The sequence below is a fragment of the Balaenoptera borealis genome, assembly GCF_965194805.1.
Source record: "Balaenoptera borealis genome assembly, chromosome: 13".
In the NCBI taxonomy this organism is placed as follows: domain Eukaryota; kingdom Metazoa; phylum Chordata; class Mammalia; order Artiodactyla; family Balaenopteridae; genus Balaenoptera; species Balaenoptera borealis.
Window position 1 is genome coordinate 56726040 of NC_138870.1, and position 115454 is coordinate 56841493.

A 115454-nucleotide genomic window follows, 5' to 3' on the forward strand; every position below is an offset into this window, starting at 1 on the left:
TATTATCATGTTTTTTTCCGATGCTATGGCTGAGCTCAGAGGGGATAAGTGATTCGTCCAATTCATACAGCTGGGACATGGTAGGCTCTTGGTCTCTGAATTCGGATAGGTTTGTGTGTGTGTGCAGAGGTGGTGGTGGTGTAAGGAATGGGAGTACAGTTTTTTTTCCTCAAAGCCCAGTTGCCTGTTCAGTGTTTTATGCTGAATCCAAGTCATTCTTGCATTAGTTCCCGCTCCCTCGTTCTAATTCTTCACTTGTGTCTAGGTAAAGCAAATCTATGCTTTGGTTCACCAGCTAGCCCTTCCTGAGTGTCTTTGAGGAGGTAAGGTAAGTATGTTTTGAACTGGGGGAGAGGGGATATGAATGGAGGCGAAGAGATCCAGAGCAGGAAGAAAGGCCCTTGGGGTGTAGCCTTGTGGGGCTGCTTGGGTGTGAGGTGAAGTTGTAGGCCAAGGGAGGAGAGAAATGCGCGTGAAGGGTCTCCTGAAATACACCTGGCCCTGCAATTGTCACTGTTGGGTCGGTGCCATGGCTGTTTCTGACCCTGGGTCAGACGTGGATCACTGTGATAAGAGTACTTTCATTTCATCCTATCATATTCTCATCATTAGAGAAGCAAAAAAATGAGCACACAGAGATAGATCACTATGGAGAGAAGTCAATGTAGATGTATTTATATTTTCCCTTTTATTTTGACTGTTTTGCTTGATTTCCCTTCATTTGAAGTCGATTCTCCGATATCGCAGAGATAACATTTGCCTGATCTCAGCCAGAAAGCCATCACAGAAGCAGCATTCCTCAGGGCACTGAGCATTTGCTCTTAGGAGCAGGCTGTTTGCAGAGGGCAAAGCCAAGAGCAGCCCAAGGGCTGAGAAACGCAGAGCCCTCGGCTTGAAGGACGAGTGGAGAGAGCGCCCCCTTGTGGAACTCTGCTCATTGTCTAATCTGCCTGGCAACAGGCTGTCTTTTGCAGCTCTTTAAACCAATGGCTACTTTCTTTCCACGAACTTGTGTTTGAGGGTAGAAGATTCTGAGTACAATTCCTGGCTCCTTTTAATATCCACCAAGAATTAATCATTTCAAATCAATGTGCAATTCAAAAGACTGCACTATTTATTTTTTTAGAGAGCCAGATTAACTGTGAATTGTCTCCCAAACTAGGGTGTTGGATAATTATTTTTATATTTTGGTGCAAAGCCTTATAAAATATGGTTTTGCAATTAGATTTTTAAAAAAAAACTACCTTTCCTCCCTGGGTAGGAATTAAGCAAAGCCCAGGCAGTTTGGGGCTATTTTTAGTCCCGATTAATTACTAGGCCAAGATAATTCCAAGTTCAGCTGCTTATTTGGAGGAGACATGACAGCTGGGCTCTCAGGGCAGCCTCGGGTCAAAGACGACAGTGTAACAAAATGGTGCCCTCCCCACCTCTGGGGAGAGTGCAGGGGTGGCACTTTCTGTGACACTGGTATCAGCTTTGCCAGCCTGGAGTTAGTGAGCAGAGGAGAAACTGCTGATTCAGGGGCCTGCAGACATGGCTGATCTCACTGCAGTGAAAATAGGTCACTAATGACACATGGCAATAAGCCAAAAACAAAACAAAACAAAACTAAACGCGGCCAGGAGCTCTGAGCCGGCTGCCAGTGGCAAGCTCCATTTTACTAGAACTCCAGAAAGAAAGCAATCTGCTTGACTTTGTTTAGAACTATTACAGGGTTGCAGAACTCACATGCCTGGCTGGTGATCTCTCCCCCTTGCCTTTATTTTCTTAAGCATTCAAGTTGTTTATTATTTCAGTTTATCCCATGTCCATTCCCATGCACTGAAATAACTCTGGGGCTCCTGCTCCTTTACTGAACAGTCAAGCTGATATGATTCTTTTTTTCCCCCAAGCGGTAGAGAGCAGAATGGAGTCAAGGATGACGTTTCCCTCTCTGATTCCTTATATGCTGATGCTGGAATGACTCTGGCCCGTCTGGTCCGTACCACACTGATCTCCATGAAACCGCCCGTCTCTGTGATTTTAGGGAGAAGTGTCTGGTGTTGCCATCACGTGATAAAATAGTATTTTACTTTGTTCTGGATAGTGTCACTCCTTATTGGTGTTTTCTGTTACTCTCAGTAGTTCCTTAAGAAGAGAAAGCGAATTGTGGAGAGGAAGGCTGGGAGTTGCTAGTGGGTCCTCCTTATAGGTCTGGTGTGATTCAGTGTAGAGCTTTGACCTAACAGGCCCCAGATTGCTGGCTCCACCTCCTGAGTTTTGATTCAGTAGATCGGGAAGAGGGGCCCAAGACTGTGCCTTTCTAAACAGTTTGCTGGTGACCACATTTCGAGAGGCAGGTCAACAATGGCCTCAGCACTGCCCTCACATAAGCAATTTCCATGTCCTAGAGCTTCTTCCCCTAGACAGTCAGCAGTAAAAGGGTAGGGACCACATGTCTTCATCCTTGACTCTTCAGACTCTAGCATAGTACCTGACACTGAGAAAGTACTTGTTAAATGGTTGCTGAATTAATTAATGGATGATTGAATCCTATCAGCTGATCTTCTAAAAACACAAGTGGGTTTTCCGAAGGCCTGGGATTATCTTAAATAGGGTATTGGTTGCATTGGATGTAAATAATTAAATCACTGGAATTAGTATTAAAAACCCAATGGAGGAAGGAGAAATTAGGCAATGTACTCTTCCCAGGCCTGCCCAGGATGCGTAAGAAGAGCTGGGTTTTAGGAAGAGGCTGGGCAGAGGAAAATGGGCCCATCACATTTGACAAGGTGTTTTACCCAGAATTTGTAGTCAGGGACAGAAATTTTCTATGAGTATTAAGCAGGTGGCCTGGCAGCTCCCCTCTGGAGCTCCCCTCCTCCTCCCATGCACTGAATCTCACAGGGCAGGGCAGGAAATGGTTCTTATATCAGAGAAGGGTTTTCAGTGTGGTTTGTGCATTAGTGACTATTACACATGCTGGGAACAAGTGTGTAACTCCTGGAGATCAGCCCCTGGGACTCCTCAAATCTGTGTGTTTGTTCATTTAGATGGGAACAAAGGGGGAAATGGAGTTTGTCTGCTTTGTCAGAACTCATCCCCCATTCCCTCATTCTAGCTGCCCCAGATTTTCCTCTCCGCATATCCTACCTCACATTTTGTACTCTATCAACACCATCATGCTGGGAGTTTTCTAGCGCAGAAAACTCTGCTTCCACCTTCCAACCAGCCAAAGTCTGGATAACTTGAACTTATCATCTATGACTTCATTTAGCAGCCACTTACAGGACATCTCTTTTGGTGTATCTCCTCTGTGTTCTCAGAATACCCTGTGAAGACCTCTATCACTCACTCACTTATTTATACCACAGTCATCTATTGAGTTTCTGTTACGTGCTAGTCATTGAAGATACAAAGATGGATGTGACATGACGCTTGTCCTTAAGCAGCTCATTGTCTAGTGAGGGGATATCGATACATAAACAAGTAACTAAAAGACAAACAAAGTCTGTGTGGTATGGAAGCACATAGGAAGGACACCTAAGCCTGACTTGAAGTGTCAAGGAGGGTTTTCCAGATTAAGTGACATCCTAGTCAAGATCTAAAGGGTTGAATAGAATTTATCCAGATAAAGGGATGGGAGAAGAGCATACCATGGAGAGGAAAAGCATTTGCAAAGGTCATTATCTGTTTATATGATTGGCTGTGCACCATAGATTTGGGAGGCTGAGACTATGTTTTATACATTAGTCTGGCCCCAACTCAAAGCACAGTACCTGGCATGCAAGGAAAAGTTTATTGAATGAGAGAATGAATGAATAAATAATTTAACCACTGCTGAGATGTTTGGTGAGGGTCCTAATTAACCACAAAAAGTGATGATTCCTAGAAAGTGAATTTTGCTAGCTCAATGGCTCTCTATCCTAGGTCTTTAACTCTCCTTCCAGTGTGCTTATCAATGGGTTAGCAGACATTAAAATTGCATGGGCTCTATGTGCAGGTGTATTCATGTCCTGAGTACCACTGTTGGTATGGTTACCACGTAGCAGCAAAATGCTCCAACCCAATGCTTTGAAAACAAATGTGCAATTTCTGAAAAGAAGATGAATGCAAACAAGGTTAGAAATGACTGTGCATTTTAACACTGCTGAAAATCTAGAGAGATAAAAATGTGTTTTCAGAGACAAGCCTCTTTATTTTTTTATAATCGGGAAAACACAGATTTTTGTTGTTTCTGTTGTTGCTGTTGCCACTGTCGGTTAGCTCTCAAGGTGTGTCCTGCCGTGCATGGAACCGTGGGGTGTGTCCACAGGCCCACACAACCTGCTCACATGTTGTCAGTGAGCTCTGAGTTTCTGAATCACCTTGGGAAAATGGAAAATGATTAATTCAAAGCAAGAAGGTGATTTACATATTCTGAATGAATGATAGTGATTGAAGTGCTAACACCTCAGAAATTTGCAGAGGAGTTCCTGAGCCTCCCTGTGTTCTCAGAAGTCACTTTAGTGACAGGAGCCCTGCCTCAAAGAATGGGGGAGGCACAGGAGGCAAGAAGCAGTGGGTGGGAGACTCTGAATGGCTTGGTTGGAGGGTCTCTGTGCTGCTTCCTGTGCCATGACCTCGTGGGCTGACACCTGGATATAAATACATGCTCAGTGAAGGCTCACGGTTAACCAGGCCTTGCGATGGTTCTTTCCAAGCATGGATGCACATTAGAACCATCTGCGGAGTATTGAAAACTACCAAGCCCAGGGCTTCATCCTAAGAGCTTCTGATTTACTTGGTGTGGGATAGGACTCAGGCGTCAGGGTTTTTTTTTTAAGTTCCCCAGGTGATTCTGTTTGAAAGCAGGGTTGAGACTAATTGTTTGGAGATGAGGAGAGCCTGATGTTGGCTAGGGAGCTGCTCCCGGATTGCAAGTCATTCCCCGCCATCATCTCTCTCCAGGGGTGAGGGAGAGAAAGCAGAGGGGTAATTAAGGGTTTAGTATGATCCTTTTAAAACCCCAGGCTGGAGAGGCTTTAGGAAACACAGGTTACATGCACTTGGGTTGGCATTATTACCCTTGGAATCAAAAGGAGAATATGGAAAATGAAGAGTTAGCTAAATATTTTAAAGTGATGGGGCAATGGGTTTCTGGCAAGATACTTCCAGGAGGTCTTGAAAGATGTTTGGCAAGAAACCCACTGATCAGATGAAGGGACCTGTGAAGTGAAATCTGATGGACATGGGAGATAAGTGCTGCAGGGGGGTGGAGAGTGGAGCTAGATACTAGGAAATAAATGGCTGTATCATTTATCTCAAAAACAACAGAGACCTCTCAGTGACTCGGGAGAAAACAAGGGAAGAGTTCCAGGGATAATGCTCATAGGTACAGATGGTAACATAAGTTTTAAGATTTTAGTTTAGAGAACTGAACATAACTTTAAAATTTATTATTTTATCAGAATGGCCATCATCAAAAAATCTACAAACAATAAATGCTGGAGAGGGTGTGGAGAAAAAGGAACCCTCCTACATTGTTGGTGGGAATGTAAATTGGTACAGCCACTATGGAAAACAGTATGGAGCTTTCTTAAAAACTAAAAACAGAGCTACCATATGATCTAGCAATCCCACTCCTGGGCATATATCAGGAGAAAACCATAATTTAAAAAGATACATGCACCCCAAAGTTCATAGCAGCACTATTTACAATAGCCAGGACATGGAAGCAAACTAAATGTCCATCAACAGAGGAATGGATAAAGATGTGGCACATATGTACAATGGAATATTAGTCAGCCATAAAAAAGAATGAAATAATGCCATTTGCAGCAACATGTATGGACCTACAGATTGTCATACTAAGTGAAGTAAGTCAGACAGAGAAAGAGAAATATCATATGATATCACTTATATGTGGAATCTAAAAAACGGGTACAAATGAACTTACCTACAAAACAGAAATAGAGTTACAGATGTAGAAAACAAACTTATGGTTATGAGGGGGTGGCGGGGAGGGATAAATTGGGAAGTTGGGATTGACATATACACACTACTATATATAAAATAGATAACAAATAAGGACCTACTGTATAGCACAGGGAACTCTACTCAATACTCTGTAGTGGCCTATTTGGGAAAAGAATCTAAAAAAGAGTGGATATATGTATATGTATAACTGATTCACTTTGCTGTATACACCTGAAACTAACACAACATTGTAAATCAACTAACTATACTCTAATAAAAAATTAAAAACAATTATTTTAAGTATCACCCAAACTTTTAGGGTGGGACTTGTAAGTAGAACACTCCACCAGAGTTTTGCCCTCTAGGGACAGACTTCCAGAAGGTGTAAAGCTTTCCGACATTCATATATTCCATTCAAAGCTTTATAAGGCTCTCAGAACCATATGTTATTAATACTCCTGGGGAAAAATGTCTTGTAGAGAACATTCCAGTACCTATTTTAATAATACACCATCAAGCAGTTGTGGTATATTATTAAAATTTGTGCCAACCTCAATGCCAAATTCAAATTCACTTAGAGAAAACTCTGGTCTAGTCTAACAGGAGGTCCTGGGTTTCTTTCCTTGACCGTCACCTATTCTGAATTTCTCTTTGGTCCCTCCAGCTTTAGCAGTTACATTTACCAAGAGCTGGAGAGGTGAGAACCAACACTGGCTCCATCTTGGAAAGTTCCAAGCTCTCTGGTGTGACGGATACTGTATCTCTCTGGACCCTGGGAGTCTCATATGACTCTGACTCCCTCAAGAAAGGTGGCATCCTATCGGTGAAGCTGCAAGAGGGAACATCCATCCTGAAAATAGAGTCAGCCAAAACAACCACCTGTCACTGCTGCTATATCTTGCTTGGCATTGGTGGGCCCGGAGGTGAGAGGGTTTTGCTGTTCACCCCGTACCTCATAGGCACACCTCCTAGAACTTGTATCTCACTAACTCAGAGCCAAAGGTTCTGACTTACAAACAAGATATTGGACCTCACGACGTTCAAGCTTGTGCCGGCAGAATTTAGCTACGTTCCTGGCGTCTTCCTGATGCCACCCAGCTCTGAGACTCTCTGTATGGGAATGTGTCTAAAGGATTTACACCAGGTGTGATAAGCTGATATCAGTGCAGGATCCTGGCTGAAACAGGTCACTAAGGCCTTAACTGTCTGCTTACAGGTCTTCCCTTACCAGTTTTCAAAGGGTGCAAAAGGATGGAGAGCCCCGGCTTCTCTTGTCCAGCGCATGCCTCTTTCGACCTTTTTTTTTTTTTTTTTAGTTCTGGCCTGATATCCCTGGGTCTGGTCAGAGAAGGGGCTTGCCTTAATGGCATAGTTATCCTGAAATCGCCTATAATTATCCACTAAGCCTACAGGACTTTGATTCTCTAAGATTTGTGGGAAATGGCCAATGAATGCCAGGAGAGATCTATTCAGGATCTGCCCTTACCCTGTTATGATGCTAAACATGGAGTGGAACCTGTATTTGAAAATGAACAGGGTCAATCCCGATTCTTCCAGGCAGCTCTGGAACTTTGAAGATCAGAATTCATGGGCCTCTGAGGTCTTGTCAAGTACAATTTTATTATCCAAAGAAATTAGTACCACCAGATATTTCATACCAGCCACCATCCTTTCCATCAACTACCAGATAGTGTCAGGAGCCTCTAAGAAGCCTTGTGACCATTACCGAAAACAGAGTGAAACTGTCTTCTCCTTGTCCTTGTGAACACCTGGATCTGATACTATTGGCTCCTGAAAAGTCTGCACTGAAAACCGTTGTCTCTGGTCAGCAGTGTTAGGCGTTCTGAACGTAGGTTTTGGGTTCGGGTTTCCTTTGGTGTCCGTTTAGAAAGCAATAGTCCATCCAAATCTAAATTTTATCTGGGTTTTTATCCTTCACAATGCACATGTTATGAGGCTCAGAGATAGTAACTACTGTCTCTTAAAGTGTTATTCTCAGAAAGTGTGATGCACGTAGACTTTCCCTAAGTGGTCAGGGGTTTTGCACCTCTATTCGAGACGGCACTCAGCCCACGAACAGTGTACAGCAGGCTCATGAACGGCATGCACTAGGCTTCTGGCTAGGAATGTCCTCCTTGGCCTCATCTGCATCCCCTCAGGTACAAAACTGAAACTTCGCATCCTCCGAGAGACCTGTTTGAGATGCTCTCAAGAGAGGAAATGAGACGAGCCAGTGCTTGAATACTTTCTCTTTCTCTCTGTGTAGCTTTTGGCACATAGTGCATGCATGAGAAGAATAGCCATACCAACTGCCCAAATATGCTGCCTGCACATCTGGACTTGTAGAGTAGGCAGGCCAGGGCTGGCCCCATGCATACAGCTACCTCTTGCAAACCTCCTGGGTTTGCTGTGTTCTCTTCTCCAACTCCCCCGCCCGCTCCCACACGTAGGAGTGACTGGGAGGTTTCTGCACTGGGGCCGCAGAATCCAAAAACCAGGGTGATGGCACAGGTGATGGCTCTCAAGTGTCATTAAAGACTCCTTAAGTAGAACCACCTGGCTCCAAGTTTCTTCTCTCCTGGCAGCTTCTCCTGCTGGGCCTTTCCAGAGCCTAGGGGTGAAAGCTAGAGGTTTGCTCTAGCAAGAGCCTGTTCCTGAAAGGCTGGAAACCATGCAAATCCTTGGCTGATTCATTGCTTCCCAACTTTTTCCAAGTGGCCTCTACTCCTGGAGTTCTAAAGAGGGGTTCCCTTTCTTTTCACAGCAATAGAAAATAATGGGGTGGTCTTCTTTTTCTTTCTTTATGCACCCCACGCCCCAATGGTAGCAGCAAGATCTTTAAAACCTTGCTGGTGTCATCAGCACAGCGTGCTCCAAAGTGTGTAGGGCTGGTGTGGGGTGAATCCTCCTCTACACCGGCCGTCACACCCTAGTCGGGCTTTATAGTTCCTGTATGTTCTCATCCTTACTTTCCTGTTTTGTTTCACCAATTGAAAGAAATAAGAGAGCTATCTCAGACATGTCAGCCAGAGCTCCTGCTGCAGCTGGCTCCTTAGAAATTATTTAAGGCCCTCTCTCTATATATATTTCCTTTTTTTCTCTCTCTCTGCTGTCTTTTTTCTATTGCTTTCTATAACAATGTTCCCAGATTAAAAAAAAACTTCTCAGATTCAATTTATAAGCAGAGGTCATTCTTCTTCCCTCCATATCTGGTTAGAAATTTGACCTGCACAGTCTTGTGGCCACTGGCGCTCCGCGAGGCAGACTGCAGAGTCTTTCCCATTCTGCCCCTGACATGAGGCAGCGCTGCATGAGGCCGTAAGTGACCACAAACCCCAGGTGCCCGAGGCTTTCTACCTGCTTCCCCGCCTCCACATCTGGCCCCTGCCATTTTCCCTTCTTGCAACATCTCAGAGGTGTGTTCCAGCCTCCATCTATCTCCTGCCCCACCAGGTGCTGGCGCAGTGCTTCCTGGAATAGTTTCAGCTTATAGTAACAAGGAGCTTTAGGAAATGAATGGCCTGCCTCTCCATTTGGTGGTTCTAATGCATGAACTTAGTTTTCAAAAAATATTACATCCAGAAAAGTCGACATATACATGTACAGCTTGATGACTATTCCTATGTAACCAGCACCCAGATGAAAAAGATAATATTATCAGAAGCCCAAAGCATGGCTTATGTTCCTTTCTAATCACGCTAGACTTCCAGCAGCATGGATTAGTTTTACCTGTTTATAATCTTATACAGATGGAAGCAGACACTATATTCTCCTTCGTGTCTGACTTGTACTCAGCATTATGTTTGTGTAATTCCTCCCTATCACAGCACGGGCTTGGAGATCATGCATTTCCTGTACTGTGTACTATTCTACCATGTGAAAATACCGTATTTTCAAAACTCCATTTTACTATTTTGCTCCATTTTTTGCTCCAGAGTTTGGCCATTACAAACAGCACTGCTGTAACGGCAGTGTTATTGTTGTGGTACCTGACTTTTTGGTGGCCACACATAGGCATTTCTGTTGGGTCTATGTAGGTGTCATGGGTCACGGGGTCTGCGTTTGCTACGTGCTGCTCAAAAGTTTTTCAACGTGTACAAGAGTTCCTTCCTCCCCATCCTCGCCCCACTCGGCGTGTTCTGTATTTCCATTTTCACCATGCTGCTGGGTGTGTGCTGGTATCTCTGCGGTTTTAACCTGCATTTCCTTTTGCCTGGCTCTGTGGCAGCCTCAGGTATGAAGTCAGGGCGTCGAATGAAAGAAATCACTGCAGACAGATGCCTGCTGGCTCTTTCAAGAGATGCAGCCTTTTCTCCTCACTTTAGAAATGACTTGTTTGCAGAGGCTAGCTTGAAATCCAGAGTCCTTCAGGCAGCTGCATTCTGAGGAATCATGCTGTTGTTAACAGGCTCAGACACATCCCACAGTCTCACACAAGTGACGCTGTCTGACTGCCACACTTATTTGTTCATTCATCTGCAAATAATTGCGGAGTCCTTGATACATGCCAGGCAGGCACTGTTCTAGGTGTTGAGAATATATCAGAGGACAAAACAGAATATAGACTTTAGGAGGTTCATAGTCTAGGGTGGGGAGATAGACAATAAATAAAAAGTACAAGAGCTTGTCAGACAGTGGTTGGTGCTATATAGAAAAATAAAGCAGGGACAGGGTAGGGAGAGCTGGCACAGCTTTAAATAGAGCAGTCAGGGATGGCCTCCCCGACAAGTTGACATTTGAGCCAAGACCTGAAACTGACTTGGGAACAAGCCATGTGGCCAATGGGGGAAGAACATTCCAGGGGATCAGCAAATGCAAATGGCCCAAGGGGGAAGCATGTTTGAGGAACAGCAAAGAGGCTATTGGGAAAAGGGTGAACAAGAGGTAAGGGGGTGCAGCGAAGGAGAAGGTTGCTTTGGGCCTTACAGGTCATCTGAGGACTTCAGCTTTCCCTCAGCTCTGAGTGCAACGTTCTCGAAGCTGTTCTGGTCCCACCTCTCTGAAGCCTCTCAGTGTCACATCCTCCTCTGAGGTGTGACCAGCTGGCTCTCCTCCCACAGCCTGGGATGGGTCAGGTTAGTATCCCTTCCCCCCCACATCTTCCTCTAGAGCTCATCTGGTGGACGCAACAGCAGGGACAGCAGCCATTTGGAGTTTGAGGATGTTAATTTTTCTGTGATACAGTGAACAACAGTAGGGTTCAAATATTCCTGAGGGGATCCTCTGGCTATAGCCACAACTACACCTCAGCAGGGTGTGAGTACCAACAGGCACAGTAAGAGTGAAAATGGAAAGTCTATATATGGTATCTATATTTCCTGCCTGCCTCATAGAAAACCAAACCCCACTTTCGAGGTCCCTCATCCCAGCCAAGTGTTTCCTGGGGCAACTCTAAGAGGGGATCCAACATGTGCTCTTTATTCAGGCAAACAGAGCTGTGACTTTTCTGGAAAAGAATAGGGAAGAAGGGGTCTTGGTATCAGAGTAGACTGAGCAGAAGAGAAAAATCTAAGAAAAGAAAGTAATAGTATATGGTAAGGGGAGCATTAATTAATAAATGGTGTTGGAAAAACCTGGCTAACCAATGGGGAAAAAGTAGACTCTTTGCTCTATAATTAATACCAAAATTAATTTCTGTAAAAATTCTTAGAGGAAGATGAGTGACTTTTTTTTTTTTTTAACAACTAGATATGGGGAAAGACTTTCTTTTCATCCAGAAAGTAACCCATTAGCATCATCGTGTGAGATTCTGTGTCAAACACAATTCTAGTGCTTTATTGATGTTAAGTAATTTAATCCTCATAACAAGTATATATGTATTTACTATTTATTCTTCCCATTTTATAGATGATAAAATTGAGGCACAGATAGGTTAAGTAATTTTCCCAAGCTCGAACAAGTGGTGGTGCCAGAATTCAAACCAAACAAGTATGATTTCAGGGTTAGTACTTCTAAAGTACTAAACTTTAAAGGAAAATACTGAGAGATTTGGATTCATGACTTAAAAGCGATATAGAAAAAAAATCATATAGAACAAAAGGCAAATGATAATGGGGAAAAATCATGCCACATGTGTAACAGATAAAGTTTTACTATCCTTTACAGAACAATTTCTCAAATGTTCTTGCCCAGAACACCAGTGTCCTGAACGATGCTAATGGGGGTTCTGTAAAAAAAAAATTAAAAAAAAGAAAAGTTTTGATGGTCAATTAAGTTTAAGAAATACTGTGTTAAATCTGACCATAGAAGTCTTTTTCCTCCTCTCAGCATACCTATTAATATCTCAAAGGGCAATAAAATTTCCTGAAATACAGTCTAGAAAATGTTATCTTTGTATGTAATGAGTTCCTACAAGTCAGGAGGGAAAATGTGAATATCGCAATAGAAAAACGGACACAAGAGAGAACAATTAAAAATATGTAGTTATTAGCATATTAAAATATATTCAACCTTGTTAATCATCAAAGGAAAATAAAAAAATATAGAGGCAGCAATTATTATCTCTCAAATGGGCAAAAATTTTTTTAAAAGTCTTATACTCAGTATTTGTGAGAGCATGAGGAAAGAATGCACTCTTATAAACTCACTGAGGTTGTAAGTGAGTACAAGTTTTCTGGGGCAAGGAGGAATTTGGCAATATGTATCAAAGGCCTTGAAAAAAATGTATATGATGATCTAGTAGTTTACTCATAGAATTTATCATAAAGAAATAGCTAGACAAGTGGGCAAGGTCATATGTACAGGAGTTCATTGCAGCACTGTTTATATTAGCAAAAATGTCTGTTAATATAAGTTAAAGCACATTTATACACTGCAGTACTATGCACCTCTTAAAAACAGTGACATTGATCTATTTTATTCCCATGGAACAGTATCCAAAATATATGGAGAAAAAAATGAGATTACTTTTGTAAAAAAGCAAACAAAAGAAAATAAAAAAGACTAAAGTCATAGTTACTGCAAAATTAATGGTGGTTAGTTTCCTCCCATGGTGAGATTTGGGGTGATTTTTTTTACTTTTTAAAGTTTTTTGAATCCCTTTCTGTGTTGTCTAATTTTTTTTACATTGATTACTTGTTACTTTGAATGCAAAAATAGCTATTACCATTTTGAAACATGAAATATTTATCACCCTGAAATAGCGGGTCACAGATTAGAAAAATAAGAGGATTTCATTCTTCAAGTAATACTAAGTTCTTTACTATGCTAGTGAACTCAGCCTCAGTCTCAAAAGCTAAAGTCAAAGTGAGGGTGAGGAGAATTCATGAGGAAGAAGAAAAAGCAGCTTAAAAAATCTGGGGTCTGCGGAAATAATAGGTCTTCATAAAAGGGATATAGAGAAAAGAGAATTAATCTTCACTTGGTTTAATTGCTGCACTGAATCACTGGGTTGTCAGAGGAAACTCCCGGACAGCTAGTGGTGTTCTTGTATCAGGCAGAGAACAAGTGAATGTAAAATAGGCTTTGCAAATGGACCTGCAGAGCCACCCGCCAGCAATTTCAGAAGGGAATCTCAGCTCCTTGTTCCTGAATTTGTGGAACAGAATCTGGGCCAACTCCTTCCCTTTTCTGACTAACCCAAAATGAACTCCTTATGTGGAATCTGGACCAGTTCCAACACAGCCAGTGCTCAAGGTTGTCCGCCAGCTGCTGGCAGCTCACACTGACTAGTTTTCTTCTGTCTTAAATGGTGCAGAAATATGTTGCTTTACATATACGGGAAAAAATGGATTGAGGGACCTAATTTGCAAATACCCCAATCCTCCTAAAATTAGCCTTGAGACCCAGTCAGTTTATTTACCCTTCATTCCGTGGCACTAAACTGTGTTGAGATGGGGTGGTGTCACATGGAGAACGGTCCATTTTATTTATGATCTGTAAAGGGAGTTCCCTAGCAAATTCCCCTACAAGGGATGGGACTTGAATATTAATAAAGAACCTGTCTCCCTTGCTATTCTCCTCCCACTGGCAAAGCTCTCCAAAAGCTTACTGCCCCTCCGGGTTCCTGAATGGGGTGACTGGGGAGGGGTGACAGGGCCAGCCTGCTGTGGGGGACAAGTGGCAGGACCTCCATGCCCCGAAAGGGAGGTTAAGACCCAGGGTGCTAGTCCTTGAAAGAAACATTTTTGATTCTTATGCTTTCATTTGAGTGACCAAGGGAGACCCTCCCCTGTACAAATTTGGATTAAATTAGCACATTAGCCAACTTAGGGCCTGGGTCTTAAACAATCCAGGTAGGTCAGATTTTATTTTACTTAGCAAGGGAGCTTTCAAATTCCAATTGAAAATGTATTTTCCTATGTTTATTTAAAATCGAATCTATCATTAAAACTAGCTATATTTTTGGAAATAGAAGACTTGATAGGACTCTATCATCCAGCCCTGTTAAGAAGTGGTGTGACTAGAGTCCGCTTCTTCATTCATGATATAACACCTACTCTGTTAGGTAGTTGTAAAGATGAAATGAAAATGTTTTGGAGGTACACAGCACTGGCCTGGCACAGACTAGTTAATGGAGGCCAGCCATAAACACCACCAGCAAAGCATCCCCACAGAATCCTTAGGCATTTAGAAAGGCTGGCATCAGAAATTTAAAAAAATTGCTTCAAAATATCCTGTCCTTCTAGGAACCCTTGTACGCTGTTGGTAGAAAAGTAAATTGGTGCAATCACTGCGGAAAACAGTACGGAGGTTCCTCAAAAAACTGAAAATAGAGCTACCATATGATCCTGCAGTCCATCAGCAGATGAATGGATAAAGAAGATGTTATATATATATATACTCTGTCATTTGCAGCTACATGGATGGACCTGCAGGGTCCATCTTATGCTTAGTGAAATAAGTCAGACAAAGACAAATACATGATATCATTATATGTGGACTCTAAAAAATAATACAAATGAGTGTATATGCAAAATAGAAACAGACTCACAGATACAGAAAACAAACTGGTGGTTACCAAAGGGGGAGAGGGATAGGGGAGGGGCAAATTAGCAGTATGGGATTAAGAACTACAAACTACTATGTATAAAATAGATAAGCAACAAGGATATATTACAGAGTACGGGGAATCATAGCCATTGCCTTGTAATAACTTTTAATGGAATATAACCTGTAAAATACTGAATCCCTAGGCTGTACTCCTGAAACGAATACACTATTGTAAATCAACTATACTTCAATTAAAAAAAAAAATACCCTGTCCTTCTAGAAACACCACTGCTTACTGTGTTACAGGGTACATTCCCCCACTCCCAGCCCCAGCTCCACTCCCACACTATGGCTGGGTCTTTCCCCTCACTACCTCCACCCCCTGAGGGCCAAGGAGTCCACTTTTCTAGGTGTTGGACCATTGACAAAGGGCCGTCCACATGGGCAAATCGACGGGCTCAGCAATTTCTCGGGTCACGGGAGGGTCGTCTGGGGTGACGTGTGGGAACGTGACACGGGAGGCGCTTGCCCAGCCGTGGAGAGAAAAACAAGTGAGAGGAACAGGGACGTGAGCCGTTGACAGGAGCCAGCCCGGCCACCACCAGGCCTCCTGGCACTGGCCACCCGCACATCTTCATTTTAGCGTTAACTCTCTGATCTGCCTTGAGTGGAAAGAAAAATTCTGAAAAATAACCTTTCCTGTCTCTCGGCTTTCCAGTCATAACAACTCTTAATTCTTCTGCAGGCAAAGTAGACACTTCTGCCCACTAGGGGAAAGGTCAGGAAGGGCCGGAAGGAAAGAAAAACACAATGATTAATATTTCAAGATCTTATCTTCCACCCTTGCCATGAGAGCCTTTTCTTACTTCTGTGGAGTTGTTGGAAGTGCAAGGAACATAGAGATAATTGGGGGTGTAGTGCCTCCCTGGGAATTTCTCTGGTTGGAGGATATTATATTAGGAAGCCCAGGGGTTCCTGCCAGGCTCTGGGGGTGGGTGTGAGGTGGGGTGGTCACTACAGCACCCTTGCTTCCCCCATGTGTTCAGTGTCAGAACAATTTCATGCTCCACACTTTTGCCTCCTATCTCCTCCCTGAACCCCCCACCCCACCCCAAGTCCTGGAAGAATCAGAAAATCACCATGGCTGACACAGGAGCTGATATAAGAAAGAACAAGTTAGCTGACTCGACAGCAACCTCCTTCTAGAAGCAGAGTGAACACACTGAGCCATGGTGAAGACCTGCTGTACTTTAAGACTGGGCCCACCTCCAGTTTCTGTCTCTGATTCACAGATTAAAGTGGAATGTTCCAGAAAGCCTTGATCTGGGAGGAATCCTTCTCTTGGGTCTACGAGTTCTCTTTATGCAGCAGGAAAATCCCACCCGTTGACCACTTGTGAGCAGCCTCTGACCACTCCACTAACTGTCAGACCTAAATTAAGGGCAGGAATAGCCTCCTCAGAGGAAAAGACCCCTGATTACACTGTGGTTTTCACACTGTGACGAGAGTCACACAAGAGTCACAGGCTTACTGATAAAGTGTATGTAGGGAATATTACTCAGCCATAAAAAGAAACGAGATTGAGTTATTTGTAGTGAGGTGGATGGACCTAGAGTCTGTCATACAGAGTGAAGTAAGTCAGAAAGAGAAAAACAAATACCGTATGCTAACACATATATATGGAATCTAAAAAAAAAAAAAAAAGGTTATGAAGTACCTCGGGGCAGGACAGGAACAATGACGCAGACGTAGAGAATGGACTTGAGGACACGGGAGGGGGAAGGGTAAGCTGGGACGAAGTGAGAGAGTGGCATGGACATATATACACTACCATATGTAAAATAGATACCTAGTGGGAAGCAGCTGCATAGCACAGGTAGATCAGCTTGGTGCTTTGTGACCACCTAGAGGGGTGGGATAGGGAGGGTGGGAGCGAGACGCAAGAGGGAGGGGATATGGGGATATATGTATATGTATAGCTGATTTACTTTGTTATAAAGCAGAACTAACACACCATTGTAAAGCAGTTATACTCCAATAAAGATGTTAAAAAAATAAATAAAATAAAGTGTATGTAGGGATTTGGGTTTTCTATTTTTAATAAATAATATTACTATACAAGGAATTTTGGAGCATAATTTCCCTAAGCAAGTCCCTTAACCTCTTTATGCCTCAGTTTCCTCATCTAAGAAATGACAGAGTTGTATAATTTTTTATATCCATTCCAGCATTAACACTAATTCTTTTTAGAAATATTCAAGAGTAGTTAAAAACCCTTATGTTGGGTTTATAGATAAAATGTTTACATTAAAAAAATTAAGAAGCTCCAGCTGACAAAGTTTCAGCTAAGAGTATTTATTTCTTGTTTTCCAGGTAATGGTGAGTGTATTCTGTTAAAGGTCAGACCTACTTGAATATCTTTTTGAATGCCTGGTCGCGTTGACATTTCCATATGAGTAAATTTGAGAAAGTTTAATTCCTAAGATGCTGTCATTGGGATGAAATACTAAGTGAGACTTGAAGGTTGGACCCTAGTAAGGACGACAGGAGTGAATGTGGGACAACTCTTCATTATTCAGGGACAATAGGAGGCCTTGAAAGGGAACACTGGGGCAGGAATAACACACACAAGATTTATGAGAACTTTTGAGTAACCAAGACCTTCCAAACCATGGGGAATGAGCGAGCCCCACCCATGATGGCAGCCTCCTATTCATTTCCCAACCACTCCTTCAGGGTTATTTCTGAAGACAGGCAATCCCTTTGGTTGGAGTAGGAATGGGAGGGAGTGGGGGAAGGATGCTTTGGTGTCTTTGAAGTGAATACTTTAAAAGTTCCTGAAAGGGAGGTCATTAAATAATATTTTGCTTGGCTTGTTCTTCTTATTCAGCCAAATTACCAAGAGAATCTACTGCCCAGTTTCTTCAAGTCACTTGGAGTGAAAGGACAGATCAGAGATACCAGAGAGCTCAGTTTGCAGAGGCTTATTGGCCCTCTCTGTCTGCGGTACACCAGTGAGTCTTGGGTGGGCCTGATCTGAACGTACCCGTCAGAGGGCAGCCTGTATGTAGAGACCCACAGGCATCCCAAGCTGAGACAGCAGTGCACCTTGGAAGCAAAGACATCTATGCTCATAGGTTTGGTGGTGTTGAGGGGGCCCGATTGTTCCAGTTAATATCTCTGAGGCTTTTGGATGCCTGGTTTTCTTCTGTCTTCGTCTGCATACAAACATTCCTTTCCATATCCTGGGCTACCCTACAGAAGGATGGAGGTTGATGCCCATTCTCACCTTGGGCTCACTTTCATTTCAGACACAAAAAAAGAATTATTATATTCCATCCTGGAGTTTACCTTGTAATTTAGCTTCATTGCAAAACTCCACTTATGCTTTCTACAAGCTAGTCTTTGGCCTTTTGCTCTAATGCACCTGTAGGACTCCATTTCATCTCCATGAAATATTTTCCTGCCTTTATTGCTGAATCTAGGACTTGTCCCACTCTCTGGCTTTGATGATTTTTCTACTAATATTTGTTGAAGTTAAAAGAAAATCAAGTCTTCTGGAAATTCAAAACCACATCATGGTAACTCTTTTAAAGCTCTTGATGGGAGTCACTGGTAGGATATTGAAGACATTCCAATCATCATCGTCATCAAAAACATAGACGTCTCTAGATTGTCCAATGTGAATTGTATTTTGCCTGCGAGGAGCTTATAATCTAGCATATAACTAAGATAAATAAATCAAGAAATTAGTTCCAAACAATCAGAGGGAGTAAATGTTCTCACCGAGGCCGTGTGTATAGGAATAATGGAATGGGATTCTATCTCAACATACAGTCCATTCATGTGAAGGTCAACTGCGAAGTTTCTTAGACTAAGATTACTAAATGGAAGCAATGAAAATTTAGTTCCCAAAAAAGAAAAATAATGCTTATTACCAATTTAGAGAAATGGCATAGCCTTCTTTAATTAAAATTGAAGTTTCAGGGTATAGATTCTGGACTACTAGTCATGTCTCTTGTGGATTCCATTCTTCCCTCAAAGTCAGATTGAGGCCCATTAAAACCAGATTACAATGAGCTGGTATTTTTATTTTACTCCCTCACGTAGGAAACATGCATCGAAGCAGCCATCTGCATCGTTTAAGGCAAGTTATCCCTCCTATGAGAGGGGAAGAGCTACAGAAACCCAACTCTTGGTTTATCTGGTGAGCATTACCTATTTATTTATTTGTGACTTGCATAAGATGTGTGATTGAAGCACAACTAAGCACACTGTAAAGGAATTTAAATAGACCAACTGTTAGAACAGGATTTTCTCGGATCAAATTTATGTTTGATGCCTGCTGGAGCCTGGAATTATTGCCCAGCTCTAAGGGTCACACACAAGCATTCCTCCCAGGGCTTCTGTTCACGTTAACAAACTGCATACAATTCTGCATTTTTCCCCCTCCTGCAGTCTTTTCATCACTTGGCATATGGAAACCATGTGGAAAAAAACTACCTTACAGGCCAAAAAAGCATAGTAAAGGTTTTTTTAAAAAAAAAGTCAGGAAGGAGAGGTGAAATTCCTGCATCTAAGTGCCAGGAGTGAATAAAAGTCAGAGTGACTTTTATTTTATTCTATGCAGTCACTCTGCATAAAAGTCAGAGTGAATTTTCCGAGGTCTATTTATAGTGATTTAATCCAATCATAGGAATTCAAGACTGTGTACTTGTCACAAGTGGCTGAAAAATGAAAGAAAAGCAAATATTATTTTTCCCACATGGAAGACTGGAGGGTAAATCTATTCAATGTAAGAAACATACCTTCTTCTTCCCCTGAATCAGATTAGTCACCCATCTCTCTCTTCCTTTCTGACAGTTAGGTTTATCAATCTAAATTTAAATTTTATCTCTCTGATATCTGCCAAATGGCTAGAGGAATATTAGTTGTACTCTTAATTTTTACGTGATAATCTATTTTGTGTTCATGAATTTCCATGATTTTTTTCCCCTGGTGGCAGTGATGGGACCATCTGATGGTCTTTTTTTTTTTTTTTTTTTGGCTGCGTTGAGTCTTCGTTGCTGTGCTCGGGCTTTTCTCTAGTTGCGGCCAGCGGGGGGTACTCTTGGTTGTGGTGCATGGGCTTCTCATTGTGGTGGCTTCTCTTATTGCTGGGCTTCAGTAGTTGTGGCTCTCAGGCTCAAGAGCACAGGCTTCAGTAGTTGTGGCTCGCGAGCTCTAGAGCGCAGGCTCAGTAGTTGTGGCTCACGGGCTTAGTTGCTCCGCGGCATGTGGGATCTTCCCGGACCAGGGCTCGAACCCGTGTCCCCTGCTTTGGCAGGAAGATTCTTAAGCATTGCGCCACCAGGGAAGTCCCGGTTGCTGCCATTTTTTTTATAAGTATAATAGGACATCCAGAAAGAGTCTGATGGAGTGTATACAAGTAGCCAGACCTCTACAAAGGGACAGGTAAATGCCACAAAACTTTTATTTTCACTTCTCCCTCTTCAAGCTAACAAGCTGCGTCTACTCTCTTCCTGCTGTGAGGAAGGGCTTCTGGCCCCTCTCGACCTCCTGTGTACATGGGCCATGTGGGGTTGGCACCTGAGACCAAACGGAGGCACAGCAGATAGAAAGGAAGCACAATATTGGTACAAGGGGAGGTATTTTCATCACCTGTCAAATCCCTCTTCTGTCTCCTCTTTGTCTCCTCGCACTCGTGGGTGCCCTAATGGGGACTGAAGTTGCTATCTGGTATCTGCCCAAAGGGAGGCAAGAGTCAAAAAAGGACTTGAAGGCTCAAAGGGAATTTCTCTGCAGAGGTAGCAGCAATGAGGAAGAAGGAAGCTTTTGAAACGGGTCAGTTTCTTAAGGACTTTTCTTGGCAGTTTGCCTAGAAGCTCGTCTTTCCTGCCCCACATCATGGGGTAGTTCCTCCTGGGAAGCAGAAGTGGAACAATGGACACGGAGAGATACTAATGATCGACATGGCTATGGCTATTGGAGCCTGGGGCCAGTGCTTTAGAGTCTGTGAGGGCATTGATTTGGCAGTTGAGGCAAGTTCGAGATCTTACCAGGACCCGAAGACCTTACAGGGGCAGATGCCAAAGAAAAATTGCTACCTTGAGAAACGGACGCAAAGAGGAGCACAGTGAAGGGCACAGATGAGCAAAGTTAGGGATACAGTCCCTTACTGGGTTAGGGCTGCACAGGATGTATTGAGCCAAGTGAACCAAAAGGAAGGCTACCAAGCACCAAATGTGTGAAATTAAAATCAAAGAAAGTTATTGATTTTCCTAACTAGCCAGAGATGTTTCTCCAACCTAGCTGTATAATTCAGGCAGGATTATGCAAATACAAAAACTCAGACGGAGAGGGGAAATTATAGCAGCAACAACACGCAAACCAGGTAGGACAGAAACTCACACTAATGCAGGGTTAGTGTGAGAGAAATCCTATTGGCACTATGTTTCTGGAGGCTGTGTGTGTCCCAAGCAGCAGCTGCAACCCAAAGACCAACCATGCTGCAGATGCTATCGATCCTTAGGTGACAGTAACTCTGGTGTTCTACGTGTGTGATTGTTTTGTGTGCGTCTATCGAACACGACTGTGGCAAATACATTATCGGTCTCACTGCTTCCACTTTCAGAGCCCTCTGTGAGCAAGCTTACAGATAGTCTCAGAGCAATTCTCCCCACAGCGCCCGGTGATCAGAGCTGGCGTGGGAGGTGGGATCTCTTCGCAGTCTCTGCAGTGTTTTTGGTCTCAGTGTGTTTGTTTGCAGAGTGACAAATAAGAAAGCTCTATTCAGGGGTGTTAAAACAGAAACTCCCGAACTGCGTGTCAGGTCTCTAGGTTCCTGGACAAGTCTTGGCAGTACCCCTAGATAAAGTTACAGCCGATGACCAATTTGACCAGCAAGTTTTGTTCCTGCGTTGCTATGTTACCCGGGCTTACAAAAATGGCAGTCAAATAGGACCATCGTGGCAAGAGTGAGTGGACATCACCTTTTAGTGTGTGTCTGTGTGTGTGTGAGAGAGATTCTGACTGTAGGGGATGGAGGAGACACACAGAGGTTTTTTCAGTCCATTGCAACCCTAATTCCTGCTCTCTTTGTCTCCTACACTTTCTCCTCAAAACTAGCTCCTTTTTTCTTTGGAGGATAAAATTGAATCGAGTGCCAGCCCAGCCATGGCTGACTCTGGTTCCAGGCCCCACGAGCTTCGTTTGGGTCCTCAGTGGTAACGGACGTGTACGTGAGTTCTTTCATCTAAGAATTTGGGTATTTGGGAAACTTCTGTCTCAAGTTATTGCTGTGAGACGAGTGACAAGAGAAGATACAATCACATAAGCTTGTGTTTGCAAATGTGCAACGATGGCTGTATTCTACAAGGTCTTAAAATGCTGGGTTGTTTTTTTTTTTTAACATAATGGAAGGCTATTCCCCTCTATCTTGCCCACTTCTTTCTGATCTTTCTCTCTCTCTCTCTTTTTTTTCTCTTAACAGACCATAACGTGGCTCTGAAAGCTATCTTATTTCTTGAAAGGCTTTAGGGTATTTTTTTCTTTATTAAATTTAAAAGTTGAAAGTCATGGCTTATTATTTAGCAGGGCTTAATATATATGCATTTTTCCATTCTCCTGTGAGTCAATAAAGACACCAACCTCTGCTAACTTGATAGAAAATTTTCCAAACTGTGTACTAGGAAGGTTGATTAGTTGACTTAGTTTGCTTTGTTTTCAGTTTCTTGGTGCCTTCGTCTTTTCAGTCTAGGAAATTGAAATATTAATTCTCATATAAATTCAAGCAAAGTGTTCAAAGTGCAGTCCATGAATTATTTATTTTCATGCCCCAGACTTCATTCTTATTAGCCATAGCCCTGCACACTCATGACAATCACTGAGTTAGGGAGTCAATTTCTGAGCAAGAAAGAACACTTTGCAAGTTAGAGAAGGAAGGACTATTCCATCTGCACAGATGTCTTCCAGGTTAATGCAGTAGCCATAACTACCATTTAGAAAGCGTCTGCTACGTGTCAGGCATCATGCTCAGTGTAAGAGGGTGTATTTTTAATTCTTGCAAAAGCTTCCTAAGAATAGATATCATTTCCCTAATTTTATAGGTATGAAAATGAAGGCTCTGAGAAGTTCATTAACTTGCTGAAGTTCACACAGCTAGAAAATGGCTAAGAAGGATGTTCCCAGAATCCCCTTCTTATACCTGTGCAAATTTGACTATTGATCAATGAATCTTATTAATGACGGTTACCTTTTTTTCCAGTTTACAAAGCACTATGACATACATCGTTTCCTCTCATCAAGCCTCAACAATTCTGTGAGTAGGTCACTGTGGTCCCAATCCACGGATGAAGAAAGTAAGGCCCCAGTGAGCGAAACTATGAAAGCAAGTTAATCCTAGGGACATTGCAAATGCACTCTAGCTAAAGACCAACCTTCTAGCTCTGAAGGGACAGCTAACTGAACAGGCCCCTCTTCAGAGAATTCTGACTTACCAGATATGAACAAAATCAAAAAATAAGCTTCATAATCCTCTCAACCCGCAGGTCCAGTGAGAAGGAAGGAGAGGATCTCAGGCCAGAGGAGAGCAAGGATTACTGTTTTTACCAACCTGGGGCAGTGCTCACTGAAGGCGTGTGTGTGTGTGTGTGTGTGTGTGTGTGTGTGTGTGTGTATGCACATGTGTGCACATAGAGGTTATTCCGGCAGCCTGAGGAGTTTGAGGTCTTCCTTATCCCATCAGGACCAGGAAAGGCAATTTCATCACCCTTGGGTTACAGCCAAGACCAGAGGGTGCGTCTTGCTGTCTCAGACTCTGCTGGAGAGGGGCCCAAGATCCTTTTACAGGACCAGCTTGGACCTTGCCAAGAACCACCAGGCACTTAAGATACAGCCTTTACTTACACACATTACCCACCAAACCCTTCCAATTGTATCCCCCAAAGCCTTCACACTTGCTCCATTTAAACATGGCACTGTGCCTACCTTCAAACTCTGCGCTGTGGCAAAAATCGAAGCCACAGTTCAGGACCTGCAGGCTACAGCTACCTTAGAGAACTGCCTGGTGGCCAAAGGGAGAAATATTTACTATAAAGTGGTTTTACCAGTGAGTTTTTGCCTGGGGACCATCATCAATAAACTGAAAGAAGAGGCCACATCTGAACTAGCCCATGGCACAAGTGCCCACTGTACTTTTCCTTTTGGGTATTACTAATTCTCAGCAATCTCTTCAAATCTCTGAGCCGTATTTGTTTCTCTCCATAATGTCACAAGAACTCACTGATATAACAGAAAATCTCCACAAATCTATGTGTATGTCAAGGGCCAAAAAGGGACAAAGTAAGGTTGTTTTGGAGCTGTGTGTGCTAAAATGAAATAATTATCCAAGTTTAGTATTTCTTTCCCAGCATCTGTCCCTTCCCTCTTGTACTATTCAGTTGTTAAAGGAATTGGCTCTTTGCAGTGATTCTTGGAGCCAGAGGTATTGCCTGTGCTGCCTCTTAGAAATATTTTTCCACTTGACACCACCTGGGGTTAGAAGGAGGAATGAGCTAGGGTGTGTCTGAGTGTTATTGTTAGTACAGTCTGTGTCAGCATGGGCTGCAAGTCAGCGTGATTGTCACATGTCACCGAGCCTCATGGGGCCACCGCTGGGAGAATAGCCCTAATCCAGTTACACAGAGAAAGCTGGAACCTTCGGGGAGCTGAGTGCCTCTTCTTTCTCGTGTTGCTCTAACTGGAACTTGGCATTTACACCCCAAGTCAGCCTTTACCTAACGCACTCGATTTTAATAAAGAAGAAGAAAGGCACCCTTGAAGGATTAACATCCGTGAACAGTTGGAAGCTTGTTAAAAGATGTTTTTTCCCTTAACACTTGTTAGAGTTTAGGAAACCTAGAAATGAAATTCCTAAAAAAAGCCAGTTTCTCTCCATATTTCTACATCATTTTCATATCTTTAAAAAACTGTGTGTGTAATCTTCAGGGGAGGAAGGAGAATATATATGCCATTGCTGACTTCCTATTTCTAAAGATAGTATTCTAACATCTGTAAATCAAACTCACTACTTTGATATTATGTAAAGACAGAGTTTTGAAATAATACAATTCTGAGCCCCTCTGCAGCCCCCTTTTCTCATCCATTTTCATCTTTCCTAAAGATGAAACCCTGAACAAGGACTTAAACATTCAACATTTTTTTTTTCTAGAAGCTGGATTAAAGTTTACCTTTGCCCTATCTGTATGTAGTAAGTAGAATTTGCTAACAAAGGGAGAGTATAAACTCATTTGCAGGATGATTGCAACATTTACTTAAGAAAGGCCTTTCATTACATTTTAAACTATTTTCAACATTTGTTGGAAGGCAAACAATTAGTGAACAAATTACAAAGCATTAGTTCAGACATAACAGATTATTTTTTAGGGCTTCCTTGAAAGTCCCAAAACTTCTTTTAAAATTCTATACTTTCTCACTGATTCACACTGGGTTTCCTTCCATTTATTTCAAATGGGCTGGATTTTACTGACCATTGAAAATGGGACACTCCTGGGAGGAGAATTCTCAATTAGGGTACCGCCTTGGCTAACTATGTGGGTTAGCCACATGGCAGAGCAGAGGCCAGTCTTGCATTCATGTTCTCATTCATTTAGTCCATAAATTTGTTTAGCACCTCAGGCACTGTGTTACATGCTAAAGATAATAGGAAATAAAATATACACATTGCCTGGGCTTAGCCTCACAGAATTTATAGTCAAATGGGAAATATAGAAGTTATCATCCAATAAGTGCTTTGAAGGGTATTATGGACTGAATTGTGTTCCCCGCAAATTTCGTATGTTGAAGCCCTAACCCCCAATGTGACTGTATTTGAGATAAGGCCTTTAAGGAGGTACTTAAAGTTAAATGAGATTATAAGGTTAGGCCCTAACCAACCAGGACTGTTGTTTTTATAAGAAGAAGAGACACGAGAGCATTCTCTCTGTGTGCAGGCCATGTGAGGACAGCAAGAAGGCAGCTGTCTGTAAGCCAAGGAAAGAGGCCTCATCAGAAACCAACTGTGATGGCACCTTGATGTTGGACTTCTAGCCTCCAGAACTGTGAGAAAATAAACTTTTGTTGTTTAAGCCTCTCAGTTTGGAGTATTCTGTGATGGCAGACCAAGCTGACTAGGATAGGGGAAGTGCAGGGTCCTTTGGAGGCATGTGGAAGGGGTCCCTCAGCCAGTTCTGGAGAAGCAGTGTCTAGGCTGAAATCTGGAGGGAGAGCAGGAGTTAGAGAGGGGAGATGGAAGGAGGCATGTTTTCAGGGGAGGCTGCAGTACAGGTGAAGTCACAGAGGCAAGGAGAGCATGGCTTGGAGATGTGAGACAGAGGAAAAGAAAATTCAACAACTTAGAGCATAGAGGGCAAGGGTGCTGGTTCTGGAACAGATGAAGCTCTGTAAGTCCAAAAGGGCTTTAGAGCATGGGTTCGCAGAAGTTTTCAACATAATACAACTCCTCTTCCCTCTTGAAATCCCTTCTTTCCCCTTTGGGCTTCCATAACATCACATTCTCTTGGTTTTCCTCCTACTTTCTTCATCATTCTGAGTGTCTTTTGCTATCTACTTTTCCCCTACCCAACTTAAAATATTAGAGTTCCCTAAGACTCAGTCCTGGACCCTCTTCTCTGCTCTTTTTACATTCCTTCCAACATGATTTTATCCAATCATGTGACTTTAAATAGAGCCTATATGCCTAAGACTTCAAGTCTCTATCTTCTACCCTGACCTCTTCCCACAAATGTAGATTCATATGTCCATTTGTTTCCCTGACATCTCCCTTTAGTTGTTCAACAGGCAACTCAAACCTAATACTCAATTAGGTAGGATGTTATTGGCTGTAAGCAACATATGACTCCAACTCAAATGGCTTAAACAGGGCATTCTTAGAGTGTGGCTTCTGACCTGGGTAGTTCATAGGGATGGTACTGTATGGGAGGAAAAACTTTTCCTCTAACCTTGTATGCTGGTTGAGTGAGTCCTGTAAATTAGAGTGACAAAAGACAGATTAAGAGGAGAAAAAATTTATGCATGCAACGCAGATACATGCAGGAGTGCTCAGTGATGAGTAACTTAAAGGGGTGCAGCCTATATACCTAACCTGTTAGGGGAAAGAGAGAGCGGAGAAAGGGCTTCTATGGGAAGGACAAATAGGTTTTTGTTTTTACGAAAGATAAGGGAGTTTTTGCTTTTGTTTGTTTTTAAGGAAAGACAAATGAGACAAATGAGAGTTTAAAAAGTTTGTGATATCTGTCTATGCTGAGTGATCTTTCTGTCTCTTTCATGGCCATAAAACTCCCTGGGAGAGGGGATTATGGTGGGTTTATTCTTGGTGTTTTTCCTGGGAACACACTCACCCCGAAGAGGGTATTTGTGGTAGCCTGACTTCCCAGAAATTTCTGCTTTTATTCAGATAAGAGAAGCTCCAGGAATCCTTCTTTCTACATCTGTTGAATTTCAGACGTCTTCAGCTTAAAATAATTCTTATGTTAAAGTGGCATATTTTGGGGTGGCATATCCTGATCCCCTTCAGTACTGCATTTTTTTAGTTTTGACCAAAATTGTAGAAATTGTAGAAAGGGCTTCCGATATTCTGAGTTGAGTCTCAGGCTAATTCTGGAATTGTGAGTCATCAAAGAGCCTAGGTTAGTATGGTTCTTCTTAGCTCTAACCTAGCCACTTTTATAACTCTATTCACCATATGATACAAATTGAAGTCAAGAGATATTTGTGATGCATGAGAGTACCTGCCATGGCCATTCCCCTGTAACTTTGTTGTTCCCTCCTATTCTGACCTGAAGCTCATCATGAGACTTGCTTTGGTCAATGAAATGTTAGGAAATGCACCACAAGAGGCTTGAAATGTGCTTGTACATTGGAATTTGTTTTCTTTCCTTCCTTCAACCCCTGCAGTTACCATGAGAATGAGCCCAGGCTAGCCTGCTAGAGGATGAGGGACCATGTGGAATGGAGGTGAGTCGTCCCAGCTCAAGCCATCCTAGACCAGCCAGCCTCCTGACGACTGGCCAGCTAACCAAGGATGCACGAGTATGCCCAGATAGAACCTGTGAAGTCAAGCCCAAATCAGCAGAAGTGCTCAGCCCATTTGTAGACTCATAATAAATAACAAATGCTAGTTATTTTAAGCCACTAGTATTAGGGTTAGTTTGTTTTACAACAATAGCTAACTCACACATGTGGAAAAGTCCTAACCATTTTAAATGGAGAGGATGAGGGGACATCTTAAGACAGGAGGAATAGGGTTCCTCAAAACTATACCTTCCAAGTCTGGCAATTTAAATTCCTGGATGTCTTGAGGTGGGAAATTTCTAAACTGGGCATTCTTTCTGTAAAACATGCTGTCATGGCCCTTGCTGAGTAAGACGGTCACTCTAGGTTAGTTCTGCTAGCAGACCATCCTTTGATATGGAAAATTATATAGTTATAAACTTCTCATCTCTTTGTATGGAAGGCTGTGTAGAACGGAGCTGGAAGAAGGCTGGTTACTGGACTGAGAAACGTGGATACCAATAAAAGAGGCAGCACAAGGCTGTCCTGTTAGCACAGGAGATGGGACCCTTAAATGGGAGGGCCCACAGCCGTACATGGAATGAAGGGTCCCTGTGGAGATGAGTTTCCAGCAAGTTCTTTGGAATTAGGTCTTTCCTTCTCTTCAGATCCTCTGAGGTCATGGCAAGCCTCCAGAATTTCACACAATGGCTGGGCACTCCTCCTAGGCCACAGTTGTACCCTTCATTTTGCCAAAGGATTTCCACCAAAGCCCACTAATCTTTACTCTCTGTTTCCTCCACTGTGTCCTTGAAGATGCTATCAAACTTGCATTTTAACTTCCAGCTCACTGTCCTTTTTTGTTTCTTTGTAGAAGGTCTGGTCATCACTTAGACATCTCTTGACATACATAGATGTCAGACAGAGAGACCCCAAGGAAGAAATCAACATGCATTACACTTGATTCAGCTCTCATTGGTCGAGAGTGGCTGCAGTATGGTGGGAAGTTGCTCACTGACAGAAGGATCTGCTGGGCTGGCTCTCAGGGCGGGAGAAGATATGATGGTTCTCAGAGCATGGGGAAAGTTGATTTTTACAATGTAATATAAAGTCTTATTTTATGAAGTAACCATTGCAAAGTGCAGTAGTGCTATAGCAAGTGTAGCTTACTGGTTAAGCACGTAGACTTTGAAAACAGATCTGGATGCAAATTAGGGCTTGTGATTCACTAGTGCTGTCATTGTGGGCTAATTACTTAACCTCTCTACAGCACTGTGCGATGAAGACAATAACTCCCACTCTTAGACATGTTGCAAGGATTAAGTGAGATATAGTTTAATAATATCCCATTTATAGTTGGGGATATGTAACACAGTACTCAAGTTCTAGTAAGCACTAAGTATAGATGATGATAATAATAATTACTTAAGATACTGTTTCCCTAAAATATACCCAACAATAATGTACTTGGAAATGTTAATAGGTGTACTGTGAAAAAAAAAGTTTCAGATGTCCCAGGGAACATCAGTATACTACAGGCTCTGTATGGCTGTGCAGTAAAGAAATCAGTTTTGTTTAACCCAGCTTTTTCCAAATTTGAAGACAGACTCTTTTTCCCTCTCCTTTTGGAACAGTACTGACATCTGTAGGTCACTAGTGTCCTTCAGAACAGTGTTTGGACCGTGTTGGCTTATGAAAATAATTTTCAGTTGTGTGACTAGTTAAAGATCCATCACCAGAAAGCAAAATGAGAGTTAGATATAAAGAGGCTTAAGTGTTGAACCTGGCCTCAGTGAATATTGGGCCAATGTGGCAGTCGGCTCTTGGCCTCTCTGGAGTCTGGGAGTAGAGAACGTCATCTCGGCCATCTGCTGTGAAGGGGCAGCATGCAGCGTGGTAGGGCAGGCTTTTAAAATTTTGAATCAGAATTTACTGTTCCAACTGATAGCCTCACTTTTAAACAGAAGACACCCAGAGCTCTAAGTGGCAGCTCAGTCCCCTGAAGAAGAACCCTGAGCTCCTCACTGTCCTCACTAAGACCACCCAGGCCAAATCCTGGCTTTTTTTTTCAATCGGAGTGGCCGCGTATTTTATGCTTTTGTTTGTTTGAGTTTGTTGTGTAGGAAACCACATGAAGTATTAGCCAAGTTGGTCTATGCTGGTTTCAGTGTAGGAGAAGCTCCACACAGTGATGCTTTTGAAAAGGCAAGTTATGACTCAAAGAATATAGGATTGATTCCTAAAGCAGAATGACTCTTAAAGAGACCTGGTTTGGATGGCCACCCTTCTTGTACAATAGCTGGCTATTCATGCTAGAGACATTTTTTTCAAGAGTTACAGAAAGTAGGTAGTAGATCTGAAAGAGTGAAATAGAAATGTTATGTTTTTGTAAGGGAAATATACATACTTTTTTAGCATGCTAAGGATGTTTAGAATATTAAATTGATATGATGTTAATGTCGAGTCAATGGAAGGGAATTTGCAAGGGAAGAAGACACCAAATTACTTTTCTGATGAGACAGTCTGTGTATCTTGTCACTAAGAACATGTTTAGTCTCAGGTTTCATGAATTGCTATATGTCACTGAGTAAGACGGAATGCTTATCAATTCATTTTTGAAGGGAGCAAAACTATAATTTTAATAAAGATCACAAAGACAGACCCTCCTCCCCAAGCAATTAAAAACAATACCATTTAGATGCAACTGACACTGACTTAGGAATACAAATTAAAAATAAATTTAAAATATTAGACAATAGACTTTAAAACAAAGAATTAATCCGTACCTTCTCAAACTCTTCCAAAAATTAGAAGAGGAGGGAATTCTTCCAAACTCATTTTATGAGGTCAGCATTATCCTGATACCAAAATCAGACAAGGACACAAGAAAAAAAACTATAGGCCAATATCCCCGATAAACATAGATGCAAAAATCCTCAACAAAATATTAGCAAACCAAATTCAATTTAAACTAATTAAAATTAAAAACATCATACACCAGGATTAAGTAGAATTTATCCCAGGGATGCAAGGATGGTTCAACATCCATAAATCAGTCAATGTGATACACCACATTAACAAAATGAAGCATAAAAATCATATGATCATTTCAATAGATGCAGAAAAGCAGTTGACAAAATTAAACATCCATTTATGATAAAAACTCTCAACAAAGAAGGTATAGAGGGGACATACCTTAACATAAGAAAGGCCAAATATGACAAGCCCACAGCTAACATCATACTTAGTGGTACAAAGGTGAAAGGTTTTCCTCTAAGATTAAGAATAAGACAGGATGCCCTCTCTCACCACTTTTATTCAACATAGTATTGGAAGACCCAGCCACAGCAATTAGGCAAGAAAAAGAAATAAAATGCATCCAAATTGGAAAGGAAGAAGTAAAACTGTCACTATTTGCAGATGATGTGATGTTATATATAGAAAGTCTAAATGCTCCATTAAAAAAAACTGTTAAAACTAATAATAAATGAATTCAGTAAAGTTGTGGAATACAAAATTAATACAATAATAACAAACTATCAGAAATAGAAATAAAGAAAACAATCCCATTGACAATTGGATAAAAAAGAATAAAATACCTTGTAATAAATTTAACCAAGGAGGTGAAAGACCTGTCTACTGAAAACTATAAGACTTTAATGAGAGAAATTGAAGAAGACACAAATGGAAAGCTATCCCATGTTCATGAATTGGGAGAGTCAATATTGTTAAAATGTTCATACTACCCAAAGCAATCTACAGATTCAATGAAATCCCTACCAAAATTCCAATGGCATTTTCTCAAATAAATAGAACAAATAATCCCAAAATGTATATGGAACCACAAAAACAAAAAAACACAAAAAACCAAAAAAAACACCAAATAGCCAAAGTATCTAGAGAAAGAAGAAAAAAGCTGGAGACATGATGTTCCCTGATTTCAAACTATATTACAAAGCTATAGTAGTTAAAATAGTATGGTATTTGTAAAACCAGACACATAATGGAACAGAATAGAGATCCCAGTAATAGACCCATGCATATATAATCAATTAATTTATGACAAGGAGCCAAGAATATATCCATACAATGGGGAAAGGGCAGTCTCTCCAATAAATGGTGTTAGAAAAACTGGACAGCTACATGCAAAACAATGAAACTGGATCCCCTATTTTAAACCATACACAAAAGTGAACTTGAAATGGATTAAAGACTTGAATGTGAGACCTGAAACTATAAAACTCCTAGAAGAAAATATAGGCAGCAAGCTTCCTGACATAGGTCTTAGCAATGATTTTTTGAAACTGACACCAAAAGCAAAAGCAACAAAAGCAAAAATAAATAAGTGGGACTACATCAAACTAAGCAGCTTCTACACAGCAAAGGAAACCTACCTACAAAATGAAAGGCAACTTACTGAATGGGAGAAAATATTTGCAAATCATATATTTGATAAGGGACTAATATCCAAAATATATGAAGAACTCATACAACTCAATAGCAGAAAACCAAAGAATCTGGTTAAAAATAGGCAGAAGATCTGAATAGATATTTTTCCAAAGAAGACATACAGATAGGCAACAGGCACATGAAAATATGCTCACTATCATTAATCATCAGGGAAATGCAAATCAAAACCACAATGAGCTATCACCTAATACCTGTTACAATGGTTTTTATCAAAATGACAAGAAATAACAAGTGTTGGTGAGCATGTGGAGAAAAGGTAACCCCTGTGCACTGTTGGTGAGAATGAAAATTGGTGCAGCCAGTCTGGAAAACAGTATGGAGTTTCCTCAAAAAATTAAAAATAGAACTACCATATGATCCAGCCATTTTACTTCTGGCTATTTATCTGAAGAAAACAAAAACATTAACTCGAAAATATATGTGCGCCTCCATGTTCACTGCAGCATTACTTATAACAGCCAAGATATGGAAGACAACCTAAGTCTCCATTGATGGATGAATGGATAAAGAAATTGTTGTATATGTACATGCACCAGAAGACTATTCTGCCATAAAAAAGAATGAAATCTTGCTATTTGTGACAACATGGGTGGATGTTGAGGGCATTATGCTAAGTAAAATAAGTCAGACAGAGAGAGACAAATATTGTATGATCCTTCTTATGTATGGAATCTTAAAAAAAACCAAACAAGCTCATAGATATAGAGAACAGATTGGTAGTTGCTGGGGGGAGGTGGAGGATGGGAGAAATGGGTGAAGGGTGTCAAAAGGTAAAAATTTTAAAGATGCAATGCCAGGGATAGTTTGACTAATTCACCACTGTATTGTTGGAACTAAATTGTGCTTCTTATACTAGGTGAGGAAATGATATTTGCTGAGTGAGTGAATTAGCTAGTCAACTCTTGGTTTATAAAAGCAACAACAAGCACTATTTACAATAGCTAAGACATGGAAGTGACCTAAATGTTTATCAACAGATGAATGGATAAAGAAGATGTGGTATATATAATGGAATATTACTGAGCCATAAAAAGAATGTAATAATGCCATTTGCAGCAACATGGATTATCATACAAAGTGAAGTAAGTCAGACAGAGGAAGACAAATATCAAATTATGTCACTTGTATGTGGAATCTAAAAAATAATACAAATGAACTTATTTACAAAACAGAAATAGATTCACAGATATAGAAAACAAACTTATGGCTACCAAAGCAGGGGAGGGTTAAAGTAAGACTTTGGGATTAACAGATACAAACTACTATATATAAAATAGATAAATAACAAAGTCCTACGTATAGCACAGGGAACTATATTTAATATCTTGTAATAAATTATGATGGAAAAGAATCTGACAAAGAATATATATATGTATAACTGAATCACTTTGATGTACACCAGAAACTAACACAATATTGTAAATCAACTATACTTCAATTAAAAAAACACATCTCTTATTATATACTTTATATTAAAAAGGGGGAGTGAGAACTGAATGCTGCAAAAATCAACTATAAAAAAATGAACTGAAATACTAAGAAATTAAATTTGGCAGCATCCGAAAAGAAAACTACAATCTGACCAAGTTTTACCATAGGAATGCAAGAAATGGTTTATTAATAAGAAGTCTATAAATAAAATATATCATTTCAATAAGTCAAAAGAGAAAAATTATATAATCATCTTAGCAGATGGTACCCATTTATGATTAAAAATATACTAAAGTGGGAATAGAGAATAGTTCCTTAACAGTACTTAATAGAGATGAAGACATAGTAGAGCATTCTCATGAGAACTGGAAGCAGGATAAAGGTGTCCAGTATTTATTTTTACTATTTTATGTTTTCCTGGAGGTTTTAGCCACTGAAATAAGATAGGAACAGTGTGATAGTTGACTTTATGTCAACTTGGCTTGCCTATGGTGCTGAGATGTTTGGTCAAACACCAGTTTAGATGTAGTTGTGAAGATATTTTTTAGATGCAATTAACATTTAAATCAGTAAACTGTGAGTCAAGCAGATTACCTTCATAATGTGGATGGGCCTCATCCAATCAGTGGAAAGCTAAAAGAAGAAGACTGAAGTCCCCAAGGGAGAAGGAATTCTGCCTCAAGACTGCCTTTGAACTCAAGACTACAACATCAATTCTTTCCTGGGTCTCCAGCCTATTGGTCTGCCCTGCGGATTTCAGATTTGTCCAACCCCACAACTCTATCAGCCAGTTCCTTAAAATAACTCTCTCAGTATAATACACACACACAAATCCTATTGGTTCTCTCTCTCTCGGGAGAACACTAACTAATACAAATAGTAACAGCTAACACCTACTGAAGGCTTTCTATGTACCAGGCAATGTTTTAAGGACAATATATATATATATATATATATATATATATATATATATATATATATATATATATATATATATATATATATAAAGTCATTTAATCCTCACAATTACCCTAAAATGTAGGATGACTTTTGTCCCTATTAGAAACTAATCAGAAAGAAATACTCTGAGGACTCAGAATGTTCTAGGCTAATTAAAGGAGAAGAACCAAAAGCCTCAAGTTTCTGCCCTTTTACTTTTAGGCAAGAGACTCCAGCTGGCTCTTTCTGGGTAAGATATCAGTGCTCTGAGACCATGCACTGATGGTGAAATCAACCCTACTATCCTGGCAGTATACAACTGAACTGGACACAGGCTGGGAAGCAACAGCATTCAGAAACCATTGCAGGGATTTGGTTTGTACTTTACTTGTGCTCTGACAATTCTGTATTAGTGTCCTATTGCTGCTGTAGCAAATTACCACAAATGCAGTGGCTTAACCAACACATTTATTATCTTACAGTTCTGTAGCTCAGAAGTCCTAAAATCAAGGTGTCAGTTTTTGGAAGCTCTAGGGGAGAACCCATTTCCTTGACTTTTCCGGCTCATAAAGGTCACCTGCATTCCTTGGTTTATGGCCCTTTCCTCCATCTTGAAAGTTAGCAGCATAGTATTTTCAAATTTCTCTCTGACCTCTGCTTATATTGTCCATTGCCTCCTTCCTCTGTTTCTGACCTTCCTGCTGCACTTTTACAAGGACCTTTTTGATTACTTTGAGCCCACCAGAATAATCTCCCCATCTCAAGATCTTTAAGTTAATATCAGCTACAAAGTTTCTTTTGCCATGGAAGGTAATGAACTCACAAATTTCAAGGATTAGATTGTGTATATTTTAGGGGAAGGTATTATTCTGTCTACCATACACACCAGGCATGGGTGAAAGACCCCATCATATCCTTCCTATGGAGAAGTGTGCGTGCTAAAGGAAGAAAGAAGAGCTGGCCTCTCAACTCATACTACTATCCCGAAAGATGTCAGTGTTTCCCTGTTCCTCCTTCTCTGATGAGAAGCCAGCTGTGCAGCCCAGTTTTAGAAAAACTACCACAGGAAAAGGGAATATCCTTGCAACAGTGTTTTCTAACCTTCCCCTATACACATAATGTAAGAAGTTTTTACAAAACTAGAAAGAAACACGGATCCATATATTTCTCATCTTGTGGGCAAGCCTATTGCAAACATAAAAACAAAGACCAAATTCACAGTGGACAAAAATTCAAAACACAGAGGTTTTTAAAGAACAGAAACAGAGACTTCCAGTTTCTGGTTCTACATGTAAGGAGCTTGGAAGTTGCCATTCTGTCCAAACAAGTAAAAACCTGAACAAACTGAAAAATAAACAAGTCTTCCTGGATCCATAACAGAGAGGAGGACACAGGGCAAACTGCTGCCCCCAAGATTGGAGAAACAGACAGGCTAATAATACAGAGAGCCACGGCTTACCGGAACAGAGACGAGCAACTACACCATGGAAACCAGGGCTGCGGTAGGAACATCTGAACTGTAATTGACGAATTTTTGAAGACTCAGTGCGGACCAGCCTGGGAGTTAAAAACTCCAGGAGGACCCAGGCTTAGAGGTGGCCGCCACTTTTTTGGAGCTCGACCAGGTTCTCACAGTAGGTATCAGAGAAGAATCTCCTAGTGCTTCCAGCAAGGTGAGGAGAGAAGAAGCCATTTTCCACAGCAGGGGAAACTAGTTAACCAGAGCCTAACCTGCTGGGGTATTATTATCAGAGCCTAACTGGCCTGGGGGAAGGGATATACCCAACTCCAGCTGGCTCTAGCCTTCCACGTGAGAGAAGGGAAATATCCAACTTCAGCCCAATCTATCAATCCTGTCCCACCTGAGCGGGAGAAAAAACTGAGAAACACGTGTGAAGTGCACAGTCCAGACACGTAGGCTCACTAAAAGGGCGAGACCTAATCATAGGAGTACAGAACGCTCCCCCCACGCCCCAGCCTCTCAGCTACATCACTAAAGTCCTGTTTACAGCACTTCAATTCATCTGGTCCATTATATCCAGTTATCAAAAAAAAAAAAAAAAAAAAAAAGACAAGGTATACCAAAAAGCAATAAACACAGTTTGAAGAGACGGGGCAAGCGTCAGAACCAGACATGGCAGGGATGTTGGAATTATCAGACAGGGAATTTAAAACAACTATGGTTAAGTATGCTAAGGACTCTAATGGATAAAGTAGAGAGCATGCAAGAAAGAGCACGTGGGCAATGTAAGCAGAAGATGGAAATCCTTAGAAAGAACCGAAAAGAAATGCTAGAGATAAAAAACATGTAACAGAAATGAAGAATGTCTTTGATGGGCTTATTAGTAGACTGAACACAGCTGAGGAAAGAATCTCTGAGCTTGACAATATATCAGTAGAAACCTCCAAAAGTGAAAAGCAAATAGAACAAAGACTGAAAAATAAAACTCTAACAGAATATTCAAGGACTGTGAAGCGACTACAAAAGGCGTAATGTATGCATAACAGGAATACCAGAAGGAGAAGAAAGAGAGAAAGGAACAGGAGAAATATCTGAAACAATAATGACTGAGAATTGACCCCAATTAAAGTCAGACACAAAACCACAGGTCCAAGAAGTTCAGAGAACACCAAACAATATAAATGCCAAAAACCAAAAACACAAAAAATCCCCCACACCTAGGCATATCATTTTCAAACTACAGGAAATCAAAGATGAAAAAAAAATCTTGAAAGAAGACAGAGGAAAACAACATCTTACATATAGAGGAGGACAAAGACAAGAATTATATCTAACCTCTCTTCAGAAACCATGCAAGCAAGAAGAGAGTGAAGTGAAATATTTAAAGAGAAAAACTCTGCTAATCCAGAATTCTGTACCCTGCAAAATTATTCTTAAAAAGTGAAGGAGAAGTAAAGACTTTCTCAGACAAACAAAAATTGAGGGAATTTATTACCAGTAGACCTGTCTTGCAATAAATGTTGAAAGAAGTTTTTAGAGAGAAGGAAGATAATATAGGTCAGAAACTCAGATCTACATAAAGAAAGAAAGAGCATCAAAGAAGGAGTAAGTGAAGGTAAAATTTAAAAGTTTATTTTTCATATTAATTGATCTAAAGCATAACAATTTGTTCAAAATAATAATAGCAACAATATATTCAATTATGTATGTATACATATAAGCATGCTTACGAGTATAATATATATTTATGCATACTTATGTATAAGAGAAATGAATGACAGCAAAAATAAAAGGGACAGGAGGGAGGAATCAGCATTATTTTGTTATTATTAGTACTCGTACTACCTGTGAAGTGGTACAGTGTGATTTGAAAGTGGACTTGGATTAGTTGTAAGTGTATATCGTAGATTCTAAGGCAACCACTAAAAAAAGGAAAAAAATATAACTATAACTGATATCCTAAGAAAGGGAAATAATAGAATCATATAAAGTGCTTAATTAAAACCACAAAAGGCAGGAAAAGAGTAGAAGACAAAAATAGGAACAAAGAATAAGGGAACAAGTAGGAAACAGTAATAAATATGGTAGATATTAATCCAACTATATCAATAATCACTTTGAATATCAGTGGTCTAAATGCACCAGTTAAAAAATAGAGATTGTCAGAGTGGAACAAAAACAAGTCAACTATATGTTTCTACAAGAAACCCACTTTAAATATAAAGACACAAATCTATTAAAGGTATGTGGATGGAGAAAAATATACCACGCTAAGACCAATCAAAAGAAAACAAGAGTAGCCTATATTAATTTCAGAGAGCAGATTTCAAAGCAAGGAAAGTTATTGGAGATAAAGAAGAGCATTAATAATGAAAAAGGGGGATTCCCTGGTGGCGCAGTGGTTGAGAATCTGCCTGCCAATGCAGGGGACACGGGTTCGAGCCCTGGTCTGGGAAGATCCCACATGCTGCGGAGCGACTAGGCCCGTGAGCCACAATTGCTGAGCCTGCGCGTCTGGAGCCTGTGATCCGCAACAAGAGAGGCCACGATAGTGAGAGGCCCGCGTACCGCGATGAAGAGTGGCCCCTGCTCGCCGCAACTAGAGAAAGACTTCGCACAGAAACGAAGACCCAACACAGCCATAAATAAATAAATAAATAAAATTAAAAAAAAATAATGAAAAAGGGATCAATACTCTAAGAAGACAACAATCCTTAACGTGTAAGTACTTAACAAAGTGTGTCAAACTACATGAGGCAAAACTTGATAGGACTGCAAGGAGAGAGAGAGGAATCCACTATCATAGTTGAAGACTTCAACACCCTCTATCAGAAATGGACAGATCCAGCAGGCAGAAAATCAGCATGGATGTAGCTGAGCTCAACAGTATCATCAATCAACTGGATACAATGGACATCTGTAGACTACTTCATCCAACAACAGCAGAATGTGCAATCTTCTCAAGCTCACATGGAACATTCACCATGATAGATGACATTCTGGAGCATAAAACACACCTTAACAAATTTAAAAGACTATAAATCTTTTAAATGTCTGCTCTCAGACCATGATGGAATTAAACTTAAAATCCATAACAAAAAGACAACTGGAAAATCCCAAAATATGTCAAGATTAAACAACATACTTCTAAATAACACATGGGTTAAAAAACGGAAACACAATTAAAAGACAAACAGTAAACTAGAAAGATATTTATAAAATGTATAGAAAATGGTTAATATCTTTAATGTATAAAAAGCAGTTAGGGCTTCCCTGGTGGCGCAGTGGTTGAGAGTCTGCCTGCCGGTGCAGGGGACGCGGGTTCGAGCCCTGGTCTGGGAGGATCCCACGTGCCGCGGAGCAGCTGGGCCCGTGAGTCACAATTGCTGAGCCTGCGCGTCTGGAGCCTGTGCTCCGCAACAAGAGAGGCCGCGATGGTGAGAGGCCCGCGCACCGCGATGAAGAGTGGTCCCCACTTGCCGCGACTGGAGAAAGCCCTCGCACAGAAACGAAGACTCAACACAGTCATAAATAAATAAATAAAAGAACGTGAATTACTTTAAAAAAAAAAAAAAGCAGTTACAAATTAATAAGGGAAAAAATGAATACCCCAAAGGCAAAACGGGCAATGGAAATAGACACTTCACAAAAGAAGATAGCCAATGGCTTATACATGTGTGAAAAGGCATAACCCCATAAGTATAAAGGGAATTTAAACTAAAATAATTGGACAAATATAAAAATGAATGACAACTAATGGTGGAGAAGATGTGATAAAGCTTTTTGGGCCACCATCCTGATTGCTGGTAGAAGTGTGTGTGGTACAATATTGCTGGGGTCCCACTTGGCAATATGTATCAAAAGCTTAAAAATTGTATACACTCAGTGACCCAGAAATTCCACTTAAAGAAATTTATCTGAAGGAAATCAGGAGTACATGCAAAATTGAACTGCAAAGACCTTCCACACAGTCTACATATTTTACATATATATAGAAATATATGTATATATTTATATATATAAAATAGCAAAAAAAGGAAATTATCTGAAGAAAATATTGGTTAACTATACTGTGATCAGCTATGAAGTAGAATATAATGCCATCACTTAAAATGAAAATTTTATACATTCAATCTTATTTATCACCGGACTGTATATCAGATTGCTTTTCCTCACTAAAAAGCAAGGGCAAAGACTCTTTAACTGCTGTACTCTTAGTGAATGAAAGAGTGCACGGTGGGGGGGGGGGGGGAGGGAGGTCCAAGAGGGAGGGGATATAGGTATACATATAGCTGATTCACTTCATTGTACGGCAGAAACTAACACAACATTGTAAAGCAACTGTACTCCAGTAAAAAAAATAAAATAAAATAAATAAAAATAGGTTCAGGTTCGCTACTCAAAAAAATAAAAAAGGAGCACATGGCACTCTTCTAAATGTTTGCTGATTGACTTATTAGTATAAAATATGTTTTCAAATAATATAACAGCATGTGAGACACAATTTTTTAAAAATTGAGAAAAAAATTTATAGAGAGTTGATGTAAAAACAAACAAAAGATTAGGAGGAAACACATCAAAATATTTATACAGGTTATCTCTGGATAATGAGACTGAAGGTCATTTAATTTTTTCCTTTGTATATTTTACAGTTTCCAAATTCACCATAATGACAATGTATTAGAAAAATTTCAATAAATAGTAAAAATGTAAAAAGAACAGTAAAAGTGTGTTTTGTCAAAATTGCAACTTGTTCTCCCTCGTCTTTTCAAACTGGCTCCTCAAAGTGGACTGATAGAACCTGGGAACTTATCTGAAATACAGAATCTCCGCCTCACCCCACTAGTGTGTCAGAATCTGAATTTTATTAGGATACTCAGGTAATTGGTACATACATTAACATCTGAGAAGCACTGTTTTAGGACATTCTCAACCGATCATTTCATTACTGCATTGGGTTAGCTAATTACTATCACAGTGTAGTATTTGGTGTTCTGTACGAAGAGGTTAATAAGATTTCAAATATCCTTCTGGTGTTGAAATAACTCCCACACATTTTTAGTAGTTTGGATGTCGATGATTCAGAAATACCAGGGTGAAATTTGCCTTTGGATTGGCCCGTGTCCTAGCCCTTGCTGCCAGCTGGTTTACTCTCTGATTCAGCAGCTGCTTTAAGCATGCCCTGCTTTCTTTTACTCACCTCATTGCCTCCATTCCCTCACCCCTGCATTAACTACCTGTTCAGCATTTGCTCACCTGCTCAGTCATGCTCATCTGCACGTTCCCATTCCAAATATGCTGTCACTTTGGAGATTGCCCAAACCTGGATTTTAGAAAGCTTATTGGTCACACTTGGGGTCAGGTAGATGACAGTTCCTTTCGTAGAGATTTATTTATTTGAATCATTGAACATTTACCAGGTAATTGATTAATAGGACAGTCCATGATCTTGAAGACCTCTTAATGAAATGGCAGGGATGGCAGGGGTGGGAGAGGCATACTGTAGAAATACCAGGCAGTGAGCTGAAGAGATATGTGCCTTTGAGAAGACACGGGAATGGAGCAAAAATAATGCTTGGGGAAAGCTAGGAAGAATTTGGAAAGGAAGTGATATCCTTCTATGACCCCAACGCCAACCCAAATGAAGTTACTTCCAAAGCAGATACATCCCCCGGCTCTGCCCATATCACTCTTTTAATTGTCATCTTCCCTGGTAGACTGATAGTTCAATGATGGCATAAAGTGGGTACTTAAGCTATATTTGTCGAATGAAGGCGTATGACCTGAATCTTAGAGGGAAAGTTGAACTTGGAGGTGAGGATGGCTGGGTGTTCTCCAGGTCACAGGAAGTAGAAAGCAAGAGGAAGAGAACAATACAGCATGTTATAACTATCACTGGCACACCTTCTCCAAACTGCCCATCAGTGGATCAGGGAGACATTTCCGTTTTTGAAACAGACTTTTGTAGATCTACCATAGTTGAGGGTTATGGAGAATGATACCTTTGGCCAGTCAGCTGTGACAGATTTAAAGCTCAATTGCCAACCAGAAGCCCATCTCAGAGTATGGTTCCCTCTTTCAAAGAAAGGGCCGTGACCGTGACTGTGCTAAAGCCTGCCTGGGACTCCCCACCAGGCCTTTTTTTATGGCTGTCCTCTTCAAAGTAGAGTGCAAACGTGCTCTGAGTGAACAGACAGCACAGCTTAGAGTCTAGGCCCCAAGAGCTTTCAGAAAAAGTAGCAGAGCTGCAGCACGACCAGGAAACCAGGAAATGGAAAAGCTAGGCTTCTGTCTCCAGCGGCCCCTCACCAATTTCTCGAGATCCTGTGGCATTTGAACAGGCTGCTGTTGCTTTGGGGGAGAGCGATGTGCACAGTGACATTTGTATTAATGCCTTCCTGACGACTGCCTTCTGTTTACCAAACCATAACATGAAGGTGGAATTATTCCAGAAAATTTAAAGTACCTGTGTGTCAAGGGCAAAGAATTCACCGGGTTTGGGAGCTGCACCCTATGGCTGCGGGAAAGAGGCCCATCACGTGGCTCTCGGTGTCATCACCTTTGACCTGTGGTTCGGGCAGTGGGCAGGTTTGACTGCACTGTCCAGGCAAGAAAGCTCTCCCTGTTAGTGAGTGCTGTGCCGTCAGGGACTACAATCTGGGGTGGGGTGGTGGGGAGAGGGCCAAAGGGAAGTCTGCAGGATCCTGAATTGCTGAATTTCAGAAACCTGCTCCCTGGCGAAGGCAGCCACGCCCCAGGGCCGTACCACCTTGCCCCAAGGCCCATGGGGCTTTGTCAGGCATGAATGCCAGGTCACCCGAGAGAAATCACACCTTCAGTTTCAGCAGAGGTCATTGCCTCTCCGCACCCGAGAAGGAGGCTGTGAAAAGAATATTTGAGAGGCAGGCATATGTGTTGAGCCCAGGGACATCACACAGCTTTTTGCCTCAGTCCCAGACCAACTTCATTCAAACCTCTGGTGAAAGTGATTCCCCTTATGTGTCAAGGTAAACTCTCTAGCAAAGTCTGATGAGATATATAGAAACTAAGGTAGGGAGGAAGAGCTTTCTCAACTTCTTCTTCACCCAGAACATCAACCACCCTTGCTCATTTCTCTTCAGTACACTGCAGTGGGCATATTGTTCAAATATTTTTGGAGCATGGTTCCAAAAACCCAGTCATTGACTGCCGGAAGCTGATTATGAAAGCTCCCTTTTATAGAAAACGTTTTACGTGCTCCTAAACATTTTGATGCAATTGCGGTCTCCTTGGGAAGACACAGCCCATCTTGTGAGGGGCCCGGGGTCCAACAGCCTTAGTGGCCATGGACCTAGGGCTCCGGATTCTGGTGCCTCTCAAGCACCATGGAAATTGTCTTCACCCCTTCACCTGAGGCCTAGAATGGTCCTGCCTCTAGAGAGGGTACAGACAGCATGGTTGGCAAATATACTTTCTTCTACATCTGGGACTCACATCTCAAGCTTTTTCTGGGATCTTGGGTGTAAAATCCTTCTTGGTTCAGTCTAAATATAATCTTCAGTAGGCAGGAGAGGAATGCTTAGAAAGTAACCACTTGCTGATGTTCTGAGGGGAAAGAGATCTCATTTCTAGTAGACCATATAATTCAGCTTTTATACCACTCATATTTGTTTATTCAGCTGCTGTTGTTCTAATTCTCATCTGCATACCACCTAAAAGAATTACTCTTTGGGTCTACAGTAGCTTCCCCTTTGGCAATCCTGCCAGCGTATTCCTGGACGAATCCTATTTCACCAGCTTCCATTGGAGGATGGTATGGCTCTGAACAGAGCTCGATACAAAAGGAATGTCTGCATTCTCAGGAGGGTGTTCTTCAACAGGGACTGCTTTTCCTAACTGGCCCAAAAGCCCTCAGTGGGGCTAATGGTGTCTCTGGGAGAAAGAGAACTCTGGCTCATGCTTTAAACGTTATTCCTCGCCTCTGAGTGTGGGGTTTTGGGAAGGGAAAACCACTTCTCTCCCCACAGCCAGCCACTTTTAATTGTTAAAATATTATAACAGGGCTTCCCTGGTGGTGCAGTGGTTGAGAGTCTGCCTGCCAATGCAGGGGACACGGGTTCGAGCCCTGGTCTGGGAAGATCCCACATGCCGCGGAGCAACTGGGCCCGTGAGCCACAGTTACTGAGCCTGCGCGTCTGGAGCCTGTGCTCCGCAACAAGAGAGGCCGCGACAGTGAGAGGCCCGCGCACTGCGATGAAGAGTGGCCCCCGCTTGCCACAACTAGAGAAAGCCCTCGCACAGAAACAAAGAGCCAACACAGCCATAAATAAATAAATAAACAAATACTTCAAAAAAATTAAAAAAAGCTAAAATATTAAAAAAAAAAAATTATAACAAATGCACCAAACACTTTTGAAAAAAGAAAGAAAATCAGTAATTCCACCGTTATTCTTGAATATTCTGTTGTTTCTATCCTTATGTAGTTTGCAGATTATATCAGAATGTATTCACAATTTTCTATGCTACCTTTTTTGGCTGAACATTATACCATAAGCACTTCATGTAACTATGGGCTTCTGTTTTTCATAATTATAATTTTAATAATACATAATTTCCATTGAAGAAAAGAATGTATTTAACTATTCCTTCATTGTTGACTTTTGACGTTGCTTGTGATGTTTTTTCTTCATCAATAAATTCTCCATAAGCATCAGTGAGTCTATAGCTTATTCTTCTTCTGTATTTGAATAAATTCCCAGGAGTGGGATAAACTATTAACAGTTTCCTGGCCTTTAATATGTGTTGTCCTATTGATTTCTTAAAGAATTTTAAAGGTTTGCATCCTGTGGATTACTTGTGGCTGAATAATGCACAAGCCAAGGCAGGGATGATATTCAAAATGTATCAGTTAGTTGGGGCATTGGTACTTACTGATCTAAACTGAGGCCTGCTGGTCAACCTGCCTGCGCACACTGCCTGAATATTAGCCCTACTTGGATGGCAAATTTAGTTGCCTCCAGGGCACCCTTCCCTTCTATTCTCTTTTCTTTTTGTTTTAACATCTTTATTGGAGTATAATTGCTTTACAATGGTGTGTTAGTTTCTGCTGTATAAAAAAGTGAATCAGCTATACATATACATACATCCCCATATCTCCTCCCTCTTGCGTCTCCCTCCCACCCTTCCTATCCCACTCCTCTAGGTGGTCACAAAGCACCGAGCTGATCTCCCTGTGCCGTGCGGCTGCTTCCCACTAGCTATCTATTTTACATTTAGTAGTGTATATATGTCCATGCCACTCTCTCACTTCATCCCAGCTTACCCTTCCCCCTCCCTGTGTCCTCAACTCCATTCTCTACATCTGCGTCTTTATTCCTGTCCTGCCTGTAGGTTCTTCAGAACCATTTTTTTTCTTTTAGATTCCATATATATGTGTTAGCATATGGTATTTGTTTTTCTCTTTCTGACTTACTTCACTCTGTATGACAGACTCTAGGTCCATCCACCTCACTACAAATAACTCAATTTCATTTCTTTTTATGGCTGAGTAATATTCCATTGTATATATGTGCCATATCTTCTTTATGCATTCATCTGTCGATGGACACTTAGGTTGCTTCCATGTCCTGCCTATTGTAAATAGACCTGCAATGAACATTGTGGCACATGACTCTTTTTGAATTATGGTTTTCTCAGGGTATATGCCCAGTAGTGGGATTGCTGGGTCATATGGTAGTTATATTTTTAGTTTTTTGAGGAACTTCCATATTGTTCTCCATAGTGGCTGTATCAATTTACATTCCCACCAACAGTGCAAGAGGGTTCCCTTTTCTCCACACCCTCTCCAGCATTTACTGTTTGTAGATTTTTGATGATGGCCTTTCTGACTGGTGTGAGGTGACACCTCACTGTAGTTTTGATTTGCATTTCTCTAATGATTAGTGATGTTGAGCATCCTTTCATGTGTTTGTTGGCAATCTGTATATCTTCTTTGGAGAAATGTCTATTTAGGTCTTCTGCCCATTTTTGGATTGGATTGTTTGTTTTCTTTGATATTGAGCTGCATGAGCTGCTTGTATATTTTCAAGATTAATCCTTTCTCAGTTGCTTCGTTTGCAAATATTTTCTCCCATACTGAGGGTTGTTTTTTTGTCTTGTTTATGGCTTCCTTTGCTGTGCAAAAGCTTTTAAGTTTCATTAGGTCCCATTTGTTTATTTTTGTTTTTGTTTCCATTTCTCTAGGAGGTGGGTCAAAAAAGATCTTGCTGTGATTTGTGTCATGGAGTGTTCTGCCTATGTTTTCCTCTAAGAGTTTTATAGTGTCTGGCCTTACATTTAGGTCTTTAATCCATTTTGAGTTTATTTTTGTGTATGGTGTTAGGGAATGTTCTAATTTCTTTCTTTTGTATGTAGCAGTCCAGTTTTCCCAGCACCACTTACTTAAGAGGCTGTCTTTTCTCCATTGTATGTTCTTGCCTCCTTTATCAAAGATAAGGTGACATATATGTGGGTTTATCTCTGGGCCTTCTATCCTGTTCCATTGATCTATATTTCTGTTTTTGTGCCAGTACCATACTGTCTTGATTACTGTAGCTTTGTAATGTAGCTTTCCCTGAAGTCAGGGAGCCTGATTCCTCCAGTTCCATTTCTCTTTCTCAAGATTGCTTTGGCTATTTCGGGTCTTTTGTGTTTCCATACAAATTGTAAAATTTTTTGTTCTAGTTCTGTTACAAGTGCCATTGGTAGTTTGATAGGGATTGCATTGAATCTGTAGACTTCTTTGGGTAGTATAGTCATTTTCACAATATTGATTCTTCCAATCCAAGAACATGGTATATCTATCCATCTGTTTGTATCATCTTTAATTTCTTTCATCAGTGTCTTATAGTTTTCTGCATACAGGTCTTTTATCTCCTTAGGTAGGTTTATACTTAGGTATTTTATTCTTTTTGTTGCAATGGTAAATGGGAGTGTTTCCTTAATTTCTCTTTCAGATTTTTCATCATTAGTGTATAGGAATGCAAGAGATTTCTGTGCATTAATTTTGTATCCTGCTACCTTACCAAATTCATTGATTAGCTCTAGTAGTTTTCTGATAGCTTCTTTAGGATTCTCTTGTATAATATCATGTCATCTGCAAACAGTGACAGTTTTACTTCTTCTTTTCCGATTTGGATTCCTTTTATTTCTTTTTCATCTCTGCTTGCTGTGGCTAAAACTTCCAAAACTATGTTGAATAATAGTGGTGAGAGTAGGCAACCTTGTCTTGTTCCTGATCTTAGTGGGAATGGTTTCCATTTTCCACCATTGAGAACGATGTTGGCTGTGGGTTTGTCATATATGACCTTTATTATGTTGAGGTAAGTTCCCTCTATGCCTACTTTCTGGATGGTTTTTTATCATAAATGGGTGTTGAATTTTGTTAAAAGCTTTTTCTGCATCTATTGAGATGATCACATGGTTTTTCTCCTTCAATTTGTTAATATGGTTTATCACATTGATTGATTTGCCTATATTGAAGAATCCTTGCATTCCTGGGATAAACCCCACTTGATCATGGTGTATGATCCTTTTAATGTGCTGTTGGATTCTGTTTGCTAGTATTCTGTTGAGGATTTTTGCATCTATGTTCATCAATGATATTGGCCTGTAGTTTTCTTTTTTTCGTGGCATATTTGTCTGGTTGTGGTATCAGGGTGATGGTGGCCTCGTAGAATGAGTTTGGGAGTGCTCCTCCCTCTGCTATATTTTGGAAGAGTTTGAGAAGGGTAGGTGTTAACTCTTCCCTAAATGTTTGGTAGAATTCACCTGTGAAGCCATCTGGTCCTGGGCTTTTGTTTGTTGGAAAATTTTAAATCACAGTTTCAATTTCAGTGCTTGTGATTGGTCTGTTTATATTTTCTGTTTCTTCCTGGTTTAGTCTCGGAAGGTTGTGCTTTTCTAAGAATTTGTCCATTTCTTCTTGGTTGTCCATTTTATTGGCATATAGTTGCTTGTAGTAATCTCTCATGATCCTTTGTATTTCTGCAGTGTCAGTTGTTACTTCTCCTTTTTCATTTCTAATTCTATTGATTTGAGTCTTCTCCCTTTTTTTCTTGATGAGTCTGACTAATGGTTTATCAATTTTGTTTATCTTCTCAAGGAACCAGCCTTTAGTTTTATTGATCTTTGCTATTGTTTCCTTCATTTCTTTTTCATTTATTTCTGATCTGATTTATTTATGATTTCTTTCCTTCTGCTAACTTCGGGGGGTTTTTTTTGTTCTTCTTTCTCTAATTGCTTTAGGTGTAAGGTTAGCTTGTTTATTTGAGCTGTTTCTTGTTTCTTGAGGTAGGATTGTATTGCTATAAACTTCCCTCTTAGAACTGCTTTTGCTGCATCCCATAGGTTTTGGGTCTTTGTGTTTTCATTGTCATTTGTTTCTAGGTATTTTTTGATTTCCTTTTTGATTTCTTCAGTGAGCTCTTGGTTATTAAGCAGTGTATTGTTTAGCCTCCACGTGTTTGTATTTTTTACAGAGTTTTTCCTGTAACTGATATCTAGTCTCATAGCATTGTGGTCGGAAAAGATACTTGATACAATTCCAATTTTCTTAAATTTACCAAGGCTTGATTTGTGACCCAAGATATGATCTATCCTGGAGAATGTTCCATAAGCACTTGAGAAGAAAGTGTATTCTGTTGTTTTTGGATGGAATGTCCTATAAATATCAATTAAGTCCATCTTGTTTAATGTATCATTTAAAGCTTGTGTTTCCTTATTTATTTTCATTTTGGTTGATCTGTCCATTGGTGAAAGTGGGGTGTTAAAGTCCCCTACTGTTATTGTTTTACTGTCAATTTCTGCTTTTATGGCTGTTAGAATTTGCCTTATGTATTGAGGTGCTCCTATGTTGGGTGCATAAATATTTACAGTTGTCATATCTTCTTGGATTGATCCCTTGATCATTATGTAGTGTCCTTCTTTGTCTGTTGTAATAGTCTTTATTTTAAAGTCTATTTTGTCTGATATGAGATTTGCTACTCCAGATTTCTTTTGATTCCCGTTTGCATGCAATATCTTTTTCCATCCCCTCATTTTCAGCGTGTATGTGTCCCTAGGTCTGATGTAGGTCTCTTGTAGACAGCATATGTATGGGTCTTGTTTTTGTATCCATTCAGCCAGTCTATGTCTTTTGGTTTGAGCATTTAATCCATTTCCATTTAAGGTAGTTATTGATATGTATGTTCCTATTACCATTTTCTTAATTGTTTTGGGTTTGTTATTGTAGGTCTTTTCCTTCTCTTGTGTTTCCTGCTTAGAGAAGTTCCTTTAGCATTTGTTGTACGGCTGGTTTGGTGGTGCTGAATTCTCTTAACTTTTGCTCATCTGTAAAGGTTTTAATTTCTCTGTCGAATCTGAATGAGATCCTTGCTGGGTAGAGTAATCTTGGTTGTAGGTTTTTCCCTTTCGTCACTTTAAATATGTCCTGCCACTCCCTTCTGCCTTACAGAGTTTCTGCTGAAAGATCAGCTGTTAAACTTATGGGGATTCCCTTGTATGTTAATTGTTGCTTTTTCCTTGTTGCTTTTAATATTTTTTCTTTGTATTTAATTTTTGATGGTTTATTTAATATGTGTCTTGGCGTGTTTCTCCTTGGATTTATCCTGTATGGGACTCTCTGCGTTTCCTGGACTTGATTGACTATTTCCTTACCCATATTAGGGAAGTTTTCAACTATAATCTCTTCAAATATTTTCTCAGTCCCTTTTTCTTTCTCTTCTTCTTCTGGGACCCCTATAATTCACATGTTGGTCCATTTAATGTTGTCCCAGAGGTCTCTGTGATTGTCCTCAATTTTTTTCATTCTTTTTTCTTTATTCTGCTCTGTGGTAGTTATTTCCACTATTTCATCTTCCAGGTCACTTATCCGTTCTTCTGCCTCAGTTACTCTGCTATTGATTCCTTCTAGAGAATTTTACATTTTATTTATTGTGTTGTTCATCATTGTTTGTTTGCTCTTTAGTTCTTCTAGGTCCTTGTTAAACGTTTCTTGTATTTTCTCCATTCTATTATTCTCTTTTCTGTCAACCTGTGTTTCCTTCTTTATTTCGTTTCCTCTAGTTTTCTTCTGTTCCTTTAGCAAAGTAGTAGTAGTGATAGCAATAGCTGACATTTTATTGAGTGCTTACTCTGCCTTCACATGTATTAGCCCAGTTAAATCTTGGAACAACTCTATCAAGTGGTTTAGTCCCATTTTATAGACATGAATACTGAGGCTTGGAAGTTTACTTGCCCAGCACACAGAGATGAAACATGACAGAGCTGAGATTGGAACCCAGTCTGGATGGCTCCATAGTTCTTAGCCAAGAGGCTGCCCACCTGCAGGGTGTTAGGTTGCTGGGTGGGTGGGAGGACAGAAGAAGGAGAGAAACTGAAATCCTGGGGGGACTGAAAATGGGTTGTTTCAGTTTCCTTTTTCCTCTTTTGTTTCCTGCATTATTAAACTTTTTGATTAGCTTCACCTGGTGTCACATTTATCTGCAGCTGTTAAACATTAGGACTTCAGAGGGGAGATTTATTTAAAGCATAGTTATTAAAATGTCAATTTTGATTTAAGGATTTCTTCTGCTTTGTATTAGTCACGTGTCTCATCTCTCTTTAGTCTATAGTCATTTCTAATAAAGAACACTCAGAGCCTACCAGCCAAAGCACTTTAAGTGATTCTTGCCAAGTCTCTTTTTTTTTTTTTTTTTTGGAAATTGAAAGCAAACTAAGACCACTTGACTGTTACTGAAATGAATAGCCCAGTTTGCTTTTTTTTTTTTTAAAGAAATTCACGTTCTTTCTTTCTTTATTTATTTATTTATGACTGTGTTGAGTCTCCATTTCTGTGCGAGGGCTTTCTCTAGTTGCGGCAAGTGGGGACCACCCTTCATCGCGGTGCGCGGGCCTCTCACCATCGCGGCCTCTCTTGTTGCGGAGCACAGGCTCCAGACGCGCAGGCTCAGTAATTGTGGCTCACGGGCCCAGTTGCTCCGTGGCATGTGGGATCTTCCCAGACCAGGGCTCGAACCCGTGTCCCCTGCACTGGCAGGCAGATTCTCAACCACTGCGCCACCAGGGAAGCCCGCCAAGTCTCATTTAAGCATATTATCTCTTGGCCGAATTGTCAGTCAGCTATATCCCTGTCCTTTTACCAGTTATAAACTTGACAATTGCGTCCATTCAGGTCCATTACGAAGTCATTTCTGTATTTTGAGACTATGTCTTCTTTACAGTATCCCATATTCTCTTGACTGGAAGCTGTCCCTGATTATTATTACTGTTATTTTTTGCAATTGTTTTCAGTTGAATGTCTACAAGTAAGGATGTAGATGTTGACCTTTGAAAGGGGAATGGATGACGGATGTTTTGGAGGAGTTGAGGAAAAGCTCTGTTTCTGGTTGTTAGGCTCATAGATCCTTGGAAGAAGATTGGAAACCAGTATATGAGGGTTGTATCTCTATGGCTGCTGAGGAGCAGGGCTTTGTGGCAAGTGAGGAATAGGTGGAGTGGGCAAATTCTCTATCTTAGTTTGAGTTCCCCAAAGCAGAGACTGAAGCAAGGAACTGAGTGAAGGTAGTATATTTGGGAGGTGATCCTAGGAGGTAGGAATGGCAGAGCAGGGAGAGCAAGTGAGGAGAAGAAGTTTATATGAGGGGGTGTGTTTAAGGTTACCCATGTAGGCTGGAAGAACTATATGGAATGTCTTCTAGAATTTTCCTCCTGAAAGACAGGAGGCTGGAGCATTTATATAGCTAGTTTATGCAGCTACTTGGTTCAGGGTTATGCCAGTGTAATGGTTCCCCCAGCCTGCACTCCCTGTGTGCCTGCCTACAGGCCAAGAGGGCTCCTTTGGTTCTGGAGACATGGCACAATGTGAGGGTGAGCTCCTGGGAACTGTCCATCACAGCCATGGCTGAAATCAGAGGGGAGCCACAGGCAAGTAACACAGTCACCAGAGGCTTCCACTACACAGCAACAAATGAGGTTTAAGGCTCTAATTTCAACATATATCTTGAACTTGACCATTTCTCTGCACCTCTACCATCATCACCCTGGTCCTGGTTACCTTCCTCTCTCACCTGGAATTCTACAAATCCTCCCGATTGGCCTTCCTGCTTCCACGCTTGTCCTCTTATTTTTTTTTTTTTTTTTTTTTTTTTGCTTCAAGCATCCCTTAAAGGACATCGTATCACTGTTCTGTGCCAAATCCTCCAATGGGTTCCTATCACCTGAAGAATATAATACACAATTCTCATCTGGCCGTGGTTCCTTTTCCAGCTTCACTCCCGATGACTCTTCTGCTGCATCACTGTGCTCCAGCCACCTGGGCCTCCTTATCTTTAACAATGATTCTGCCTCCTTCCTTTCCTTTAGCCTAGTATGATCCTCACTCCGATTTTCACCTGGCTCACTGGTCTCACTTTATTCAGCGCCACGTCCTCAGTGTGGATTTCCCTGCCGACTCGTCCTAAACTGAAATCCTGTACTCTCTAACTACCCTTATCCAGATTTCTTTTTCTTCACAGCACTTTCTACCACCCGACACCAGCTTGTATATTTATTGCTTTGTTTATTGGTTGTCTTTCCCACTAGAATAAAATTCCACAAAGACAGCAGTTCACTGCCCTGTTTCCAGCAACAAGAATAGTCGCTGGTATATTCTAGGCTCTCAATAAATATTTGTTTAATGAATGAATGACTCCAGAGTCATGATGCCTCCTCTTTTGAATTCTCCCTCAACATGCTCCCATTAGTGTGATCACCCAAGTGACCCAGGAGGGCATCACTTCTCCGTTTCATTAATCATTTACATCAATGTAATGAGGATATAGTGAGAACCCCTATGGAACTGGCAGCCTGAGGTGGGAGGAAGTGGGTGGTACTTCCTGCAGGGGAAGGTGGGCAGGCAGGGAGGCGTGGGCATGGGGCCAAGCTGCAACCACTTACCAACCCATGGTTTGCTTGGGACCAGCCCGGCTGGGTGGGTTGTGTGAGATGCAGGGCTGGTACTGGCAAAGTCTATGCTTCTTGCCTCTTTTCTCTTTCCTCTCTCCCACCCCCTCAGGAAATGACAGGGAAGGAGAAGCTAGACCATCTGGGGCTGTGGGAAGGTCTGGCAGAGAGAAGGTACTTGACAGTGACAGTACTTGGGAGGCCTGACTTCATCTCCTCGTATCCAGGGACTGACTGAAGCAACACAGACAAGGGCCATTTATGGAAGTAAGCATAGCACTGAAAGAATGTGCTTTTGGGAATTTTGACAGAAGTCTGCATTTTGAGGGATATATGGGATTTTTGTTAGAAGGCAAAGTCTCTCTCTGTGCCCCTTCTTTCCTCACCCATACACGTGATACCATTCTGCCAATATCAGGGAAAAGTCACATTTCCTAGAGTAGTGCCAAAACATCCTAATTTCTCCACATTTTTCCTCTTTAAAACTTACCTATCCCCTTTAAAGCTCTGTTGATGTTTTAATGGGAAAAGGCCAGCATCTTATTCTCCTACTCAAGTAACAGTGTAACAAGGGCATTCTAGAAATAATACTTCCAACTTCCTTTTCTAGGTCAAAGAAGTGATTCTAAATATGGACATCTAGGCTAGTGGGAGGAAAGAATGGGTCACTGGGAAGGGAATTTAGTGTTTGCAAGACTTCTTGGTGTTGGCAGTTGTGTTCTTTGAGGACAGGCTCTGGGACCTGACTCCCAAGATCCAGATCCTAGTTTTACCATTTGGTTAGTTGTGGGACATTGGGAATTTGTTAATTTCCTCATGCCTCAATTTCATCTTCTGCAAAATGAGGAATATAATAGCTGGACCTTCCTCACAGAGTTGCTGTGAGTGTTAATAACTGGACATTTTTCATAGGGTTGACATGCGTGAGTTAATGTGTGTGCAAGTGCTTAGAAAAGTGCTAGTGCACACTAAACTTCAGAAGTGATGACAATGATCCTTCCATGCAACTCACAAAGGGAACTTACAAAAAGCCAATGATGCTTACCACTGGCTTTGCCTTTGTAAAAATCGCTTACCTGGTTTCCCTGTCTGTAAAACTGCCTTCAAGCTGGTTTGGGTATGGGATTTCCAAATCCATCCCTTTCCTAAAACAGCTTGTGACTTTTTGTTGACTAGAGAATGAAATCCCACGACATGGCACTCAAGGCTCTTTCCAATGGGTCCTAGGCTATGCAGTACGATTCTTATGGCTACAAGCAACAGAAAACAATGAAAACTGGCTGAACAAATGCGGAATGTGTTGTCTCCTGTATCTGAAAAGTTGAGGGGCAGATTGTTTTAGACACAACAAGATCCAGGCACATAAAAGAGTTGCCCTTTCTCTGTGGTAGGCACTCTGCTCAAAGAGACCCTTGGAAATGCCAGGTTTTCATCATTCTTACAGCTACAAACCTCATGGAAGGAGAATGACTCTTTCTTAAAATTCCAACAAAATTGCTGGGATTAAGTTTGGGACACTGGATAACTTCAGTCATGTACCCAACTCTGAAGTATTAACTATATCCAGGGAGATGGAAGGTAGTGATTGGTCGAGTGATGATCACAGGACCTGCCCTGACCCCAAGAGTTGGGTCAGCTCCACTCTGCAGACACTGAGAATAGATGGGTTTCCCCAAAGGAAACAGTTACCACCATGAAGAGAATAGAGAATGGATATTGACCAGGCAAATGTAACAGATGTCGACTACAGTCTACCTTCCTGCATTTCCTGTCATTCTTTAAACACATGCTGCAATTTTCCATTTCCTGCCCTAGTACGTGATGTTTTCTTTGCTAAAGTGCCTGTCTCACACCTCCACCTATCAAAAGTTCAAAGTACATTTTAAACTGTGCTTCCTTTGTGTAGCCTACTCCTTAACAACCAAAATTTATTACCTTTATATAGCCCTTATCATCAGCCAATTTGTATTACATTGTATACATGTCTTTCTTTTGTTACTGGATTGTAAACTCCTTAGGGGAGAAAATCAGCCTCATACCACACTGCACACATGCGTATTATGTGGAAATCCGTGAGCATCCTTCACCAGGTAAAAAGCTTTGTGTCAACTGTAAAGTACCATAATAAATGTTATCATCATTATTTTCTTGTATTGTGTTTTCTACATTGCAGTTTTCTCATATTTGGTTGATTTTCTAGACTATCTAATTGTAATCAGAAGTGATTTTCAGCAATCTCCAAATTCTCCATATTCACTCTTTTTCTAAATCCAAGATTAACATTATTCAGGTGCAGAAATGTGCCTTCTTTCAAGATGCTTCAGGCATCTGGGCCAAGCAAACAGAGTTAGGATTTTATTTTGTGTCTGAATTTAGATTAAATTCTTTGGCATTGCTTTGGTTTTATTTCCTAGCAGCCTTTTACATTTTAATACTCTATCTTGTATCTTATGAACCTTAATCAAATGCAAAGCTTCAAGTTTTTAGAGCCTTCCTAGGGCCAGTGGGCACATCTTTATTTGCCCCTGGAAGGTCTGGCCCAGTGCTACCAAGGCCTCCAAGCTGATCCAACCCTGATGGTTCTGGCTTCCCCCAAGGCCTGCAGCCCATTCACCAACCTCACAAATGAATGTTGAGTGGCGCTGGGCACAGGAAGGCTGATCCCCGGCAAAACCTGAAGTGGGCTACCACGCTTCCTCTGTCCGCCTTTCCCCCCATTTTTTGCGCTCCCTTCCTTTCCTAAGAGATGCCCACAGTCTACCACCCTCCTGCTGCTCAGGGGCACGTTTTGGGAGTGCCATCTAGATCTCCATGTTCTCCTATGTGCCTCCTCCTTCACTCACAACAATTCCTCTAGGTGATCCTTTCTTTGGAGCCAATAATCTTTTATTACGTTAGCTATAGTTATTGGTCATAACCAGCGAGTTATGTTTGTTCATGACTTGATATGTCAGTCCTTCCACATCACACGCTGAATTCACACATTTAGTGAGACTGGCTAGAAACAAGCCTCGACTCAAAGATAAAAAAAAATGAGATGAATCTCAGGCAACAAAGCAGCTGTGGAAAAGCCCTGGAGTTGGAGCCGGAGAGGGTGGGGTGTGCTTTTCGCAGCCCTTTATGTTAAATAAGCATCCTGATAAGAGTAAGCAAGGAAAAGTGAGAGACCAGAGCAGAATATACCCATCAACATTAATACCGGAAATTCATTGAAAACATGGGTTATTCCGTCCTCCTAATAAGTTAATGATACTGCCCCCATTTACATCTTGAGGTGAGAACCTGGGGTCCACTGACAAAATCCAGTGGGATGGACAAAAGTTTTGGCCGGTTTGACTTTCTAGCATTTTTTTTTTTTTTTTTTCTGGTAGTATTACAAACTGCCATTTAAACCACGTGCTTGTTGTGTGCTTTGCATCTATTAACTCATTTAATCCATGTCTTATCTGTCCAAGAAAGCTGGTGACAGGAATGATCCCATTTTGCAGATGGGGATCTGCAGAGAGATGGGATTTTGCAGAGAAGTTGGCTTACATTTCCCAGTTTCCTAATTAGCACACTGTAGACTTAATATTCAAATCAAGGCTATCTGATTCCAAAGTCCCTGTTGTTAACTATTGTACTCCTATCCAATCATGTCAAAACAGGCAACTTAAGAAGCTTCTAAGTTCTCATACACAGATCTGCCCATCACTGACTTATTTATCTACAATATGCAATCACTGTTTGTTGTTGAGAATACCAAGATACATAGCAAGTGCCCTGGGAACAGTAAGGATGGATAAGTGATCTATGCCTGGGGGTTAGTGCATTGAGTTGGGCGTAGAAGGATAAATAGGAGTCTGACAGGAACAGAGCAGTAAGAAGGATGCTTTAGAGAGAATTATATTGTTTCCCTTTTAGATTCTGAGAACACGCACAGCATAAGAAGGGGAGTACAGGATATGCCAAATGGCCCTAACCTTGTGGTCTCCTTATTTGATGTCCCTGGAAGAGGATTGTGAGCTCAATGGAGGGGGGAGTGGAGGGAGAGATGAGTAGATCCAGGGTGACATGACCCAGCAAGGAACAGCATGGAGCCTGGAGATCTGCAGAGGGAGAATAAGAAGTAGTGAAGGAGATTTGGCTTTCGTAACTAGAGCTTGGGAAACAGAAGGTGCGGAAGTGATTATGAGGAAGGTAATTCAGGTCAGAACGATATGGAGGAGGGTTAAATTGAAACAAAGAGACTGAGGTAGAGGCTTAAGGGTGATTGTCCTGGTTAATTTGTCTTAATGAGAAAAAGTTCACTGGTTTGTACAAAGTGATATTAGTCAGTGGTACCTAACATAACGAAAGCAAAAAATTCAGATATTTAACCATAAGAGAAATGTTAGGTAAAATTTGGTGCATTAATTCAACAGAATCCTATACAGCTAATTAGAACAACTGTAGGAACACAGACACTGCTTACATTAAAAAGAGCACCATACAAAATTATATTCACACTCCAGGTGTCCTAGGAACTAGAAGTTAATATACAGAAATGAAGGTGGCCCTGTTTGTTGGTATCATTATTTTTCCTTTTCACAATTTAAAAGGGAAAAAAATGATCTCAGAGTGATTTTTTGAGGTTCTTTCATTACACCGAGAGTAATAGCAACCAACATTTGTTGACTACAGTCTACTTTCCAGACACGGTTCTGTTTCTGGATTAGCTCCTTTAACCCTCAAAGCTGCCAGGTGTCAGGTGAGTATGGTTATTTGGTGAAGGTCGCTGAAGTCTCTTGCCCCAAATCTCACAGTTAGATCCAGGGCATAAACCCCGGCAGTTGAACTTCAGAATTCATGGTTTTTACCACCGTGCTATGCTGCTTCCCCTTAAGGACAAGGTCATTTTGGCATGACAGCCTTGCTAGGTTCGAGGTGGCCTCATGTCATTCTGAATCTGTCTCTAGAGCAAATGATATTGTAAAAGTAGCCCATTAAGAAAGCACATGCCTTTGGGGCAAGCGAGCATAGCACAAGCTGGCACATAAGAAAGGCTGGATCCTCTGTTCAGTTTAACCATGGAACAGCCCAGCTAATTTGGGAGATTTCATCAAGTCCCTGCCTCCAAGCAATGATTTAATCTCCCTGCATACTGCTGGAGCTCCTTTTATACCCAAACCCCATGTATCTAGTAACTCTTAACAGAACAGATTTTTCTCCATTAGCTGGGGATGGATTTAGAACCAAACAGAGAACTCACTTTAAAGAGTCCCTGGGCAAGCTCTGTTAACATCACTCCCCAAATGGTCCAGGCTGTGTCAAGCCAAGTTCTGGCTGTGTGCTGCAATGAAGTAGGTTACTAGGTGCTTTAAGATGTGGTAACTTGTGACAAGCACAGACTCTTACATTTTGTAACTCCTCACAAGAAGGTAACAACACTCTCATAGATGTCATTTTAATTGGTCTCTGGTAGGGGTTGAATTGTGTCCCCTGAAAATTCACATGTGGAATTCAAAGCCCCCAGTATCTCAGAATGTGACCACATTTGGAAAAAGGGTCGTTGCAGCTGAAATTAGCTAAGGGGAAGTCATACTGAAGTAGGGTGGGCCCCTAGTCCAATAGGACTGGTGTCCTTATAAAAAGGAGAAATTTGGGGGTGTGTGCACAGGGAGAAGCCATGAGAGGATGAAGGCAGCGATGCAGATTGGGGTGATGCAGCAGAAGCCAAGGAATGCCAGAGCTGCTAGCAGACCACCAGAAGCTTGGAGGAGGCTTGGAACAGATTCTCCTTTACAGCCCTCTGAAGGAACCAACCCTGCTGACACTTTGATCTCAGACTTCTAGCCTCGAGAACTGAGACAATTAAGTTTCTGTTATTTAAGCCACTCAAGTCTCTGGTACTCTGTTATGGCAGCCCTAGCAGACTAATATAGTCTCCAAAATTAGTCTCTTAAGATAGATAAACTTATATTTTCCCCTTATCATATACATCATAGTCAACGCCTAGTAAGTTCAGAAGAGGATCAAGCAATTTATATGTATGAATTCAATACTCACAACTCTCCTGTGAGTTAAGGGATTTGATTATTCTCTCCATTTTGGAGGAGACAGAAATCAAGGCACAGAAACCAGGGTCCCCCAGCTAAGAAGTACTGGGGCCAGGATTACACACTGAGTATTCCTTTCACGATGCCATGTTGCCTCCATGAAAGGGGGACAAAGCCATGTGAGAGATGTGTGGAGAAGTGGAAATGAAACGACAAAGACATTGAAAAGGAAGTGGAATTTGTCGGCAGACTGAGACACGGTGATAGAGGCAGACAACAGGAAGATGAAATTTTGGAGGGGCATATTTCCCAAAATACATTTTATGGAAACTGTTGCATGTCAATGCCGTATGAAGAAATGGTTCCAGGGTTACTCAAGTGGGAGAAAGGTTGCTTACTCTATCTCCTGCTCAGAGATTCAAGGCACACATTAGCATTTAAAATACTCCAAGTTTTGCAGAAAAGAACTCTATTTAACTTTGTTTAACCCAGCACTTTTCAAACTTATTTAAGCATGAAATCTTTCTGCTACTGTTTATCTCTAATGTTACAGAGCGAATTCTAATGGGCCAGAGAGAGAAACTAGAACAAGGAGACCCACGGAGGAGGATACCTAGGAGGTAACATCCTAACATTAGTTAAGCTCTTCTAGCCCATCACCTCTTTTTCTCTTTCACAGCAAGGCTCTTAAATATCTACTTATTTTTTCAATTAAACATCAGACATACAAACAGCATATGGAAAGTAACATAAAAAAACACTCATGGTGACATCACCCAGCTTTAGAAATAAAACATTGTGGATACAGTTGAAACCTGTGTTCCTTTTCCAATGACATTCTCTTCTTTATAACCTCACTGTCTCCCTAGAGGTAACTACCAGGACATTCTGAATTTCTATGGATCATTCCTATGCTTATCTTTATGCTTTTACTACATATGTAGGTATTCATAAGTGGTATGGTGTGGTTTAACATGTCTTTACACTTTATATAACTGCTATCCTATTCTTTATACCTTTCTGGGACTTGCTTTTTTTTGTTGTTGTTCAACATTATCTTTGTGAGATTTATCCATCTTGATATATTACCTCTAGTTCATTCATTTTTACTGTAGTGTAGTATTCCATTGTATAAATATACCAATATGTGTTAAGCATACTTTTATTTATAGATATTTAGGATTAGACATTGCTATTATGAATAATTCTGCAATGAATATTCTCATGCATAAATTGAGAAAAATATGAGAACTTCTCTCTAGGACATATATATAGAGAGTTGTGAAGTTGTAGGGTATGTACACATCCAATTTTACTAGATATTGCCAAATTGCTCTTCAAAGTAGTTATGCTGAGTTCAGTTCCTACCCACGGTGTATGGGAGTTCCACTGGCTCCTCATTAACTCTTAATATTGTCAAACTACAACATCTTCACCAAGTTAGTGATTGTAAAATGATACTACATTATGGTTTTAATTTGCATTTGCCCATTTACTAATGAGATCAATAGTTTTATTACATGCTTATTGGCCATTCAGCTTTCCTCTTCTGTGAATTGCCTCTTCCTCTGCACATTAGTGTTCATTTATTTTTTTCTATTGACATTTTTTTCTCATTGATTTTGAAAAGTTTTTAATTAGCTCTCAATACCACAATAGGAATCTTTTCTTTACAAGTATCTTCCTGAAGACTGGGGCTTTTCTTTTCAATGTTTGCTGGTTTGCTTTGCATAGAAAATACAAATTATAATATCATTGACTTTATCTACATTTTCATTATGGTTTGTACCTTTTGTGTCTTGTTTAAGAAATCTTTCCCAACATTCAAGCTGTAGAGATATTCTCTTGTATTTTCTTCTAAAATTTTAAAGCTTTGCTTTTTACATTTAGAGCTTTAATAAACTTGGAAGTGATTTTTGTGTATGATGTGAAGTAAGGATCCACTTTTCCCCCATTGGATAATCTATTATCATAGCACCTTTTGTTTAATAGTCTATCATTTTCCCCAGAGAATCTTCAATGCCACCTCTGTTATGATATTTTATTATCATGTGTGTCTCTTTTGGATTATAATATTACATCATATCTATTTCTATACCAATATTATACTGAATTAGTTACTACAGTTTCATAATAAGCTGATTTCTGGTATGGTAGGTTAATTGAATTGACGGGTATGATTAATGACTTCCTTGTAACCATGCCCTTAGCAATGTAACTTTGCAGCTCATTGCATCAACAAGTTGAATGTATTTCTCCACCCTTTGATCAGGATTGGGCTTGCCTCTCGCTTTGGCTAATCAAATGTTGTGGAAGTGACAGTGTGCCAGTTCCAAACTTAGGCATCAGGAGACCCTGTCTGCTTCTACTCCCTCTTTTGGAATTCTGCCCTCACTGTGAGACTAAGCTCAGGCTAGTGTGCTGAAGGATAAGAGAGCACATGATACAGGATAGAGTCAATCCAAGTTGAGACCATCCTAGACCAGCCAGTACCCAGCCAACTCACCAGCTGCACTTACAAGCGAGCTTAGCCAAAATAGCCACACTTGGCTTAGATCACCAGAACTGCACAGCCAACCCATAAGCTTATAAGCCCAAATAAATGTTTATTGTATTAAGCCCCTGAGGCTTTGTGGTTGTGGGTTCTACACCATAACTGTGCTAAAAGATAACCGACATATGCAGTGAGTCTCATATCTTGTTCTGTTATTTAAAACCATCTTAGTTGATCGTAGCCTTATGTGCTTCCCCATATAGAGTTTAAAACTGGTTTGTCAGATTCTAAGACCTGGTTTAACCCTTTTATACATAATTCAAGTTCTAGGACAGCATCCTTTGCAGCACAGAGTCTTTTCTAAGATTTCACCTTAGAATCTCCAAAGGTGAATCTAACTGGACCATTTGTTGCTCCATTTCTGATAAGTTGTTAATTTATTTGTATTTGCTTTCTCCTATTATAATGTCATTATCATAAGATGGTGGTTCTGTTGCCAGGGCAACCAAATGTGATACATGAGCTTTTAGCTTTAACTAAAACCTTAACTCTTTTTGGCTACATTCCATATGCTTTCTTGGCTCCCTTCATTCCTGAGGTTGAAAGAATGGAAGATATGCTACAATTCTGCCAGTGTCTTATGTTTTGTATCTGTTTCCACCTCTGCACTCGTTAGCATGTACGTCTTTCTCTAAATTTACTAACTTAACCAATTTTGTTTTACTACTTGTCCTCGATAGCTCCTTTTCTTCAATATAATTCTGCGCAGTATTTATTCAACATATATTTAATGGTCATCTGTCATGTTCCTGGCACTGGGGTTACAAAATAAATGAGACAGTTATGGCCCTTCCAGAGTTTCCCAGGTTAGGGAGACAGGGATACAATAGATTAACACAAAATACTTTACCAGTATGGGAAGTGCCATGAAAAAACGGTACAGGCTGATGGGTGGGGGCCTGATCAACTTTGTATCAGTGAAGATTTCTGTGAGGAATAAACTTTAAGCTTAGTCTGAGAAATAGTTTGGAGTTAGCCGGAATTGGGGGAGACCACATCAGGCAGGGGTACAATGTGTGATGAAGCCTTGAGGTCTCAGAGAGGATGAGGAGTTGGAAAGGAGGCCAGTGTGGCTTCCTGTAGATGTAGAAGATTAGTGTGTGAGGGTGAGAGGAGCTTGGGACACACCTAGAGAAGTGGGAAGGGACAAAAACATCACAGTGGGCCTCACAGGGTATCTGCACCACCTATTCAGGAACTGAGTTATAAAGCTCTCAAATGGTGAAGTCATCCAAGAGAAGCTCATTTCTCCACATAGCCCATAGCCATGTATAAAACAAGCAGTTTTAGAGATGCTCAGTGTGTTCGCTGGTCCTCAGGGTCTGTGTCCCAGGCCATCTCAGATCCAGGTCATGCCACATCCCTGCTGAGATGGGCGAGAGACTCTCCTCCCCCATCACGGGTTCCTCTGGTGATGTACTCACTCCAGGGAAATCAGAAGTCAAGCCCAAAGGCCTGATTCTGTAGCACCACTCACTCCAGGGCATCAACCTTCGTAGAAGGTCTCTCTTGATCATCCTCCCTGGGACTTTAGTCACTGTAATGGCCCTGGGCCCCAGGCATGTACAGCAGATCCCTGGTGTAAGAGCCTGTGGGTGGTGTTAAGAGTAGTTTCTTCTTTACATGGAGATGACTTAATCTAGGATCAGGTCTGGGAAAAACTTCGTTTTTACTATTCTCAGCTTTTTAATTTGTTTCTTGTCAGTTCTTAGTATCTTCATCCTCATTTTTTTCTATCAGGTCCGCCCAATTTTCTTTCATTCTAGGTCTTCCAACAATACACATATGCTCAGGAAATAGAGTATGTTGAAGAAGGCATCTAAATATTGGCCATAGGGTGTAGCCTCATCAGGAGTTTTTAGATACCAGTTTTTAGAGCTGGGGTCCATGACAAAGGTCCATGTCTCCCCTATCCCCATGACATGCAGACTGCTGTGAGTAGGTGTGTTTAGTGGACATTTGTGGTTTTAGCTTGCCCATTCTCCTCTCTTGGTAAACTCAGGACCTTGATTTTTCTTTAGGACCTTGATTCACTCCAAATAGTGTCCTATCTTGATGGTACTGCCGGTCAATAAGCTTCACTTCCTTTAGCCGTGGAGGGACCAGGGGTCTAATCTAGGCCAAACAGAATTCCTCTCGGGGAATCGTGATTAAAGCGAGGGAGGAAATGACTTGATCTGATTCATTCCACTGGCAGCACACACGAAATCGTGCCCACTAGGAGTTCCTGCTGCCTAGATCCCAAAGCAGCTTTATTTCCTCTCCCAATCCATTTCCTTCCACCAAATCCCTCTGGTGCTTAAATTAGCCACAGTCGGCTTCTGTTCTTTGCAACGGGCGAAAAAAAGTCCAACTCACGATGTGCATGTGAGAATCCTTCTGAGGTGTGGAATTCTTCAGGTTCTCAAAAGCATCCATAATCCATAAAAGGTTAAAAATCACTAGATTACATGCCACAACTACTGAAGCCTGTGTGCCTAGAGCCCGTGCTCTGCAACAAGAGAAGCCACTGCAGCGAGAAGCCCGCGCACCGCAACGAAGAGTAGCCCCCGCTCGCCGCAACTAGAGAAAGCCCACGCACAGCAGTGAAGACCCAACGCAGCCAAAAATAAATAAATAAATTTATTTTAAAAAATCACTAGATTAGATGGTCATTTCTTTCCTTGAGATTTCAAGAAAGAATTGGATACATGCATCCTTGCAAATTAACAGATACTTAAGTCACAGAACTGAAGCTCAAAATTGTGGACTTTCTGGCATTCTCTTGCAAAGCGTAGTTATTTTTGGCAGAATGGGTCTTTAATCAGAAACTCATGAAATAATTGTAGATAGCCCCTCAATCAAAAGACTAGCCCTGCCTTTACCCACAGTGAGTTTTGCTTTCCGATTAAAGACATCACTCCTTTCCTACAAACCTGGCCCATACCTGTCCTCAGACAAGTTTTCTGCCCAAAGAGCTCTTTCTATGCACAGAGGAGTTATCAGCAGCTGTGGGAGGGATAAATTAAGTTTGTCTCTAGGCCAGCAGTCCTCCAAATCCCAAGCAGGATGCCTGAAGGGGTGCAATGTGGGCTGGGGCACCAGAGACTCTGTCCAGCATAAGAAAATCAAAGGCATTTTTTTCTGTCTTTCCCTAGCTCTTGAAAATTAATAGAAGTCAAGTTCACTGCTAAGTACAAATTGAATGGTCCCTTGTTACCCTTCTAAAATGAAAGACAGAAGAAGAAGGAGAAGGAGAAGAAGAAACAGCCAAATAAAACCACTTTTGGGTCCAAACCACTAAAACCAGAGACAGTTCCAAGATACATCCAACTTTTATCCCTATCCCATCCCATGTCCCTCTTTACCACCAAAAAATTATTTCAGCTTTATGCAAAGAACATCATTTTACATTTGGGGTGGCTGGTTTTGTTACTACTATTTAATCACATACGTGTGCACACACGTACGTACAAACTCTCTTTACTGAGCTCCCCTTCCCTCTTTGCTTCCATATCATTTAAAAGGGAGTGAGTTCAGGAAACAGAGTGTGTTTGCCTTAGTCTGCTTCCCACAAGAATTCAACTGCCAGTGACAATGGTACCATCATAATTTGGTTTTGGTTCTTTGAAGAAAATGCAACTGGGATGTCATAGCAGGCACAGTGGAAAATCTAGCTGGCATCAGCGAGAGCTGTGCTTGAACAAGGACTTAGAGCCAGGGTAAAGCAAATGCTCGTTTTCAATACAACTCACACTGGCCTCCAGTGGGAAGGGGTCGCGGCACAGTAGTGTTCAACCACCATCATTTTACACGAATAGGGCTCAAGGTGCGCTGCCTTTCAGAAAGAGAACATGATTGCAGCAGTCATTTAGATTCCCTTGCCATCTCTCCTAACTCAGAAGGTTAATCTCCAATTGTTTAAAAAATCTATTTCACAGTTCATCAGCGTGTCATCCTTAATATAAATTTCTCATTCAAAAATCTACCAAGTACCAAGCCAGTGCCCAGCACTCTATGGGATGCCGTTAGATAATAGTGATGAAAGAATACAGATTCTGGTTGGATGAGCAACAACTTACCCAAGAAGCAATTTTCTTTCAAAGCTTATATTAATAATAATAAAACCAGTTATCACTTGCTGGGAAACTGGTATATTCTCAGAATTATGCAAGGTGCTCCACATTCGTGAGATCTAATCCTCTTGGCAACAAGAGGATGCCAGCTAGGTGTTATAGAGAAAAGTTCCTGCTTCAGTGGAAAACCATGCATTGTTTAGTGCACACTCTTTCAAGTTATCTCATTCTGATTCTAAGAGGGCGGCTCTGAGCCTTGCATTGCCCTTAAGCTATTTTGCTACTCTGTAGGTTATCGATAACAGATAGCAATGCAAAGGATTCTTGTCTATAGGTATACAAATATATACTGGTTGGATAGAGCAAAATTGGCTTCTCCACTCACTCCTCCCTCTCCCATTAGAAAAAGCCAGTTTCTATCTGTTTGTAAACTTATTTCAATGTTCATTTACACCATGAATATCCATGCTTCTTTTATTTCTCCTTTGAACCAATTTAACATTTATCTGTTAAAGAAAATCTTTAGCATGTGTACCTTTCATATCTGGACGAGAGGTATAATTTTATCTTTAAAAAAAATCCTTTAACTATATTATTAACTCCATTTTACAGATGAAGAAATTGAGGCTCAGAGTGAAATGACTTGCTCAGGACCACTAATGATCAAGTGACCTAGTCAGGGCTAAACTCCTGCTCTTTCTGACTCCTGTAGCCTATGTACTTTCTTCTAATTATGCACCTGCTCCATGCCAGGCCTGTGCTACATGTGTGGGAATATTCCTTTAAGTCCTTCAGCTATTAATAGCCTCTTCTGCGCAGGCACTATGGGCTTATAAAATATTCATGGTATAATCTCCGCTTGCCAGATGATAATCAAGGTACACACAAAAGAAGAAAAATGCATGATAGAGGGAGACAGGACAGTCGGAGAGTGGTAAGAACACAATGGAATTAATCTCGAAAGCTTTCAGGAATGATAGTTTCTCAATCTGCATCATCTAAATGGAAGGGGCATTAAGAAGAAGGCTGCAAATTAAAGCCAATCACTTGTAAACTTACGTCCTGAAACCTCAAGTACTGTCACTTAAGAAGCATGCAAGGAAACAGGATTATACCACTGCTTGCACATTTGTTATCTAACTGTAAAAACAAAAAACAAAAAACAACAAAACAAAACCGGGGGCTTCCCTGGTGGTGCAGTGGTTAAGAATCTGCCTGTCAATGCAGGAGACACCGGTTCAAGCCCTGGTCCGGGAAGATCCCACATGCCGCGGAGCAACTAAGCCCATGCACCACAACTACTGAGCCTGCGCACTAGAGCCCGCGAGCCACAACTACTGAGCCCATGCGCCACAATTACTGAAGGCTGCGCTCTACAGCCCGTGCTCCACAACAAGAGAAGCCACCGCAAAGATAAGCCCGCGCACCGCAACGAAGAGTAGTCCCTGCTCGCCGCAACTAGAGAAAGCCGGCGCGCAGCAGCGAAGACCCAGCACAGCCAAAAATAAATAAATAAATAAATAAATAAATATTTAAAAAATGAAAAAAAATGTGGCCAGTGAAACAAAGCACCTATTCTAATCTCTTAAGCATTTGCATATATAACTATTTTACATGAAGTTTTCATTGGCTCAGATTTGGTTGGGTTGTGCTTACAACTGGTTGTGATTGGCTCCTCTGTGTTTATAGGCTAAACTCTAAACTCCTTTATATCATACATCTTTGATGTGGCCCCTACTCACTTTTCCTCTCTTCTGTTATCCAACAGCTTTCATCTCTCCTGGTCTCTCCATCCCATCCCCCCTCACATACACACACGCAGACACAAACACACATATACACACGCAGACACACACACACACCCTCACAATCTAGGTCTCTGACTCTCTGAGGGGCTTGCAATTCCCCAGCCCACCAGTCCCTGCTGCATCTCAGCCTTGACTGAAGTTTTGCCTGTGACAGGGCCCTTCACAACTTGTCCCACATTGGCGAGCACCTAACCATTACTCAACCCTCAATTTAAGTCACCTTCTGGGGCTTCCCTGGTGGCGCAGTGGTTGAGAATCTGCCTGCCAATGCAGGGGACACGGGTTCGGGCCCTGGTCTGGGAAGATCCCACATGCCGCGGAACAACTAGGCCCGTGAGCCACAACTGCTGAGCCTGCGCGTCTGGAGCCTGTGCTCCGCAACAAGAGAGGCCGCGACAGTGAGAGGCCCGCGCACCGCGATGAAGAGTGGCCCCCGCTCGCCGCAACTAGAGAAAGCCCTCGCACAGAAACGAAGACCCAACATAGCAATCAATCAATCAATCAATCAATCAAAAAAAAAAAAGCTCCTCATTTCCTCCTCTTCCCCTTTAAAAAAAAAAAAAAAAAGAATCACCTTCTCTTCCTGGTTTGCAAAAATCATCTTTCCCCTCAACGTATGTTGTTGCCAGCATGTGTTTACAAAACCCTGGGTCGTGCCTGTTTGTTTACACACTTGCTCCCAGGGTGCTCTGGTCTCTTTTCTCTTTCCCACACTGCCTGATGCATATTCGTGCTCAGTGATTGAATGCCTCATGCATCCATGGATTCACCAACGCGACAGCTAAGGAGATGGGGCGCTGGAAGGAATAGTAGAGATCAGAGCATTCAAACCCTTCTCTTCATTGCTGGGGAAACTGAGGCACGGAGAGGCGGAATCTGCCCACATAGGCGCGGGGAGAGTGCTATTAGAGCACAGGACTCCTGCCTGAGTTAAGCGCCAGTTCCCACACCCACGCTGCTTTCCGCGGTGAAGAAGGCTGGGGAAGGAAATCGCCCTGGGGAAGAGGGACGGTTCGTGCTGTGTTTTGTTTTTGTGGTGCTTTCATAATTTTGGTAAAGATATTTTTAAGCCAGAGCCCGAGGTGGTTCAGTGTTCACGACCGAACTTGGCACTTTCCTCCTGTGTACAGAGCGGCTTGGAGCCTTATCGTAGCCCTCTAACCACATCCCCTGACGGGCCTAATGCTAAACCAACACTGTCAGCTAAAAGCAAACACTCACAGGTGTGCAGCACACGGAGCGGGAGGGCGTTTATTCTAACGCGAAGGTTGGGGAACGGGGTTTGGTGAAGTGGGGGAATAGACCCCAACCGGACATGGGCACCCCACCCCCGGGATCCCCCAAGCCTGGGGCGCAGGGAGGGTTGCCAAAGGCTTCAGTGGCCCCTTGAAAATCAGGTCCCTTATGTGTGAAATCTAAAATATGACACACATGAACTTATTTACGAAACAGACTCATAGACGTAGAAAACAAACTTATGGTTACCAAAGGGGAAAGAGGGAGAGGGATAAACTAGGAGTTTGGGATTAGCAGACACAAACTACTATATTTAAAATAGATAAATAACGAAGTCCTACTGTAATAAACCATAATGGAAGATAATATGAAAAAGAACATGTATATATATGTATAAATGGCTGTATACCAGAAACACAATATTGTAAATCAACTATACTTCAATTTAAAAAAAAAAAGAAAGAAAATCAGGTTCACCTGTGAGATGGCTGCAGAAATCGGTTTCCTAATCACATGAAAAGCACCCGTCAGGCACTTCTTAGAGTTCTGTCGGGGACTCTTAGGAGGGGTCCAGACAAGGGTGACTGATGAACATGACCCACTGGCATCCTTAGCCGCAGCACCTGATGGGGACTGTGGGCCAGCAAAGGTCTGTTCAGGGCAGGAGCTCTCCTTTCAGAGGAAGAGGAGGACCTCACAAACCCTTTCTCCAGCCTGCTGACCTACAGAGCACATCCAACTCTGCCAGAGAGAAAAGCTTCTGTTCCTTTATTCCTGAAGCTGCCACGCTGGGCGCCCCTGAGCTAGGTGATTAGGGGATGATGAGTAATGATTGTTGTCAATTAGAAGCAGCCTGAGTGAAGCACTTACTGTATGCGAGACCACCTTAAGTGCTTCATAGGGGTTATGGGATTTAATCCTTGCTTCCACCCTATGAGGCAGAAATCCTTATCAGTGCCCTCTCCACTTTACAAATAAGGAAATGAAGAGAGAAAGGGATAAATTCAATTGCTCAAGTTTATACAGCTAGCAGGTTTGTGGTGGAGCCACAATTCAATTTCAGGCAGCTGGTTTCAGAGTGTGTGTTCTCAGACCTTTGAGATATTGCCTCAGCTTTGGGCTGTTGATCTGATGGTTCTCAAACTTGGCTGGACATTAGAATTTCCAAAGCCAGGGCCGACCTCCAAAGATACTAATTTATGTGCTTTGGGGTAGCCTGGGTATTAAATATATATATGGATAGATATGTATTTAATATACATATACATATGTGTGTGTGTGTTGCAATCTGATTAGCCGTAGGCACTTAAAGAGTGCAGCTGGCATAGGCAGGCATTCCCACCACATTATCCAAGGCAAGTATTAAGGAGGAATGGGCAGACAACATTGGAAACCCAGCCAAGGAAGGTCTGGTACGGGTGTGGCGCAATGACTAAGGCTGGGGAAGAACGCCAGCAAGAAGGCAGAGGTGGCCAAAAGGGGTGCTAGACAAGAGAGCCATCAGAGGCCTATTTCCCCATTTTGCCAGGGGTGGGCCCTGGAGACTTGCCAAGGGAAAAGATGGCGGGGCGTGGTGACCACCTTCACTGCTGCACAGATGGTTCCTGGAACTCACCAGTGCTATGGAGAATTAGAGTTCCCAGAAAGGTGTTTTAAGAGGGAGACTTGCCCTGTAAATCACATCTGTTGGAGCTACCAGGGGGGTATTTAGGGATCTGAAGCACAAATTGCAGGAATCTATTGAAACCAGGGTCTGGGGGCTTGGGATGTAAGTGCTGGGAACGGAGGGGATCCCCTGCCCTTCGGTGGCTGGTCTGGAGTCAGCCTGAATTCGTTGCAAGTTTTGTTCTCACCCTGTAGGAGCTGCTTACCTTTGAGACATGTGTTTTAAAATGATGAAATTCATGTCTCTTAAGGACAAATTAAAATGTTTTAAAATAGAAAAAAAATCACTCATAATTTTATCACCTAAATGTTACATTTATTATTTACAATATTCCTTTATGTTGTTGTTTTTCCTGGACATCATTTTTTAAACACAATGTTGATCATAATATCTTTTTCACCTAACATAAGGCTGTTTATTCCTTGCATCAAGTTCTTTATTTCATTCATCATAATTATACTAACAGTGGCCGGTTATTACTGGGTTTCTGAAAATTGAATACTCTATGAACTGATTCTATGGGGGAAAAATTTGCCTGAACATCCACTGTGGCTAAGAATTGTTTTTATTTTTACTAACCAGGGATAAACTTCTTTACTACTTGCGAACAACCATGAAATCGAAACAATTTTATGTGTTAGAAACAAAACTACAAAAGCAATAAATTTCAAAACAAAAATATTAATTAAACATGACAAACATTGTTTTGTGAGTTTGATTGTTATTCACTGATGTGATACAAGCATGGTGCCCTCTTGGTGCCTATGGGACCAGGGCTACAGGATCACTTTGTTGTCCCACCACTTTTCTCTGTTCTGAACTCTTAGGAACTTAATGCACACAACCCACAGGCATCAAGGGCCTTCACTTGGCATGGATGCTTCCTTTATATCAACTCTAATTTTCTTCTATCCTCTCGAGCTCCTGACAATTCAAGTAATACCACTTGTTGCCAATGTAACTGTAAACGCAGATTCCAAGTTGAGGCCTAAAACTGAATCCAGATGGGTCTTTCAGCTAACCTAGAATATGGCTATATAAATTTCAAATTATGATTGAAAGGTAAACACAAATGTAAAAATGTTTCATAGAGAATGCCAAATCCAAAAGATTCATCATCAGACCCTTCCACTTTGAGAAACATTATTGGTTTATTGAGTGCCTTTCTTGTGCCAGGTGACTTACCTAGAACCACTCACTCACCGTAACAACATTTCATTCCCATTTCACAGATGAGGTCATTGAGGTTTGTAGGGGTTATGAAACTTGCTGAAGGACACGAAGCTGTCGGATGGAGGCACTATAATTCTAACCTCCATTCTCTGTCTCTGTCATTCCATGGACCATTCCCTGGACCGTGATTACACATGCCTGTCCATGGTCTTTTTTTTTTTGGCTGTGTTGGGTCTTCATTTCTGTGCGAGGGCTTTCTCTAGCTGCGGCGAGCGGGGGCCACTCTTCATCGCGGTGCACGGGCCTCTCACCGTTGTGGCCTCTCTTGTTGCGGAGCACAGGCTCCAGACGCGCAGGCTCAGCAGTTGTGGCTCACGGGCCCAGTTGCTCCGCGGCATGTGAGATCCTCCCAGACCAGGGCTTGAACCCACGTCCCCTGCACTGGCAGGCAGATTCTCAACCACTGCACCACCAGGGAAGCCCCATGGTCTTTTATAAAGTATTATTTTCCCATCTGGGGTTTTAGCCTGTTTATACTGCCAGGGACCAGGGCTAGAGATAAATAATTGTTTTGTTTTTTTCTTTTAGAGAAAATGTAGCATGTGTCATTTGAGGTATATTTATTTAGCTCTAAAACTAACCTGACGAGGATGGACCCTTTAAGATACTTCAGGAGATTTGGCAGTAGCTTAGGTGGTTGGCAGTAGCTTGCCAGCTATTAAATGGTTCTGAATATATGGAGACTTGTAATTTCCTTCTTGGAAGGGCTTTGCCAAAGAGACTAAGCCACATGCATAATCCCTGAACACACATTGGCATATGCAGGAACTCTGTTTGTGCAAATGGATTCTTGGAACCAATCAGACTAGCTAAGTATTTTATCTTTTGGCCCAATACCAAAAACTGGCACAAATAACACTACCCCTGCCGTGCACCAAAGCTCAGAATAATAAATCAGCCACCTTGTAATTACATTGGGAGAGCCAGCTTTCTCCTCTCAGTGAGCAGACTGATGTATCTGTTTAGACTGGATGTCTTAGGGCTCTCTGGGAACCTGGGCTGACTTCCTAGTGCCCAGGCAGGCACTGCCCCAGATCTGTGTGTATAGAGGTGAGTTCCTACTGTGCAGGTCTGCTGGGACCAAACTGGTTTCTAAACCTGTCTGGCTTCTCTGCGAGGTCCATAGCTGTCAAAAGCAAAACAAAGTAAAGGACTGGAGATGGCAGAAAGGCAAAAGCTCATCCATCAGGCTGTGCAAGCAGAAGGCGGAAAGACTTCCTTAGCTGCCTGATTCTAGGTGGTTATTAACTTAGCATTTGAGGACAGTCTCAGACAGGAGAGGTTGGACCAGGTAATCCTTTTGCCTGAATTCATGCCATTTCTTCAGCAATTGAAAGAAAGGACTTGAAGCAGCAGATTTAGATGGGCAAAATAAGACATACAGGAAGGCCATTTCATACAGGGGAAAAAGTTACCTGTCCCTTGTTCTGCCTTGGTTAGAAGCACATATGAAAATAATCATATTAACACATTAATGAGGGGAGAATGGGTGGGTGAAAGGAGGAAGCCTACTCCTAAATCCTGTGGCAAAAATCTGCAAGTCAATCACATTAGAATTCAAATGTATCCTTACACTCTAGTACCAAGCTTGATCAATACTTCATCGATACATTCTGAAACTTTGCCCATGGGTGTGAAAGATTCCCCTGTGGATATGTTCCCTGCCTGATTTCTGAGTGGCTTAATTTGCATGTCTGACTCACATGCCTTCCCCACGTTAAATTAGATGGTTTATTTTCTGAGATCAAGTTGGTTGTTTGGTCTTCATGGCTGTATCTCTTTGCTTTAGTGGTTTTCTCCGCTGGGAATCCTCACGTGCTTGGTACCTTTTTAGTGCGCAGGCCTTGCCAATTTTTCCTTCTCCAGGAGGCCTTTCCTCACTTCCCTCCACTCCTAGCCGCTCTCTGTCACATGTCTTTGTTTAATACTTCACACACTCTATAATTATCCCATTGATCTGTTTCCTTGTTTGTTTTTCCCCACCACCCATGGATGGATCTTGTCTTTTCGTATCCCTAGTGCTTATGACAATGTCGAGCACACAGGGGACATGTGTGAGGTATTTCCAAATATGGAATGAGCCCTCACGTAGCACTGACCATGTGCCAGACACCATCCTGAAAACTTTATGAATATTAACTCATTGAATCCTCACAACAGGCCAGTGAGGTAGGTCCTACGCTTGTCTCTATTTTATAGATCCTCAGGTAGGATCTGAACTTGGGCAGTCTGACCGCAGAGCACGTGCTCTAAAAAAAACTGCCTTATGCTGCCTCTCTAACATTTTGCTGAAGAAGTGAATGGGCATCTGTCATCACCATTATTTAAAGATTCATAGGTTCGTTATAAGCTCTAAGTCCATGAAACACTAATATCATGATCCTAAAAATAGGTTTTAAATGTATGACAGATAGCATACAAGGTTCAGAGTCCCTAGGTTTAGAATGTCACTGTCTTTGGGATACTGGGGACACAGCCTCATTCTTGGTTCCTGACTCTCTAAGGCAGGAGGTTAAATCCTGGGTGACACTGATACCATAAGAAGCAAATATCTTTCTCTTTCAGCTGCCACAGCCACTGAAAGATTGATTGAACGGCTGGAGGATGCAGGAAGACAACAACGTTTAAAAATCCTGATGGGTTTTATAACTTGAGTATTTTGAAATGTATTATTATTTCCGGAGCTTTACCTCGTGTACTTTGGTTGATTGACTTGTTTAAATTGATACATTTTAAATCGATATCATAAATGTGTGTGCACTTAGTTTTTAAAATCAATATACTTAGTTTGCATGCACACTTGGAAAGTTCTTAAGAATCTTAGACACATAGAAGGCTTTACAACTTTTTAAAAGGATTTCCCGTTTATCCTCTTATTTTATTTCAAAGCACCCCTGAAGCAGAGAGAGCTGGAATAAGTTATTTCCTCTGGCGTGGTTGACCCACAGGTCACTGTTCTGGACTCTGTGGTTTTCTTCCTGCCTCTGTGGCCGCCCTCAAATCCCCTTTGTTGGTTCCTCTTCATCTTGCAACAGTGAAACACTGGCACGACCCAGGCCTCAGCCTCTGGGCATCTTCTTTCCTCTACACTCACTTTCCTGGTGGCCTCATTCCGTTCCCTTGACTTCAAGTACCATGTTAATGCTAATGATGTTCAATTGTCTATTTCCAGCTCTGTTCTGTCTCTTTAGCTCAAGGCCTGTTAGTCTCTTTGACATCTCCATTTGGTTGTCTCCTGGGTATTTCAAACTTAACTGCCCGAAACTGGGGCTTCCAAAGTTGCTCCTCTCAGCCTTCCCCACCTTAGTAGAAGACCACCCCATGCTTCTAGTTGCCAGGCCAAAGACCTGGGGCCATCCCTGACCCCACTCTTTCTGACATGCCCCATCTGATCTGTCACAAATCCTGTTGTTTCTACTTTAAAAATACAGTGTATCCAGAATCTGGCCTTTTTTTTTACATTCCACTGTTGCCACCCTGGGCCAGACCACTGCCCCCTTTTGCCTGGTTGATTGCAGTAGCCTCTTTCTTAACTAGCCTCCTGTTTCTTCTTTACTGCCCTTTGGTCTATTCTCAACACAGCAGCTGGAGTGATTCTGTTGTGGTCAGATCCTGACCCTCCTTCACCCAAAATGCTCCGAGGTCTTCCCCTGTCACTTAAAGTCCGTAGTCTCTCAGTCACCTCCACGACCCGCCATGCTCTGGTTCCCTTCCCTCTGCCAAATCTCCCGCTACTTCCCACACACGCCTCCTTGCCGTCCCTTCAGCATTCCCCATCTCAGGTCCTTTGCACTTGCTCTTCTCTCTGCCCAGAGTGCCCTTCCGCCACAGATTTCTGCGGCTTTCCCCTCACTTCCTTTAGGTCTTTACTCAAATGTCACTTTCGTGACATTCCCTAACCACCCTATTTAAAATTGCTCTGTAGCCCTGGCCCTTCCTACCCTCCTTCCATGCTTCTTCTTAACACCTAAATCACGATATAGCATTCTATATGTGTTAACACAAGGCTTATTGCCTACCTGATGTAAACATAGTGATCATAATGGTCGTGATCTCATAGCGTTGTTGTGAGGATTAAATGAGATACTACTTGACATAGAGTAAGCTCCGGGCACATGTTCATGTCCTTATGCTTTGCATGCTGTCGTACTCAGTTCAGTGTCTTTTTTAAAACTGAAGTATAGTTGATTTACAATGTTGTGTTAATTACTGCTGTACAGCAAAGTGATTCAGTTATACATACATGTACATTCTTTTTTATATTCTTTTCCATTATGGTTTATCACAGGATATTAAACATAGTTTCCTGTGCTATACAGTAGGACCTTGTTGTTTATCCATTCTATATATAATAGTTTGCCTCTGCTAACCCCAAACTCCCAATCTGTCCCTCTCCCCTCCCCTTTGGCAAGCACAAGTCTCTTCTCTATGTCTATGAGTCTGTTTCTGTTTCGTAGATTGGTTCATTTGTGTCATATTTTGGATTCCACATGTAAGTGATATCATATGGTATTTGTCTTTCTCTTTCTGACTTACTTCACTTAGTATGATAATCTCGAGGTCCATCCACATTGTTGCAAATGGCAATATTTTGTTCTTTTTTATGGCTGAGTAGTATTCCATTGTGTATATGCACAACATCTTCTTTATCCATTCACCTGTTGATGGACATTTAGGTTATTTCCATGTCTTGGCTATTGTAAAGAGTACTGCTATGAACATTGGGGTGCATGTATCTTTTTGAATTATGTTTTTTTCCGGATATATGCCCAGGAGTGGGATTGCTGGATCATATTTAGTTTTTTAAGGAACCTCCATACTGTTCTCCATAGTGGCTGCACCAATTCACATTCCCACCAACAGTATAGGAGGGTTCCCTTTTCTCCACACCCTCTCCAGCATTTGTTATTTGTAGACTTTTTAATGATGGCCATCCTTACCAGAGTGAGGTAGTACCTCGCTGTAGTTTTGATTTGCATTTCTCTAATAATTTCAGCTCAGTGTCTTAATGCAGTAATGCCCAATTCATTGTTTTTAAACAAATGAAAGACTTAGCTGTTGCAGCATTTCTTGCCTTTGTTCTGGAGAATACGCACGAGGGAAGGGTAGCATGATACTAAGATGATGCCTGAATACAACTCCCAACTGTTGTAGCTACTCAGAGAGGTCTTGTTTTAGCAGTGATCTGAGTCAATCTGATTTCAGGTAAGGTTCTGAAAAATAGGATGGGTCCCCCCAAAGAGAAAGCTGTTCCCTAGGAGCATGACCTTTAAAGTGTACTTGGTAATAATGCCTTCTGAAACACTGATGCAATTAGATGTGTTTCATTAATCGTGTTTTCTGAGCCAAGCAGTTTGAAAGAACATGTTCCCTTCTGTCTCACTGTCATGTTTGCATCAGTCCTTCAACAAATTAATCTGAATAAAAGCAACTTGCCCGCAGCGGTGAGTTAAAATAAGCCACCGTTCACATGATTATTACTTCATTGTGCTTTTACGCACATTCCTTGGTGCTTTTTAATTATATATAATTACCAGGGAACAGGGAGTAAAATCTGTTTAATCTAAAATGAAAAATGCTAAATAGATAATGTTTCCAGTTCCTGTTTTTCTTTTAAGGTATGACTCCAACTCAGGGAGACCAGGTTCAAGGGTGTAGACCCAGAGCTTGCAGAAAGTGCAGCCTCTATGATTAAATGTTATTTATTTCATGGGTGTGCTATTACTTTTTTGTCATGCAACTTGGCAATTCAAGTAGTGGCATCTGGGGTGCAGTTATTTCAAATGCCAATTTTTTTTCCACCTTATAAAATAATTGCAATTAACTGCAAACAAGAGTTAAACTTGAGGATAGCATATGGTGACTTTGATAGGACGGTATGTTTTTACTGCAGTTTTCAATGTGTATGTTTTTGAGGATGAGCAATTTTATTAAAGCTTGTTACAGCGATCATATTAAAATGTATGGTCAAGACGTGCCATAGCTCAGTGGTTAGATCTCAGGCCCTGGAGACAGACTTCCTGTACCTGCATCTAGTTCTACCTTTTGCATTAGTTACACCATTTTATGCAATTTATGTAACTTCTCTGTACCTCCGTATCTTCATCTGCATCAGGAGGAGACAATAATAGCCATCTCAAAGGACTGTTTGTAGAATTAAATGAGGATATATAAAGTGTTCAGAATAGAACACTCAATGATAGCTAATTATTGTTATCAGTCAGGAAGGGCGAAGTTAATCTAACAAATAACTGCAAAATCCCAGTGGCTTCAAATAACAATGATTCATTCCTTGCTCAGGCTACGTGGCCCTCAGGGAGCAGCCATCATTTCAAACACTGCCAGTTACTGTGGCAGAAGGAAAGATGATTCTGGAGGGTCTTGCACCAGCAGTTAAATGCTCCAGGCTGGAAGCGGTACTGTCTCTCCTGCTCCTAACTCATTGGTCTGAATTAGTTACATGGCCGTACTTGACCACCTAGAGGCCAGGATGTGACATGCTGTACCATGTGCCCGGAAGGCAGAGGGCAAGGGTTTTTGGCAGACAGCACTAGGACATCCACAGTTTCTGTTGTGGATATCCTAAGTGCTTCTGTAGTGAAAGCGTTTGGTGCTCTCAGTCTGAGTGGCCTTAACCTTTTTGGTCACTGGCTGTCACTACTGGTTAGGGAGAACTGCACGCTTCTGGGAAGGGCTTCAGGAGGATGGAGCGTGGGGATGTCTTGGAGAACAGCAAGCTGAACAGAAGTCTCTATAACTTTTGCTTGTCAATCTGAGCCACTGAACCGTCTGCCATGTAAATGACTTACAAATGTTCTCCATTAAAAATAAAGAGACCAGTTCTAACACTTTAAACATGTCAGGTCAAAGACAGTGTTATCCATACCTCCCCCCCCCCCCCCCGCCCCCACTGATGTCCACCTCCTCTATTCAAAGCTCTTCGTGGTTTCCTAAGGCCTAGTAGATGTGGTTTTATTTAGATATCCCCAGGCCTACATTTGTTTATTTGCCTTGGACTCCTGTAGGGACATCCAAATGCCAAAAACAAATGACTTACAGTTGGCTCTTGATTATCTATGCAAATGGTTGGCAATCTTGAAGAATGTGTATTTGCCTCTGATTAGGCTTCTTCTGTTCTGTGGCCAAGGTCACTGTCCCTCACCCTTCCAATCCTCCTGGGCCTCCTTCAGCATAGGAAGGGTCACCCATTTAATTGTCTTCTGGTGTCTATTCAGTCATCTCTCAGAGGGACGGGGCTCCTGTTTGGGAGTGTGGGGGATGTGAGTGAGAGCTGGGTTTTGGTTTCTTTATCATCTCTGAACACTTTGATAATTCATTCTGGCCTTTCCCATTGCTGTAGCACTGATGGAGAAGAGAGCAGCACAGACTAGATATCAGGAGTCAAGACTGGTTTGAGGAAAGGGAGAGCAAGGTGGATTCCTTCTTCTACAAGAGTATTACTGGGAAGGAAAAGTCATAGCCATTGTCACTCCCAGCCCACACCTGCCGTGATAATACATCCCTCCATGCCTTTCCTTATACTATCCCCCAACCAGCCTGCAAGGCCTTTGGAGGCAGAAATACCTGCATTCAAATTATAGGCCTAACATTCATTATTGCTGTACGACTTAGGGGAAAATTACCCAACTGCTCTGACGTTCAGCGTCTTCGTTGGCAAAGTAAGGTTTAATAACACATGATGTGAAGGGCTGTTGTGACACTTAGATAATACATGTCAGTTCTTGACATAGTCCCTGGCACAAAAAGATTCTAAATGAATTGTGGTTGTTGTTAACTAAAACCCAGATTAGGTTTTATTTCTTCTAGGAACTCTAACCTGACTACTTCAAATCCTTCTAGACAATGTATTGATCTTCAACTGCATATCGATTAGACTGGACTAAACTCCTGTAACAAATAGACCCAAAGTATATTAGCTTAAATGTAGTAGAGGTTTTGTTTGTTCGTTTAATTTTTTAAAATTTTTATTTTTTTGGCCGCAACGCACGGCACGCGGGATCTTAGTTCCCTGACCAGGGATTGAACCCGTGCCCCCTGCAGTGGAAGCGTGGAGTCTTAACCACTGGACCGCCAGGGAAGTCCCTGTAGTGGAGGTTTATTTCTCCTATCATAGTCCAAGGAAGTAGTTCTAGGTTATGGATTGGGGGAGGTGGGAGGGGACCCTCTCTGCTCTGTACAGTCATTTAGAAACTCGGGATGATGTGGCTCTGCTGTCCTCAGTACATGGCCTTCAGGGTCACTCTAGTCAGTCTTTGCCATTGTATCCCAAGGCAAGGGGAGAAACATGGAGGGGCAAGTGTGGGGTATTGTATGACCCAAGCATCCCAACTCTGTCAGGGTCCACCGGAAAGAAATTTATCACTACAGATTGCTGCAAGGGAGAATGGGAAATGTGCTTAGCTGGGCTTCCAGATGCCCCACTGCCAGGAGGCGATCAGCTACCTGTCTCAGACTCAGACCCTTTTCGATGTGTTAGGAGCATCTTTTCAATTAAACTATTGGCTCCTTGAATTCCAGACCTTGTTTTAACCTTAATCTACAAAGTTATATTTAGTGACAGATATGTATTATTTAAGCCATCCTAAGAATGCTTCTTGAATTGATAGCACTCCTATATGAATAGGAGTATATTCTTTGGCTAAATATCTCAGAATTGGTCTCCATTGAATCTGAATACAACTTCTTAGTTACTTCTGAGCAAAATGAAATCTAGTTTTAACGGTTTGGGTTAGGGATTAGATGTCTTGGACAATTCATTCTTTGTAACAATTCAAACGAAGCCAATAACAACAAAAACACTGAGCATTTTCCAGTGATATGTGCATTCCATTAGCAATTCCCAGCACTAAAGTTATTCATTATAGTTATTTACTGATACATTACAGAGTCTATTAGGTTCACAGTGTTATCTTTCAATCGTCTTTTACAATTACAGATTCATATATATTTTCTTGACGATAAACAGCATTTATGAAAATAAGTATAGTGGATAAATCATAATTTTTTAGGGCTTCAGGGTAGAAAAATCCGCTGTTGTGCTTTCTTAAAAAGCCTCTAATTTTAATCTAAAAGCCTAATAAAAACAAATGTTTGGATTGGTAAGACCATTTTCTTACCTCAGTTACGATTGGAAGTTTGCAAACAGGAGCCAAGCGAAATATACGAGGCAGATCACTGATTGGGCATAAATTACGATAAAGTGAAGCAAAATATTTGAAAATGTCCCCTCCTCTAGGCACATGTGCCAGTTAAGTTTCTTAGTCCCCAACCCGCCTTCTTCTTCACTACGTTGTGACATCAACCAGGCTTGACTCTGCAAAGCATTTTTTTTGCTTCGCCAGCTACTTTCTGGTTCAGCTCTGTGGACTGCATGTGCCAAAGACGAGAAGAGGGGAGGAGGGTTTAGTAAAGGGACTTCCTTCTTTCCTTTTGGTTCCTGTCCTTGTATCACCCTTGCAAAGCCGTCATCCTACAGTCACATTTCACTCCTGGAGTAGTAGTTGAATCCAGGCAGCAGTGTTTGTAACACTCAGAATCAGCCCCCTCACACCCCTCCAAGAAGTTAGCAGCAGCTGGTTGATGCCCTTTCTTTAGGGGTCTGGGTACCAGGCCCATGGAGCCCACCCTCCAAGCTCAGGGAAACCAGCACCAGCCAAATAGCTGCCCCTCCTTTTTTGTATTGGAGTACAGTTGACTTACGGTGTTGTGTTAGTTTCAGGTGTACAGCAGAGTGATTCAGTATTTTGGCAGATACATTGCATTATCTGTTATTACAAGATAATGGGTATAACGTCCCTTCTAAGCATCTGAGTCTCACCTCCATGGCACCCTACTTCCAAGCTTCTAAGTTTTAATAATTCCAACATCTTCCCCTTTTTCCTCTAGGTCTAGCGTTGGTAGCTGCTTCCTGCCGCTGCTACCTCCATGATAGCCTTCTCTTTTCCTTTTAAGTTTTCTGATAGCTAGTTAACAACTTTTTATATAATCTTCTCTCTGTTAAAATAACTCGTTTCTATCTCCTGCATGGGTCCCAGTTGATACTTGAAGTTTTATTAACAACAGGCAAGACCACCAGAATGCTATATATTTCAACATCATCTTCACTGGAGATTGGGATTTTTGAAGGTTCAGTTTAATGATATGCCCTTTTACTAAAAGTTATACTTAAAAGAACAACTCAATGAGATTTCCTTCTGCATTTGGTATTAGGACAAGGGCTTGCGAATGAATAGATTTTCTGGATAAGCTTTGCCACTAATTCTATTATCTTGGAGCCAAATGTTTCTCTGTGCCTTGTTTCCCACTAGCTATATTAAGGGAAAATAGAACTTGCCACCAAGTGACCTTTACAAAGCCTTCAGACAGGTGAACTATAGATCGTATTATTATATGGCTAGGGACAAAATGACTTATAGATGGGAACTCTTCTGAAGTGCTGACATTTGAAAATGTTTGTTTGATGGACAGGTTCCTAAAATACTAAACTTACTTCCTGGAATTCTTAAGCAGATATGCTTAGCATATTTAGAATTTTTTTTTATTAACTCAGGTTCATAGTCGTTACCCTTAATGGTTGTATTGCATTAGAATACATTTTTCTCCTTAGAGGTCATTGGTAAGTGGAGGGACATTTTCCCATAAACAAAATTACCCCAGATTAGTTATAATAAAGAGGGAGGTAACAAGACAATTGCAACTATGGCTAACAGTTATTAAACTCTTACTAAATGCCAGGTGCCCTTCTAGGTCCTCTATACACATTATCTCATTTAATCCTCCAACAACCCTGTAAGGGAGGTCCTGTGATTTCCTCTTTATTGACGGGGAGATTAGGAACCGATAGAATTACTGCACAAGGTCTCACAGCCAGTATTGACAGAGCCAGAACTGAAGTGTGTCTGACTTCAGAAGCTGCCCTCTACTTCGCTATGTTTTTTATGGGTTTTGTTTATTTGTTTGCACTTCATACATTTATGTATGAAACAAATTCAGGAACAACTGCTTGAAAGCCATTGTGCTCGCAACTCCTACCAATATGAGTAAGACATGGCCTTGCCTTTAAGGAATTTACAATCTAGTAAGGCTAGGCGAGTAAAAGAAGTATTAAAATACTAAGTATAATACTGAGTAGTATGCAAAGCAGGACCCTAAAAGGAATAGAGTGTCCTGAGGAGCAGCACAGAGATAGGCAACGCAGCCTGATGACATCAGGGGGCCTCAAACGGGGAAGTAGAAGGCGACCAGAACACTGGGAGGGTGAGGGATGGGGTGGGAAGAAGGGCAGAAGGACGGGGCAGACAGGAGCTCACTGGGGAGAGCGGTGAGCGGGGAGGTGGGGAAGGTGGATGGGGGCCAGGTTGCTTGGAAACCACGCTGACTCTTCAGAGAGCTTGCCGCTCAGTTTCACCTTCTCTTCTATGTGTGAGAACCTTGAAAGTGTTAGATAGAGGTTAAATGGGCGAGCCATTAGAACCTAAAACATTGAAGGTAAATAGGAACCTGTAAGTAGCTCGCACCAGGCATGGGTCTGAGCGCTTTAAATCTTCACGACAACCCTAGGAAACAGGCATTGCCATTATCTCCTTTTGACCGTGGGAAATGTGAGGCACAGAGAGGTTCAATAACTTACCCAGGGTCACTCAGCTAGTAAGTGGCTAAACTGCGATTTGAATCCCGCCTGCCTGGCTCTACAGTCTGCTGGTCTTGATCACTATTATACAATGCCTTAAAAAAAGAATGAAAAGAAAGGGTAAAGTCAACCCCTTCTGAAGTTTTTCCCCTAACGCAAAAAGCACTCAGGGGGGCTTCTCTTCCCATCCTTCGGCTGCCCCGTGGCACGTGGTGTTTTCCCGAGCCAGGGGCTTGCCAGGGTGGACTTGTCTGTCTCCCAGAGAGATGGTATGGCCTTGAAGAGGGGACAGCATCTCACCCACCACCATGTGCCCAGGGTCTGCTTGGTGCCTGGCTCGTGCTGCTCTCTGAGCATCTTTACTGAACAACTGTGTTCGCTCTGGGAAAGGATAAACTTCTTAAATGGTTGCACTTAGTTCTCTATGATAAAACAAAAGATCTAACACAATTTTGGATTAAAGGAAACTTTCCCTCCAAGTTGGGTCAGTCCTTTTAAGATCTAAAGAAATGAAGCCGTCTGTGACTCTTTTCTTCGTGTTGCTGGCCTGGCAGTTTTCTGATTTTAGTAAAACAAACAAATCTTTAAAAAACCCCAAACCATTATCTCTTTTCTGGATGCCAAGAATAACTGATGGAAATGAGGCAAGTTCAAATGAAAGGAGATTTACTTACAAGGGGGGAAAACATCAACGCAAGCCACAGCCTCACTGCTGAGGTTTAGAGAATCTGGCGGAATAATAGAGGATGCCATCTTTTTTGAGCCACTCTGATTTGTCTCTCACTTCCTGAGAATTTCCCTGGAAGAGAATTAGAATATACTTCTTAAAGCCAAACTGAACAGAAATTTATCTTTTCTTTATGATTTTGAAGCTCATTTAGGATATTGTACAATGTAGTAACCATTAATATGAACATTACATGTTTTAACAAAGATCTTTCTGACTATTGAAATTTTGGGGTGCTTAGATTTTAGATAAATAAGAGTTTATTATGTTCATACCTATGAAACAGAAACAGACTCACAAATACAGAGAACAGACTTGTGGTTGCCAAGGGGGAGGGGGAGGGGAGGGAGTGATTGGAAGTATGGGATTAGCATATGCAAACTAGTATATATAGGAAGGCTAAACAACAAGGTCCTACTGTATAGCACAGGGAACTACATTCGATATCCTGTGATAAACCATAATAGAAACGGATATGAAAAAGAATATATATATGTATAACTGAATCACTTTGCTGTACGGCAGAAATGAACACAACATTAAATCAACTATACGTCAATAAAATTTTAAAAAAGAGTTTATTATGTTCAGATTTTGCATAGAACTTTTAGAGATAAAATTTACCCAAATTTTAGGATAATAAGAAATAATAAAGAAAATGGCCATTTATAAGCATGATTCAGACTTAGAAGGAGATTTAGAGATGATTGAATCTTGAGATCCTTTATTTTGTAGTCTCACTCAGGAGAAAGTGCTTGTCTAATTTGGGCTTCGGACCTGAGCCTCAGGACTCACTACTCAGTGCTCTTTCTTTGTGTCTAAATATATCCGACTAAGAGAGCAAGGCTGGATCTGCTTGGTTCTGATATTGGCTCCATCTCAGTGAGGTGGCTTACCCATCTGTGGTGACTAACGGCTTAGAGGAATCCAAATCTGACTCTGTTTCTTTAACTTTTTTTTATCTTCCCCCAATATCAAACTGAAAGAGTGAAAAAGTAGTTGGTGTCAGACACAATAGTACTTACACTCAAATCAAGAATTGCAAAGTCATTTGCTCTTTGCTTCGCCCATATGGTACAAACATGAAGGTTTTAGAGCTTATTTTGCAGCTGTACTGAGTCTCTAAATCTAAATCCAATTTTCCTTCATTGACCTAAGTAAGCAATATTTTTAGGTAAAGTTAATTTAATGCCTCTGAATAGAAAATCAATTAAAAGCACCTTTAGCCACACTGAAGTCCTCTGGAAGCTCATAAAATACCCTCTTGGTCACCCATGCTTGATGCCACCTAGGGATGAGAAGGGCTCTGGTGTGCAGTGTTTTAGGCACTTGTGCAAATCATTTCCCTTCCCTGGAGTCCGTGCCAGATCTGCTTTCCCCCTAATTCTGCAGAGTGGTCAGTAAAGCTGTGGGAAATCTCCAGGGCACGGCAAGTGCTGCCTCACAGCTCTACTTGTTATTTTCTAATTTATAGCCACTGCACTCAGCCTTATCCAATGGAAGAGCCACTGAAAGTCCATCCTTGTCTCCCTTAGTTCAAGCAAAGGCAGGGATTAAGGTTTAAACGATGATTTTTAAAATATGTATAACTCCACTCGCAAGCTCAGAGCTCATAATACTCTTCTTCTGAGTCTTATTTTACCTACCAGCCTGCTGATCTGGTATTACGTGAACTGCAATTTCTACTCAAAAGAAAGGTGATTTAAGGATACTGAACTGACCCAGCCAGCAATGTGAATCAACCAGCTGGTTTTGGTGGGCCTTCTCAGTTTTCAGAGGAACTGAGGCAATTTGACAGGGAGTTTATTAATTTAACAGGAATTTCACAATCCCATTGGCTTTTTGCCAGTCCATTCATCCGTCTTAAGTGCCTAAGTGTGTTTTTTCTCTCCAGCCTCTAATTTGTTTTCCTGGTCATCTGAGAAGGTCAATAGCTGGTGAGTCTAAGGAAAATGTGGTCAAAATGGAAAGTATCCCAACTTTGCCATTGTTAGAGAAATGCAGAGAAGATAATCAATGAAGAGAGAACTGCACTTGGATAAAAGCAAGAGGTGTTATGTGAAAACACGTTTAAGACCCAGAATGGGAGAGATTGCAGAAATTGTATTGTATTAGTTAACGGTTCTTTGATTCCAAGTAGCAGAAAGTGATTAATTAGGCAAATTAAAAAAAAAATTAAATTCTATTAAAAATTGAATGGATACTGAAGTATTTCACCAGCATCCAAGAAGAATTGCTTCAGAGAATCTCCCCCAACAGAATCTAGCTCCAATAACTCTCTCTCTCTGAATTTGGGGGGTGTGTGTGTGTGTCTGTGTATGTGTTTGTGAGATATGTTCTGAATGGAACAGGTGTCCACCTGGATCCATCAGCCATGGCCAGGGTGCAGCAAGATCTCATGTTTTAGATATGTCTATTGAGGGTCCACCTCTGGGCTCAGGGTAGATCCCAAAGAAACTGTGAAGCCATCCTCAGAAGTGTCTAAAACACATCTTTCCTTGTTGGCTTGAACATTGAGTACTCACAGCATTTTTCTGGAAGGGTTTGCCAGGTGGGCAGTAGGGGCTGGAGGACAGGACCCAAGAGTCAGTTTCAATGATAAAGCATTGTCATTTGCCAACTTCGTGACCCTTGCTTTCCTGGGCCTCATCTTCCTTACCTGTCAAATATCTACCCTACTTGCCTTACAAAAGCATTGTGAGCATGAAAGGAGATGGCAGATGTGAAGGGTAGCTTGGAGCACACCCAGGTGGGACGAAGCCCGGTCCTGGTGCAGTTCTGTAGGGAGCACTGGTTATCTGCGCTCTCCAGTCTGGGCACCAGAATCCTGACTTTACTTGGCAGCAGGGATGACCTACCTAGACCTATCAGATACTTATCTAGAAAAACCTGAAGGGATTCTTTACCTTGGGAGTTTAGGAAGAAAAAATATTTTTATTAATCACGAATGATCGCACGTAAGCTATGAAGTGAGAACCATATTGAATTTACTACATAGTATCTTCAGTATGACTATCATGGTAAAAACTAACTTGTATAATACGTTCCTTTGGATTCCTTCCCATGAAGGAGGTGATGAGACTATCTTTGATTTGGTCCAGTTTGTATCCTTTCCTGCTCTCCATCATCTAATTCACTGATGTGTTCTTCCAATGCCGTTTTGGAATGTCCTTTTCTCATGGTAGGGCTTCCTATAACAGCTGCAGCGGCTTCTCTGTTTCTTCTTCTCACTGTTCAAAGTTCTCTTAGTCCGTTTGGGCTGCTATAACAAAAATTCCATAGACAGACTGCCTTATAAGCAACAAACATTTATTTCCTCATTGTTCTGGAGGTTAGTGTCTGGTGAAAGTCTGATTCCTGGTTCTTAACTGTTCTTTCTCTGTGTCTTCACATGGTGGAAGAGGCATGGGGTCTCTGGGGTCCCTTCTCTAAGGGCATGAGTTCCATGCATGAGGGCAGAATCCTCATGACCTGAGCCCCTCCCATAGGCCCCACCTCCAAATCCCATCCTTTTAGGGATTAGGTTTCAACGTACGGATTTGGGGAGGGACACAAACGTTCAGCCTCAAGCAAAAATGTAGCCTTGTGTTAGAATCTTGGCCAATTTTATTTTTTTTCTGTTTTTCCAGCTGCTTCTGTTCTTAAGTGCACCAAACTTGGGAGGTTCCTGTTTTCTGTGATGCGCAGTTTGGAATGCGTGTTGCTGGTAACTAATTGTTCTGGGTATGGCTTCTCCAGGAGCTGTTGGGATCTCCATCCTCCTCTACACGGAGCCAACGCTGATTTATATGTCTGTGGATCTCTGCTGAGTGGTGGCGGGCGCTGCAGAGGGGTTTGGAACAGTATCGTTTGCCCTGACTTCAGGCTTAAAAGAGAGTCAAATTTTGGCTGCTCTTCAAGGTCAAAATTTGGACAGAAGAGTGGAAGTAGGTCTTATTCATACAGAAATGGGATTCTGACTAGAATCCATCAATTCTCATTACTGGCTAACTCAGAGGCTATGAAGATGGTTTCAAAGTTGAGAAGATGCAATTCTGAACGTTCTCCAGGACCTCTGTGGCATCTCCCAGAGCTGCTCCACCCCTTTGAGGATGGAGGAATCACTTCCAGATAGAGGCAGAGCATTAAAAAAATCTTCCCCTGAAAATCCCTCCTGGCTTGTGCGTCTGATCATTCCAAACCCAGTGGCGTTCAGGTCACAATGCCACCTTTGAGAAAGCGCAGTGCATTCCAGGGTGACTGTGACACAGCAGCCTCTCCAGACGTGTTTGCATTCGTGAGGAATAAACAGCATCCACAGGCTGGAAGAAACGGGATTTGGGCAAATGTTTACTGGCTTCCTGCTTCACTACCTTTCAGCATTCCCCTAGGTAAATTCCATTCTTCACTTTCCCAAACTTCTTCTGGCAACCCAGCGTTGCCACTGGACGTGGAGCTTTGAGTCAGGCCCAGATGGAGGAGGAATCGACTGACAGAGGGAGGTGGTCGCAGATGAAATGGTGAGGCAGACCTGCCCAGGGAGAACCCATTCTGTTCCAGGGCTCTCATGTGAGTGGAAGAAAGGCAACACTAAACCCCTAAAACCAAGTGTTTTCAAGATGGTTTTAATGCAACTCTCTGCTTTTCCCCCAAGGATTTATCCTTCCTTTTCAATTCCCACCTTTTGCCACTCTGCATCATTCTGGAATGCTGAATTTAGGAAGAAAATAGCAAACATGTAAAACCTTTGAGGAGGTGGTTTGTATATATATAGTTATTTATTGTTGTTTGTTTCCTAGGACTTTCAGATGAGAGGTTATGCTTCTCTTTAGTCTTAGTTGGGTGAGATGTAGGTAAATAAGAATTAAGACTCTGTGTTTCTAATACAACAGTAGGCATAAGAGAAAGGCCAGAAACATACCTTATTCAGGATAGACTGACTGGGTTGTGCTGTGGTAATGATGCCCCTCAAATCTCAGGAGTTCACTACAATAAAGTTCTGGTGTTTGCTCGAGCTGTATATCCATCGTGGGTCAAGCTGAGCTGTCTTCCGTATTGCTTTCATCCTCAGGCCCGGGCTGTATCTCTAGAAACGTTAATGATATTGTTATAGAGAGAAAAGAAGCACAGGAGCCACTCACTGGTTTTCTAAGCTCCTGTTCATACATGATACATGTCATTCCTGCTTGCATTTCATTGACCGACAAGTTATATGGCCCCAGCTGAGTTCAACAGGGTAGAGTTTACCCTCCTGCAGGAGGTGTACTATAGAAAGGGGCTCCTGGTTATCTGGCTAGATTTTGGTAATAATATCAATCATTTATAATATTGGGTGTTGAAGGCTTCTTTATGTATAAAGCCAAAAGTGGAAATTATGAAGGCCAAGGTAAAGCTGACTAAATGAAAATAAAATCCTTCAGTAAGGAAAAAAGAACATAACAGAACTGAAAGGTAAGAACAAATGGGATAAAAGTATTTGCAATTTAAATAGCAAAGAGTCAATATTATCATGGATAGAAGAATTCTTATTCATCAGAAAGATAAAGCAGTGTGATCTTGCTGGTTATTCTAAATGCCTGGTAGATGCCTGGGGGAACTACCCAGAACTGCCCCCACTTCCCTGTCAACCCAGATTTGTTGGTCTCTCCAAGGTGTCAAAAACGAATAATCCAGCCAAGGAGTTGAAGAAAGGGACCCTAGGAGCCTCCAGTTCTCTTTCCCAGAGAATGTTTTCATGCAGCCCTCTGGAAACATTGTTCCCACCTCTGTAATATGACCCAGATGAGGAATTCTAAGTTAGAAGAAAGGGTGGGACCTTCACTAGAAACCTTCCCTGTTTATTTCTCCTTCCTATCCAAGTGATTCTTTCACCACTGAAGACCCAAAGGTTTTCCGTATATCTGAGAAAGTCAGGTGGATGAGGGAGGGTTTTTTTAGGACCCTGGAGTTCTCAGATTCCCAACTTTCCCAACTCTTCTCCTTCCAAAGAAGATTGGTCTTTCTCACAATATACAAGTTATTGACAAATGATTCCCAAGCAACTCTTGCCCACTGCCTCATGACAAGTTCTTAAGCGCAGTCAGATTTCAGCCTGGGAGCCTCCCCAGAACATATTTGCCCCCATTCCATGTACTATTAGATTTGCTTCCATCTCTCCTGGGCAGAATAGAAGTCAGAAGCAAAATGGCTTCCTGTATTAACATTAGCTTTATCAAGCACATGGCCCGTGCTTTTAGCCTCAGGCAGAAATATAGCCAGATGCTACCTTTTTCAGTGAAATGTCTGGAATCCTTAAAAGTACTCCAATTTCCTCCAGAATAATTTCAATTATTTCCCCCTTACTTCTCTTAAATCTGTCTCTCCCCGACTGCCCCAACCCACATGGATTCTAGATCCTAATTTCTGTGCAGCTAACACATTTCTCTTCTATGATCTGCAGTTTCTGGTTAAATATTTACATGAGTATTTTGTGTTGTTAATTCTCTTCTTTCACGAACTTTAGCCAGTCTACCTGTTGGTATCCCTAGTAACCTGTAAGAATAGGGAAGGCAGGGAGTGGCTTTGATCCGTGTTAACCTTCAGTGTCTGGTACAGTGCCTAGCACTCAGTAGGTCAATAAATAATTGCTGAATGAATTTGTTGCCAAGTGTTTCCACCATGAGGGTAAGCAGTGCGTTGGTTAGAGCTGGGCCATGGCATTGGTGCACCAGCAATTTCTAATTGTTGAGGCTGGACATCCTCTTCTAGGGTTTTCTGTTGGGTCTTTCCAAAAGGCAGGATGTATTGGCAATGCCCAGAGTGGGAAAGGTCACTTCCAGGGTGACTGTACCAGCCACGTGGCTGTACATCTTAGAAGAATGACCAGGTGCCCTTAAATGCCATGGATTGCTGAGTGAGGGCTCAATATCCTTGGAGTCATTGGAGCCCCACTCATACTTAGCAGAAGAGAGACTTCAAAGTGAGAGTAATCAGATTTGGTAACTTAGCCTCTCTGTGCCTCAGTTTCCTCTTCTACAAAGTGGGGGTAATAATTTTACATCATAGAGTTGTTATGAGATTTAAATGAGATAACAGAGGTAAAGCACTTAGTAGCTGGTACATAGTGAGCCCTGCGTAATTGTTAGCTACTATGGGTTTTATATAGCTCACCAGTGTGGCCTGTAGTGTCTCCAGGGATGTGAAGCCACGCTCCGTTACCAGAAAGGACATAATCTTACCAATGGTGGATCCAAGAAATGGAATTTTTGCTGTTTGAATCAGATCTCCCTTCAGCCATGCAGCATCAAGTTGGGGCCATGCTTTTGGCTTTCATCTCTCTTTTTGGTTAAGACCCTCTGCCCGTCCCCAGGTCCAGGCTGCAACCTGCTGACCTCCCAAGTGGCACCCCAAGGGGTCAGGGCCAAGAGACTATTATTTCAGCCTCAATGCCACACAGAGGAGGTTGGTTTTCTATAGGCTTCCATAGGAGCGAGCCAAGGACATTTGGAATCTAATCACATCTCACCACCTTCCCCATAGCCACCATCGTCTCCCCTCTGGCCCATGGCCATCCCTGCCAAACAGCCCTCCCCTTGTATCCTTGCTTCCCACAGGGCATTCTCCCCACAGCACCAGATTGACTCCTAAGACTATGGCTGCTTAAAGCTCTCCAGTGGTTTCTAGTTGCACTTAGAATAAAATCCAATCTTTGCCTTGATTCACAGAGTCCTGTGTGAGCTGGCCCCTATCGAACTCTCTGACCCGCGACACCCTCTGTGTTCCCTCCAGGCTTCAGCTACACAGACCTGCATTGCAGTGCTTCAAATGCAGGATGCACGTTCCTGCCTCTAGGCACGGTCCTTCTTCGCCTAGATTCCTTCTGCCTGGGATGCTTCTCCCTGCATCGTCATGTGGCTGGCTCCCTTCTGGTTTCCATGCTTAAAAGTCTTCCCTCAGCAGGTTATTTCAGCATCATCGCCCTCCCCCAACACCCTTGAGCCCCTTGTAATGTTCTATAGCCTTCATAGCAGTTACTGCCATTCACTATTACTTGTTTGTGGTTTATTGTCTTCTTCCTCCCACTAGAGTGAAAACTTCGTGATAACAGAGCCTTGTCTGTCCCCCTGTTTAACACTGCATTTCTAGTTCCTGGCACATGATAGGTACTCAATAAATATTGGTGGAATGAACAAATTCCTCAGAGGGTGGCATATATTTAACAAACCTTTCTTTTGCTATCATTGACAGCACAACTCTGATGGCTTATTGTGCTACAAAACCTTCTCTGTAGCAAGGAGAGAAAGAGGAGGGAGAATGGGGCAGAAAAGCATCTCTTTGCCACAGTGAGAGGCTGACATTTCTGTTTATTGTCTTAGGGCATCAGCCTGTGGAAGGACATTTTACAGGGCAGAATGATGTGTCTCCAGCAAGAATGCAAGTCTTCTTTCAGAGATGCCTGAGGTACAAAGACGCCTGGGTACTATTCAAGGTTGTCATGTTTTCTTATGGCTCAAGCTCATACCCAGAAACCTGGATAAAATTCTACACTGGACAGCCCGGTAGTTGACAACACTCCCCAACTTGTAAGTGACCTGACTGCAACACATTAAAAGGGGACCTTTTTTAAAAAAAAAAGTTAAAACTTTAACAGATAAATTCAAATAACCAAAAATTCCACAATTCCACAACATCCCAAATAAAGGATCTGCTTGGTAGAGTAAAAAAAAAATATGGAATATGGATCCCCAAAGCCTGGATTTGAATCATAGTTTCACCACAAAACAAGCTGGGTGAAGAGGTAAATTCATTTTAATTCTCTAATACCTAGGGATGGCAGCCATGGAAACACTACTCAGATCTCCTGCTGCAGAGGCATGACTGACAGATGCCCCGCCCCCTCCTCCACTCCCCCCACCTCCTCCACCCCCCTCCTCCATCCCCTGCCAGGTCCTGTCCTTCTGGATCCCCTCCAGCCAAGCTTCCGACAGGCTCTTCTCAGCCAGTGACCGGCACGGTGGAGATCAAGGTAGATCCATTCTGGACACTTTGAGACTTCTCCCGTGGGTAGCTTTGGCTTGATGACCCCCTAAACCTGGCTGAGCCTTTCTTGGAACTGCCCTGCAGCCCCCAGACTCTTCCTACTTGGCTCCCCTTCCTTGCTCTTCTTCCTCACGGGGGTCAGACCTGCATTGGGTCTGAACGCTTTCCCTGACTACTCATGTTCTTTCCTTCAATAAATCACTTGCAGGTCTAACCTGTCTTGGATTCTGCTACTTGGTGAACCTAACCAACACATCTGGTTTTCTTGTTTGTAAAACACAGTCCGTGGTCCAGGAAGGTATTGCCAAACTCTTTGCTTTACTCCCATTTGGATGGAATGGAAGGAATTTGTCCCCAAGTCACTATGAAACTGTATTGTTGCTGGGATTAGAAAATGAGATTAGCAAAATCGCTCAGCATGGTACCTGGCATAGAGCTGGCACTCAATAAGGGATAGATGAATCTGAATAAATGTCTTCTACTTTCAGGCAAGTTCCTATATGAGGAAAACCTTCTCTGACATGAACTGCTGCGTTACCCCAAAGAAAGACTCTGTGTGTGTGTGTGTGTGTGTGTGTGTGTGTGTGTAGGGCACCAGTGAGTTGGAGGCACTGTATTTTTCCTTTTCAAATTATTTGATGTCCTAGGGAGAAACATTAGAACTTCTTGGACTCTTTCATACTTATTTTACGGCTTATCATTGTTTATTTAAAAGTTAACTCTATGTGGAGGAGAGCACTGTATCTTCTCAGTGCTGAGGGCCTCTACGGGTCTTAACTGGTCCCCGAATCTTCTCCTCCTGTGATTGACCCCTTGGCCACCAAGGTCAGCAGCACCATACCTTCTGCTGGGCAACTGCCTATTCCCTGGTGCCTTCTTACTGAGGGTAATTTCGATCATGTTGGCAGACAGATCCCCGAGCAGAGTTTCTGCCTCTTTTGCATTTATTCTTCCTGTTTTCACTCAGACCTCTGCAGACCCAGAAGTTCTAGGGAGTGGGGTAGACAGGGCCTCCTCAGAATGGCTCTAAGTAACCCCATCTCTGATTCCTGGGGGAGGCCAGTGCTGACCCTGGTCGTGGGGATTTTCTGGATCATGACCTCTGACTTTCCTTCAAACATTGCCTGGGTACACCCTTCCTCGGGGGAGCAGTACCTATTTGTCTGTGATCCTGTTGGAGGGTGTCACCAAACCCGTCAGATTCATTCCTTAGGCAATACAGGAAACTTGTCACTCAGATCCCTGCAATTCTCAGTGACAAGGACAGCAAAACTTCCTCCATCGAGAGGTCTCCTAATACAAGTTAAATGCTCTCTATATTTTTAGGCATCTTTGAGATTTGTCATTGACTTTTAATGAAATTCGAAGCACTCTTGTTAGGAACAATTATTTAAAAAGAGATAAGAGGGCTGTAAACAGGAAAGAAAAGGGGATGACAGAGAAGTAGAGATTTTGCACAGCAGTTTTGGAAAAGCAAAAGAACGGCAGGAGGAATAATTCCAAGTATTACCATTTAGGGTTCTTTGTTGACAGTGGAAAAGGAACTATTTCTGTAGAGACTGAAAAGATCCTGTAAGTAGGAGCAGAAACGTAGCTGGAGACAAACAGGGAGAGGGCCACCTTCCTCGGAGAACTTTATGTTTGTTTGTTTTTGTTTTATTTTTCCCGTCAAGTGAGGCTTCCTTTTAGTTTTGTGAAGATTCTAATGCTGACATGGTGATCACAAAGATATTAAAGAACAGGGTAAAAGCAAGAGCAGGAGACATTTAGAGAAGAAAGTTGGGATGACATCTTTTCACGTACCCACTTTCCTACTGACTGACAGAGGGGGTCCTGTCTCCAGCCCAACCCCACTGCAGGCTCTAAAGATAGATCGTGGCTCAGAAGGCCTCTGAGTGGGAATCAACAACCCAGGAGTTGGGAAGTGTAGAAGACATTGAGCGTTGGGACAGAGAACTGGATGGAGTGAACTGTTACTTACTATGTGATACACTGAGAAAGCTTGCAGTTAGCTAAACATATTCATCAGAATATGAGGGAAACTGTAGGATTGCCAGCGTTGTGGAAAAATCAGGGGTCTTTGGAGCCAAACATACGTGTTTGGGTCCCAGATGTACTTGTAGCTGAGAATATCCTATCATTTGGGGACAAATGACAGGTTTGGGGACAAATGACAGGTTTGGGGACAAATTTCAATGTCTAATGAGACATCAGAAGACATCAATCAGAAAGTTATGGAATCACCCTTCTAGCCCATAGACACACAGGGGCTTGCCCTAAATGTTGTATTCACCTTAGACAGATTATGTAACCACTGTTAACCTCAGTTTCCTCTGGTGGGAAATGGAGATACATGAGATAATGTACGTATAGCACCTGATATCAAAATCAGAACTCATTCATTCATTCACCAATTGTTTTTTAAGCACCAGTTATGTGCCTTTATGGGTATAGCCATAAACAAAAATCTACAAAATCTGTTCCTTTATTGACCTACAATCTAGTGGAGGTAGATAGACAAATAACGGAAGAGGATTAAGCGGTGTGTTAGAAGGAGTCCTATGAAAATATTAGAGAGGACAGGGAGTGAGGGTAGGGTTGTTACAGTTTGAAGGAGCCTGGTCTGGGAAGGCTTCCTGAGAAGCCTGACATTTGAACAAGGACCGGGAGAAGGCGAGGGGGAGCTATGCACACATGTAGGGGGAGAGCATCCCAGGCCGCGAACAGCAAGTGCTAAGACTCTGTGGTGTCCTGCACATTGAGCCAGCCCAGTCTGGCTGCGCCGGCACGAGTGAGGGGAGTGTGGTGGACGACGGTGGGGACCAGGGAGGATGGGCTGACCGTGCAGGCTCTGCAGCTCACTGTTAAGACTTCCTTTTGATTCCTAATAGCACGAGAACCTACTGGAGAGTTTTTAGCAGAACCCGAGCTGACTTCTTATTGCAGGATTGCTATGACTGCTGCGTGGAGGACAAACCAAAGCAGGGCAAGAGCAGAGGCCAGGAGACCAGTTAGGAAGCTGTTACAATAATACAAAAAAGAGTCAAAGGTCATTTGGGGAGCTTCCCTGGTGGTGCAGTGGTTGAGAGTCTGCCTGCCAGTGCAGGGGACACGGGTTCGGGCCCGGGTCTGGGAAGATCCGACATGCCGCGGAGCAACTGGGCCCATGAGCCACAACTACTGAGCCTGTGCATCTGGAGCCTGTGCTCCGCAGCGAGAGAGGCTGCGATGGTGGGGGGCCCGCGCACCGCGATGAGGAGTGGCCCCCGCTTGCCACAGCTGGAGGAGGCCCTCGCACAGAAACGAAGACCCAACACAGCCATAAAAATAAATAAAAATAAATAAATTTTTTTAAAAAAGCCCCAGTGCAGCTCTGGAGGTCCCAGTCATTAGACAAATCTTTAAAAAAAAAAAAAGTCATTTGGACCAGGGTGGTGGCAACGGAGGTTACAAGCAATGGTGAGATTTGAAATCCAACAGGATTTTTCATAGATGGGGTATGAGTTGTGATAAAAAGAGAGGAGACAGGGATGACCAAACGATTTGGGCTAAGCAATTAAAAGGATGGGATTGCCATTCTCTGAGATGGGGAGGTGGAGAGGATCGTGGAGGCGAGGGGGCATGCGAGTTCGATTTTGAAAGTGTTAACTTTGAGATGCCTACTTAATAGAAATATGAGTGGAAGTGTTGAGAAGGCAGTCAGATATATGAAAACATGTACAATTCCTATATAGTTCTGGAGAGATCACCAGGCTTGATCTCTTGAGAGATCACCAGGTATGTATTTGAGAACCATTAGCACATAGATGTTATTTAAAGCTATGGGGCTGGATTATGTAGGGAGTGAGCGCAGAGAATAAAGAAAAGAGGTCCCCAAGCTGAGGTGACTGTCTCCAAGTAAGTGAGTAGAAGGGAAACGAGGAGAGTGGGAAGCTTGTCTTGGAGATCTGCTGAGGGACTATTTTGTGGATGAGGGAGCAATCAGGCATGTCAAGTGGGCCAAGAAGATGAGGGCTGGACTTGGCAATGAGCAGGTCGATGGTGATCTTGACAGTAGTGGTTCCAGGGGAGTGACAGGGAATAAATACCAACTGGAGTGGGTTCTGGAGGGAACGGGAAGGAAGCAGAAGAGGCAGCCAACACAGACAATTCATTCAAGGACTTTTGCTCTAAAGCAACGCTTCTCAAAGTGCGTTGCCCAGACAGGCGGCATCAGCAGCATCTGAGATCTCCTTAGAAATTCACATCCTTTGGCCCCATCTCACTGGATCAGAAATTCTGGCAGTGGGGCCCACCATGAAGGTTATAGAACTGAAACTATCAAGGAGAAAACCGTCACCACCCTTGCCAGGAGGAGACTTACTCACTCTGTAATCTTTAACAGAAGGGCACCTGGTAAAATATATAAACCCGGTGGTCCCTCCCATGAAGGTTCTAATTTAGCAGGTCAGAGATTGAGAAAATGTATTTGTGACAAGTGTCCCAAATGGTTCTTAGATGGGGAAACCATGGGAAGCTCTGCCCTGAAGGACTTACGCCTGGGGGAAACCAGCTTGAGCTTTTGACCTGACGCAGAGGCCAGCAAAACACTCAAAATCTGGAATCCTTTGATCTAGACTAGTTTAGCTATGGAGTTTGCAGTTGTATAACTGCATACTTTGTAGTGTATTTCTCTTCTTTCCAGTGGTTTCTTTTTGTAGTTCTAGGATAAAATGTCCCTTGTGAAGCAATCTAAAAATCTGGTTAAGTTTGGGGCATGAAATTCAGGAGAAATTACATAAAAATCAACACAGCAATCAATATAGATGGTCTTCAAATGACAGAACTTGGGCTTAAAAATATCCCCAAATACAAAAAAAAAAAAAAAATCCCAAACATATGAAGACGCCACTGCCCCATCTTCTGTATCCATCTGGGAGTTGCTGATGCCATGGAAACTGCAGGGAGAGAAATGTAAAAGTTCAGGAGTAAAGGAAGGAGAGAAGTGATGAAAAGCCTGGGTAGCTAAGGATGGTTTTACCTGAAGAAGCTGTGGGACTAGATCCTTGGGCCTGCCTCTCACATGCCTCTGCCCGCTCTACTCAAGGGGTTCTCACATAGGTCCTCTTCTGGAAATATCACTCCTATAACTGTTCAATGGGCTAGCCACATTCTCACTTCTCTGTAAGTTAATTCAGTTAGATATGAATTTCTTCTTTACATATTCATTGAGGTCAGCAGCAACACAGGTGGAGGAGGGGCAGAGGGCAGGAGGAAGTCACTGTGCACAGGTCAGGCCAGGTTGGGGGAGGCGATATGCCTTGAAGCCCCAGGGCAGCAAGGAGATACAAAGCCTCTCAGAGGTGAGAGAGAACATAGGAAGGAAGAGGGTGGAGGCTAAAAATGAATTTCATATCTTAAATTTAGTCTGAGAATTTATTCTGTGTATGGGGCTGGCAGTGACTGTGTGGGAGAGACTAGGTAGTTTGGGACAAGGTGAGGAGACTTGCATTTCAGTAGATACTTAATAAATCATCAAACCAATGACAGATTGTGATAACGTTAGGAAGAGAATTAACAGATTGCTGTGACGGAGGATAGTGCGGGGGATGGGGAACAGCCACTTTTGATAACTGGTCAGGGAACCTCTTGGAGTGACATGGGTACTAAATTTGAAGGATCAAAAGGATCCGGGTGAAATGTTAGGGACTAGCTTTTCTGCCCAAGGGAACAACAGCATGTGCAAAGGCCCTGTGGAATAGAGAAGCATTGTTCTTTAAAGGGAAGCCACTGTGGCTGGAGCAGTGAAAGCGAGGGCTTCTGGTAGGCTGCAGCTGGCAGGTTGAGGCAGGGGCTAGATGATGCAGAGCTTTGCAGGCAAGCTTAAGGAGTTGTCCTCTTTCCTAAGAGCAATGGGAAGTCGTTGGGGATTGTGACTCGGTCACATCTGGGTTTCAGGAAGTTCACTCTGGCTGCAAGATGGAGAATAAGGCAGGGAGGGCAGGATTGAACGTAGGGAGATGGTTAGGAGGCTACTGGAGTTTTCAGAGGATAACTTGGACCTGGGGTTAGCAGTGGAGATGGAGAGAAGTGGAGAGATTTGAAAAGTTTAGGGGGCGCCACACACAGACTACGTAAGGATGAGGGACAAGGGAGCGTCCAGGATAACTCTTGGGTGTCTGAATGGATGACTGGGGGGACAGTGGCTGTACAGCTCTGTTGACCTTTAATCTGTCTCTTTAGGTGTGTTCTGTCCCACTTGGTTTTCAATGTCTGAAGAGTTTTGCTTCTGTATCCCAAGAGGTCCTATACCCACCATTCAGCACATCTGGCTGCTCTGAACACCATTCCCAGGACCGAGCATCAACTGTGGTAACAAGGAGGAGGGGGTGAGGCCAGGGGTGAGCACACTCTGATCAGCTCCCCTCAGCTTTTTATAAAACAGCTTTATTAAGATATAATTTACATACCACTGTAATTCACCCATCTAAAGTGTACGAGTCAATGATTTTTAGTATATTCACAGATATGAGCAACCATCAACACAGTCAATTTTAGAACATTTCCATCAACTCAGAAAGAAACCTAAAATCCTTTAGCAATCTCCCTCTATTCTCTCCTCTCCTGCCCTCAGCCCTAGGCAACCATTAATCTAATTTCTGTCTCATAGATTTCCCTGTTCTGGGCATTTTGTATCAACAGAATCATAATGGTCATACATGGTCCTTTGTGACTGGCTTCTTTCTCTTAGAATAATGTCTTCAAGATTCATCCAACTCATGGCATATGTCAGGCCTTCATTTCTTTTTATAGCCAAATAACATTCCATTGTCTGGATATACCCCATTTTGTTTATCTTCTCATCAGTTGATGGATATTTGGGTTGTTTCCACCTTCTGGCTATTATAAATAATGCTACTGTAAACATGCGTGTATGTCTCTGTGAGGATGTATCCCTCAGCATTTGTGTAATCTGCCTGAATGCTCTGATCACATCCAGGGCAGAATAAGCAGCAGGGGGTCGGATGGGGTGAGGTGGCCCCATATTTGCCTGGTGAAGGAAAGGGGTTTCCGTTTTATGCACATGAAACCCAGCCTCTTGTTTGTTCTACTATAAGGAGGTCCTTTGTTTTTCTCCCACTACCTCTGTGCTCACTCACCATTTTCTCCCAGCTGGTAAGGACAAGGAGGAGGGCAGGGCAAAATTCAAGAACCTTGGTGATTTAACCATTCCTGGTAATAAGCCTAAACTTTCCTGTGCCCATGAACCCATTTGTGCCCTCTCTATCATCTAAATGTCCCCCTCGCTCCGGGACGCTTCTGAGTATTTCAGATAACCTGGAACTGTGACCACCAGCCTCTCTGCTTCTCCTCCCCTGGTGGAGACTTCGCCACCTGCCAGTCACAGCAGAGCGCCTTAATTCCTTCGGCTTGTGTTCAAGAGGGTCCCCTGTGTGTGCAGCTTCCGGGCATAACTCTGCTGCCAGGGCAAGAGGAGCACGGCTGCTTCTCGCCTTTCCAGGCCATTGGGAGGGGGTCTTGGCTTTGGATTTCAGATTTCACCCAAAGTGCAGCTGAGCCTTATTGACTGAATCCTTATCAGATCTTCACTGTAGATTCTGTCCGAGCCACCTCCCGCAGGCTGGGGGTCATGAACTCTGTGACTTCTCAGGGTACCCAGAGAGGAGGCCTCTTGCAAAAAGCTGCCCCAGGGCCTCCAGAAGTTGGCCCCTGTGACCTGGTGTTCATCGTGCTCTAGCTACCAGTTCTTGTCTGCCCATTTCCTCTGTTTCTGAAACACCCGCACAGGCAGTGGTGTGCTGAGGTCCGTTTGTACCAGCCCCCAAAAGCTGACTGTGGCCTATCTTCCAAACTCTGCATTCAGTCCTATCACGTGGGTAGCTTGAAATCGGCCAGGGTGAGTATTTATACTACAGAAGTGGGCACATGCTAGGGATCAGGGCTTTTGTTTACCTCCTGGAGAGCCTGTTGTTAAATGTTTACCAGCGTCAACTGTAAGTGCCCATGGGTCCTTGCTGCTCTGGGGTGGGAAAGTGAGCTGCCTCTCTGGGCTTGAGGAGCATGTTGGAATCTTCGGGTGATAAAAAATGAGAGTTGCAGGAACAAAAAAACAGGCAACCCAATCACAATATGGGCAGGGTTTACCGGCCTTAGGGCAGTGGTAATGCTGCGTTGACAGTAGATCCTCCAGCACTCGGGGCACTAATGCCTTTTTCTGAGAACAGTTTGTTACTGTCATGTTAAAAGAACAACAACAAAAAACTCCAGTGGTGAATAGGAAAGGGGAACCACTGTCTTTCAAAGGTCCCACCATTCTCTAGTTCTGTTTTTGGGTTTTCTACCATCAGTGATAGTTAATGAGGACCCACTGGGTCTAATTTATTGCTACAGAATCACTAAATTTATCTGCTTCTGGCCCATTAAAGCAAAATTCTGAGTTTTCACACCATGTAAAGAATCTCAACTTTAGGCTTATTTCCCAGCTGGTGTGTGAGGTGGTCCATGAGGAGGTAGGAAAAGGTCAGGGAAGGCTGCTGAGTATTGAGACCTCAGAAGGCCCCAAGTGATGGATAGATAAATGGCAGTAGTGTCTTGGGCATCTCCCTGCAACCAGCGTTATCAAGCATCTTCTATGTAGACAGGTCCATGTTAGCCTCTTACAGAGTAGAGGGAACAAATACACCATATGACCTTGACCTTCTAAGGGTTTATAGTTGAGTTGAACAGCTATGTGAAGCAGTCCTGTCTCTGTCTCATTCTTCTTTTTCGAAGAGCATATTCCTGGTGGTCTGTGTCCAGCCACAGAACTGTGTGATGTGCTAAAGATGCTTTGTGGAAGGTCCTGGCATGTCAGGACCGGAAAGACAACCAGGCTGAGTCCAGTAAGAGCCATGAAGTTTCTTCTGCCCCACACAGGGGAGTCCGTGATAGTTAGGAGGTTGAGGCGAGTGTCATAGTGACCCCCGGGAATGTTCATCAGATTTCACACACAACAAAGAAGGAGGGAGGGAGAATATGACTCAGCAGAAACCCCTCTTCATAAGACAGTTGCCGTGTCCTATTGCAAAGGCAGGTGGGTCCCCATCAATATATTTTGCATCATCCAGGGTACAGAGGAAATTTGTATCCTGAGAGCCCCACTTATTATTTCTCTTTGATATTTATTTTAGTTTGATTGCTTTTTTGATAATTACATTTAATTATGATATTCATGAGTAGGGGAATTAAAGAAAGAAGCAGTGCTATTCTTCTACCTCTCTACCTGTTTCCCTAAGCACTTACAGAAATAAAATAACCAGAGACTCTATAGCAGGAGCCTGCATGCTACATCCTGTGAGTCAAATCTGGCTTGTCACCTGCTTTTGTAAATAGAGTTTTATTGTAATAAGCCTTGTTTATCCATTTACATATACTTTCACCCTCCGTTGAGTAGTTGCAAAAAAGGTTTGATGGTCCACAAAGCTGAAAATATTTACTATGTGGTTCTGGGCAAGAAAAAATTTTACCAACACCTGCTCTTTAGAAATATGACTTCTTAGTTTAACTCAAGTCCAGTAAAAAACAAATCTTCTTTGAAGGTTACCTTCCCAATCCCTCACTCTTTTTTGGCAAAAAGCGTATTTTGATATGGATTTTGACCAGACGAGTTCTAATCACAAGCTTTCATAGGACATCTGACAACAGTTGAACAGAATTCAAAAATAAAATTTTATTTGCAGAATCCACAAAGCTATTTCCCTCATTGTGTGCTGACTATTGAGTGTTAAGCAAGTTGAATTTTTAACAGGAACCCAGAAGGAGGGGAATCAGAGTAATTTTAAGCCAAAGTCATGACAGCAATATCGCACATAAATCTCAAACACATAACCTAGTCAGGATGGAGAGAATTCATTTCACGGTAGGGAACATGGCTCCGAGTCTCAATTAAGCTAATTGATCATTTCAACTGTTTAGTCTATGCTGCTTGATAAAAACAATAATGGAAGAGATTATCTAGCAGATGTGTAAGTTAACCATAAACATCTTCTGGCTTCCCATTTTTCAAGGGCCTGGTTTGTCTTTCTGGTTGAGAACAGCAGGGCTGGGTGATTCGAGTCTACAGTCAGATCGTGTGGATCTCTCCTGAGAACACAAGAGTCTAGAATGGCTTCTTCTTGGTAGTCAGCCCAGAGCTGTCCCATAGCCACTGCCACTTGGGGTGGTTTTTGTGAGCGCGGTAGGTGGACATTTTCCCCACGTGTTCTAGCCCCTCCCATATCTCTGACCTCATTTCCCACCACCCACCACTCAGACCCTGCTCAGTCTAGCCACACTGCTCTCCCGGGTGCTCCTCAAGCATGCCCAGCAGGCTCATGCCTTTGCACTTGAAATTCTCATGTTCATTACTCTCTTCTTAAATATCTGCTTGGCTCCCTAACTTGGCTCCAGTATCTGCTCAAATGTCCTCTTAAAAGAGATGCCTTTCCTGACCACTCATTATAACAGAGCACCTTGCCTTCTCTCTATCACTCTGTCCTCCTTAATTGCTTTTTTTTTTTTTCATAGCATTTATTGCCATCTGGCATATTATGTATGTATTTGTTTTGTACTGCCTATTTCCTCCCTTGAGGGCAGACACTCTGACATTTTGATTTATTCACTGATGGATTACTAACTTCTAATACTTATACTTGGCACATAGTAGGCTCTCAATAAAGGGTTTTGAATGGAAGAATGTGTGATTGAATGTGTAGTGAAGCTTGCTTTTTTTTTTTTTTTTTGAGAAGGGGAGAACCATAGGAAGCATCTTATCTTCTTTTTACTAAGCCTTCTAAACATACCTTATATCTCCATTTCATTAATGGCCGTGCAATGAAGCCATTAGGAACACATATTTTGTTTACAGACAGACCTGAGTTCAAGTCTTCACTCTGCCATTTAATAACTATGCCTATAACTTAATCTCTCCAACTCTAGATTTTTTTTTTCTGTAAAATAGATATAGCAGTAGTACTTATTTTATAGATTTGTTAGGATTAAATGAGGTAATAAATGTAAAGCTCTTACCTTGACATATAATATGTGTTTTAAAACACTATTCTTGTTATTTTAGGCATATTTCAAGGGTGCACATTTCAGTTCAAGGTGACTGTCACCAGATTCCTGAATCTGGATCAATATTGGATAACTAAGTGCTAAACTAGAACCTTTACTATGATTTCAAAACAAACAGTTAAAGTGGTTAAATGGTAGGTTGAAGGTGATATTATGAGGCCAGGAGAAAACTGAAAATCAGTTCAGTTGAGGGAATCATGTTTGATATTTTTCCTCTACAGAGAATTTTAAAACGTATTTTGTCAAATTAATCAATTTTTTCCCTTTATGATTTTAGTTTTTGTACCACTCTTAGAAAGGCTTTCCTCACTCCAAGATCATAAGGACATTAATATATTATTTTCTTATAAAATTTTAATGATTTTTTTTGCATTTAAATATCTAGAATTTATTTTGATACATGAAGTTACTTTTTTTCAAAATAGCTATCAATGGGGCTTCCCTGGTGGCGCAGTGGTTGAGAATCCGCCTGCCAATGCAGGGGACACGGGTTCGAGCCCTGGTCTGGAAGGATCCCACATGCCGCGGAGCAACTGGGCCCGTGAGCCACAACTACTGAGCCTGCGCGTCTGGAGCCTGTGCTCCGCAACAAGGGAGGCCATGATAGTGAGAGGCTCGCGCACCGCGATGAAGAGTGGGCCCCGCTCGCCGCAACTAGAGAAAGCCCTCGCACAGAAACAAAGACCCAACACAGCCATAAATAAATAAATAAATAAATATAAAAACAAAAAGAAGCAGCAAGAAGAAGGAGTCTCTTCCCAATTAAACACACTCTCAAGTTGCTACCCTTTGTTACATTAACAACAACAACAAAAAAAATAGCTTCCAATGTATCCTTAATTAAATAATCTAGTACTTCAGTGTTGATAATTTGGGGCATAATAGTACCTTTTGACTATTCAGTAGAGTTAGTCTCCTTCTTTTACCCTTTTAATTCCAGTTGGGAATAAGCTTTTTTATGGTTTAATCACTGTCTCGTTGCTTTTATTAAAAAAAATTATCATTATAATATCAAATCTCTCTGCCTATGAACAAGATAACTACTTATTTTTGTTTTGGTTACTTTAATGCCCTCTAGTCAAATTTTAAAATTCTAAAAATAGAAGTTTTAGATAGGGTTTTGTGATTGCAAGCCAGAGACTATAACTTTGGCCAACTTAATCATATATTAGAAGGGTACTGGGGAATTCACACAGTTGAAAGGAAGACCAGAGAATCAGGCTGGGAAATAAGACAGGAACTGGGATAAAAGTTACCTGTTTGTTAAGGTAACACCTTAATACCTGGAATGAATGAACTATTAGTTTTTTTGTCTTCACATCACTCTGTTGAGGAAATCCTAAGAGAAAGCCTCATTGACTAAGCTTAGGACACATGCCTGCCCCTTGGATGTACTGAGGCACCAAGAAGAATCAGGCAGAACAAACCTCCAGAACCTTTCAAGAGGGCAGCGCACCTGGATTAACTATGGCGCCAAGAATGAACACAATTTTTTGGGGGAAAAAATTCCCAAGATGAAACAGAATTTGTAGAAAATGAAAATTGCCCACTATCAGAAGAGAATTGACATTTATTGAGATGTTACTCCAAGCTGGTGAAATAGAATTTTGTTTAAAATCATTAACTCCTCAATTGATTTCCTTGGAAGATATTTGTATACCTAAAGATACTAAGCTTATCAAAGAGATTCAGCCATTTTCCCAGTGTCACCCAAACATGAAATGGCTGCTTTAGGATTAGAACGCAGCTCTGCTTCATTTAAACCTCGTCCCACCCATCTTTTCTTGCAAGGGCAGGTAACCACTGAAGGCTCTGCAGTGGCAATAGGAACCCAGTGAGCAGACATCAAGCAGTAAGAACTTTTAGCAGCAGGTAGTGAGATCCACCCAGCTATCTCCAATGTTAGAGTATGTGGGGACTAAGTATTAATTCATTAATATATCTGTTTGCTTAACAAATGCATACTGATTCCTATGTGACACTATGGCGTTGGAAGGACAGGTCTAGTGGTAAAGATAGACATTTGTTCATTTTTCAATTTGTTCAACAAGTATTTATTTATCAACTACTGTGTGCCACATACTGCTCTTGGTTTGGTATAGAAAGCCTATAGGAATCTCTGTTGTAATCTTTAGAACTTACCCACTCTGCTCTTCGGATAGTGCAACAGACTGAATTGTGTCCTCCCAAAATTCGTATGTCGAAGCCCTCAGCCCCAGCGTGATGATATTTGGAAATGGGGCTTTTCAGAAATAATCAGGTTTAGATGAGGTCATGAGGGTGAGGCCCTTAGGATGGGATTAATGTCCTTAAAAGAAGACACACCAGAGAACTAGCACGCTCTCTTTCTTTCTCTTTCTCTCTTGCTCTTGCGTTCTCACTCTCTCACTCTGCCATGTGAGAACACAGAGAGAAGGCAGCCATCCACAAATCAGGAAGAAAGCTTTCACCAGAAACTGACCATGCTGGCACCTTGATCTTGGACTTCCAGTCTCCATAACTGAGAGAAAATAAGTTTCTGTCACTTAAGCCACACATTCCATGGCATTTGGTTATGGCAGCCTGAGCTGACTAATACAGATGGAGTCTAGCTCTGCCTGAGGGAGGTGCATCTCTAAACTGGACATTTTGCTCATTGAAGCTTAGTCTGAAATATTTAAAACCTTGGTGGCAGAAATCTCAGCAATGCTCCATTAAGAAACTACCCTTAGGGCTTCCCTGGTGGCGCAGTGGTTGAGAATCTGCCTGCCAATGCAGGGGACACGGGTTCGAGCCCTGGTCTGGGAAGATCCCACATGCCGCGGAGCAACTGGGCCCATGAGCCACAACTACTGAGTCTGCGCGTCTGGAACGTGTGCTCCGCAACAAGAGAGGCCACGATAGTGAGAGGCCCGCGCACCGCAATGAAGAGTGGCCCCCACTTGCCACAAGAGAAAGCCCTCGCACAGAAACGAAGATCCAACACAGCCAAAAATAAATATAAATAAATAAATAAATAAAAATAAAAAAAAAAAAGAAACTACCTTTATCCTGAATTGTCAAGGAGTTGTTTTGATAGGTCCAAGAAGATTCTTTTGACAACTGATTTCTCCAGCTTCAAATTTGTTGATAAAGAAACTAAACATACTGATAATAAACACAATGTAATGAACTTTGGGAGTAAACTGAGACTAGAACAGATTAGGACTAGCAGGAAGTTTGGTTATCAAGTGGCAGATATGAACATAGTTGCATCAAAACTTGCTGAGACATTAAGGCTATTTACTAAAGAAATGCTGTATAATATAACAGCAGGAGAAGTGAGAATAGAAAGAGATTTCTGAAAAGGAATTATAATAAGTGACTAGAGGGAAGTGTTTTAGTTTTGTTCATAAGACAGTTGAAACTGCAGAATACATGAAAGACCTGATGTTATCTACAGAGCAGCTGCTTATTAAAGGATGCACATCAAGAGGCATAGACTGTTGGAGGGACGTTTTGGTCCGTTGTCAGAAACTCAATGTAGGCTGTCCCTCCTTCCTCAAAAGTCATGCCCTCCTGGGACCTAAGTTTCTTTGTCTCTGAACTCAGGAACAGTCCAAGTCCTACCTCTTTTGCAGTTGGTTTCATACCTTCACAGGAGGTCAAAGGGTTGTATAGGTGTCACTCTAACATTTGGACAATGGAAATAATGGCCCCACTTTTTACCATTTTAACCAATTCTGGTCTCTCTTCATATTCAATGTAATTTTAATACTACAAAGAAGAATTTTTCTAGTTCCTCCATTAGTAAAGTTATTAGAACTATTCTACTACACAATTTCTATGAATAACTTTATTGGATTATGCACATGGAACAAGATCCTAGTGACTATCTGCTATATAGTAAGCAGAATAATGCGTGCCCCCAAAGATGTCTACATCCTAATTCCTGGAACCTGTGACTATATTATATGGTAAAGGGGAATCAAGGTTGCAGATGGAGTTAAAGTTGCTAATCAGCTGACTTTAAAACAGGGAGATTATCCTGGATTATCTGGATGGACCCACTGTAATTACAGGGATTTTTAAATGTGAAAGATGAAGGCAGAAGAGTGAGTGTTAGAGTGATGTGAGCAAGGACTTGACCCGCTATCACTGGCTTTAAAGGTGAAGAGGGGCCATGAGCCAAGGAATGCAGATGGCCTATAAAACCTGGAAAAGGCAAGGAAACAGATTTACCTCTAGAGCCTCTAGAAAAAAAAACATAGCCCCTTGGACATCTTGATTTTAACCCAGTTAGACTCATATCGGACCTTTGATCTCCGGAACTGTAAGATAATAAAGTTTAGTTGTTTTAAGCCACTAAGATGGTGGCGATTTGTTACAGCAGCCATAGGAAACTAATACACCTGCTATACACGTTTTGTCTAACACTGCAAAGGCAGAATACATAAATGGTTAGAGTGATTAGGCAAATCAAGAATATACCTCCTGGGATTCTGGTCAAAGACATTTAGGAATACAAAACAAGAAGTTGGGTCTCTCCAAATACCAATATTTAGATCAGAAGGAAGTTTGATCATTCATGCAGTGATTGAAATAAAAACCACAAAAGCTGGTGAAAATATCTTTTTCTTCAGATGTAGAACAGCCTTATGGCAGGTTTAAAAACCACATCTAAATTTCAGTTTCTTTGGAATGAATGGATCCTTTGAACCATTTTGCTTTTTACCAGATTAGAGGACATCTAAAATGAGGCATGAAGGAAATTCCACCTATGAAAACAGATCTCTTGAAAATATTATAGTAATTATCCCCAATCTCAAGTTCTTATGCAAAATTTCCTTATAAGGTTTTTGGCGACTGAAAGAATGGTATTTCCCCTGTACCGAAATTGTGAGCTCTGCTTACTGGGAATAATTGGGATAATAATAATTCATTACTCCTCATTCTTTCTTGTGTCTTTAGATGAATCTGGCTTGTCCACACAATAGTGTATCTGGAATGAGCAAAATGCTGTAGGAGTTAATGCCTTGTCTCTGACTTTTCTGCTCTGAGCTCTTGTTGTTCTTGCTTCTTTACCTTCCTTGGCAATTTACTGGGCTCTAAGCCTCAGCTTTGATAATTTGCTCTTGTTCCTCACCCCACATCCCCATGACATTGATTGATCTATTGGGGACATACTTCCCTGGTTTCCTTTTAGCACTTCAGGGTGCCATTTTGATATTTGCTCTCTGGTCTCGTTCAGCCTGCCTAGAGGTAAAAGGCAACCAGCCTGCCTTCCATCCCATCCCCCTCCTACAGCCAAGCCTATGGAAAGCCCCGACCCTCCTCCAGCCTAGCAGGACTTTTGTCTCTACCTGCCATATCCCTTTTGGAGAGAGAGGCAAAACAAGTACTCTACACACCGTCATGAATTTCAAAGGGTGAAAACTTCATCATCTCATTGATTCTGTCTTTACAGAATGTGCTGCCTTCATTGTTTCATTGAAATTGATAGAAAGGTATTTGTAAGAACCTTTTAAGGTTTACAATGAATCTTAGCTCTACAATCCTGTTTTTTTTTTTTTTCCTTTCTGTATGATCTTTTATTTCTCAAATATAAATTCTTCTACCTTGGGGAATTTCAGAAATCAAATTTCTACAGTTGGTGAGGAACTGTATTGAAAATATGGATTGATTACATTATATGATATTTGAGATTTCAGTTAGGTGTCATTTCCTAAAACATCATTGCCTTTTCAGTGAAAATCATTTTCTAAAATAGAGGCATGGAGGAGATTCCAAGGGAAATGCTCTCAAGCAGCATAGCACAGATCAGATGCAAATTATCATTTTATTAAACTAGAGCAGCAGTTGTCTTTAAGATCCAGTAGGGAAACACGTGTAGCATTAAAGGAGTTGGGGTTGAGATATGAATGCAAGGCTGTCAAAACAGAAATCCCTACATTGGAAGCACATTCTTCCTATACATCTTTATCTACAGTGGCCTGGAAGGGATCTGGAGATTTCTGACCTGCATCTAAGGAAGTTTATTGAAGGCAAAGATGAAAGTCTCTGAGTAATGTGGCAGGCATCCTGATAATGGTGACGGTGTTTCCTTGACCACTGAAGGTGCCCCAGTGGCTTCTCTCTCTTGACTTTGGCTGTGTTATGGTTAACGTCAGGAAATCAGGCAGCATTCTTGGGAATGATGAAGAGCATCGGTCCCCAACTTTTTTGGCACCAGAGACCGGTTTTGTGGAAGACAATTCTTCCACAGACTGGAGAGGGGGGGATGGTTTGGGGATGATTCAAGTGCATTACATTTATTGTGCATTTTATTTCTATTATTATTACATTGTAATACAAAATGAAATAATTATACAACTCACCATAATGCAGAATCAGTGGGAGCCCTGAGCTTGTTTTCCTGCAACTAGACTGTCCCATCTGGGGGTGATGGGAGGCAGTGACACCTGACGTGTGTTGCTTATGTCCAGTCTCCCCCGTGATCTTATTTTGGTGGCTGTCACTGCAGAAAACCCTGCTTCACAAAGATAGGATGTTGGAAATGGAAGCAGGCTTTTCAGTGCTTTTGTGGCAGTCTCAGGATATTCCACCTTGACTTATATCCAAAACGTATGGAGATTTGAAGTTGTCTCAAACATACTTTTAAGGCCACCGTCATTTGCGATCTCAAGCAGTTGATCCTCTTCTAGCTCAGACAAAGTCGGTTCACCTGGCTTATTCACAAATAGGTCACTGATCCATTCCTTCCCAGTTCAGGAGTCTTTTGTGGTTGGGAAGTAATGCTCAAACTCTTTTGAAAGCTGCGACAGGTGATCATGCCCCAGCTGGGAGAAAGAAGGTCCTGGCTCAGTCTCTTTCAAAATCTCTGCTAATGTTTGAAACATGTCAAAAATCCCAATGTTCACTCGTTGCCCCTGTAACTCCAGTTTGGCTTTGAATGCAGCCACTTTATCTGCCGACTTGAACACAGTTGTCGTTCTCCCCTGAAGTGACAGATTGAGTTCGTTGAGCAGGTTGAATATGTCACACAAGTAAGCAAGTTTTGCGACCCATTCTCTGTCACTGAAATGTGCTGCCAGGGGTGACTGTTTTTCTAAAAGAAATCTCTGAAGTGGCTCTTGTAATTCAGAAACTCTGGCCAGTGAGCTACCCTTAGAAAGCCATCTCACTTCTGTGTATAAGACGTGTGTGCTCTGCGTCCATCTCCTCGTGGAGCTGCGTGAACAGACGTGAGTTAAGGGCATGTACTTAACGTGGTTGATAATTTTAATCACCTCCTGCAAAACGTTATTAAGTTCAGGTGACATTTTTTTGGCTGGCCAGCATTTCTCTATGGATGACACAGTGTGTACACTTACATTCAGAAGCGACCTCTTTGACCTGAGTAGTGAAACCAGAAAGCCGTCCAGTCATGGCAGCCGCTTTGCCTGTGTATATACTGACACAAAATGACCAATTCAGTTTTCCTGGTACGTAATCATTCAAAGACTTGAATAGTTCTGCAGCTGTGGTGTTGGTTGGCAACAAAAGTGCACATAACATATCCTCATGCACATCCTCCTGAAAAATATATCACACAAAAACAAACATTGTTGCCTTGTTGCCAACATCAATAGACTCATCAATCTGCATTGCATACCATGGTGAATCATTAATCCTCTCTAACAATTGTGCTTCAATATCCTCTGCTATTTCATCAATTCGTCTAGTTATGGTACTAGCCAAAAGAGAGGAACACGTGCCACCTTTTGAATTGCAGCCTCTCCTAAAAGTTCATGACAAATGTCCTTAGCAACAGGCAGGATCAACTCTTCACCAATAGGAAAGGGCTTCTTAGCTTTAGCAAGGCAGTTAGCCACTAAGAATGACGCTCTCAGTGCAGACACATTTGATGAAGTGGTAGCCTTCAATAATTGCTTCTGTTCTTCGTGTTCACGTTTTTCTCTTTTGAAAAACTCCAAAGACTTGTCTTTTAATGCAGGGTGCTTGGTCTCCATGTGGCGAAACAGTCTTGAAGGTTTCATAGCTTCGTTGGATAGTTGGTTGCCACATATTATACAAAGCTGGCTTGGAGAATGTGAATCACCTGTTGCAATGAACCCATAATTTAAGTAGGACTCTTGGTATTCTCTTTTAAATGCAGCTTTCTTTTTTTGGCAGTCTTAGGGTCTTCTGCTGTCTCATCATTGGGTCTTTCCCCCTTTCTGAAGAAGCTCTCCAGAGATGTTTGTTTTTTACTCATTCTGGCTAGGGTTAGCCTGTGGGCTTACCAAAACTGTGACTGAGACAAGTGCACAGTGCAGGAAAGAGGCGTGGACAGAAGTGGTAAATAAAATAATGGGTGGACCACATGAGGACTAAAATAAGTGTCCGATTCTGACTTACAGCCTGCCACCAGATGCAGCTGTACAATTGAAGTACATCAACTCACTTGCCACTATAAAGCCTGCCACCAGATGCAGCTTAATTCTCACTTGTCACTCACGGGTAGGGTTTTGATATGAGTCTGCAAGCGATTGATTTATTATGGTCTCTGTGCAGTCTAACCTCTCTGCTAATGATAATTTGCAGCCACTTCCCAGCGCTAGCATCACTGCCTCAGTTCCACCTCAGATCATCAGGCATTAGATTCTCATAAGGAGCACGCAACCTAGATCCCGCACGTGCACAGTTCACAGTAGGGTTCACGCTCCTGTGAGAATCTAACGCACCGCTGATCTGACAGGAGATGGAGCTCAGGCGGTAATACGAGCAGTGGGGAGCTGCTATAAATACAGATGAAGCTTTGCTCGCTTGCCCACCACTCACTCCTGCTGTGCGGCCCGGTTGCTAACAGGCCACAGACCAGTACCAGTCTGTGGCCCGGGGGTTGGGGGCCCCTGATGAAGAGGATCCCAGATGAGCGAGAATTGCTTGGGATAGGCATTGCCTAGAAGCTGTCATTCTTTGGTCAGGTGCCACAAAGGACAATCAGATCCTCCTGTGTTGTAATTAGCACCTTTCAGTGGGGTGACCAGATATGCAAAAGGATAGCAATAATAAAATAATATCTGCATAGCAATTTATACTTTACAAAGAGATTTCACGAGCGTTTCTTTATTTTATCCTTGTAAAAATTCTGTGAAGTAGACAAGGCATGGAGAATTACCCTTTTTTTTTACTAGAAAAGAAGCAAGAAGAAATAGAGGTTGACTTGCCCCTAATCACACCTAATATGTGGGAGAATCCAGGTCCCCTGGTTACACGCTTGCCACTGTACCTCACTCCACTGGGGTAAGAGAATAGCTACCTAGCTCTTCAGACTCACAGCAAAAGAGAATGTGAAAAAAAAAAAAGAAAAAAAAAAGAGAATGTGAAATCCATGGCAAGGGTGTGTGTGTTTGTTGTTGTGCTACTTACAGGGCTCATTACAGGAAAAGATGCTTTTTTTAATGGGAGAAGGCAAGGAATGAAAGAGAGTAAGAATGAGGCAGGTGGGGCTTGAGGAGAGAGAGAGAATGAACATGAGAACTGTGGACTAAAATTGAAAACCAGAACGAATCCAAACATTTTCCAAGGGAACAAAACTAAAAGGGAGAAAACCCACAGATATGAGATCACTCGTGACCCCAGCCCTAATCTCGCATAAGCAAAACACTGCTATTAACAAGAAACACCTGAATAAACACACAGCGTGAACTCACTTATTTGAACCTCCTTATTTTGAAGGGGCATTGCATCTGAAAGGATGAACTGCGCATAAAGCACGATGGAAACCGGCTCAAGGTGGGAGTAGGGTTTTCCAGGATTGGCAGCTCGCTGGGGGCAAGTGCAAATGACAGAGCCAGTGGGCAGCCGGCTCCAGGAGGCAGAGATCATGCTTCTGCCTTTCATCACTGTGGAAACTCCCCAGCCTCGCTGCCTCCAAGTGTTTGGTTTGACAGAGGGACCGTTAATGGAGTGAGGAGGACACTTGAATCTGTACTCCGGTCCCTCTGCCGCTCTGACTCAGCCACTTCAATATGGACCTCTTGTCATAGGGCTTTGCCTAGGGTCACTTTGCTGGGTCACGGAGGTGATATAAGTCACCTTGACAATAAGTTTTCTCTGACCCCTGAGGGTGGGAAAAGGAAGAGACTCAGATGAGTGCTGAGTGCCAAAGAACCTTTAAAGAAGATGTCCAATTTATGGTTTCTTCTGGTTGCACTGAATCGACCAGCGCATCAAGCCTGAACAATTCCTTAGAACTGGGAGGGAGGGTAAAAACCTGATGTGCCCCTCACCCATGTCGGACACTGCTTGTCAACCACTGCTCTCTTTCCACTAAGCCTGGACACAGCTAGCCATGCCACCGTCATCAATCCACCAATCGGAATTGGTGTGACAAACGACAACCTTCTTTGCCAACCTTCTCGTAGATATTTGGGTAACTTGGCATGCCTGTAATTCTTTTGTGTTGGACAAAATTCTGGGTTGAGGGAGGTGGCAGAGATGGCATGCAACATTATGGGAAGCTGGGATGAGTTCAGGTCCCCCAGGTGAATACTTGCCCCCATCTTTCCATGGGCCAGTGTTATTAGAGACTCAAGTCCTTTGACAGATGTAGAGGCAAGAATGGAAAAGATAAGGAGAAGGATCACACAAGCATGGACCACTCCAAAAGGTACAAGGAAATAGGTGCTCTTGGAAATATACCTGGTGATTTTGAACAAAAACAAATGGACCAGAACCAATTCGTCCTGGGATAGTGTATCATCCCCATCAAAAACAAAACAAAGCCCAAAAAACAGTGGTGAAAGAAAAAACAAGGAAAGGATATCTGGCTGCTTGGATTTTTCAAAGAAAGGTATCTAGCTTACTCTACTTTTACGTATCTGGTGTATTTCTAAAGCCACGAAATAAGTTGACAGTGATTTACTGGCTTTAGAACATAATTTGTAGCTGCTTTGTATCTCAAACTGAACCTCAATTTAGTAGTGAATTGAACTTAGCTATGTTAAAATGCAAACTTCAGTTTAGGATTGGGCTAGAGCCTAATGCCAAAACAACCCCTTGTTTCTCAGTTCAATCAAATAATTGGTTGATTCGGGGAAGAAGAAAACAATTGTTTGAATGAATTGGTTGAAAAGATTACAGCAGAATCTCAGCACAGGCCCAGCCACTGAGCCTGTGGCCATGTCGTCATGCCCCCCGCCAACCACCGGCTACAGACTGTGCTCTCTCAATGGCACCAATGTTTTGTGACTATCTGATGAGACCATTAGAAACCCTGAATGGCTGGGTTGT

At 42.0% G+C, this 115454-nt stretch overlaps 2 long non-coding RNA genes across 2 annotated transcripts; one reads left to right on the plus strand and one right to left on the minus strand.

The window, feature by feature from the left end:
• Positions 1 to 4154: 4154 nt before the first annotated feature.
• LOC309609592 lies at positions 4155 to 74247 on the minus strand. The gene is made up of 2 exons (XR_014233496.1): positions 69327 to 74247; positions 4155 to 4346 (listed from the first exon to the last, which is right to left on the minus strand). It is a non-coding gene; the product is annotated as an uncharacterized lncRNA (long non-coding RNA).
• Positions 51317 to 68276, plus strand: LOC309609606. Its single transcript, XR_014233512.1, has 2 exons — positions 51317 to 53446; positions 59750 to 68276. It is a non-coding gene; the product is annotated as an uncharacterized lncRNA (long non-coding RNA).
• Positions 74248 to 115454: the final 41207 nt, after the last annotated feature.